The following is a 117,874-nucleotide window of genomic DNA, read 5'->3' on the forward strand; positions in this document are numbered from 1 at the left end:
TCAGAAGGGTATTAGCTTGCTCCCCAAATCAAGCAACTTGGAAAGCTATCCTAGAAAATGGACAGCAAGGTAAGTGAGGCATGGCTAAAATTCCACCACAAGAACAGTCTTAGTACACAGCCCTGGTGCTGCAGGTCCCAGACTAAGGCTGGAGAGCTGCTGGGTTCACCTTCACCACAGCTAAAACCCAGGACATTAGACTATTCTTGTGCCTTGGTTTGTTGCCTACACAGAGACGGGAACATCTAAATTGCTGAGTCTGGTTCAAGTCCAAATTTATAAAGATAGAAGGCTGACTGAGGAATGAACTCCAGCCTTTTGGTTTCTGATACAGTTTGGATATGTGTCCCCACCCAAATCTCATGTTGAATTATAATCCTGAGCATTGAAGGTGGGGCCTAGTAGGAGGTGACTAGATTATGGAGGTAGATTTCTCATAAATGGTTTACTACCATCCCCTTGGTACTATTCTAGTGACAGTTAAGTTCTCATGAAAACTGGTCATTTCAAAGTGTGTGGCAACTCCCTGCTCTCTCTCTCTTGCTCCTGCTCTGGCCATGTGATGTGTCTGCTCCCCCTTTGCCTTCCGTCATGATTGTAAGTTTCTTGAGACCTCCCCAGAAGCAAAGCAGATGCCACCACCATACTTCCTGTACCGTCTGCATAACCGTGAGCCAACTAAACCCCTTTTCTTTATCAATTACCCAGAAATGGCCCCTATGAAAATGAATATGAATTCATGTACAAAAACATGCAAAAAAATGTTAAAAACAAAAAAAAATTACCTTCTAAGTGTTTCTTAAAAACTACACTTTAACCTTCCCCCTCCAATAATATATATTCACTTTTGAGTATCCAGATTTTCATGAAAGTCAAAAATGTCAGAGAAGTAAACAAAATAACCTTTTCTTTTGGTAAGACAAATCATTAAATAATCTGTAAGCATGTGAGTAATGAAATCAGCCCCTAAAATATTTCTAAGTATTATTTTATAGCAATAAATAAATACGGCTAATCGAATTTTTAACTGAGCTTGATGTTTTCTTAATTGGATGTTGATTCTTTGTTCAGCTCTAAACTCCACAGATGAAGTAAGGAAGGCTATACATTTGAAGGATAAACATATGTTTTATTTTACTGGTAAAATCACAATGCACAGACTTTATATTATTAGCATTAACACAAACAGTGCTCCTGAAAATTTCAATAACTCATCACATTGTGAAACTGTGATTATGTGATCACAAATTTTGTGTCACACTAAGAAATACAAATAGCATCATTCCTGCTCATTTACAACACAGATGTACCATTAATCTGCTTAAGTCTTCTTCACCTAGCCTTGCCTTATTCCTCAATGAAAATCTATCTCTGAGGCCAGGCAGGGTGGCTCATGCCTATAATCCCAGCACTTTGGGAGGCTGAGATGGGCAGATCACAAGGTCAGGAGTTCGAGACCAGCCTGACCAACATGGTGAAACCCCGTCTCTACTAAAAATACAAAAATTACCCATGGGTGGTAGTGGGCGCCTGTAGTCCCAGCTACTCAGAGGGCTGAGGCAGGAGAATCGCTTGAACCCGGGAGGCGGAGGTTGCAGTGAGCCGAGATCACGCCACTGCACTCCAGCCTGGGCAACAGAGTGAGACTATCTCAAAAGAAAAAGAAAAAGAAAAAGAAAAATCTATCTCTAGGTAAAACTATCTCTTTGTGAAAAATATCCCATCTACTACCGGAAAATAAAAGTGATAATGAACAAACTAGTAATGTAACTTCAGTAACTGCTGTTCTCTAGAACTACAGCACTGATAACGCAGGCTGCTGGTCCCTTGATTATCTGATCACTGCTTAAAATTCTACCCATCCCCATCCTATTCAGGAAAGCCCACAACATGCAAATGAGTGGGAGTAGCATTAACTTTTTGATGCTTTTGTAATAATACCTAGCCTGAAACACAAACATATTGTACAGCTGTACAAAAGTATTTTCTTTTACTATATTTTATACTATAAGCTTTTTTTCTATTTTTAAATTTATTTTTCTTTAATTAATTTCTTTAGAGAGAGGGTCTCACTCTGTTGCCCAAGGTAGAGTGCAATGGCACAATCACTGCTCACTGAAGCCTCGACCTCCCAGGCTCAAGTAATCCTCTCAGCTCAGCCTCATGAGTAGCTGGGACTACAGTGATGTGCCACCATGTCTGGCTAATTTTCCTCTTTTTTTTGCAGAGAAAGGGTGTCACTATGTTTCCCAGGCTGGTCTCAAACTCCTGGGCTCAAGGGATCCTCCCACCTCAGCCTCACACCTGCGAATCCACCAACTTGGGAGGCTGAGGCAGGAGGATCCCTTGAGCCCAGGAGTTTGAGGCTGCAGTGAGCTGCAATCACGCCTCTGCACTCCAGCCTGGATAACAAAGTGAGACCCCGTCTCATAAAAGTTTAAAAAACAAAAAGCTAAGACACATACACACTAGCGTAAGCCTACAAACAGAAAGGATCATCAACATCACTGTCTTCCACCTCCACATCTTATGCCACTGAAGGTATTCAGGGGCAGTAACATGCATGGGGCTGTCCTCTCTTAAGATAACAATGCTTTCTTCTGGAATTCCTCCTGAAAAACCTATCTCAAGCTGTTTTATAGTCAACTCTTTTTTTATAAGTAGAAGGAGTACGCCCTAAAGTAATGCTAAAAAGTACCGTAAATATATAAGCCAGTAACATAGTGGTTTATTATCAATTTTATGTGACTAGAAATACGGTAGGTTTAGTTTGCACTAGCATCACCACAAATGTTGTTCTATGACATTAAGCTGGCTACATCACCAAGCGACAAGAATTTTTCAGCTCCATTACAATCTTAGGGGGCCACTGTCATATATGCAATCCATCATTGACTAAAACATCATTATGAGGTGCATGACTATACTGTTTTTTCCTATAAATACATACCTATAAAATTTCATGTAAAATTAGGCACAGTAAGAGATTAACAAAATAGAACGATTACAATGACATACTACAACAAAAAGTTATGTGAGTGTGGTCTTTCAAAATATCTTACACTGTACTCACCTATTTTCAGACCTTGGTTGACCTTGGGTAACTGAAACCTTGGAAAGCAAAACTGCAGGGGAAGGGAAAGCATCAGGAAGAATAAAGGAGTACTATTGTACAGTGGACTAAGAAGACATATTCATTTGTTTCTTCATTCAGTCAGTCATTTTTTATTCTCATGTTGATTGTATCTGAAATTATAACTGGTACCTATGTCATTATACAGTCTAAGAACAACAGTGGGCAAATTAGACTTCTGTTTATACTTCTATTGTAAAAATATAACATTTTTTAGGAAGTCAATAAATGGTAATTTAAATGCTTTCAATCATTTCACAGGATCTTCTAATATGCAACTATTACCCGCAGCAAACTAACGCAGGAAGAGAAAACCAAATACTGCATGTTCTCACAAGTGGGAGCTGAACAAGGAAAACACATGGACACATGGCAGGGAAAACACACACTGGGGCCTGTGGCGGGGGGCTAGGAGGTGGCAGGGGGAGGGAGAGCATCAGGAAGAATAGTTAATGGATGCTGGGCTTAATACCTAGGTGATGGGTTGATCTGTGCTGCAAACCACCATGGCACACGTTTGCCTATGTAACAAACCCACACATCCTGCACATGTACCCTGGAACTTAAAAGCTAAAGAAAAAAACACTTAATACTTTTAACACAATCTTACAATGTTCTTTATAAATTTCAAAGTGTTTTCACATATATTTCAGTGCATTGTATCTCCCCTAACCAGAAAAACTGACAGCTCTGTTTACGTAAACACATTTAAAAATGTGTTCTTCATGAAGCTCATACACTAGAGGACACACACAAAAATGAATAGAAAGGAATGTGCAAAGTAAATTTTTGAAATAAACCAGGGAGGATACTTTTTAAAGGGATCCAGAGAGTGACTACATCTGAAAACAAGTTCCTTTCATGGTGCAACAATGATAAGAACATGCAGACTAGAGACATTAAGTTCAAATTCTAATTTTATCACTCTTTCAAAGCCCCCATATCCTCACCTATAAAATAGAAGAAACGCCACCTCAGAGTTGCTGTGATGATGTATATAAAATGCCTGGCAAATTAAATAGGGATTGTATTTTAGTTCCTTTCCCCTTTCATAACGTGATTTATTAATTTTACATGTACAGACTCATTTGTTTCTTCATTCAGTCTTTTATACATAACATCTTCTTTAAATGGAGCTCACCTATTGCTATGGATTGAACTATATCCTAAAATTCATATGCTGAAACCATAAATCCCAATATGACTATATTTGAAGATACAGCCTTTCGGAGATAATTTAGGTTAAATGAAGTCCAAAGAGTCAGACCGTAATTCAACAGGATTGGTGGCCTTTTAAGAAGAGGAAGAAAGAATGAGATTTATTTTTACCTCTCCACATGTGCACAAGAGGTCATGTGAGCACATGTCGAGAAGCCAGCCACCTACAAGCCAAGAGAACAGGCCTCAGTATGGAACTTAATTTGCTGGCACCTTGATCTTAGACTTCCCAGCCTCCGTAACTGTGAGAAGCACATTACTGTGGTGTAAGCCACCCAGTGTCGAGTGTTTTGTTATGGCAACTTGAGTAGACATGATACACCCACAAATTTTTTCTTAATAAAGAGAATATCACAATTTAAAGAAGAGTAGGTAAGGATGACATATAAAAGGCTGTAAAATATTTTATTTTTTCAGTTTACCTATAACATTTTAAATAATAATATTCAAAATGCTATGGATTTAAATGTGAATAGTTTGATCAATTTCCCACCTGCCCCTGAGAAATCAGTAACTGTTTATTAAGGCCTGGTATTAAACCACTGATTCATGGAAACTCATACATATCCTAGAACTTTCGAGTATTTAAAAATATAATAGAACTTCTAAGAAAACCTTTTCAAAAATTTGTAACACCTAACAATCATTTTTTGAAATCTTGAGAAAAATTAATGAATAGTATAATTAAATTTATTAGTTTTCTAAATTATATTCAGTGTTCTCACATTACCCAGCTTAGTGTCTAATACATGGATGAAGCTCAATAAATACTCTGAATAAACACTACAGCCAATAACCTAATGCAAAATGCTCAATCTTGACAAACTTGTTTCAAGGATAACTGCACGACATGGTAAGGAATTGCAAAAATTTTGAAACACTGATTCTTTAAAAATAATCTTTTAACTTTCAAGAAGTATAAGTAATTCTACATTTTTCTTTTGAAGAGATAACAGACAACATAAACCAAAAATCTACTTGCCTCAATTGTTTATATGAGCTTTGGGAATATACTGATAGTTACAGACAATTCAGTGAAACTTAGAGGCAACCACACAATCAAGAGTATCTATAAGTATTCAGTTTTCAAACCGAACAGGGCTACAACCTGTCAGACACCCAGGAAGAGTAAGGAGAAATCCCTTATTATTAAAAACTCATATAGGATGTTTTATTTATAGATACACAGTTAACTATGTACAAAATAAAAAAAAGAAAACCAATCTACTAAAATATATTAACTCTAAATAAGAAAATCAGATCTTATTCCTGTTTCTCCATACTAGGCATAATTATTTTCAAAGCTATACAACACGAAGTTTATCAGTCTTATCTGTTTGCCCCAACATCATTATGAATTTTCTCTTTTAAAAATGGCAATAACAAGTGACGTATGTTCTAATAAAATTTGGATCACAGCTAGCAAATGAAAGGCTATGAGACTCAATCACTTTTAATCATTATTAAGTTTGTGTTAGTCTTTATTAAAAACAAAAATAATTAAAATTTCAGACAGCAATGTACATAATATATATAAGAATATACCCAAAAAAGTAAATTTCTACCACCCTAGCACAGCAGAAATTTCAATGGGTTATTCTATACCAAATCCAAGTGTTTACATCCAAGATGTCACAGAGGTAACTTCCTTTTGTACCTAAAGTAAAAATAAATCCATTTAATAGAAGACAAGATGACACAGGTTCATTTGTAAATTGCCTAACAGCTCTAGTGTATTAAAATTCTAACCTAAGACATACATATATTGTAAACCAAAATAAATTGGCTGGCATATGGAGCAAGTAATATCTAGACACGAGAAAAAAGGCAACATTTAATGACAGACCTTATGAAGTCTCAAACAGAGCTAAAGGTTTCCTGTTGTTGATTCCCATGAAAATTAAAGATATAAAGTCTGTAACTGCCACTCTGTTTTAATATGCACTTAATATCACAATAACGTGAAAGTTTTTTTTTTTTTTGAGATGGAGTCTCACTCTGTCACCGAGGCTGGAGTCTTAATGGCACGATCTCGGCTCACTGCAACCTCCGCCTCCCAGGTTCAAGCGATTCTCCTGTGTCAGCCTCCCAAGTAGGTGGGATTACAGGCACCTGCCACCACGCCCAACTAATTTTTTGTATTTTTAGTAGAGACGGGGTTTCACCATGTTAGCTAGGATAGTCTTGATCCCCTGACCTTGTGATCCCCCCACCTCGGCCTCCCAAAATGCTGGGATTACAGACGTGAGCCACCGTGCCCAGCCAACTTGAAAGTTTATAATAGGTAAATAGCCCAAATCTGGTTTCCTCTACTCTACAAAAGTCACACTTCATTGCAATACCACAGCACTGAACAATAGTTGTTTCATCCAATCAAAAGGATTAGTCAAAAAATAAGACAGAAAATAATGATTTAAACCTTTGCTCAAAACTCAAAATCCTCAAGATTCAACACAATAATAACATGACCATGCTCTAATTTTAGTTCATTTTGTGCTTGGGTTTATATAAAACTTGCTTCAAAAATACTCTAGTTTCTGACTTACACAGCATACAGTGGTGCAGATGATAACACTGAGCTTGGCCTATTCTAGTGGTAGGACTTACACTCACTTCTTCCCCTGGAAAGACTATATAGGGTCCCTATCTACTTGTAATTAAAAAGGGATGAAGTCAAAGCAGAAGCTATTCAATAGCTGTCCCCCAGAATTGTTTGGGCATGTTTAATAAAGAAAATACAAAAGGCAATTTGATGAGGTTAATTTTTTAAAGAACCACAGAGAACACAGACAAGGGTTTTCTTACATTTATGTCCCTAATTAAAATAAATGTCAGCATATCATTAAGAAAATAATGAATAAAATTACTGCTTTTCAGTTACCTTATTGAGCTCTGGAAACAGTTCCTGTATCACAATGTCCAATAAAACATAAGTCAGCTAAAGCACCAAAAAAATAATAATAATAAATGTTAAGGCACTAAACACAAAAACCATAAAAAAGATAAAGACAAAATTAAAGATGGTGGTTACCTCTAAGTGGGAAGGCAAGGAATGGGACTGATAATATAAAACAAGCACAAAAGTAGCCTCAGTAGTATCAATAATGTTCTATTCTCAAAATAGGTAATAAGTACACATGTGTTTGCAGGAGGACACTTCATTATGCCTCATTAATTCATTTTTATGTTAAATATTTTAATTTTTAGAAAAACAAGAACACAAAATCACAACTGTACTGAGATCTCAGCAGAATATATAAAGCTTATATATAGTTTACATAAACCATAAACATAAAAATGTTAACTGGTTATTCTATATCACTTGAATAATGGAATTATCCATTTTTAATTTTTTACTGTATTTCATGAATTTTCTATTCCAAATTTTCTACAATTACTGTATATTAATTTTAAATCAAAATAATTCATCTTATTAAGAAAAAACTGAAACAAAAAGAGTAACTCAAATAAAACTTTTTTTCTATCTGAATGTTTAAAATTACATTGCCTTGGTTTAGTATAGTGTCATTTATACAACTAATGCGTTACCAGACACCTTACTACTATGTCATTCACCAAACCTAGCCAACATGAGTTTACCAGCTTTAATGAGCTTTACCTGCTTGTTGAGTACTGGCTGCTGTAAGCCATCAAACAGAAGTCTGATGCTTTCATACTTGGTTTCTTCACCAATACACTTGACTAACAGATCTAAACAAAAAGGCCAAATGTGAAATAATTTTATATTATAAAGTGACTCACCATTAACTGGATCATAAAGCAAAATCACCACCCTGTTTCCCAGATATTAGGCAAAAACTGCAAATCAGTACTCCCCAAACCAGTGTTTCTATAAGAGGCTCCTGGACAAGAGGTTTCTATGGTCAAGTTGACAAATGCAGTATCATGTATCCCACTTTTGGAGATGCACAATGCATAAGGCATAATGCAAACTCAGAAATGCTGCAGTAAAAAAAAAAAAAAAAAAAATCTGCTAGTTGGAAAATAATACTTATTGTATTACCCACTAAGGGAAAACAAAACAAATTAAACCCTAAAATGATGTTTGCACATCTGTACATACATGTATAGAAATGCACGGAAAAATCTAAGGATCAACACTCAACGTAGGATAAGCCGACTTCTACACAGTGGGCAGAAGATAGCTTCTACTTTTTATTCTATATATTTTCATAGTGCTCTTAATATCAGAAAAAAAAGTTTAATTTTTAAGGCAGACTTTTCTCAGTGAATAAGAACACCTAATTTCTGGACTTTTGCATAAGTTACTATTAACCATCTTACAAACCAATCATTTTGGGAAATATAACAAATATTTAAACACTTATTTAGGGTCCAACAAGTTCAGATTTGTGTCTGGCTGCATAGATGTCATGTACCACTGATATCAATCCTGTTACCAAGAAAAGTCAATCCTTATTAAGATCTCCACTGAATGTTTTCCCCAAGCAGAAAAAAGTTATTCTTATATAAATGAGATACTCAAATATTTATCCCTTTTCCCCTATCATAACTAAACTCCTAGTGTTAGTCATAAAAAATTCTAATGCTAGGAGACAAGGCCAAATTTAATTTACAATAGGCACAGTACATCCTTGGTATTTTCAAGATATGTGGCCCAATACAAATCTTTGTTAATCCTCAAACTCACCAATACTACATGGAATTCCCCAATTAATATGCATGAAACTAATGAACAAATATACGTAATTCTTTCAGATCCTTCAGGTGTCACTAAGTAAGAAATGAGGAGCAGAGGATAACTGAAAGGAATGGTAAGCTTATTCAAAAGCTAAGTTACTCTCCCAAACGGGAGTCTTAAAGTGAATGTGGTTTGAATTTGTGCTTCAGCAAATCTCTGGCTCTCCATGTTGTTTCTGAGTATCAAAGCTGAGACTGTTGAAAGTATGAATGCTAAGGGTCATTATATCAGAAAACAGCTAAAAAAAAATTATTTCATCATTTGCCTACAGAAAATTTACTCAAAAACAGCTTATGTTCACTTTTATATTCAGAGCAGATATTTAAGTTAATTACTTTCACAAGGAACAGCAGAATTATTCTAAGGCTAGTTCCTCAATATTAAGAATTCTCTAAGGTTCTGTCCTAAGACCTCTTCTCTTTTTAAAATAGACTTTATTTTTTAAAGTAGTTTTGTGTTCACAATGAAACTGAGCAGAAGGAAGAGATTTCGCATATGTTCCCTGTTTCGTCTCCCCCACTATCAACATCCCCAACAAGAGTGTACATTTGTTACAACTGATGAACACACATTGGTACATCATTATTACCCAGAGTCCATAATTTACATTGGAGTTCGTTCTTGGTGTTGTACATTCTGTGGGTTTGGACAAATAGATAATGATATGTAACCATCATTATAGAGTAGTTTCATTGCCCCAAAACATCCTCTGTGCTTTGCCTATTCATCCCTCCCTCCCCTCCAATCCACTGTCTTCTTAGTTTTGCCTTTTCCAAAACATCAGATAGTTGAAATTATACAGCATGCAATCTTTTCAGATTGACTTCTTTCTCTTAGTAAGATGAATTTCAGGCTCCTCCATGACTTTTCATGATGTGACAGCTCATTTCTTTATAGCACTGAATAATATCCCATTGTCTAGAAGTATGAGTTTATTTATCCATTCACCTAAATAATGAACACCTTGGTTGTTTCCAAGTTTTGGCAATTCTGAAGTTGCTATAAACATTCATGTGCAGGTTTCTGGGTGGACATGTTTTCAACTGCTTTGGGTAAATATCAACAAACGTAATTGCCAGATCTCATGGTAAGAGTGTGCTTAGTTTTGTAAGAAACTGCTCACCTGTCTTCCAAAGTGGCTGTACCATTTTGCATGCCCACCAGCAATGAATGAGAATTCCACATGTTCACCAGCAAATGGTGGTGGCGGTGTTCTGGATCTGGGCCATTCCAACAGGTGTGTGGTGGTATCTCACTGTTTTAAATGTGCATTTCCTTGATGACATATGATGTAGAACATCTTTTCATATGCTTATGTGTAATCTTCTTTGGTGACATGTCAAGATATTTGGCCAATTTTAAAATCAGGTTGTTTGTGTTCTTATTGTTAAGTTTCAGGATTTCTTTGTACATTTTTGTTAACAGTCCTTTATCTGATATGTCTTTTGCAAATATTTTCTCCCAGTCTGTGGCTTCTCTTTTCATTCTTTATAGTGTCTTTCACAAAGCAAAATTTTTAATTTTAATGAAGTAAAGATTATCAATTATTTCTTCCATGGTTCATGCCTTTGGTGTTGCAACTAAGAAGTCATCGCCAAACAGAAGGTCATCTACATTTTCTCCCATGTTATCCTCTAAGTTTTACTGTTTTGCTTTTTACAGTTAGGTCTAAAATGGATTTCTTTTTGGTTTTTGAGACGGAGTTACGCTGTCACCCAGGCTGGAGTGCAATGGCGCTATCTCAGCGCACTACAACTTCTGCCTCTCAAGTTCAAGCAATTCTCCTGCCTCAGCTTCCCGAATGGCTAGGATTACAGGTGCCTGCCACCATGCCTGTCTAATTTTTGTAGTTTTAGTAGAGATGGGGCTTCACCATCTTGGGCCAGGCTGGTCTGGAACTCCTGACCTCAGGTGATCCGCACACCACAGCCTCCCAAAGTGCTGGGATTACAGGTGTGAGCCACCATGCCCAGTCTATAATTGATTTTGAGTTTAGTTTTTGTGAAGGGTGTAAGGTCTGTGTTTAGATTTTTTTCTTTTTTTGGCAGGTGGATGTCCAGTTGTTCCAGCAGCATCTGTTGAAAAGACTATCCTTTCTTCATTGTATTGCCTTTGCAGCTTTGTTAAAGATGAGTTAACATTATTTATGTGGGTCTATATCTGGGCTCTCTATTCAGTTCCATCCATCCATTTGTCTGTTCTTTTGCTAATATCACACTTTCTTGATTACTGTAGCTTTATAGTATGCCTTGAAGAAAAGTAGTGTCAATCCTGTGACTTTGTTGTTCTCAATCAATATTGAGTTGGCTATTCTGGGTATTTTTACCTCTCCATATAAACTTTAAAATGTTTGTCAGTACCCACAAAACAACTTACTGGGATTTGGATTGGGACTGCATTGAATCTAGATGAAGTTCAGAAGAACGGACATCTTGAAAACAGAGTATTCCTATCCACAAACATAAAATCTCTCTCCATTTATTTAGTTCTTTGATTTCTTTAATTAAAGTTTTACAGTTTTTCTCATATAAATCTTGTGCATGTTTTGTTAGATTACTACCCAAACATTTCACTTTTGGGGGTGCCAATGCAAACGGTATTTTTGTTAATTTCAAATACCACTTGCTCATCGATGATATACAGGAAAAGTAATTGAATTTTGTGTATTAACCTTATAGCCTACAACCCTGCTAAAATTGCTTATTATTTCCAGGAGTGTTTTTGTCAATTTTTGGATATTCTACATGGACAATCATATCATCTGTGAACAAAGACAGTTTTATTTCTTTCTTCCCAATCAGTATGCTCTTTATTTCCTTTTCTTGTCTCACTGCACTACCTAGGACTTCCAGTACAATGTTGAAAGCAGTAGTGAGAGCATGCCTTGTTCCTCATCTTAGTGGGATAGCTTTTAAGTTTTTCATCGAGTGTGATGTTAGCTATAGGTGTTTTTGTAGATATTCTTTATCAAGCTGAGGATGTTCCCCTCTCTTCCTAGTTTGCTGAGATCATAAGTGGGTGTTAGATTTTGTCAAATGCTTTTTCTGCATCTACTGTTATGATCATGATTTTTCTTTAGCCTGCTGATGTGATGGACTACCTTAATTGACTTTTGAATGAATGCTGAACCAACCTTGAATACCTGGGATAAATCCCACTTGGTGTATAATTCTAACATCCCTGCCATATCTGACTCTGGTTCTGATACTTGCTCTTTCTTGTCAAACTGTTTTTTCTTGCCTTTAATATGTCTTGTAATTTTTTTCTTGATAGCTGGACATGACGCACAAGTTAAGAGGAACTGCTGCAAACAGGCCTTTAGTAATGTGGCGATAAAATATGGAGGGAGAGGAAGGGTTCTATAGTCCTAGGAGGGGGTCTCAATAAATCTTTTAGTGAGCTTGTACCACTGAACTGTGAACTTCACACATGCTTCTCAGGCTCCTCTGACCCCCTTGCATAGGACAAGATGGCTAGAGTGGATTGGAGTTGGGTATTTCCCTTCTTCCATGTGGAAGGCCAGGGCTGGCTAGAGTTGGTTCTTTCCCTTCCATCCGGTCAGTCAGGCTCTGGTTAGTTTCTCCTGAGGGTAGGGACTTGTCAAGAACAGAATGCCCTAACTGATGTATTTCAGAATGGTTCCCTTCTGGCCCCCCTGCCGAAGCACATGGGGATTTTTCTCCAATATTCACTGTGGGATCTTGGTCAAGGCCCTGGAAGTAAAACAAAAAAAGTGTGGATGGGCTGGGCACGGTGGCTCACGCCTGTAACCCCAGCACTTTTGAAGGCCGAGGTGGGTGGATCACCTGAGGTCAGGAGTTCGAGACCAGCCTGACCAACAAGGTGAAACCTCATCTCTACTAAAAATACAAAAATTAGCCAGGCGTGGTGGCACAGGACTGTAGTCCCAGCTACTCGGGAGGCTGAGACAGGAGACTTGCTTGAACCCAGGAAGCGGAGGTTGCAGTGAGCTGAGATCGTGCCACTTCACTCCAGCCTTGGCGACACAGCGGGACTCCGCCTCAAAAAAAAAAAAAAAAAAAAAATGTGGATGGGTAACCCCATGACTTGGTTCCCCTGGAGTTTTTAATCTCTTAAAAAGAGATTTAAAAGGCTGTAGCAATTTGTCAGTTATAGTTCAGGTTTCCCTAGCTCAGCACTGGCTTCTCCAGGGGTTTTGAGTTCACGGGTTTCTGCTGCACCTAGCTATGATTCTCTCTAATCTGGGGGGCAGTGGCTTGCCATATGACCTCACTCTCTGGTGAATCTAAGAGTTGTTTAGTTTTTTTTAGTTCATTCAGCTTTTTGCTTGTTACTAGGATGGAGTGATGATGGCCAGGTTCTTATGTGCCAGACCAGAAACTGGAAGTCACCTTTTTCTCTTCCTACTCCATACTTTCTCCCTATGCTTTAGTATCTACTCACACATGGCTCCCATATCTCTGCTAATCTATCCTATACCACCTTTTCTCCAACTTTTGAACCTCGATGTCCACGTGTTTAACAGACACTTCCTCCTGAGTAATTTATAGGCACTTCTCATTCAAAATGTTCTAAACTAAGAATCATCTGCTTTGACCCTTTGACATTTCTTCCTTGTTATTTCCCATCACAGTAAGAGGTTACTACCATTCATTTCCTTAGTGGCCCAAACCTACCAACTTTACAGAAGAGGTGACCATCGTCCTCCTTTGTGAATCTCTGTAACTTGAAAATGCCTCTATTATCACACGTATGTTTTGTCTGTATGCCTGCCTTCCTGCTAGACTGACCTACTCAAGTACATTTTTTATATCCCTTGCATTTTGCATAGTGCCTGGAATATGGAAGATGCTCCATAAATTTGGAATGAATGAATTCTGATTTTTTATCATACACACTAGTGAGCTATTCTTATGGTGTCGTGGACACAGGCCTTCAATTGTCCCACATGTCACTGTGACCAGTCTGACTATAAGTTATTTTTGAATGAATCTGGCTATTATGTGAGTAGAAACAGCCTTGCCTTAAAGTCCTAATATCTTAGTCTTAGTGCCAACATCTAAAAGAATTATTTAACTAGTGTGTTAATTTTAACTGATCTTTGCAACTATTTGTAAAATGAAAACTCACAGTAAAAATTAGCTTCAATAATTACTATACATTGTGACCTCAACAGACTGCTAATCTATATGAAATTAAGTTACTTCTTAAATATTACACCTGGAATGTAATTCATCATTTCTTCAAAAGTCTGTTTTGCTCCTTTTTGCTTATCTTGGAGAGAGCGAGGTTCAGTGTTTTCACAGAATATAGCATCTAAAAAAGAGTAAAAAGAAATATTTCTGGAATTTTCATCTATTTATACACAAAGGATTTCCTCATAGTAGAAATACTAATAAACCAAAGCAAAACAAGATTTCTTCCTCTTTTAGATTCAATTAAAATCATAGAGTACACAAAATATGAAACAAACACATTAGAAAATACAAACCTCTGAGAAGTGTTATGAGTGAGACCAAACGGTGCTCCTGAAATAGCTGTTCTAGTTTACACTGAAGATAGTAATCAGTATACATTTCCAGGGTGTTTTTAAAGAGGATTCGAGTTCCCATTAAGAGATGATGAAGCCAGTCAGGAACCTGGAAAACTACCCGTCCTGAGAAAGGATCAAATGGGATATCTCATTGTTCCAGATAAATTGGTATTTTTGAAATTTGCCAATGTAGAAAACACAAATGACCATGGTCAATATTTTATTTGTAAACACTAGCAACTTTAATATGATCAAGGCCAATTGTATTGAATTATTATAAAAGGTATCTTCAATTAAAAAAACAGTTACAATGGGGCAATACTCAAGATCATTATTTGCATCACAGAAGAAGTAAGATGAATGAAAAACAAGTCTTAAAATAAACCACTTAGATCTTACCTACATACATCAGGTAATCATAGACTCCTTCTACAGTCATCACCTCCATAAAATAATTCTGATTTTGCTTTCTCTCTGTATTTTCAGCACGGTTTGCATTATTTTTAAACAGATCATTGAAAAGCTAAAATAAAAGTTGGAATAATAAAGAGCTATATAGTTTATTTCATCTGCTGACGATAATCAATAAGGATGAAGTGACACACAGCAAAGGCATTTAAACTTTTTCCAATCAAAACAGAATATTAGATAGGTTAATATATACTTCTAAAATTCCCCATTTATGCCCCAAATTGCAATAAAAAATACATGTTCCCCAAAAATGTTACATAAAAACTAAAATATTCATTTTAGTTACAGTAGATAACTCATTATCCATAAAAGACCCCTCCTTTGTTTTTATATACCACAAAAGCAAAGTAACATAAAAAGATGTACAAATATATTATTGATAGCTAACTTTAAAACTAACATGATTTAGGCCAGGCGCAGTGGCTCACGCCTGTCATCTCAACACTTTAGAGGACGGAGGCAGGCAGATCACCTGAGGTCGCAAGTTTGAGATCGGCCTGGCCAACATGGTGAAACCCTATCTCTACTAAAAATACAAAAAAGTTAGCCAGGTGTAGTGATGCATGCCTGTAGTCCCAGCTACTCAGGAGGCTGAGGCAGGAGAATAGTTTGAACCTGGGAGGGAGAGGTAACAGTGAGCCAAAATTGTGCCACTGCACTCCAGCCTGGGTGACAGAGCAAGACCGCCAAAAAAAACAAAACAAACAAACAAAAAAAAACACTAACATGATTTAAAGATTATAAATCACTATAAGTAGAGGTAAAAATCCAGCTTTAGGTGAAATTTATTTGGACAATATTCAAAGCCCACAAAGGCCTAATCAATGTGGGGGGGAGGGGGGGAGACTAAAACAAGATATTAAGAATTAATGGCTGCAGTGAGCCAGAGATTGCACCACTGCACTCCAGCCTGGGTGACAGAGTGAGACTCTGAAAAGGGAGAAAGAGGGGAGGGGAGGAGAGAGGGAAGAGAAGGAGACTGTGGAGGAAAGTGTATTCAATTTTACCTGAAGATGAATTTTTTAAAAGCCTCCTAGAAAAGTATCCTGAGAACAAAGACCATATATTCTATTGGCTCTTATGTCAGATATTATTAACGCAGAGGCATAAACTTAAAACATTTTTCCCCAACCCAAAAAATAGGAAAAGGGCTCTTCCTTCTGATATACTATTCCCTCTACTCTTTTAAATTTTCAGTTTAATTTTTTTCTTTCACTAAAAAACAGTGATATTATATAGTAAGTCTGGAAAACAGGGGAAAAACAACTCAATTTTGTTTTCCCTCTGTATTTTCAGCATGGTTTGCATTATTTTTAAACAGAAATATAAAATAAAAGTTGGAATAATAAAGAGATATATAGTTTATTACATCTGTTGACAATAATCACTAAGGCTAAATAAAGTGACACAGAGCAAAGGGGCATTTAAACTTTTATATTAAAACTCAACCACCTAATAGCATTACTATTAAACTTTTGTATATTAACTTGTAGTCTCTATGTACATAGCCACAAATCAATGAGGTTCAAAAAATATCACATCCTACTTTTTCATTTAGCACCGTATCAAATATCTTTATGTTGCTTTATAGTATTCATAAGCACAATTTCATCTGCTGCAAAACATTCCTTGAATAGATGTTCCTTAAAATAATCATTCCTACAATTTTAGAATTTCATGTTGTTTCCAATTTTTCACTTATGTAAATAATATTTTAATAAACACCTTTACATGTTATAAGCTCTTCTCTTATTTTTCTCCCTGACAAATTCCTAGCATTCAGGTCAGGAGGTCAAAGAGCATAAACACCTGATTTATTTTGTTACACAGTATCAATTTATTTCCCAAAAGGTTGGGCCCATTTATTAGTCACCAGGAAAGTAAATATCCAGTTTGACCAAACTTTCATAAATTATTTTGCAAACATATTCCCTATGTACTAAAATTCACACATCAGTATATTTCTTCTTTCCCTATGTTTAGCCTGGTTAATCCTCTGAAATCATACCCATTAGGTCTTTCATATTTCATCATTCACAAAAGTATGCATACATAGTGAAGGCCACCAAGAAAAGAATTTCATAAGAATCTCTCACATCTTTTCAAGCAGTTTGGAATATCAATCTCAATAATCCTGAGGGAGAAGACAAATATTACTAAGACTGATGAACTACACTATGTCTGTTTCTTAGGAGACAGAGCTATTACTGAGGAGGGCTGAAGACTTACTCTGAGAGACACTTAAGATGCCTGAGCAGAGGAGAGGAGTTAGGGCCCATATCTCCATTTCTCCTCTTGAACATTTTAACATTTTTATTTTATAATGATGTTTAATGGAATTTTCGTGTTCAATAAAGATAAACGTAAGGATCAAGGAAAGCAAAATGTGCATTAATATTGACAAACCACAAACAAAATAACGTAAGCCAAGTTTTCAGCCACTATATTCTTCAGAGCACTAGACAGGCTATCTTCTCCTGCTCTTCCTGACCTGTGTGTGCATTTACTATTCAAGAATCTTAAGTACAACCAGGGTTTTATAATGCAATAAATCTGTTTTGCCGGAAAACATCTGCAGCTAATAGTAAACCATTATTTAAAATGATAGTAGACCTGGGGGGAATATCAAACAAATTCTAAAAATAAAATACACAGTAACAATTTTTTTTTAAGTTTAGATATGTTTATGCAGAAGACCAGACAACACTGAAGAGGCAGAGCTGGAAGACAGGATCAGAAAAAGTAAACATATACCACCAAAAAGTAGCGAAAATGAAGACAGAAAATATGGAGGAAGGCTTAAGAGATACGGAAAACAGAATGATAACTAAATCTGTATTCCAGAAGGAGGTAAGAGAGGGAACAGAGAGAAGGCAATATTCGAAGAACAATAGCTGAGAATTTTTCAAAACTGGTAAACTGAAGTAGACTGTTAAAGTAGCAGCCCCCAGTGATCATGCTTCTCTACAGCCACACTCTTGTACCGTTCCCTCCCACATCAACTCTGGGCTTGGCTACATGACTTGCTTTGGGACAAATGTTAAGCAAAATGTTCAACACAGTCCTGGAAAGTTGTGTGTTGGGGTAAGCCCTCTTAAGAATGCTGGTACCATGAGAGCCCAGAATTGCTTGCTGAAGACACATGGCCCAGCCAAGAGGAAACATACACAGTCAGACAAGCGAATGAGGCCACCTTTGGCCATATTCCAATTCAAGAAGCTCTAAGACTGCAGCCCTAGTGAGACCATAAGTACAATATGGCTAAGCCAAGTCCAAATTGCTGACCCACAGAATCATAAGCAAATAAGAGAGTCGTTTTAAACCATTCACTTTTGGAGTGGTTTGTAACATAACAATGTTTAAGTGATTTGTACCTAAAAGCAGGGTGTTGCCATAACATAAACATAAAATACATGGTATTAGCTTTGGAAGCTAGGGGTAGGTGGAGGCTGGAAAAATAGCAGGAGTCTGCAGTAAAACTTGGAAAAAATGACAAGCTCTTAGTCAAGTCAGAAAGCATGAGGTAGCTGTTCTTGGAAATGGAAAACTTACATCACATGTATTCTTTGACCACAGTGTAATTAAACTAGGATCAATAACAACAATAAAGGAACAATCTGAAAATTCAAGAATGTTTGTAAACTTAAAAAAAAATTATAAATAACCCATAGGTCAAAGAGGGAATCATAATAAAAAATTCTGAACTGAATAACAAAAATACCACATACTGAAATTTACAAGCCAGTGTTAAAACAGATTTAAAGAAAAATGTGTACATTTTAATGCTTATATTAGAAAAGAAAGGCTAAGTTAAGCATTAGTTCCACCACAAGAAGTTAAAACTATAATACAAACAAAAGCCCAAAGAACTACAAAGAATTTTTCAAAATAACAGAAATAAAGGTAATTTTAAAAGTCTGACAGAAAAGCTCAACAAAGCCAAAAGATCGATCAAATTAAAAAAAAAAAAGAAAAAGAGAAGACGTAACCAATGTCGAGAATAAAGAGACATAGCTACAGATGTCAGGAACAATGAAAAGACAAAATTTGGGGGACTTCAGACCTATACCTTACAAATTTAGATAAAGTACAAAATTTGTCAAAAAATATAACCTATTGAAACTGAATCATGAAGTAATAAACCTGAAGAATTTTATAATTGTTAAAGAAATTAAATTGGTTATAAAAAAATCTTCCTACAAACAAAACTGGAGGCCTAGATGACTTTACGAACTCTATCAAATATTTATAAAAAGTCTACCAAAAATAAAAAATGCTAATAAAACTTTGATACCAAAACCTAACAAGGACAGAATGAGAAAGAAAAATTATAGGCTATTTCTACCCATGAACATGAATGTAAACTTCCTTAATCTTTTTTTTTTTTTTTTTTTGAGACAGAGTCTTGCTCTGTCCCCCAGGCTGAAGTGCGGTGGCACGATCTTGGCTCACTGCAACCTCCACCTCCCGGGTTCAAGCGACTCTCCTGCCTCAGCCTCCCGAGTAGCTAGGATTACAGGCACCCACCACCACGCCTGGCTAATTTTTGTATTTTCAGTAGAGGCAGGGTTTCACCGTGGTGGCCAGGCTGGTCTCGAACTCCTGACCTCAAGTGATCCATCCACCTTTGCCTCCCAAAGTGCTGGGATTACAGGTGTGAGCCACAGTGCCCGGCAACTTCCTTAATCTTATAAAGGTTATCTATTAATACAAAAAGAGCTACACTATACTATTCGATGGTGAAATAATTAAACAGTTTCCTTTGTATATAGCAGTCCTAGTAAGGAATAAAACAAAACTGCAATCATTTACGACAATTGTGTCAATATAAAAGAATTACCAGATATTACTAAAACTAATGTTAAGTCTAGCAAGATTACTAAATAAAAATATTTCTATCTATATATACAATAAAGTTATAAAATGAAAATATTAATAATATTAAAGATACTATTCGGAGTATTAACAAAAATAAAGATTAGAGGTCCTTTGAGCTCCCATAGCTCCCCATGCTGGGCACTACACCTTGGCACTAAACAGCTTCTTGAGGACAAGGAATGTATCTTTATATTCCCAGTGCCTAGCACTCAATCATAGGCTGTAATAAAATGTTTGTTTAATGAATGGATAAAATACTTTATAAGCCATGAAAATTAGGTAATGCCATCCAATAAACATCAACACAGTATAGCAATTAATTTCTTATTATTGAAAGTTGGTGACATATAACCTAAGAAAACCACTTTTAAAAATCCCCAAATACGGAAGTGGCATAAGTTTGCAAATATAGTATCCAGAGAAACATTTACCACATTAAAGCAAAGAACCAAGTAATTACACACAATACCCTCTGTATACTGTTCAACTGATTTCCACATAAAGGAAATGTATAGCTCAATCCACTTCTTTAACAAAATATTCATTCTCCCGATAATGAAAAAGTCATCTCAAGTAGGCCAACTTAAAACTTAATAGTTCTTTAATGCAATGTGCAGTACCTTCTTGTTGTTTTCTGAAGTAGGGCTGAGAATGGTCAGTTCTGGTCTACTTGGTTTAGGCTTTGGAGATTCACAAGAATTAATGAAATTCATGATAAAAGTTTCCAAATGCTGACCTTTCTGTGGTGATAGATTATTGTAAGAAAATAAAAAATAAAGGTAATTTTTAGGACATAAGCAAAATTTATCAATATTTAAATATGTTTATGACTATCATGTTATAGAACACACATAAATCAGTTATTCACCTCTTTCATTAGTTTTCCAGGAACAGATTTTATAATTTTCCCTGCAATTAAAAGTAAAACATTATTTTAGGAAGGCATAAAACTCTTCATAATTGCTCACATGAATACTTAACCAGGTAATTTTAAATACGAAATAGCCAAGTTAAAACTGTAAAAAGTACTTATGATTGACCATTTCACATTCCATGGAAATTTTCAATAAATATGGTATTCTGAAATATTTATAGATATAATATTTGGGATTTACTTTAAAAAAATCCAGTGAGGTAAGTGGTGGGAGAAGGGATGGAACAAGCCAAGGGTTGATAACAAAGTTGAGTAAGAAGTTTATTACATAATTTTGTCTACTTTTGTGAAAATTTCCATAAGAAATATTTTCAAAGGATTTTCAGTAACAGTTAATATATAATGGTATCTAAAGATATGCAAAGGCCAGTCAAAAAAAAGTTTTAAGAATTGCCTCAATATTTAAAACTATTTCTGTAGTTTATATTCTGAATTTTAGATTAAGAATTTCTATTCTAAATCCTATGTTTGCTAAAATTACTTCTTGATCTCCAGTTTCCCTTATTGTAAAACATCAAACATCTTGAGATTTTCTCCTGCACTTAGAAATGACTTAAAAATCAATCAAAATTGATAAGTACAACTTAAACTGCTTTCTGAACAAATCAGAAAAAAGTAGATTTATGGCAATAGAAGGGGACATTAATAATAAAGAATAAAAATACTGTTTTGTGACAGGCAAACCACCCAACCTTCCCACTTGGCTATTTCTGGTATTGCTGGTTCTCATAACACTCCCTCCTTAGAATGTTCCCAAGTGCCTTAAATTATATGGTTTCATCCCATGCTTTTCTGTCTTCTATGTGTTCTTACTGAGCCAAATTATTTGCTCAATCTGATTTCAAATAGAATTCAAATCTCTAATCCCTGCCTGTCTCCTGGACTCTCTTGCTTTATAAAACTTCAACTGGATTCTATAAACTCAGTAAGTTTAAAACTGCTCTTAATGTATCCCCTATTCCAACAAGTAACAGCATTCATCCAGTTATTTAAATAGAAAGTTGGATCATCCTTGATCATTTCTTCTTCAATCAAACCTAGTCAGTAACCAGGAGTACCCAATCTCCTAAACACCATATGTAACCAAATATTTTGTCCTCACTTTTTTCCCCCAATAAAAAGATACACACACACAAAATATTTTGACTCAAATAAATGTATTGATTTGGGTGGGGGGGTGGGTATAGACAGAAGCCAAATGTCCACTCGCATTATTTAACTCACTGATTTAGTTCCACATACATTACTTCAGATTACATCATATAAAATATATTTAGAGGCTAGGCAGGGTGGCTCCATGCCTGTAAGCCCAGCAATTTAGGAACCTAAGGTGGGAGGATCAATTGAGGAGAGGAGTTCAAGACCAGCTTGGGCAACATAGCAAGATCCCATCTCTACAGATACTTAAAAATTAGCCAGGTGTGCTGGTGTGTACCTGTAGTCTTAGCTACTTTGGAAGGCTGAGGCAGGAAGGATCACTTGAGCCCAGGATTTGAGGCTGCAGTGAACTATGATTGTGCCACTGCACTCCAGCCTGGGCAACAGTGTGAGACTCTGTCTCTAAAAACCATAATGAATACAAATGAATAAAAAATAAAATATATTTAGAAACATTGCTTTTATACCGTAGTAGTTAGTAGTAGTAGTAGTAGTAGTAGTAGTAGTAGTAGTAGTAGTAGTAGTAGTAGAAGGGATGTAGTCTCACTCTGTCGCCCAGGCTGGAGCGCAGTGGCATGATCTCGGCTCCCTCCACTTGCCAGTTTCAAGCAATTCTCCTGCCTAGGCCACCCAAGTAGCTGGGATTATAGGTGCACGCCACCACGCCCAGCTAATTTTTGTATTTTTAGTAGAGACAAGGATTCACCATGTTGGCCAGCCTGGTCTTGAACTCCTGACCTCAAGTGATCCAACCACCTCGGCCTCCTAAAATACTGGGATTACAGGTGTGAGCCACTGCACCTAGCCAATGCTGTATTATTTTTTAACTTTTTTTTTTTTTTTTTTTAGATGGAGTTTTGCTCTGTTGCCCAGGCTGGAGTGCAGTGGTGCGATCTCGGCTCACTGTAACCTCCACTTCCCAGGTTCAAGCAATTCTCCTGCCTCAGCCTCTTGAGTAGCTGGGACTACAGGCACCCACCACCATGCCTAGCTAATTTTTGTGTTTTTAGTAGAGACAGGGTTTCACCATGTTGCTCACGCTGGTCTTGAACTTCTAAGTTCAAGTGATCCATCTGCCTCAGCCTCCCAAAGTGCTGGGACTACAGGTGTGAGCCACCACGCCCAACGATTTTTTAACAATTTTATTCAAACTTTTCCAGCTTATATTAGTTTGGTCTGTTTTGATGTTTATGTAAAAAGAATCAGGCTGTATACATTCTTTCATTTTTGTTTCTTTCATTCAACATTTTTAAAAGTTCATCCACATTGTTGCTAGTAGCCTCATGATATGGGTATTCAATGTTATGACTTTACCACAGTTTATCTGTCCATTCAATTGTGATGAACATTTGTGCTGTTTCTAGTTTGGACTATACAAAGAATTCTACTATGAACGTTCTTAAACATGGATAGATTCTCCAAAGTATATATCTGAGAGAGGAACTGCTGGGTCCTTCAGTTTTTATACCAAACAATTTTTCCAAGTAGTTTTTCAATTTATAGTCCTACTAACAGTGTGTAAGAGTTCCTGTTGCTTTACATCTGCACCAATACTTAGCACTTAGTATAATCAGACTTTTAAAAACTTTGGTGAATGTGGTGTTTCCCAAATATGATTCTAATTTGAGTTTCCCTATTAATGAAATTAGGCACCTTTCCATGTATTTATTGACCATCTGATTTCCTCTTTTGTGAAGTGTTTTTCTTTTGTTTTTAGAGAAAGGGTCTCACTCTGTCACTCAGGCTGGAGTGCAGTGGTGTGTTCATAGCTCACTGTACCCTCGAACTTTCTGGGCTCAAGTGATCCTCCCGCCTCAACTTCTGGAACAGCCAGGACTACACATGCACACCACCATACCCAGCTAATTTTTTGTTGTTGTTGTTGTTTTTTTTTTGTAGAGACAGAGTCTCACTTACGTTGCCCAGGCTGGTGAAATTATTTTTCTTCTGTCCATTTTTCTACTGTATTGTCTTCCAACTAAATTTGCAATATTTGCAAATATTTTCTCCCATTGTACAGATTAAATAGTTGCAAACCTTACAGGTAAAATATCCATAAATATTTCCTCCCATTCTACAGGTTGTCTCTTGACTCTGCTGCTTGTTTCCTTTGCTGTGTAGAAGTCTTTTATTAGGTTGGTGCAAAAGTGAGATTTTTGCTGCTTAAAAGAAAAAAAAAAAAAAGGCAAAAGCCGCAATTACTTTTGCACCAACCTAATAGTTTAATCTAGCCCCATTTGTCTATTTTTGTTTTGTTGCCTATGCTTTTGAAGTCTTAGCCATAAGATCTTTGCCTAGACTAAAGTCGAGAAGCATCCTCCTCTCATTTTCTTCTAGTAGTTTTATAATTTGGGGTCTTACATTTAAGTCTTTAATCCACTATGAATTTGATTTTTTTATTATGTGGTTGACAGTGGTCTAGTTTCATTCTTCTGCATATGGATATCCAGTTTTCCCAGCACTATTTATTGAAAAGGGTATCCATTCCCCCATGTAGGTTCTTGACACCTCTGTCAAATTTAGTTGACTATGATACATGGATTTATCTCTGCAATCTTCTAATACCTTTACAGGTTTCTATATAGGACTCCAGTCTACTTAAATGTGGCTACTTCGTAAGAGTTCAAATGTATACCCAATATCCCAGTAGCATTTCTTGAAAAGCTGACTCCTTCCCCATTCTGCAGAGCCATGCTCACAAATCAAGTGTCCACAGATGTACAGATCGGTTTGGGGATCTCTGTTCTGTTCCAGGGGTCTACTGATTAATTTAGTGTTATAAGTCAAGACATATGATAGAGCTCTCCAACCTTATTCTTATTCTAAAATGTGTTACCTACCCCTTGGTCCTATGCATGTTTATATAAATTACAGATTCAGCTTCAAGGTATACACACATACACCACCTGTTTGATTTGGATTGGGACTGTATTATAGCTAGAAATCAACTTGAGGATAAATTTACATCTTTACAATATTGTGGTTTCTAAACAATGAATATGATTTCTATTTTCTTGGGTCTTCTTTAATATCTCTCAATAAAAGTTTACAATTTTCTCTATAATGGTAATGCACACACATACTCTACTAGGTTTATTCCCAGATACTGATTCTAAGTACTTAGTATCATCCTTTAAACTGCTGCCAGAGTTGGATTTCTGAAACCTAAATCTGATTAGGTTTCATTGTTTAAAATCTATCAGTGTCTCTTTCCCCCTGCTTAGATGATCAAGTCCAAATTCTTTATCATGACACATTTGGCCATAACTTATCTTTCTAGTCTCACTCTCTTGCATGTACTCTACCTTCAAGATACTCCAAACATTACCAGCTGATTCCCTCTCTCATGCCTCTTGTACATGCCAGTCCCTCCAACTGGAATGATCTCCTTATCTATCTCCTGCCGATTTCTATTAATCTTTCAATATTAGACAAATGATACCTTCCTAAGAAAGGCTTCCCTGTTTCCCTAAGAAGAACCAGCCATCCCTTTCTTTCAGTTGGATCTTCAAAGATGGGTAATATGGAAGAGCATTTAAAGTACAAGAAAAGAGTATAAACAAAGGCACTGGAGCAAAAGAATATAGGGGATTCGATTTTGCTAAAGTATGAAAGGAAGTAGTAAGAAATAATACTGGTAAGATATATTGGTATCAAAGCACACAGTGGTTTTCAGAGGGTTCCATATTAAACAATAAAGAGTTCCTAAGTTAACAAAGACAGAAAAACCAAAGGATTTTAGGTATGGTCAAACGTGTACTTTAGGAAGATTAATGTGGCTGTGTTACATAAGATAAACTGATAGAGAGCAGGAGGATGGGAATCCAGGAGATTAGATAGGAAACTTAGTACAGTTCAAATAAGAGGCAATGAAAACTGAACTAAGGAAAGAGTAAAGGGAATGAAGAGGAAGACACGAGTTAGACATCAAACAGGAAAAACTTACAGAATCTGGGAACTAAAAAGATGTGTAAGGCAGGGCATGGTGACTCACACCTGTAATCCCAGCACTTTGGGAGGCTGAGGCAGATGGATCACTTAAACTTAGAAGTTCAAGACCAGCATGAGCAACATGGTGAAACCCCATCTCTACTAAAAATACAAAAATTATCTGGGTGTGGTGGTGCACACCTGTAGTTCTCAGGAGGCTGAGGTGGGAGGAACGCCTGAGCCCAGGAGGCAGAAGTTGCAGTGAGCTGAGATCACGCCACTGCACTCCAGCCTGGGTGACAGAGAGAGACTCCATCTCCGAAAAAAAAAGATGTGTAGTGAGAGCATGGGAGAGAAAATCCAAGAGGTAATGGTAAAATTTCAAGCATGACTGAAATGACTGTAGTATCATTAATAGAATTACATGTTGGTTCTGAAAAGATGACAGATCAGATGGTGACGTCCAACTGGATATTAGAAAGGTACAACTAAAGGTCAGACTACATTTAGGCAGGCAGATCACAAAGTCAAGAGATCGAGACCATCCTGGCCAACATGGTGAAACCCGTCTCTACTAAAAATACAAAAACTAGCTGGGCTAGGTGGCGTGCGCCTGTAGTCCCAGCTACTAGGGAGGCTGAGGCAGAAGAATTGCTTGAACCCGGGAGGCAGAGGTTGCAGTGAGCCAAGATGGCGCCACTGCACTCCAGCCTGGGTGACAGCGACAGAACAAGACTCCGTCTCAAAAAAAAAAAAAAAAAGAAAGAAAGAAAAAAAAAAAGAGACATTTACATATAGGCAAAAATTAAAATAATAGGTTCTGTGGAGACTGGCAAGAGGAAAATTGAGGACAGAGCTTGGAAAACACCTATATTTATGTGTATAGAGATAAGGGAGGATTGTGTAGGATGGAAATGCAGTGATAGGACTGAAACAGTTAAGAGAATAATATGCAATAATGAATGCCAAAGGCAAAGAATTTCTAAAGGAAAGAATGCTGCAGAGGAGGTCAAGAAGACTGAGGAGTGAGAAGATGTCTCTGTTAACAATGAGATCACTGGCCAGGCATGGTGCTCACTCACGCCCGTAATCTCAGCACTCTGGGAGGCCAAGACAGATGGATCACCTGAGGTCAGGAGTTCGAAACCAGCCTGGCCAGTGTGGTGAAACCCCGTCTCTACTAAAACTACAAAAAATTAGCTGAGTGTCGTGGTGGGCACCTGTAATCCCAGCTACTTGGGGGGCTGAAGCAGGAGAATTGCTTGAACCTGAGAGGTGGAGGCTGCAGTGAGCCAAAATCACACCACTGCCGTCCAACCTGGGTGACAGAGCAAGACTCCATCACAGAAAAAAAAAAAAAAAAAAAAAAAATCCAATCACTGATAACCAGCAGGTGGAATAGTAATTAAGGAACAGTTTTTAAAACAGAATGGAGGCATGCCAGGGGTTTACAGGATGATTCTTTGGAAAATTTCAGACTACCATTTATTTAATTGAATCCTTTGTTATATTTCTATTTTTTATACATGTACTTATAATGTATGTATTATATTAGTGGTTAGAGAAGATGATCTATCTGGATTTCTGCTGAACTTGTTGCTATTCAGACAAACTATAATAAATAATTCATCCAAAAGTGATAGCTGAAGTTAAGTGCTCAAGTATTACAACACAAAAACACTTTCTGAAACATGATCTTCAGGAAATACTAACTTCAATCTCTAACAGTAAAAATATAATAATGTCTTCAGTATCCCAGCAGACTGTGCTTTGACTATAGATTCTATATCTGTCATAATAAAAATTAGTATTTTTAAAAATAGAGCAAATATAAGCTTTCTGACACATCTTCATTTTCTTTACAATAGTACTAGTAGAAATAAGGCAATCTACTAACTGCAAAATGGTTTTACTAATTGTAAAGTTACTTTGAAATTAAAGATCAAGAAACTAAATTATTTTTCTAAGTTACTAATGAAAAATTCAAAACAAATTAACGATATTCAAAGCAGAAATATTTCCACAATCTCATGTGTACATTCCATGCCACAGTTTTATAGCCAACAATTAAACTTTAAATAAAATTCATGTACAGAAGTACCATGAAATGAAATTTGCTCAGAATGACATATTAATTCAAGTTAATTAAAAGCTGGTTTATACAAAGTTTACTTACCGAAATTACTACTACAAGTGAACCAAAAATTAGGTTTTAAGGAATATTTATAATGCTTTATAATACAAAATAAGGACGGGCACGATATAACTTAAAGATGTGGAAAAATGCAACTGTCTTAAACTAAATTAAATGTTAACAGATCTAGTCTTTTTGAGATATTTAATGAGAAATTTCAAATACCACAGCTATTCATATACTGTATGATGAAAATACTGATTCACATATACTAAAAATACCATCTCTACTTTTCTTATATTTAAATTTAAGAAAATAAATTTATAAATACATTGACTAATGTAATTTTCTGTGATGACAAATGGCTAGAAGTGACTGCTTAAATAATCAGAACTCAAAATGGACTGATTAAGGTCAGCATCTGACAATTTATCTCTAAATGCAGAAATAAGGACCCTCGGAATTTACCATAGGCTATACTATATATTTTTCTAAATTAATCTGAAAATGCTGATTCTTTTCAGCTTATTATAATGATTCTTTAAATTGACTTACCAAGATTTACATCTGGTAGTATCTTATCAAGAAATTGTGTTTCCCCACCATTAGGGGAAAGAAAGTCTGCCAGAAGTTGACTATTACTCAGTTCTGGATGCTGCAGAAGTTTCTTGAATTAACAAAAAAAGGGAAAACACAGTTTAGAAATCTAGAGGAGTAATCAAAACTGTATTTTAATTTTTTTAAATTTTAAATCCCTAAAAGCTACTTTATATTTAAAATAATAAAGCAATTGCATTTTTAGAGGGAAGCGTATAGGATAGTAGGTAAGACCTTGGCCTTTATAGTCAGATATGAATGGGTTCGAATTCTGGCTCTTCCACATGCTGGCTAAGTGACACTAGAAAAGTTCCTAAATTGCCCAAGAGTCAGTTTCCTAACTTATAAAATGAGAATAATGACACTACCTACTTTATAGTATTGTTATATAAAGCATTTAGCACAGTATCTGACACACAGTAAAACTAAACATTAGGTACTATTATTTCCCAGTTTCTCAACTACAGAAAAATATGAGAGCATGATACAGCTGTCCTGATAAATTTTTAAAAGTCGGCATAAAGGGTTTTGCAGAAAACTAGATGTGGAAATGTGAAATAACTTGAAAAATCTGTTGTCTGTTCTTCCTGCAACACTATTTTCTAATAAGATAACATGGGCTGGGCGCGGTGGCTCATGCCTGTAATCCCAGCACTTTGGGAAGCTGATACAGGTGGATCACCTGAGGTCAGGAGTTCAAGACCAGCCTAGCCAACATGGTGAAACTCCGTCTGTACTAAAAATACAAAAACTAGCCAGGAGTGGCGGTGGGTGCCTGTAATCTCAGCTACTTGGGAGACCGAGGCTGGAGAATGGGCTGAACTCGGGAGGTGGAGGTTGCAGTGAGCCGAGATCGTGCCGTTGCACTCCAGCCTGGATGACAAGAGCAAAACTCTATCTCAAAAAAAAAAACAAAAAAAGCCAAAATTAACCCAGTCTTACCTAATAGTTCCTAACTATGAAAACAGTTACAAAACTTTATAAGCAGAAATCTACATTAAAAACACCAGTACAGCTATCTCTAATTTAAATCCATATTACGAGAAAATATTTCTTCCAGAGTAAAGTACTCTAGTTTGTAGAAATAATTAGCTGGTTCAAATAATGAGTTAATAGTATCAACAAAAACATAGCTTTGTGTTTTATCCAAACTTCCTTGCAGTAGTTATTATTTAATATTTCAATTTTTACATCACCAAAAATTTATATAGAAGATACATATATAGACATATATACACACACACACACACACACACACACACACACACACACACACATATATATTCAACTTGGAGTTGAAAGCATTCAACAGTTCAGAGACAGGAAATAAAGTGTAAATACTCCTTTACACTGCTGGGTATTTTTAATTTAAAAGTCTTTCTTTTTGGCTAGGAAGCATCCAAATTTAACTGAATCAAAATTTTTTTAAAAATATAAAATTTCATGCCCAAATAATTTTTTTAATAAATTAAAAGTATTCTCCCTTGTAAGCACTTGATAAAGAAAGATGTTTATTAATCTCGGAGAGCCTGATGTCTCAAATAACTTTTATGATGACTGTACCATGTATTTAAATAATATACCCATACATTTTAACATAATGTAATGTGTACACACTGAGAAAAATGGAATTCAACTCCACATCGCAAATAGTAGAGTTGATCCCAGGAAATTGGAAAAATATCTATGAACCCAAAAGAAAAGGGACTGAGGAATAACATAGGAAAGAAGACTCCAAAGTTCAGAAAAAGCTAAACACAAAAATCAAACAGAAAACAGAACGAACAGTAACAAATATTCTAAGAATACTACCCAGTATTCTTCAAATGCATCTAATCTTTTACATCAAAAGTTTCTTTTTTTTGATGTCCTATACGAAGTTTTAACTAGCCTAAAACTAAGTTAAGATTTTGCTTCCCCTAAGAAAATATCTTGCATTTCATTCAATTTGGAGAGGGGGGGAAGTAATATACTTTTGACAAAAATTCATTCTAAAATTCACAAGGAAAAATGTTTTTTAAATTAAAATCCACATGGAAAGGTATTTATAAACCAAAGAACACGTATGTACAAGAGAAAAAGAGACAAATTAGAGAATGCTATGATTAGCAACATTTGGAATTAATACAGTTGATGCTATACCTGTAGATACTCTTGGAACTCTTCCCTCTTTGACTTTAAGAATTCATAATTTTTGGGGCCAATGATCCTCTTAGAAGGAAGCTGGGCATCAGGAAATGTACCTGAAATTAGTATATATTATAGTTATTACTATGTTCTGCTACTATTTTTAAAACCTTAAATTAGGTTTTAAAATTTACTATGGCACATTCAGATTAGCAATACTGCCTTGTACAGATGTGACATTATTCTTTGAAAATCTTCACAAAACCAGAGAGCTTCAAGTCAGAAGTCCAGACCAAAGAACTTGAGTCTACTGATAAACAAAATATTACTCTTGTAACAATCACTGTTTGACATAGATTTTTTAGCTTTCTATTCTAGTAAAACAGCTTCAAAAAATTATTATGAGATTTTTTTTTTAAATTCTATTAGACAAAACCTTACTAAAGAAATAACTAATTTCTCACGGGGAAAAAAAAATAGCATTTTGTCAATGCTATATAAATGGCTTAAAATCACAATGTAGGCTGGGTGCAGTGGTTCACACCTGTAATCCTAGCACTTTGGGAGGCCACAGCGAGCAGATCACTTGAGGTCAGAAGTTCAAGACCAATGTGATAAAACCCCATCTCCACCAAAAATACAAAAAAATTAGCCAGGCGTGGTGGCAAATGCCTGTAATCCCAGCTACTTAGGAGGCTGAGGCAGGGGAATCGCTGGAACCTGGGAGGCGGAGGTTGCTGTGAGTTGACAGCGCACTACTGCACTCCAGCCTGGGTGACAGAGCGAGACTCATCTCAAAAAAAAAAAAAAAAAAAAGGCCACCAACATAGTGAAACCCTATCTCTACTAAAAACACAAAATTAGCTGGGTGTGGTGGCACATGCCTGTAATCCCAGCTACTCGGGAGTCTGAGGCAGGAGAATCACTTGAACCCAGGAGGCAGAGGTTGTGGTGAGCCAAGATCGTGCCATTGCACTCCAGCCTGAGTAACAAGAGGGAAACAAGGAAATGAAGGAAGGAAGGAAATGAAGGAAGGAAACAAGGAAACGAAGGAAGGAAGGAAGGAAGGAAATAAGGAAACGAAGGAAGGAAGGAAACAAGGAAACGAAGGAAGAAAGGAAGGAAACAAGGAAACGAAGGAAGGAAGGAAGGAAACAAGGAAACGAAGGAAGGAAACAAGGGAAGGAAGGAAGGAAGGAAGGAAGCAAGCAAGCAAACAAGCAAGCAAGCATGAATGGGCTTTCTCAGATAGGGCTGGCTTTAGAAACTTTAGCATCAAAAAAGAAAAGTATGGAGATAAACTGTCTTCTCTCAGCCTTAAACAAAAAAAGTAGTTTTCAGAGAAAGAACAAGGATGGTACTGCACCAGATTGGTAGAGAGAAAGATAAAACCATTTGAACACAAGTACAAACTCAAAATCTAGGCAAAAACATGGAGTGGGACCTTGTATTCTTTTTTTTTTTTTTTTTTTTTATTATACTTTAGGGTTTTAGGGTACATGTGCACAATGTGCAGGTTTGTTACATATGTATCCATGTGCCATGTTGATTTCCTGCACCCATTAACTCGTCATTTAGCATTAGGTGTATCTCCTAATGCTGTCCCTCCCCCCTCCCCCCACCCCACAACAGTCCCCGGAGTGTGATGTTCCCCTTCCTGTGTCCATGAGTTCTCATTGTTCAATTCCCACCTATGAGTGAGAACATGCGGTGTTTGGTTTTTTGTCCTTGCGATAGTTTACTGAGAATGATGTTTTCCAGTTTCATCCATGTCCCTACAAAGGACACGAATTCATCATTTTTTATGGCTGCATAGTATTCCATGGTGTATATGTGCCACATTTTCTTAAGCCAGACATTTATGCAGCCAAAAAACACATGAAGAGATGCTCATCATCACTGGCCATCAGAGAAATGCAAATCAAAACCACAGTGAGATACCATCTCACACCAGTTAGAATGGCCATCATTAAAAAATCAGGAAACAACAGGTGCTGGAGAGGATGTGGAGAAATAGGAACACTTTTACACTGTTGGTGGGACTGTAAACTAGTTCAACCATTGTGGAAGTCAGTGTGGCGATTCCTCAGGGATCTAGAACTAGAAATACCATTTGACCCAGCCATCCCATTACTGGGTATATACCCAAAGGACTATAAATCATGCTGCTATAAAGACACATGCACACGTATGTTTATTGCGGCACTATTCACAATAGCAAAGAGTTGGAACCAACCCAAATGTCCAACAACGATAGACTGGGACCTTGTATTCTTTATCTTCCCATAATAATCATCCTTATCACAGGCTTTGCTCTTATAACAGGGAAAGGAACGTTCCATACCCTTCTCAATAAAAACCAACCTGAATTTGGATCGGGGACACTCTACAGAGCTTTTCTAAAATAAAAAGATTTAGAACACACAAATAAAATTCACCAAGCTAAATACAAAAAAAAAAAAAAGCTGGAAAATCTTTATAACTATATCCCTGATATTAATCAAAATAAATACATTGATGAGACAGGAAGAACAAAAAAGAGTAAATAGAGAACCCTTTCTAAAATATAGTTTTAAAATAGCTATTATTAAATTTTGATTTTATTAAAAAAAGCATAAACGTACATTGCAAGAACTTTAAATATACAGATAAATAAAAATAAGAAGATAAACAATACATTTCCGTTATCAATAAAAGTGTACATAAGCATCAGTATTGTATTTCTTGTATTTCAATTACTTAAAATAAAAAAATTAATCTGGTGTCATAGCTTTAAAGAATGCTAAAGCTGAAATGTAATGTTTTATCCAAAAAGAATAACATACCATGAAATTCTGTTAGTTTTGATTCAAGTACATAGAATTCAAGATATCTTCTATAGACAGACCAATGTTCAGGCTCGTGTCCAACTGTAAATTGAGTACACACACACACTGAGTAACAAATAATTTCAAAACCCTGAAAGAATGCCATATTTAAAACATTAAGAATACAAAGCTGGCTGGACACAGTGGCTCATGCCTATAATCCCAGCACTTTGGGAGGCCAAGGTGGATGGATCATTTGAGGTCAGGAGTTCAAGGCCAGTCTGGCCAACATGGTGAAACCCTGCTTCTACTAAAAATACAAAAATTAGCCAAGTGTGGTGGCAGGCGTCTGTAGTCCCAGCTACTCAGGAGGCTGAGACAGGAGAATCGCTTGAACTCAAGAGGCAGAGGTTGCAGCGAGCCGAGATTGTGCCATTGCACTCCAGCCTGGGCAACACAGCGAGACTCTGTCTCAAAAAAAAAAAAAAAAAAAAAAAGAATAGAAAGCTGGACATTATTCCACAGTCATAATTTGTTATTTTTGGCATAACATTATTAACACATTTTGTGACTGATAAATTTCATCTATTTATGAAGTTATCTCAAATATACTTTTTCTATAACAGAATCAGAGCTGAGAGAAACTTTAAAATATCATGCAATTATGATTATTTTTAAAATATCACCAAAATGATGTATTTCATAAGAGTTTTTTTATTGATTTGGGGTTTCTCAAATATTTACCATATTGTCCTAATTTAATATAGTATAGAGCAGTACTATCCAATAGAACTTTCTGCAGTTACGAAGATGCTCCATGGATCTGCATTAATATAGTAGCTACTAGCCACATGTTGCTGCTGAGTACTTGCGAGGCAGCTAATGCAACTAAAGAACTGAAATTTTAATACAATTTAATTTGATTTTAATTACCACATGCACCTAGTGGCTATTAAATTGGGCAGCACACAGTAATGGTTTAAAGAGTAAGTCTGGAATCAGACTGCCTATTCTAATCCCAGTTAACCCTGCCCCCATGTACTATGTGGCCTTGAACAAATAACACCACTGTACCTTACATTGCTTAGATGTAGAATAACAATAATTGTGTCTATCACATAAAATAATCCACATAAAGCACTTCTGTACAGTGCATAGAACAGAGTAAATACCTCATAAATGTTAACTGTTATTGTTAACATCTACCATCAGTCTACCATAGATTTGAGAATGCAGTAGATCAAGTGAACCAATACCACAATCATCCAAAACAACACTTCCTTCTATTTAGAAAAAACCAACCTGATCACAACATATAAAGCAAATCGTAGTTTTCTTCTTCAACATTGGTCTTAAAAGATCCATAGTATATTTAGGCTAGGTTTCTAATGCTGAAATTGTTATTTTGTTACCCGTACAAAATCAATATACTAAATTATACACTTTTTTCTCCCTCATAGATCATGGTTTCTAAGAGCACATTACATTGACAGTAGAAGTCTGCAGCACTGTTGACAAAAATTATCTTTAAAATACAAGCTTTTGGCCCAGCACAGTGGCTCACGCCTGTAATCCCAGTACTTTGGGAGGCCAAGGCAGGAAGACCGCTTTGAGCCCAGGAGTTTGAGACCAGCCTCAGCAACATAGTGAGATCCTTTCTCTACAAAAAAATTTTAAAATTAGCTGGGTGTGGTGACATGCACCTATAGTCCCAGCTACTCAGGAGGCTGAGGTGAGAGGGTCGCTTGAACCTGGGAAGTTGAGGCTGTAGTGAGCCACAGTCATGCCACTGCACACCAGCTTGGGAAACAAAGAAAGACCCTCTCTCAAAAAGAAAAAAAATTAAATTAAAAAATAAAATAAAAGTTTTAAGATTTTTTGGTTTTTATTTTTTAATTACTGAGCCATGAATTATTATAATTTATGTTAAATGATTAACCTTTTAAGATAAAGCATACAAATTAAAAATAGTTGTCCTAAAGCAAAAACAAAACTATATTCCAAACACAACTAAGTTTGAAATGGAAATTTGACTCTATTATTGACAATGGTTTAGCTGTCCACCTGTCAGAATGTGAAAGAACAGCAACTACTAAGACTGAACAGCAACTCCAGCAAAATCAGGCAGTATGGTCTAAGACCTGGACAGAAAAAGATGCTGCCTGATATTTAGTTATGACAGGAAAAATTATAACTAGCTAGTCTGGGCATTCTTCCCTCCCAATTCCTATGTCTCATGTTCTTGAAACAGGATCAACTTCTGAGGAAAATCAGAAAACCTAATACTTTTTGAAAAATAAGTAAGAATAATTAGCACTGATCTTCACACTACTACTTAGTTATCCTCTCAAAACCACTTTCTAACATTGCCACTTTTTTTCCTTCTTTCCTCATAATTCCCTCTTCTTGAGCTCAACTTTATTTTCTGCTCATCATTCTCAAAATGTGGTGCTTTTCGTTACACTCACTGCCCCACTTCTTGGAAAAAGTGCAAAGTGGTGACTATTTTATTTTTTAATTCGATTTCTTTTTACCAAGTTACAAGTAGGACTTTAAAGTGGTGACTGTTTATCCTGCTACAGATGCTGTTAACCCTGGTCTCTATTACAGTCTATATCTGAAATAACCTAAAGAAAAAATATGGCAAAACATGAAGAAAACTTGTAAAGTTTTAACCATATTTTCATCAGTTCTTTTTTTCTGGAGGCAGGGTCTCACTCTTTCTCCCAGGCTGGAGTGGAGTCACACGATCTCGACTCACTGCAACCTCCACCTCCCAGATTGAAGCGATCTTCATGCCTCAGCCTCCAGAGTAGCCGGGACTACAGGCACGCACCACCAGGCAGGGCTAATTTTTGTATTTTTAGTAGATAAAGGGTTTTGCCATGTGGGCCAGGCGGGTCTCAAACTCCTGACCTCAGGTAATCCACCTGCCTTGGCCTCCCAAAGTACTGCGATTACAGGCGTGAGCCACCATGCCTGGCCATATTTTCCGCAATTCTAATTAGCCCACAAAATGGGTGAGAGAAAACACTGTCTTAATTAAACTAGAATAATACCTGATATAGTGCTATATGGATTAATGATAAGTAAGTGCAATGGCTAATGACAGCAACAAAATCATTAAAAGAACATTACATTGAATGCCTGATGGACTGTCAGGTGTCTAGCAGGCATCACTCAATAAGTGTTAATCAAGTTAATTAGTTAACTGCTATGAAGATAACCTAGGACATCCTAAGCTTTCTTTCAATTTTCTGTTCTGGACACTTCTCTTTTGGATATGCAGCCATATTTGTTAGTTAGAAGTGGCAAAATGTTTATCATACCTGATAACAACAGACTCATTCATGGGCATCTTTTAAGAAAGGTGTTCAGAAAGCTTCCTACCTGCTCTTCTATCATTTCTTTCAACGTCAATACAAAACACAGGAATTCTTTCTTTTTTCTCCTTCCTTTCAGAGGAAGGATCCTCAAAAAAGTCTACATATGGAATGCTAATTTTCCATGCAGCAAGGTTTCGGGGAGTATTAGGTGTGCTCACAGCCTCCACTGGAGAATCATCTTCCATTACAACAATACCTTCTTCAATCTGGAAAAAAATTACCAGGATGAATTTAATATTCCCAATACCTTTAGAACTATAGCATATGAAATACAAATATAAAGTAATATGCCCATATCAATTGATAATTTTTAAGACCCTGAAAGCTAGGTGATATTAAATTTTCTACTGAAAAAGTAAAGGTAAAAAGTTAAAAACTAACAAGTTACTAGCATCAACTCCAAATTTTCTTACATCATCTGTATATGAAAATATAATAGGCTGGGGACAGCGCCTGTAATCCCAACACTTTCAGAGGCTGAAGTGGGAGGATTGCTTGGGCCCAGGAGTTTGAGACTAGCCTGGGAAACACAGAGCAAGTAGGCACTGCTGCCAAATGATCACAACAAGGGTTCTGAAAGATAATGTCAGGCTGGGCACGATGGCTCTCACCTGTAATCCCAGCACTTTGGGAGGCCAAGGTGGGTGGATCACCTGGGTCAGGAGTTCAAGATAATGTCTCCTAAGTCTCCAATGAGACATCCTAAATGTCCAACTTAGGATCACAAACCAATTTAGGATCACTCGGCAGTGAAACTGGAAACTTCTCTTTTCCCTCAACTTCCTAAACAAGACAAAGAGGATTCCCCAAGGTCCCACAGCTTAGAACTAGCACAGTGTCTTCTAAATCCTAAATGGCATCATCTTAGTCTGCGTTAGCACCTTACTGTCCCTGAGTTTTCCCTTGATAGTATTAGACATTAGTTTGCCTGCTTCTCCAACTTTCTGTTACGACTATCTTTAATCCCAATCAAGAATTTCCTTCTTGGTGGGGTGGCGGGGGATAGCAATAGGAGATATACCTAATGCCAAATGATGAGTTAATGGGTGCAGCACACCAACATGGCACATGTATACATATGTAATAAACCTGCACCTTGTGCACATGTACCCTAAAACTTAAAGTATAATAATAATAATAATAAAAGAATTTCCTTCTTCCTTGGGTCACTACAAAACAAAGCAAACTCTCTCAGCTTTTTTAAAGATAGCCTCCTATTCCTGAGGCTAAAGTACAGCTTGTGTATCAAGCAATTGGGAAGGCAAAAAATAAAAAATACATCTTCCTCCACAAAAAATTATGTTTTAAAAGTTCATAATAACACGGTTAAGTACTTTTGTTATAATATCGAATAGACAGAAAAGATAGCAAACTATATGTATAAAATGTAGTCTACAGGGGTGAAAAGAGAAAGGTTTTTTTTTTTTTTTTTTTAAAGAAAATCACCAAAGTATTAATAGAAGTGGTTACTGGGTGGTAGATTATGCATGTATGTGGCATTTAAATTTTTTCCACTGTTCTATATTATTAAAAAACTGAGAATATGCTTAAAATTAGAAAACATAAACATTATTTTGAAAAAGACTTTCTCTGATCTACTTTCTTCTATCCACAATTTTTGTTTTTTTTTTTTTTTGAGACGGGCTTTTATTCTGCTACCCAGGCTGGAGTACAGTGACACAAACATGGCTCACTGCAGCCTTGACCTCCTGAGCTCAAGTGATCATCCCAAGTAGCTACAACTGCAGTTGCGCACCATCACACCCAGCTAATTTTTTAATTTTTGTAAAGACAGGGTCTCACCATGTTGCCCAGGCTGGTCTTGAACTCCTTGGCACAAGCAATCCTCCTGCCTCAGCTTCCCAAAGTACTGAGATTACAAATGTGAGCCACCACACCCAGCATAAAAATACTACCCACACCAAGGCTGGGTGCAAGTGGTTCACACCTGTAGTCTCAACACTTTGGGACTACAGGTGGGTGGATCACGAGGTCAGCAGTTCAGACCAGCCTGGCCAACATGGTGAAACCCCATCTTTACCAAAAAAAATACAAAAATTAGCTGGGCGTGGTGGCGGGCACCTGTAATCCCAGCTACTCAGGAGGCTGAGGCAGGAGCCTGGGAGGCAGAGGTTGCAGTGAGCTGAGATCATGCCACTGCACTCCAGCCTGGGTGACAGAGCAAGACTCCGTCTCAAAAAAAAAAAAAAAAAAAAAATACTACTCACACTTATAGGGAAAAAATAAAGGCATTAAAAAACTGCTTTATTTGAATTAATAAAAAAAGGTTTAAATAAGATTTTATTCCATTTAAATTATTATGAAGAATCAGTGACCCTTACATCAAGGCAATGGGACAAAGGTCAAAAGGAAGGGGTAAACAAAAGGGTTTACTCCTGTCTCCCCACCTTTCCTCCCTCTTGGTCATCATCAATCCAATCAGTACTAAACACCCCTTTTATACCCAAGTTAGTGAATTTCTTAAAGCCGAGGTCTACGTCTTAATCATCTTTTCATCCCCAGTGCCCAGGGTCATTAAAAGGCAAAATGAGAATTCAAGATCTCTATTCAATAAAAATAAAAAGTACAAATGAGACAATACTTGCCTTTATGGGACTATGTGATAGGAAAGACAATCATAAACACATAACTTGAAATACATTATGGTATAAGCTTTAACATATGATATAATAGGGACACAAAAGGAGGAAATGTTCAGTTCAACTTGGGGATTTGGGTAAAGGTTTATGGGGAACAGCTGCATTTTGAAGGATGCATATGAATTTTCTAGGTCAATACACAAATGAAGGGCATTTCAAGCAAGACAAAGATACAGAGAAATAAAATAGGATGGTAAGTAAAATGTGCATATAAGTCAACTGGAAATCTTGTTAAAATGCAAACTGATTCAGTAAGTCTAGGATAGTGCCTGAGATTCTGTATTTATACAAGCTCCCAGGTAATGCCAATGCTGCTTGTCAACAGACCGTAGTTTAAGTAAGCAAGGAGTTAGAGCATCTATTAGCAACTGTATACCTGGAGCACATAGTGGGAAAAAGGTAACATCAGAATTTGAAGCTTAACCAAAAGACGGTAAACTGTTTGACTATTAGAAGTATCTCAGCTGAGCAGGAACCATTCTGCCTTAATAAGCAATAACACAGTTCTCAGGAATTTTAAAAATTAGATTCACGTCATGAAACTATCACAACTGATGAAAGAATGAGAAATACAAAGGAAGTCTGAAGTAAGAAGATAAAGGTAAAGTATTAAACAGAATACAGATTCTCTAAAAAAAGGAAAATAATGAGTATATCTAATTTTTATGTTATAGTAAGTCTGAAGTTATAAATAAGTCAAATTGATACATTTTACTTACAAAATCATCTTCACCTTCAGCTACACCATAATTAGGCAACATAGCTCCCTCCATTGTGGTACTTTTGAATACTCCTTTAATTTTGCTACCTATTCTGCTGATTCCAAATGATTCTCCCCTTTTCTGTGTGTTCCTGAATATTAAACAAAAATGTATCAAGTACATAGAAAATTATTGCAACAGTCTAGTTTATTGAAAACCATTATTAAAAAAAAGAAAAACAGTTTTGAAAATGATAAACTAAAGATATAGCTAACATAACTTTTGGAGTTTTCATACACGGATTAAGTATCAACATCTCAGAAGTCAAAAATGACACAGTATTTTAAAAGTTTAAATTTGGTGGATGAATAAATAGGACAATATTTATTTATAAACACTCAAAGTTTACCTAGTATTAACTTCAAAATATTAACAGGATTAAAATTTTTAAAAGATGAGAGCCCCCTAGTGGAATATAGTTCTTATTGCAATATTTTGAAATAAAAAAATGCTTAAGATCTGTTCAAAACCAAAAACATCCCTTTAGAGTAACTGGACTAAAATTATGCAACAGAAAAAGACATTAAACTATTACTTTCTCAGTACTTCATTTTCAGATGGAACTTTAAGAAAAAGAATAGTGCCAAAGGGAAAGGTTAGCAATGAGCATAGGGATAAAAGCAAATGTAGCCCGAGGAAGCAGTCTGCTCTGCCATAAATATTAAATGTTGGTTTTGCCATTTTTTTTAAGCTGAATTTCTGAAAGCAGAAATAGCTGAAAAGCAACAAAACAAATAAGCTACAAGTAGCAAAAATGTCCGTTAGCCTACTACCCAATGTTTCAGCAATTAAAACCGTAACTTTTATCCAATTTAAAAGTCATGCTCAAGGCCAGGCACAGTGGCTCACACCTGTAATCCCAGCACTTTGGGAGGCCAAGGCAGGCAGATCACCTGAGGTCAGGAGTTCAAGACCAGCCTGGCCAACATGGCGAAACTGCGTCTGTACTGAAAATACAAAAATTAGCCGGGCGAGGTGGCAGGCACCTATAATCCCAGCTACTAGGAAGGCTGATGCAGGGGAATCACTTGGACCCTAAAGGCAGAGGTTGCAGTGAGCCAAGATCGCGCCACTGCACTCCAGCCTGGGTGACAGAGTGAGGCTCCATCTCGAAAAAATATATAAAATAAAATAAAGTCATGTTCACTAGGTAATACTGCTCTTACAACAGATATCCAAATAAAAATGACTTTTAAAATCCGAGAAAGTTTGTTTTGAATGCTCAAGTGTATAGCTATTACTCCTAATAAGCTATTATTTATGAGGAAAATTAAGTTATCTACTGAAATAATACAATTACAGAAAGAAAATTAATCAAGTTTCAAATACACCAATAGGTAGTAATGTGTATTTTACACACACCCAAGAAGTAAATCAAACTTCTGGAAAAACACTAATAATAAGTAGTAAGCAGTAAAAGCGGTACTTAAACTAGATTATTTTATCTAAACAAACATACAATTAGGTTTTTTTTTTAATCCAGAATTGTAGACACAATTGTCCTTGATTAAAAAAAAAAAATTCCCAAGACATAAAAATGTTGGCTGGGCGCAGTGGCTCACGCCTGTAATCCTAGCACTTTGGGAGGCCGAGGCGGGTGGATCACCTGAGGTCAGGAGTTCGAGATCAGCCTGACCAACACGGAGAAACCCCGTCTCTACTAAAAATACAAAATTAGGGCCGGGCGCGGTGGCTCACGCTTGTAATCCCAGCACTTTGGGAGGCCGAGGCAGGCGGATTACGAGGTCAGGAGATCGAGACCACAGCGAAACCCCGTCTCTACTAAAAAATACAAAAAATTAGCCGGGTGTGGTGGTGGGCGCCTGTAGTCCCAGCTCCTCAGAGAGGCTGAGGCAGGAGGATGGCGTGAACCCGGAGGGCGGAGCTTGCAGTGAGCCGAGATCGCGCCACTGCACTCCAGCCCGGGTGACAGAGCGAGACTCCATCTCAAAAAAAAAAAAAAAAAAAAAAATTAGCCGGGCGTGGAGGCGCATGCCTGTAATCCCAGTTACTTGGGAGGCTGAGGCAGGAGAATCGCTTGAACCCGGGAGGCGGAGATTGCGGTGAGCCGAGATCGCGCCATTGCACTCCAGCCTGGGCGACAAGAATGAAAACTCCGTCTCAAAAAACAAACAAACAAACAAAAAACACTAAAAATGTTAACAAAATATTTTTAAAATCTCTAGACTCTAGATAGTTTATTCTAGTCTCTACAACATTGATATTACAAAACAATGGGGGTTGTTGAAATATGAAATTTAAAAACTCTCACTTGTGATTATGCCCAGAAATACAGAAACATTATACTTCTTACTTAAAAAAAAAGGTTCTTTAAACATAATTCTAAAATTAATTTAGCAAAATCAACAAGAACAAAAATGAGTCAACAGCCTTAAAAAACAAGATACTGACAAATTAAATAATGAAAATATCTTTAAAATATCAGGACGTTTTTATTTTATGATGACATATCATGTTATTTCAAAAAGGAGATATCTAGAATAAAAGTAGGCATTCATTTTAAAAGATTATCCTAAATAACTAGGATATAATGGCAGTCACTACCACAGTGTTCCATTTTTTTCCTTTTTATTTGTATTAGGATGTTCACAATGTACTTTCTAAAAACATTTAATACTGAAAACAATCACATGCTCAAGACTTACCGAAAATCATCCAAACTTAGGCTACCTCTGCAATAACAGGTATGTGAAATTATATAAGGAGAGGAAAGAAAGAAAGCCCAGATATTACATAAATTTCATTTTAGAACACAAAACAAAATTTAAAAGCTTCAGAAGTTACACAGGTGTATAACATTCATTTTTGCAAAGGGAAGAAATCCTCATGAATAAGGTGAGAAAGGTAAGATAAATGCACATAGCTGTCTTTTGTGTTTGGATGAAGTCTACATTACTAAAAACGGTTCTTAAAAATTAAATATGTTTTCTCTTGGGTGACATGGAAAAAAATTAAATATATCAGGAAATAACTGACTTTTTTCTACATAATTAAAAAAGGTTCTTAGAAATTAAATATCCAGAAATAATTCTGTCTTTTCTTTGTCCTTAGGCATACCATTTCTTTCATACAGTGGAAAGTATGCAGAGACTGAGCCAACAAAAACCTGGCACAAAAAAACAAACCCGTATTTTCCAACATTAAATTTGTGTTCATGTTAGACAGAATCATTTATGCTTCACATGTTTTTAGCTTGAGTAAAAAAATATGTTTTAAGCTAAGAAGCACACTTAACAAAAGATCTCTAAATATTAAAAAACAAAAGTTGTACTTTAAGTGTACAATGAAACAAAGAACATGATAAATAATATGCATTAGAATTTTATTTTGAAAATATAAAATGTAGACATAAAATATATAAATACATATTTTATGTAATTTAAGTCATGTAATAGCAAATTAACAAAGCTATTCTAAATTTCTAATGAAAGAATGTTAAGAAACTTTTAACTTATTATATATAGGTAAATAAATCATTAAGTATCACAGAAGCAGAGTCCTGACAAGACTGATAGTTAACTATTAAAATCAGATCACCATAAAGAAAAACATACTTTAAAAAGTCATAATCAGTATCCAGAATGAAAAGAACCCATATAACCTGTCTTTTTTATATTTTAAAGCCAACAAAATTAGTACCTTAATATGCTGAAAATAATCAAGTGTTCTAAAAGTAGCCAAGAAGGCTTTTCATCTCTGAAGTTACGACCTTGACTTAGATTTAACCACAAAGCAAGTATTTACTTTTATTTATTTTATTTTATTTTATTTTATTTTATTTTATTATTTTATTTTATTTTAATTGAGGCAGAGTCTTAGTTGCCCAGGCTGGAGTGCAGTGGTGCCATCTCAGCTCACTGTAACCTCTGCCTTCTGGGTTCAAGTGATTCTCCTGCCTCAGCCTCCCAAGTAGCTGGGATCACAGGTGTGTTCCACTACACTCGACTAATTTTTGCATTTTTAGCAGAGACGGGGTTTCACCATGTTGGCCAGGCCAACTCCTGACCTGAGGTGATCTGCCTGCCTCGGCCTCCCAAATTGTTGGGATTACAGGCATGAGCTACCACGCCCGGCCATCTACCAAAGCAGGCTTTTAAGGTCACAGAACCACTTCCCCTTAAATGGTCCTAGAAAAGGGCATGTCATTAGCTCCATGACCTGGTATGAAACTCCAAACATCTTATGTCTATAAACAAGGATAAATTCTACCTGCTTCTCAAGTATGCCAGTACATTTGAGGAAACTCCTTGGAAAAGAATTCAAATGCAAGAAAAGGAATGTGGCCTGGGCAAAGAATGCTATTTTAAATAGCATGAATATGATTTCTGTTAAATAAAGTCTAAGTTTCACGGCTGTAACATATAAATTCTTAGGAAAAAGTTCAAAAGAGGTATTTTTGCAAATAATCCTAAAGGTATTTCTACCTTTCAGAAAACTTACTACATGTATACTACTTCTACTGAGGCATTAAATCAGAATTAATATTCAACATTCAAAAAAACATCTATTCCCATAACACTTGGTTATGTCAACAAATACAATATATTCTCCTCGTGGCTAAGGTTTTCGCATTTTTCCTTGTACTATCTAAAACACTGCCCCATTTCTTGACTTACTTACTTTTCTCTTTGTAGTACATATCCAATTTATTTGTATGTTTATTAGACACTTGCTCAAATTGGAAGGTGTCGAGATGTTTGTGTCAATTTTGTACACGTATAAGGTAAATGAAATGATTAGAAATGAAAATGAGTGAGAGGTGGAGCCAAGATGGCCGAATAGGAACAGCTCCGGTCTCCAGCTCCCAGCCCCAGCGACACAGAAGACGGGTGATTTCTGCAATTCTGCTTGAGGTACCGGTTTCATCTCACTAGGGAGTGCCTAACAGTGGGTGCAAGACACTTGGTGAAGCGCACTGTGTGCGAGCCAAAGCAGGGCAAGGCATTGCCTCACTCGGGAAGCGCAAGGGGTCAGGGAGTTCCCTTTCCTAGTCAAAGAAAGGGGAAACAGACGGCACCTGGAACATCCGGTCAGTCCCATCCTAATACTGCGCTTTTCCAACGGGCCTGGAAAACGGCACACTAGGAGATTGTGTCCCGCACCTGGCTCGGAGGGTCCTATGCCCACGGAGTCTCGCTGTTTGCTAGCACAGCAGTCTGAGATCAAGCTGCAAGGCGGCAGCGAGGCTGGGGGAGGGGCGCCCGCCATTGCCCAGGCTTGCTTAGGTAAACAAAGCAGCCAGGAAGCTCGAACTGGGTGGAGCCCACCACAGCTCAAGGAGGCCTGCCTGCCTCTGTAGGCTCCACCTCTGGGGGCAGGACACAGACAAACAAAAACTCAGCAAGAACCTCCACAGACTTAAATGTCCCTGTCTGACTGACAGCTTTGAAGAGAGTAGTGGTTCTCCCAGCACGCAGCTGGATATCTGAGAACGGACAGACTGCCTCCTAAAGTGGGTCCCTCACCCCTGAGCAGCCTAACTGGGAGGCACCCCCCCAGTAGGGACAGACTGACACCTCATTCAACCGGGTACTCCTCTGAGACAAAACTTTCAGAGGAACTATCAGACAGCTGAATTTGTGGTCTCACGAAAATCCACTGCTCTGCAGCCACCACTGCTGACACCCAGCCAAACAGGGTCTGGAGTGGACCTCTAGTAAACTCCAACAGACCTGCAGCTGAGGGTCCTGTCTGGTAGAAGGAAAACTAACAAACACAAAGGACATCCACACCAAAAACCCATCTGTACATCACCATCAGCAAAGACAAAAAGTAGATAAAACCACAAAGATGGGGAAAAAACAGAGCACAAAAACTGGAAACTCTAAAAAACAGAGCACCTCTCCTCCTCCAAAGGAACGCAGTTCCTCACCAGCAACGGAACAAAGCTGGATGGAGGATGACTTTGATGAGTTGAGAGAAGAAGGCTTCAGACGATCAAACTACTCTGAGCTACGAGAGGAAATTCAAAACAATAGCAAAGAAGTTAAAAACTTTGAAAAAAAATTAGAAGAATGGATAACTAGAATAACCAATGGAGAGAAGGGCTTCAAGGAGCTGATGGAGCTGAAAGCCAAGTTTCGAGAACTACGCGAAGATTGCAGAAGCCTCAGTAGCAGATGCGATCAACTGAAAGAAAGGGTATCGCTGATAGAAGATGAAATGAATGAAATGAAGAGAGAAGGGAAGTTTAGAGAAAAAAGAATGAAAAGAAATGAACAAAGCCTCCAAGAAATTTGGGACTATGTGAAAAGACCAAACCTACGTCGGATTGGTGTACCTGAAAATGACGGGGAGAATGGAACCAAGTTGGAAAACACTCTGCAAGATATTATCCAGGAGAACTTCCCCAATCTAGCAAGGCAGGCCAGCATTCAGATTCAGGAAATACAGAGAACGCCACAAAGATACTCCTCGAGAAGGGCAACTCCAAGATACATAATTGTCAGATTCACCAAAGTTGAAATGAAGGAAAAAATGTTAAGGGCAGCCAGAGAGAAAGGTCGGGTTACTCACAAAGGGAAGCCCATCAGACTAACAGCTGATCTCTCAGCAGAAACTCTACAAGCCAGAAGAGAGTGGGGGCCGATAGTCAACATTCTTAAAGAAAAGAATTTTCAACCCAGAATTTCCTATCCCGCCAAACTAAGCTTCATAAGTGAAGGAGAAATAAAATACTTTACAGACAAGCAAACGCTGAGTGATTTTGTCACCACCAGGCCTGCCCTAAAAGAGCTCCTGAAGGAAGCACTAAACATGGAAAGGAACAACCGGTACCAGCCACTGCAAAAACATGCAAAACTGTAAAGACCATCGAGGCTAGGAAGAAACTATAGCAACTAATGAGCAAAATAACCAACTAACATCATAATGACAGGATCAGATTCACACATAACAATATTAACGTTAAATGTAAATGGGCTAAATGCTCCAATCAAAAGACACAGACTGGCAAACTGGATAAGGAGTCAGGACCCATCAGTGTGCTGTATTCAGGAAACCCATCTCACGTGCGGAGACACACATAGACTCAAAATAAAGGGATGGAGGAAGATATATCAAGCAACTGGAAATCAAAAAAAGGCAGGGGTTGCAATCCTAGTCTCTGATAAAATAGACTTTAAGCCAACAAAGATCAAAAGAGACAAAGAAGGCCATTACATAATGGTAAAGGGATCAATTCAACAAGAAGAGCTAACTATCCTAAATATATATGCACCCAACACAGGAGCACCCAGATTCATAAAGCAAGTCCTCAGTGACCTACAAAGGGACTTAAACTCCCACACAATAATAATGGGAGATTTTAACACCCCACTGTCAGCATTAGACAGATCAACGAGACAGAAAGTTAACAAGGATATCCAGGAATTGAACTCAGCTCTACATAAAGTGGACCTAATAGACATCTACAGAACTCTCCACCCCAAATCAACAGAATATACATTTTTTTCAGCACCACACCACACCTATTCCAAAATTGACCACATAGTTGGAAGTAAAGCTCTCCTCAGCAAATGTAAAAGAACAGAAATTATAACAAACTGTCTCTCAGACCACAGTGCAATCAAACTAGAACTCAGGATTAAGAAACTCACTCAAAACCGCTCAACTACATGGAAACTGAACAACCTGCTCCTGAATGACTATTGGGTACATAGTGAAATGAAGGCAGAAATAAAGATGTTCTTTGAAACCAACGAGAACAAAGACACAACACACCAGAATCTCTGGGACACGTTCAAAGCAGTGTGTAGAGGGAAATTTATAGCACTAAATGCCCACAAGAGAAAGCAGGAAAGATCCAAAATTGACACCCTAACATCACAATTAAAAGAACTAGAAAAGCAAGAGCAAACACATTCAAAAGCTAGCAGAAGGCTAGAAATAACTAAAATCAGAGCAGAACTGAAGGAAATAGAGACACAAAAAACCCTTCAAAAAATTAATGAATCCAGGAGCTGGTTTTTTGAAAAGATCAACAAAATTGATGGACCGCTAGCAAGACTAATAAAGAAGAAAAGAGAGAAGAATCAAATAGATGCAATAAAAAACGAAAAAGGGGATATCACCACCGATCCCACAGAAATACAATCTACCATCAGAGAATACTACAAACACCTCTATGCAAATAAACTAGAAAATCTAGAATGGATAAATTCCTCGACAAATACACCCTCCCAAGACTAAACCAGGAAGAAGTTGAATCTCTGAATAGACCAATAACAGGTTCTGAAATTGTGGCAATAATCAATAGCTTACCAACCAAAAAGAGTCCAGGACCTGATGGATTCACAGCCGAATTCTACCAGAGGTACAAGGAGGAACTGGTACCATTCCTTCTGAAACTATTCCAATCGATAGAAAAAGAGCTAATCCTGCCTAACACATTTTACGAAGCCAGCATCGTCCTGATACCAAAACCTGGCAGAGACTTAACCAAAAAAGAGAATTTCAGACCAATATCCTTGATGAACATTGATGAAAAAATCCTCAATAAAATACTGGCAAACCGAATCCAGCAGCACATCAAAAAGCTTATCCACCATGATCAAGTGGGCTTCATCCCTGGGATGCAAGGCTGGTTCAACATACGCAAATCAATAAATGTAATCCAGCATATAAACAGAACCAAAGACAAAAACCATATGATTATCTCAATAGATGCAGAAAAGGCCTTTGACAAAATTCAACAACCCTTCATGCTAAAAACTCTCAATAAATTAGGTATTGATGGGACGTATCTCAAAATAATAAGAGCTATCTATGACAAACCCACAGCCAATATCATACTGAATGGGCAAAAACTGGAAGCATTCCCTCTGAAAACTGGCACAAGACAGGGATGCCCTCTCTCACCGCTCCTATTCAACATAGTGCTGGAAGTTCTGGCCAGAGCAATCACGCAGGACAAGGAAATAAAGGGTATTCAATTAGGAAAAGAGGAAGTCAAATTGTCCCTGTTTGCAGATGACATGATTGTATATCTAGAAAACCCCATTGTCTCAGCCCAAAATCTCCTTAAGCTGATTAGCAACTTCAGCAAAGTCTCAGGATACAAAATCAATGTACAAAAATCACAAGCATTCTTGTACACCAATAACAGACAAACAGAGAGCCAAATCATGAGTGAACTCCCATTCACAATTGCTTCAAGGAGAATAAAATACCTAAGAATCCAACTTACAAGGGATGTGAAGGACCTCTTCAAGGAGAACTACAAACCACTGCTCAATGAAATAAAAGAGGATACAAACAAATGGAAGAACATTCCATGCTCATGGGTTGGAAGAATCAATATCGTGAAAATGGCCATACTGCCCAAGGTAATTTATAGATTCAATGCCATCCCCATCAAGCTACCAATGACTTTCTTCACAGAATTGGAAAAAACTACTTTAAAGTTCATATGGAACCAAAAAAGAGCCCGCATTGCCAAGTCAATCCTAAGCCAAAGGAACAAAGCTGGAGGCATCACGCTACCTGACTTTAAACTATACTACAAGGCTACAGTAACCAAAACAGCATGGTACTGGTACCACAACAGAGACATAGATCAATGGAACAGAACAGAGCCCTCAGAAATGATGCCGCATATCTACAACTATCTGATCTTTGACAAACCTGACAAAAACAAGAAATGGGGAAAGGATTCCCTATTTAATAAATGGTGCTGGGAAAACTGCCTAGCCATATGTAGAAAGCTGCAACTGGATCCCTTCCTTACACCTTATACAAAAGTTAATTCAAGATGGATTAAAGACTTATATGTTAGACCTAAAACCATTAAAATCCTACAAGAAAACCTAGGCAATACCATTCAGGACATAGGCGTGGGCAAGGACTTCATGTCTAAAACACCAAAAGCAATGGCAACAAAAGCCAAAATCGACAAATGGGATCTCATTAAACTAAAGAGCTTCTGCACAGCAAAAGAAACTATCATCAGAGTGAACAGGCAACCTACAGAATGGGAGAAAATTTTTGCAACCTACTCATCTGACAAAGGGCTAATATCCAGAATCTATAAAGAACTCAAACAAATTTACAAGAAAAAAACAAACAACTCCATCAAAAAGTGGGCAGAGGACATGAACAGACACTTCTCAAAAGAAGACATTTATGCAGCCAAAAAACACATGAAGAAATGCTCATCATCACTGGCCATCAGAGAAATGCAAATCAAAACCACAGTGAGATACCATCTCACACCAGTTAGAATGGCCATCATTAAAAAATCAGGAAACAACCGGTGCTGGAGAGGATGTGGAGAAATAGGAACACTTTTACACTGTTGGTGGGACTGTAAACTAGTTCAACCATTGTGGAAGTCAGTGTGGCGATTCCTCGGGGATCTCGAACTAGAAATACCATTTGACCCAGCCATCCCATTACTGGGTATATACCCAAAGGACTATAAATCATGCTGCTATAAAGACACATGCACACGTATGTTTATTGCAGCACTATTCACAATAGCAAAGAGTTGGAACTAACCCAAATGTCCAACAACGATAGACTGGATTAAGAAAATGTGGCACATATACACCATGGAATACTATGCAGCCATAAAAAATGATGAGTTCGTGTCCTTTGTAGGGACATGGATTAAACTGGAAAACATCATTCTCAGCAAACTATCGCAAGGACAAAAAACCAAACACCGCATGTTCTCACTCATAGGTGGGAATTGAACAATGAGAAGTCATGGACACAGGAAGGGGAACATCACACTCCGGGGACTGTTGTGGGGTGGGGGGAGGGGGGAGGGACAGCATTAGGAGATACACCTAATGCTAAATGACGAGTTGATGGGTGCAGGAAATCAACATGGCACATGGATACATATGTAACAAACCTGCACATTGTGCACATGTACCCTAAAACCCTAAAGTATAATAAAAAAAAAAAAAAAAAAAAGAAATGAAAATGAAAGGTAAATGAAATGATTCATTTACCTTATATATAATAAGTTAAAAGAGTTTCTTAACTTTTTTTTTTTTTTTTTTTTTTTGAGACAGTTTGGCTCTGTCACCCAGGCTGGAGCGCAGTAGCACGATCGCGGCTCATTGCAACCTCCACCTCCTGGACTTGAACAATTCTTCTGCTTCACCTCCCAAGTAGCTGGAATTACAGGCATGTGCCACCATGCCTGGCTAATTTTTGTACTTTTAGTAGAGATGGGGTTTCACCACGTTGGCCAGGCTGGCCTCAAACTCCTGACCTCAAGTGATCCACCCGTCTTGGCCTCACGAAGCGCTGGGATTACAGGCGTGAGCCACCGTGCCTGGCCATTAACATTCTTTCATTGGAAATTCAGAATATTGTTGATTTGCTATTAAGTGACTAAAAACATATATTTATTCATATATTTTATGTCTACATTTTATTATTGGAAGGTGTTGAGAGCAAATCTATAAATCTATTCTGTAGATTTATAGAACTGATGTCTGTATCAATTATGTACATGTAACCTTGCAAACACAAATCAGAACATTAATTATCCAGTTTATAAATGGATAAAGCTTTTCTCTTCTATTACCTTTATTTAGGTCATTTAACTGTACACTTAGATTTCCAGAGCCAAAAAAAAGAAAGAAAGAAACATCCCTCCACTTTTGTACCCAATAAGCACTCTTAAAAAAAAGTTTTCTCTAAAACGTTTAATTCTGAGTTATCTGTGGATGCCACTTATGCATTCAGTCCCTAGTCTCCAATAAAGCCAGTAATCAAAACTAATATATATTCATTATGAGATTAACAAGCCCATATTACGTATCTCGTTAAATTTTTCTAAAAGAATTTCAGGCATTTTCAGATCACCATATAGAATACAGTTCTACAATTCACTAGTAAAATGCCTTGTCCACTCACATAACAACGGAACCACATACTCATTCAGAAAAATAGCTAATAAAGACAATGAGGCTATCATAGAATGACTGGCATCAGCAAGTTCAAAAACAAAACATACAACCTACCTGTTCAATTTTGAATTGCGTGTTGGTGATTCTGCACCTCTTAAAAGTTGTCTGAAATACTTTAAAATAACAAATAATAATTATCATTTATTACACTTACAATTAACATTAAAACACGTTACCTTAGTTTACTACTTTCCAGTTTTGGAAAAAAAAAGCTATCTCAATGAAGTGAATACAGATATGGTCAACTAGGGTGAAGATGAAAATATTGCAAATGCAGATGATTTCCACAGGTTTGTAAATAATGTGTATACAATGAGACTTCTGCATCACTGCAGTACTACAAAGCCACTCAGGCATATGGCAAACCAGGCAGACCTATTTGGTCCCAATCTATCTACTTACATAAATATAAACAGGTTTTGGTACTGATAATTGTTTTTGCAATTATTTTATTTATTCATTTATTTATTTATTTTGAGACAGTCTCGCTTTGTCGCCCAGGCTGGAGTGCAATGGTGCAATCTCGGCTCACTGCAAGCTCCGCCTCCTGGACTGATGCCATTCTCCTGCCTCAGCCTCCCGAGTAGCTGGGACTACAGGCGCCCGCCACCACACCCAGCTAGTTTTTTGTATTTTTAGTAGAGAGGGGCTTTCAATGTGTTAGCCGGGACAGTCTCGATCTCCTGACCTTGTGATCCGCCCGCCTCGGCCTCCCAAACTGCTGTGAGTACAGGCCTGAGCCACCGTGCCTGGCCTTTGCAATTATTTTTTAATCTTCACTTAATTACATAGCAAAAAAGAATATTCACTTTCTTAATCTTGGTTTTTTTGTTCTGTTTTCTACTGAGACAGAGTCTTGCTCTATCACCCAGGCTTGAGTGCAGTGGTGTGATCTCAGCTCACTGCAACCTTGGCCTTCTGGGTTCAAGCTATTCTCCTGCCTCAGCCTCCTGAGTAACTGAGATTACAGGCATGTGGCCACCATGCCCAGCTAATTTCTTCTATTTCTACAAGAGATGGAGTTTCACCATGTTGGCCAGGTTGGTCTTGAATGCCTGAACTCAAGTGATTCACCCATCTCAGCCTTCCAAAGTGCTGGGATTATAGGTGTGAGCAACTATGCCCAGCAATCTTGTTTTATTTTTCTAATTATTTTGTTATTTGAATCACTCATCTAATGATATCAAAGCTACTATTAAATTATGTATAAAAATCCTCAAACAAGGTTAATATTTTGACTTACCTCATCACTATGGCAGAACATAGGAGTAAATACATTCTCCAAAAGGGAAAGAACATGTTCATATGCTTCAAAAAGACATCTCATAGTTTGAAGTTTCACAACATCTATGTATGGGCCTTCAGCAACTATTAAAAAAATTCTATTGTAGAAATTATTTATAAATAGCATAAATACATACAGTTCTAAAACGTTTTACTGAAACTCCACTGAAACGCACTAGATTGAGAAATTAGACCAACCAAGCTCTAGTTCTGACAAATACATAAAGTATAAATAAGTTTTTTCTTTAAAGCTTTCATCTCATTAGTAAAACAGAATAACAGCTGCCCATGTACTGCAGATGGCCACTGCAATAATAAACAGAAAATAAATGAGAAAACTGTAAGAGTGCTAAATAAGTCATTCATATCGTCTTTGACTTACTTCTTTGAATCTCTTCTACAATGAAGGGATCAAATCTAATTTTGTCAATACTTTCATCCAAACAGTATGTTTTATAAATCTTCTGCAACTCTTCATGAAGAGATAGCATTTCATCGTTTGATAATTCTGGTCGTAAAATTCTATCATTAAATTCCTCTAACAAATGAGGGAAAGAATAAGAAAAAATAATTTTAATATAAAACTATTCATAAAAACTTCATAGTCCCATTCTAATTGTAGCCAATACTAAGAGCAGCAATTAGAAGCAATCTAATTCATCTAAGTTTTTTAAAAATATTTGAGAATAAGATAACTACTCAATAAAAGAGAAATGCAATCAACCAATTTTTATACATTAATAGAAAATATGTAAATACATAAATAGCAATACAAATTTGCTAAAATTCAAAACACTAAACACACTTCTAATAGTTTCCTTAAAGAATACTGTATTAATTTATTATACCAAAAGTCTTTTATTATTTTGAAATCTGATTTACTAAATAAAAATAAAAATGAAGACTTTTCTTAGTTCCAATCAATGTTTTTAAACAATATTTCTCTCTATCATGAATGCTGCAAACTAGTGGCAGAATGGAGTTTGAACAAATGAATGTTTATTCCAAAATAAAAGATGGTAGTATTAGGATAGCCAAAATACCACTTGCTTTTTCTTTTTATTTCAAGATGTGTTAATATGGAGTTTACCTTTTACTTCTTAATCATTCAAACTGAAACATAAAGGGGAAAAAAAGGGAGTTAAAAAAAAAAAAGCTGGAATACAGGATATAAGATTTGTGAGGCAATAGAATATAATTGCCATTCCTGTATGAGTTAACATGCATACAACTGGAGTTGTTAAAGAAGAGAAAATGGGGCAGGATATTTGAAAAGACAGCCAGGAATTTTCAAAATTGATTAAAGGTCAGGTGTGGTGGCTCATGCCTGTAATCCCAGCACTTTGGGAGGCTGAGGCAGGAGGATCGCTTGAGCCCAGGAGTTCAAGACCAGCCTAGGCAACATAGTGAGACTCAGTCTCTACAAAGAAATTAGCCAGGTATGGTGGTGTTCACCTGTAGTCCCAGCTACTTCGGAGGCTGAGGCAAGAGGATGATTGAGCTCAGGAAGTTGAGGTTGTATTTCGTGAGCCATGATCATGCCATCTTTCCAGACACACAAAAGCTAAGAAAATTTATCTCCAGCATATTTGTATTACAAGAACTGTGAAAATGATTTCTTTCAGCAGAAAGAAACAATATTAGAAACCTGGTTCTGCAGAAAGAAATGAAGAGCACCGGGACAGTAAATATGCCAATAATTGTAAGAACCTTTAAAAATGAATGTGTGTGTGCATTCCACACATGTGTAGAAGCCTGATGACTAGTGAAGAAATAATGTACTGTGGGTTTATAGCCTATGCAGAATTAAAATACCTAACAACAGGAGCACAATAGGCAGGAGAGGATGCTCTGGGTATGCGGAGGTTCTTACATTGCTCCCGAAGCAGTAAAATATTTTTAAATTAGGGCTATGATAAATGAAAAAAAAAAATCTCTGATCAATCAAAAAAATAACAACACACTCAAAAAAATGGGAAAGATAAAATACTAAAAAATACTCAACCTCAAGAAAGGCAGCAAAGGAGAAAAAGAAAGGCAAAGAATACATAGGACAAATATAAAACAAACACCAAGATGTAAGGCCTAACAATAAACACATAATAAATATATCAAGTGTAAATGTACTACAGATACCAATTAAAAAGCAAAGATTACTAAATTAGTTTTTTTTAAAGTGAGAGCAACTGTGTGCTGCTTACTAGAAATACATTAAACATTTCAATCAGATAGAAGAAGATATACAAATGAACACTCAAATATAAAGAAAGATGATGTGGCTATACTAACATCAGACAAAGTAGACTTCAAGACTCAAAATTACCAAAGATAAAAGAGGAGCATTTTATAATGATAAAAGGATAAATTCATTAAGAAGATATAACAATCTTAAATGTGTCTGCACCTAGTAATAAAGTTTAAAAGATATATGTATTCATACAATGGAATACCACTCAGCAAAGAACAAACTACATATTTATTTATTTATTTACTTTTGAGACAGAGTCTCACTCTGTCACCCAGGCTGGAGTGCAGTGGCACAATCTCGGCTCACTGCAACATCCACCTCTCAAGTTCAAACAATTCTCCTGCCTCAGCCTCCTGAGTAGCTGCGATTACAGGCATGAGCCAACACGCCCAGCTAATTTTTGTATTTTTGTCAAGACAGGGTTTCACTATGTTGCCCAGGTTGGTCTTGAACTCCTGACCTCAAGTGATCCACCTGCCTCGGCCTCCCAAAGTGCTGGGATTACAGGCATGAGACATTGCGCCTTGCCCAAACTACTTATTTAGACAAAAACATAGATGAACTTTAAAAAAGCATTATCCTGAGTGAAGGAAGCTAGGCACAAAGGAGTACACATTATGTGATTCAATTTATATAAAAAAATTATACAGGCAAAACTAATCTGTGCTGAGAGAAATGAGACCAGTGATTACTTTGGCAGGAGTAGGGGAAGGAGTGGATCTCTTGGGAAGGATCCTAAGGGAATTTTCTGGGCTGATGGAAATAAATGTTCTAGATCTTGATAAAGATGCAGGTTACAAGGATATACACATGTGCAAAACTGATCAAACTATACATTTAAATTCTATGTGTTTCACTATATAAATTATACCTCATTTTTTAAAGTTATATTTTAAAAAGAAATTAAATGCATTAAAAATATTTTCATAGTCTATAAAGTTTCTTGTAAATCCAATAATCTATAATGCTAGAGAGCTTATAATCAAAATGAGGCATTCTTATATTTGATAATTTAATCAAAACAATCCTTTAGAAAAACTGTGAAAAGTGATATTGACATGGGCTACACTTTGGGTCTTTAATATATTTTCATTATACTGTACTTTTAGTAGTTTTTTTTTTTCTGCTACCAGGATTTGAATGAAGTTAGTGACAGATTATTTCCCAATCTGGAAAGGAGTGGGCACTTGAGAGAAACTCATAGATGCTCTTAGAAAATCGAGAATATGGCCAGGCGCGGTGGCTCATGCCTGTAACCCCAGCACTTTGGGAGGCCGAGGCGGGTGGATCGCCTGAGGTCGGCAATTCAAGACCAGCCTGACCAACATGGAGAAACCCCGTCTCTACTAAAAATACAAAAGTAGCTGGGGTGGTGGTGCATGCCTGTAATCCCAGCTACTCGGGAGACTGAGACAGGAGAATCGCTTGGATCCGGGAGGCGGAGGTTGCGGTGAGCTGAGATCACACCATTGCACTCCAGCCTGGGCAATGAGAGTGAAACTCCGTCTCAAACAAACAAACAAAAAAACAAAATCGAGTATATGAAATTTAGTACAATGATAGATGGGTACCACAACATCAGATCTGATTTAAAATATTCAAATACATTAAAAGGTTTAAAAATTACTTCCGTAAAATACACAGGTAAGCCTCACCCACAGTCAAACAAAACTGCAACACGTGCACCGCTCCTTCTTGTTTCAGAAAGTTCATAAAACGAAATAAAAGATCTTGTTGCTCTCTGATTTGCTTCAATTCTAACTTCAGCACCTTGATATAAGAGAAAGATTAAGTTTAAGCTATATAAATGAGTTCTAAAATTGTTTATATCAAAAAGGTGTTATTGCTGAAAATTCTTACAGATGGCTTTTTATTTCTAGGTTCTGCAAATTTCTGCAAGAATGGCACCAAAGGAGAAGCCGGTTCAGTTGCTTTTTCAGGCTTTGAAAGAAAGAGAATTATTAACTCAGTAAAATTCCCACTTTATTTGACATACAAAATTAAAATTCAATGCAATCTGAAGTGTTTTCTAATATATTCAATACTCACTGGACTGTCATCTATGAAGATGATAAGCAAATGATTCACAGTATCCTAGTGGAAAATAATAAACATAAGTCAAAATAATTCCACTACTGTATTCTCCCCAGAATTCTTGTAACTTGTATCATATTATGCAAGTTTCTAGAAAAATGAAAAAATAAATGGAGCAGTGGCAAAAAATCTGCACATATGTATTACAGCAGGAGTTTTTTTACATCTACAAAAGAGGTTCTTAACCTTTGTGAAAATGGGCAAATAAAAGCTATTCTGATTTTGGCATTTAAAATATTTCTAAATCATTCTTGTTTCTTCAAAATCTTACTGGATCAAAGGTAGAAGCATCCGAAGTGTCTATCAATGGATGAACAGATAAGCAAAACATGTTATACACATACAATGAAATATTACTCAGCCTTGAAAAGGAAGGAAATTCTGACACATGCTACAACATGGAAGAACCTTAAAGACACTATGCTAAGTGAAATAAGCCAGTCACAAAAAGACTAATACTTATGATTCCACTTATATGTGGTACCCAGAGTAGTCAAATTTATGGAGACAGAAAGCAGAATGGTGGTTGCCAGGAGGGCTGGAGGGAGGAAGGAATGAGGAGTTATTGTTAACAGATGTAGAGTTTCAGTTTTATAAGATGAAGAGTTCTGGAGATGGGGAATGGGGATGGTTGCACAACAATATGAATGTTTTCAATATCACTGACTATATACATAAAAATGTTTAAGATACTAAATTTTATATTAAGTGTAAGTTGTAACAATTTAAAAAAAAAATTTTAAGTCTTACTGGATCAGCTAGGAAATCCAACGAAGGAAGGAACACAGAGCCAGACAGAATCTCTCTTATAAGTAAGGTCAGAGATCTGGAAAAAGAAATAATAATAATTGTTTATATTTAGTGATTTATATTAGTCTTAACTTTCAAGTGCATATGAATTACCTAAGGATCTTGTTAAAATGGAGACTATAATTCAGTAGGTCTTGGTTAGGCCCTAAAATTCTGCATTTCTAACAAACTCTCAACCAATGTTCATGCTACTGGTTTGCAGACCACATGTTGAATAGCAAAGAGTTAGAGTTCTTACTTGGCTAAAATAGAATATTATTTAAGAGAAAAAAAAAGTATTCCCTTAACAGGAGGAACTTGGGGGACATTAGGAAATACTCTCTATCGGCCGGGCAGGGTGGCTCACGCCTGTAATCCCAGAACTTTGGGTGGCCGAGGCAGGGGGATCACGAGGTCAGGAGTTCGAGACCAGCCTGGCCAACGTGATGAAACCCCATCTCTACTAAAAATACAAAAATTAGCTGGTCATGATGGTGCACGCCTGTAATCCCAGCTAATGGGGAGGCTGATGCAGGAGAATCACTTGAATCCGGGAGGCAGAGGTTGCAGTGAGCCGAGATCACGCCACTGAACTCCAGCCTGGGCGACAGAGCAAGACTCCGTCTCAAAAAAAATTAAAAAAAAAAAAAAAAAAGAAAATACCTTCTATCTAAGAATACTTAAATGTTTAATATATATTTAAATTAATGTTTAATATAGTTACCTTATAATCATATTTACTATTATAAACTAGTCTAGTACAAAAATCATGTAATTCAAAATATTAAAATATTTTTAAGAACCACATAAAAATTTTAAACAAAAAGTAGTATTTAAAGTACATCACTTTAAATATCACTAAAAATAAGCCATGGTTACTTCTCTAAGGGTTATTAGGGTAAGAGTAACAAGGTAACTTATGGAATAATCTAAACATGCTCCAGCCAGAAAAAGGGAGAACAGACTAGATGACCTCCAATTCTTTTTCCCAGCTGGATACCTTGAAACATAAACTCATCTATATAGTTTGTTCAAATGTTTCTGCCTATTATAGTTATAATATGCATGTCTTTAAAGGGAACACCAATGAAATAAAATATAATGGTATAAAAAAATTAATTTTATTCATATTTGTATTTTATGTCCAAGATCAGTTTTAAAGAAAAATTCTAAGCTACACAACACACCACAAATAGCACTTAAATGGGCATTTTAAGACTATAATTAATAAATTATATATTAATAATTTAATAAATTTTTTCAAATGAAAAGCTATTCACAGGCTAACCTCAAATTTTAGTGTACACCTATCATAACCAAAAATCGCAATATACATATGGCATGTTATGCAAATACTATTATATTGTCTAGTCTTTTTATACCTGCAGTCTGTTGCTTTAGGAGGCAAAATATAAGGAAAAAGCAGTTCAGTAAGTTTCCTTAAATAGTGTAATTCATCTCTTCGACTTCTCAAAGCAACATGAAGCTCTGGACCATATTCTTCTAAAGCAGCTTGCTGTAAAAACTCTGTATTTTTTACTATAGAGATTAAAGATAAATATTGAAACAAGTTAAGTGACATTAAATAATTTCGGTCATTTCCACTAACAAATAGAAGAGTATGGGCTGGGCGTGGTGGCTCATGCCTGTAATCCCAGCACTTTGGGAGGCCGAGGCAGGCAAATCGCTTGAGGCCAGGAGTTCGAGACCAGCCTGGCCAACATGGCGCAATCCCGTCTCTACAAAAAATATAAAATTAGCCAGGCATGGGGGCACACGACTGTAGTCCCAGCTACTCAAGAGGCTGAGGCAGGAGAATTGCTTCAACCCAGGAGGCAGAGGTTGCAAGGCTGCAGTGAATGGAGATGTTTCCCAAAAAAATATGTAACCAAGTCATTCCTTTCCTAGCCTCTTTTCAATGTGCATTCTTTATTAGAAGCCTGCTTATTTTGCAATAAATTGATAAATGGACCCTTTGCAAACAAGAATTTAAACTTACATCTCTACAAGTTATATAAAATAATAGCAAATGATTAAGTGGAAAAAATTAGAGAAAATAACTTTTACAACTTCTAGCACACGTAAGGCTTTTGTTGCCAAATCCTTTATCTTCTTTCTCCTCTCCAAAAGCAAAAACTATCCTACTCAAAATTATTATTATTATCATTATTATTTTGAGACAAGGTCTCGCTTTGTCACCCAGGCTGGAGGTATGCACTGGTGTGATCTTGGCTCACTGTAGCCCTGACCTCCTTGGCTCAAGTGATCCTCCCACTTGAGCCTCCAGAGTAGCTGGGCCCACAGGCGGGTACTCCTGTGCCCGGCTAATTTTTGTATTTTTTGTGGAGATGGGGTTTTTTCATGTTGCCCAGGCTGGTCTCAAACTTCTGAACTGAAGCAATCTGCTCACTTCGGCCTCCCAAACTGCTGGGATTATAGGCCTCAAAATTCTTTATTTTTTTTTGAGGCAGAGTTTTGCTGTAATCCCCCAGGCTGGAGTGCAATGGCATGATCTCGGTTCACTGCAACCTCCACCTCCCAGGTTCAAGCAATTCTGCCTCAGCCTCCCGAGTAGCTAGGATTACAGGCACCCGCCACCACATTTAGCTAATTTTTACATTTTTTGTAGAGACGGGGTTTCACCATGTTGGCCAGGCTGGTCTGGAACTCCCGACTTCATGTGATCCACCCACCTCGGCCTCCCAAAGTGCTGGGATTACAGGCATAAGCCACCATGCCTGGCCTCAAAATTCTTTAATTGCATCTGCTTTCACATCCAAGTAATCTTTTAAAGCACTTTCACTATCAAAATATGTCCTCAGCCCTCAGACAAAATGGACTCCCCCTAGCTAACTGAGAAACTGAAATTTAAAATAGATCCAGGCTACCATAGCTGGTGAGGAAGCAGTTATATACTCTGTGTTCTCAGAAAGATGCTATGAAACTTTTCCATACAACCTCCCTTTCTACAATCAAGCAAAACCAGTTCCTGCTGTTGGGAGCCAAGATGAACTGTGGCTGGAAATTCCGTCCAGCTAGAAGCCATTTCAAAGAAACATCTGTCAGATTTCTGGTTTGGGGCCTGGAAACCAACCAATCAGGGCTCACTTGAACCAACCAATGTAAGCTCACCTGTCCCAGCCAATCAGGATTCAGCTGTATCAACCAATCAGAACTCAGCTGCACTGACCAATCAGATTTTAATCCTTCATCTGCATAAACAGGCCTGATTGAGAACCTGGGAAGGAACTTTTGCTATAAAACCAGAACTCTCTCTTTGTTCTCTGGAATGCAGCTTTGTTTCACACTGAAGGCTATGTTTTCCTGGTTTGCAAACTGTTCCCTGAAACAAAGTCTCCTTACTCTCAAATTCCTTTTCAGAGAACTTGTGTTCACAATAGAATCTGGCTTCATTGGTTAAGTTCTGGATCTTCTGCCCCGTGCAGAGGACATAGGAAATATAAAACTATTTAAAATAGAAACCCATGAAAGCATAGATTTCTTAATAAATACTGATGACAAAAGTTATGTTAGCAAAGTTTTTTTTTTTTAGACCTGGCAATAACTAGTATTTTCAAATGTAAAATTAATAGTATTGTCTCCTTTTTATAGACCTCAAAAGACTAAGTGGAAAGACAAGTGATGCTTTTCCCTTTCTGCACTCTGTGCAGAGTTTTCAAATCATGGAGTCTGTGTTGGGAATCTTAACTCTAATTCAACAGCATTCATTTTAGAACTATTTCCTTCTGTTTTTATTGAAATAGAATACAAGCATATTCATACACAGAAAAAGGCATTATATGCATTGCAACAGTGTGAGTACTGAGATGGAGCAGCAATCCCTCTTAGGGGCCTGCCAGGACCTGCAGCATGAAAATAAAGAAAAAACTTGAGTCCCAAGGGATATTGCAGGCACCTAAGCTAGCCCTACAACCAGCAATTAGGAAAGTGAGTGAATAACCTGCTAAACAAGAAAATAATAACATAAACAATGGCCACCCAAGTAAGCCAGAGTCACAAGATGTTTGGTTCCCTACAGAAACTAAAGGTAAAATTATAACATATGTCCTCGAATTATTTTTCAGAAACCTGGACCCCCACTAGATAGAAAATGCCAACCACTGCCATGTAGACCTCAGACAAAGAGGAATTAAGGACTGAACTCTAACCACCGTTCTTTGTTCTAAATTTCTTCCTGAGGGGCCTGGAGAGAGTTACACCCACAGGCCAAGCCTTAACATTCCTTTCTGCTAACCCCAGGTTTTTAGACAACGCCTTGCTTTCTTAACCAATGCAAACCAAAGACTCTCTGAATCCTCCTGTCACTTGTAAGCCCTCACTTCAAGATATCCCCGCTTTCTGAGTCAACCCATGTATAACCTTTCATGTACTGACTTACAATTTTACATGTAACTTTTGCTTTCTTGAAATTTACCCCAAGTCTAAAAACCCTTGCTTGTATGCCACTGGGGAATTCAGGTCGTAAGCATTAGCTGCCTGTTCTCCTTGTTAGCAATAAATGCCTCATGTTCCCTTGCTGAAAATCCCAGTGTCACTGCTTGCTTTTTTTCTGCACACTGGGCAAGCTGACCCGAGTTCAGTTTGGCAACAGTACTAAGGTAAATCAAGGCTATCTGCATTTGTGGGTCTAAAGCGAGATTAGCAAAGGACATAGTTTTTATAAAAAACGCATTTTAAATTATTTGCCAAGCTTTTTTTCATTAGAATTTGGGGCATGGGTCTTTTAGAAATTTGTATCATGAGCATAAAAGTCAGAAATCTCTGCACAGTATCTTAGCACAGTAAGCTGTGCTAAGTCCCAGCTCTGCTTCTTTATTGATAAGATTTTGAACAAACGAAACAATCTCTTTGAGCCTTAGAATCTGTATCAGGCCAGGTGCCCGTGGCTCACGCCTGTAATCCCAGCACTTTAGGAGGCTGAGGCGGGCGGACCATGAGGTCAGGAGATCGAGACCATCCTGGCTAACACGGTGAAACCCCGTCTCTACTAGAAATACAAAAAAAATTAGCCGAGCATGATGGCAGGCACCTGTAGTCCCAGCTACTCGAGAGGCTGAGGCAGGAGAATGGTGTGAACCCGGGAGGCGGAGCTTGCAGTGAGCCGAAATCGCGCCACTGCACTCCAGCCTGGGCAACAGAGCAAGGCTCCGTCTCAAAAAAAAAAGAATCTGCATCAGTGTATCAGTAAACAGTTATTAACACTGAAAAGTGATAATGTAATATAGATAAGTAATTACAATATTTGGTGTGATTAAGCATTCACAAATAATATATAAATTAAATCACCAGATTGGAATCTATTCAGCACCTGTCAGACATAAGGGATTTTTATAATCCTAGGTGATAAGAAATTAAAGGAATCAAGCAAAATATTTTAAAGTGGAGGAAAACACCTTAACTGGGAATATAAGCAAAACAGAGTGCTGGAATACAGAGCATGGATTAATCTCCACTGATCACCAGTATATTTAATGCCTAATCAGTTGGCAGTTTTCAGACCACAAAAGGAAAGGTCCACAAAATCCATGATAAAGAGATATCTTCAGGTTGAAAGTCTGGAGTAAGGTCCCACACAATCATTATCCAATTTAAGTTTATATATATATATATATATATATATATATATATATATAGCTATACATATGTATATAAATGTTGACTATACATATATTCATATATTTCATATACACATATATGTGTATATATATACACACACATATATATATTCAACAATTCTAAGAGCCATGGAAGTACTTACATAGACAACTTCTATATAATGCCTATTCTCAAGAAGAAGATTAAGCAGAGAATGCCAAGACAGTAAGGACAACTACGGATGAAGAAATGAAACTTTACTTCCTGCATTATGCTCACATGTAGAGCCAAAGAATTTAGAAAACAAATTTATACAATAAAAGAAATGAAAAATCAAAAACTTGAAAACCTTTTTTTATAAGTCTATCTAATTTACTATCATAATATTTAGAACACTGGGATCTTGGGATAAAATAAGAGCCCTCCTAATTCTGAGTCTTTACTTCTATATGGACTTCATTAATTATGATGATTACAATGTTATTAATGAATGCAATCTAGCATTTTAGGGTGACTTTATAATTGAGGATGATTTTTTACATGAATAGTAGCAAATTAGCAACCCCTCTCACAAAAATTCAATGATAAATTTTAGTCAAATTAGTTTATATATGTATCACTCTCCTTTTTTCTTTCTTCTTTTTTTCAGACAGGGTCTTGCTCTGTTGCCCAGGCTGGAGTGCAATTGGGTGATCATAGCTCACTGCAGTCTCAAACTCCTGGGCTCTAGAAATCCTCCTGTTTTTCAGCCTCCCAAGTAGCTAGGACTTACAGGCACATGCCACCACACTTGGCTAATTTTTTTATTTTTTTGTAGAGACAGAGTCTCACCATGTTGCCCAGGCTTGTCTCAAACTCCTGGGCTCAAGTGATCCTCCAGCTTCAGCCTTCCGAAGTGCTGGGATTACCAATGTGATATATATATAACGTCACTCTCATAGAGACAAAGTAATTTGGGGATTTTACTAAACTCATCAATTCTACTAAAAGTTAAAAGATGATTCCATTTACTCATAGTCTGAGAGGCTTCTTGTCTTTGTCTTTAGAACAAAATTAAAACTGTATTAAAAATACTTCCCCCACACAAAAACCTACAAATCCTTATAACAGCATTATTTATAATTGCCAAAAATTGGACCAAGATGTCCCTCAATTGGTGAATGGATAAACAAAATGCGGTATATCCGTACAATGGAATGTAATTGAGTAGTAAAAAGAAATGGGTTATCAAGCCATGAAAAGACAGAGGTTAAATGTATATTGCTAAGTGAAAGAAATCCATCTGAAACATACTGTATGATACCGACTATATAACATTCTGGAAACGTCAAAATTGTAAAGACAGTAAAAAGATCAGTGGTTGCCAGGGATTCTCAGAGGAAAGAAGGATGAACAGAAAAAGCACAGGGGATTTTTAGGGCAGTGAAACTATTCAGTATGCTACTGTAATGATGAATACATGATTACACATTTGTCAAAATCCATAGAATGCACAATGTAAAGCGTAAAACCTAATGAGGCCAGGCGTGGTGGCTCATGCCTGTAATCTCAGCATTTTGGGAGGTCAAGGCGGGTGGATCAGCTGAGGTCAGGAATTCGAGACCAGCCTGGTCAACATGGTGAAACCTCGTCTCTACTAAAAATACAAAATAGCCAAGTGTGGTGGTGCATGCCTGTAATCCCAGCTACTTGGGAGGCTGAGGCAGGAGACTCACTTGAACCCGGGAAGTGGAGGTTGCAGTGAGCTGAGATTGTGCCATTGGTCTCCAGACTGGGCAACTAGAGCAAAACTCCATCTCAAAAAAAAAAAAAAAAAACACACCAAAAATCTAAACTACAGACTTTAGTTAATAATGATGTATCAATATTGGTACACTGATTGTAACAAATGTATCAAGTAACATAAGATGTTAATACTAGGAAAAGGTGAGAGTATATGAGAACTCACTGTACTTTCTGCTCAATAATTCTTCTGTAAATGTAAAATTGCTCTAAAACATAAAATCTACTGATTTAAAGAAAAATACTTTTCCTATACGTTCTTCTGACAGTAAAGTAGCCTTTACAACACAACAATTAAGTTATGTGTACTTGGCCAGGCACAGTGGCTCACACCTGTAATTTCAGCACTTTGGGAGGCCGAGGCAGGCGGATTGCTTGTGCCCAAATTGTTGAGAACAGCCTGAGCAACATAGTGAGATCTCATCTCTGAAAGAAAAAAAAAATTTTTTTAATTTAAAAAGAAAAAGAAAGTTCTGAGTACTCAAACTCTTTCACATTCATCTTTTTTTTTTTTTTTTTTTTGAGATGGAGTCTTGCTCTACCACCCAGGCTGGAGTGCAGTGGCACGATTTCTGCCCACCACAACCTCCGCCTCCTGGGTTCAAGTCATTCTCCAGCCTCAGCCTCCTGAGTAGCAGCACCACACCTGGCTAATTTTTGTATTTTTAGTAGACATGCGTTTCACCATGTTGGCCAGGCTGGTCTCGAACTCCTGACCTCAAGTGAGCTGCCCACCTCAGCCTCCCAAAGTGCTGGGATTACAGTCATGAGCCACCATGCCCAACCCCATCTTTTTTTCAAACTATGTTGAAAGTAAAATTATTTTTACTTGTTATAAGATGAACACAGAATAATTTTTAAATATATAATTTAAAATAATTCTCATATCTGAGGAACTATTCATATCAAAGGGCAAATAAACTAATAATTTCATTTAACTTCAAATCTTCCTACAGCATAATTTCCCAAAATGTTTTTTGATTAAAATAATTGATACTATTTGGGGGGAAAAAATGGTTCCATGCTCAAATGAATTTGGGACATGCTAGGTTAAAGTTAAAGCTATTTCACTGCTGTAGGACTACCCAAAGCTTTTGGTGTACTCCTACCTATGGGAATTTCTACAAGGGGAATGCAATAAACAAAAAATATGACCGTGAAACCTCTTCTGGTCATATGATCATGTATGTAGAGAGGTATTCTGCAGAACATACTTCAGAAACCACTGACAAAAAAGAATACCAAATGCAAATACAAGGAAAATCTCAGTTCCATGAACTAAGTACAGTGCATAGAAGTAGTTTTGTTAAAAAGAAACATTTTAGAGCTTGATCTTAGAGCATGAAAAGTCTCAAATGAGGATTCCACTCATTCACTCAGAAAAGATCCTGCAGGATGTGGTTAAGAAGGAAAGGAGGAAAGGAAAGAAGGGAAAACATTTAATGAACATATGCTATGTGCAAATCATGACAGTAAAAAGGACAGAACATACATGAGAAGCAGCAAGCAGGTCATCCTGGCCAAAGCATAATATAGTGAAAGACAAGGCTAGATCTAATATCTGACTAGATAGAAAAGCATTTAAATATACAGTTTAATGCTATGACAGTCACTAAATTTTTTTTTTTTAGTAGAAAGACAACATGAGACTTGTCATATCATAAAAGTAACCTTGTAGCAATATAAAGGATGGGCTAGAATAGGTCAAAACCATTGAAACCATTAAGGAGAAAGGGTGAAGAGAAATGAAAGATACTTCAGAGAAATAGATTATCATTCAAAACTGATTAAGAGTGTCAGCAGTAAAGTTAACTTTTAATTTTTAAAGGTTCTCAAGTTTTCACACATTATTAACGAACTACTGAAAGAGAGTTCAGTTTAAGAGAATACTCTCGCATCAACTGTGAATATATAAGTTAATTAATCAGTACTCATATTTAGATATTTCGGGTGAAAACTGGTGTATAAAAACAAAATTACTCAAACTGTAGTAGAAAACTGTATTACCTTTCTGTCTGGCTTTAACTATCACTTCTATATGCTTCATTGCTGCTTTTAATAGTTTCTTGGTTATAATAGATGGAATATCCACCTAGAAAAATTCAACATTAGAACTTTTAAAATAATTATCACTAAGTTACAACGGCAGATACACTACAATTATGATATTGGAATACATCTTAAAAATTAGAATTATTCAGAATCTTTCAAAAATAACACTTTATATTCCTGCATCATACTAACTGTAACATTAGGTAATTTTTTTACCCACAGTACTGAAAATTAATCTTAATATGTATACCTTAAATACTAAATCTTTCCCACAAAATAGTATCTTTATTCCTAGCTTCTTTACGTGTTCTTTGTATTAAATGCATTCAAGGAAAACTCCAGTAACTTATTATCCCTTTGATGCTGTAAATTTGTGATTAGTAAGAAATTAGTTGAAAATGAACTTCTTCATTCAGCTTATGAGATAAATTCTGGTTTGTTTTTTGGGTTTTTGTTGTTTTTTGAGACAGGGTCTCACGGCAGCTGCCCAGGCTGGAGAGCAGTGGCACCATCTCACTGCAGTCTCAGTCTCCCGGGCTCAAGTGATTCTCCCACCTCAGCCTCCCAGGTAGCTGGGAATACAGGCGCATGCCACCACGCCCAGCTAATTTTTTGTAGCTTTAGTAGAGACGGGGTTTCGCCATGTTGCCCAGGCTGGTCTCCAACACCTGGACTCAAGTAATCCACCCACCTCAGCCTCCCAACAGCCTCCCAAAGTGCTGGGATTAAAGGCATTAGCCACCATGCCCAGCATGAATCCTGGTTTCAAGATATATGGAAACACCCTATTTTAGAATAAAATTAAGTTTCATCATTCCCCACCAAGATTTTTCAACCTAAAGGCTAGAAGCTGCGGTGATCATGGTAGGTTAGTGAGGGAGGGCTGAGGGCTTATATGCACGCACAGAAAACAGGAAAAAAAAAAAACTAAAAATAAATTATAAATAAATCAACAAAAAACATATTTATTAGATATCACCACCATAAAACTTAATACATTATATATTCCTTTATCAAAGGCATGAGAAAATTCCATCACAACAGTGTTAATTTTTCAATTCTTTTTAAATTCCGCATTAAGGAACAAAATCCCAGGGTGATAAATCTAGTAAGTATGATGGATCATAAACCCCCAAATTTTAACGATTTGCTGATAAAATCCAGATCAAACACGTTCAGTAAGAGGGGATATTTTTGCTAGTATTATACCTCATTGAAAATAACATCACTCTTCATTTGCCCTTGGCCACTTGGTACTCGCTTACAAATTACTCTCATATTTATCAAATAAACAAGATGTTATAGTTTTCAAACATTTTGTAAAATCTTGTCTTCTGAGAATACTCAGTAAGATTTTTATTTGTAAGTTCCACTTTAGGGAATTCAGGTCAGAATTAAAATGGTAAAATAATGGGTTTGTCACTAAACTTTGATTTTTAAAAAATTGTAGACCCTAAATGATTCTTTGTTTTCATTATTCCCAAACTTCCAGTTTACATTATGCAGGCAACAGAATCATGAACAGAACATTGTAGAAGGAATAAGATGACCAAGGCCTAATCTTTTGCCCATTAACATTTGCTAACACTTTGACAAAGTTAATACCTTTCTATAAAACGAATATAATAATGACCCATTTATCTTCCAGGATAGTGATACAGATAAAATAGGAGCCATAGTGTAATTCAGAAAATCAAAGAAAATATTTTGCGAATCATTTATCTGATAAAGGACATGTATCCATATAAATAACTTTTACAACTCAGTAATAAAAAAAAACCCAGTTAAAATGCAGGTAAGGAATTTGAATGGACATTTCTTCAAAGAAGGCAGACAAATGGCAAATAAGCATCAAAGTTCTCAACATTATTGGCATCAGGGATATGCAATTCAAAGCCACCATGGAATATCATGTCACATATACTAAGATGGTTAGAATAAAAGAGTGAGATTATAAATAGTTCTGGCAAGGATGTGGAGAAATTGAGATCCTCATATACTGCTGATGGGAATGTAAATGGTGGAGCCACTTTGGAAAATAGTCTGGCAGTTACTCAAAGTGTTAGACATAGAGTTACCATTTGATCCAGCAATTGTACTCCTATGTATATACCCAAGATAAGTGAAAATATATATCCGACAAAAAAAAAACTTGCATACAAATGCTAACAGGTACATAACAGACAAAAGGTAGAAATAATACAAATATCCATCAACTGACGAATGGATAAACAAAATGTAGTACATTCACACAGTGGAATATTAGCCATAAAGAGAATGAAATATTGATACATGCTACAACGTAACATGGATAAACCTTGAGAACATTATGCCGAGTAAAAGAAACCAGTCACAAAAGGCCACATATTGTATGATTCTATGTATATGAAATGTTCAGAATAGACATCCAAATCCATAGATATACAAAGTAGATTTGTGGTTGGCTATGGATGAAAGGATAGAAGAGGTGATGCTTATGGCTAGGGGGTACAAGGTCTCTTTCTGGGTGATGAAAATGTTCTAAAATTGACTATGGGGATGGTTGTACAATTGAATATGCTAAAAACCATCGAATCATATACTTCAAATGGGTGAATTACATGGTATGTAAATTGTATCTCAACAAAACTATTAACAAAATACATACATATATATCTATAAAACACTCCAAGTATGAGGTGCTATTAATTTAGAATCCACTAAGCTAGTCCAAAGCCTAACATAGGCCTGGCACAGTGGCTCACACCTGTAATCCCAGCACTTTGGGAGACCGGGGCAGGTGAATCACTTGAAGTCAGCAGTTCGAGACCAGGCTGGCCAACATAGTGAAACTCTGTCTCTACTAAAAATACAAAAATTAGCCAGGCATGGTGGCGGGCACCTGTAATCCTAGCTACTCCAGAGGCTGAGGCAGGAGAATCGCTTGAATCTGGGAGGTGGAGATTGCAGTGAGCCGAGATGGCGCCACTGCACTCCAGCCTGGGTGACACAGGTAGACTCCATTAAAAAAAAAAAAATGCTGGACACGGTGGCTCACATCTGTAATCCCAGCACTTTGGGAAGCTGAAGCAGGTGAATCATTTGAGGTCAGGAGTTCGAGACCAGCCTGGCCAACATGGTGAAACCCTGTCTCTACTAAAAATACAAAAAAAATTAGTGAGGCGGTAGTGGCACACGCCTGTAAGCCTGTAATCCCAGCTACTCGGGAGGCTGAGGTAGGAGAATCGCTTGTGCCTGGAAGGCAGAGGTTGCAGTGAGCTGAGATCACACCACTGCACTCCAGTCTGGGTGATAAAGTGAAACCCTGTCTCAAAAAAGAAAAGGTTAACATAGAAGAATTGTTCAATTAACTAACATTTATTAGCTAATTGTAATATGGCAATCAAAATTAATTTTGATAAATCAATTTTTACTTATTCCAAAGTATAATTTAAATGGTTTGTCATCAACCAATTGATATTTCTTACTCTTTCATTCCACTTAAATATTATGAGTCAATTACCCTAGACTGTGTGTTAAACAATGTGATGACTGTTTATCAACGATTTTCAAAAGTGATAAAAGCTACATGCAATAGAAAAAGACAACAAAAGCCAAAATTGACAAATGGGATCTAATTAAACTAAAGAGCTTCTGCACAGCAAAAGAAACTACCATCAGAGTGAACAGGCAACCTACAGAATGGGAGAAAATTTTTGCAACCTACTCATCTGACAAAGGGCTAATATCCAGAATCTACAATGAACTCAAACATATTTACAAGAAAAAAACAAACAACCCCATCAAAAAGTGGGCAAAGGACATGAACAGACACTTCTAAAAGAAGACATTTATGCAGCCAAAAAACACATGAAGAAATGCTCATCATCACTGGCCATCAGAGAAATGCAAATCAAAACCACAGTGAGATACCATCTCACACCAGTTAGAATGGCCATCATTAAAAAATCAGGAAGCAACAGGTGCTGGAGAGGATGTGGAGAAATAGGAACACTTTTACACTGTTGGTGGGACTGTAAACTAGTTCAACCATTGTGGAAGTCAGTGTGGCGATTCCTCAGGGATCTAGAACTAGAAATACCATTTGACCCAGCCATCCCATTACTGGGTATATACCCAAAGGACTATAAATCATGCTGCTATAAAGACACATGCACACGTATGTTTATTGCGGCACTATTCACAATAGCAAAGAGTTGGAACCAACCCAAATGTCCAACAACAATAGACTGGATTAAGAAAATGTGGCACATATACACCATGGAATACTATGCAGCCATAAAAAATGATGAGTTCATATCCTTTGTAGGGACATGGATGAAACTGGAAAACATCATTCTCAGTAAACTATCGCAAGGACAAAAAATCCAAACACCGCATGTTCTCACTCATAGGTGGGAATTGAACAATGAGAACTCATGGACACAGGAAGGGGAACATCACACTCCGGGGACTGTTGTGGGGTTGGGGGAGGGGGGAGGGACAGCATTAGGAGATATACCTAATCCTAAATGACGAGTTAATGGGTGCAGGAAATCAACGTGGCACATGGATACATATGTAACAAACCTGCACATTGTGCACATGTACCCTAAAACCTAAAGTATAATAAAAAAAAAAAAGAAAAAGACAAATATAAAGAAATGCATGGAAAAAAAAATCAGCATCAGCCCACCACCACACTAAGAGTTAACAGTGAGAAGGAGGTGTATGTCCTTAATATATGTATTAACAAGCTTTAATATATGAACTTTGTTTTCAGAGTGGAAAAATACCACATATATTAGTTTCCAGCCTGTTCACTTGACTGTTTCTTTTTTCTTTTGTTTTTTTTTTTTTTTCCTTTTTCTTTCCAACTTTTATGTTAGGTTCAGGAAATACATGTGCAGGCTCATTACATGAGTAAATTGCATGTCATGGGGGTTTGGTGTACAAATTATTTTGTCACCCAAGTAATGAGCACAGTACCCACAAGTAGTTTTTTTGATCCTCATCCTCCTCCCACTCTCCACCCTCAAGTAGGTCACCACGTCTATTGCTTATGTCCATGTGTATCCAACGTTTAGCTCCTACTTATAAATGAGAACATGAAATATTTGATTTTATGTTCCTGTGTTAATTCACTTAGGACCAGCTACATCCATGTTGCTGCAAAGAACATGATTTCGTTCTTTTTTATGGCTGCGTGGTATTCCATGGAGTATATGTACCACATTTTCTTTATCCAGTCCACTACTGCTGGGTATGTATCTAGGTTGATTCCATGTCTACAATTTATATTCCTTTGAATTTTGTTCTAAGTTCTTTTAGAAATCTCCAAACTGCTTTCCACAGTAGCTGAACTCATTTGCATTCCCACCAGCAGCATATAAGCATCCCCTTTACTTGACTATTTAAGATAAATATTTTCCCTTGAAAATAAGTATTATTCTACAAAATGATTGTTCATGGCCGTGTAGAATTCTATAATTAGGATGTATTATATTTACTCAACTAACAATCTTAGTAGACATCAGTTTTTCTTTTCAGTTTTACTTTTTATAAATTATACTGCAATAAATCTTTGAACATACATTTTTTTTTCTGGTTTTTTTTTTTTTTTTTGAGACAGAGTCTCGCTCTGTTGCCCAAGCACTTGAAGTGCAGTGGCGCAATCTCGGCTCACTGCACCCTCCACCGCCCAGGTTCAAGCAATTCTCCTGCCTCAGCAACTCAAGTAGCTGGGATTACAGGTGCGCACGATTACACCAGGCTAATTTCTTTGTATTTTTAGTAGAGATGAGGTTTCACCATGTTGGCCAGGCTGATCTCGAACTCCCGACCTCCAGTGATCCGCCCGTCTCAGCCACCTCGGATTACAGGCATGAGCTATGGCACACGGCCTGGAGTATAGATTTTTTTAAGTCTTAATAAAGATTACCAAACTGCCCTCAAATGTGAGAATTATACCAATTTGAATTTGAACTTGTTTTCCATACATCACCATTACTAGATATTAACACTCTTTTTTACCTTTCCCAGTCTGATAAGTAAAAAATAATATCTCATTAAAAACATATTTATTTGCTGTGAGACAACATACTTTCAAGTGTTCATTGGCCATTTTGTATCTTTTTTTGTGAACTACCGTACGTTTTTGCATATCTTTTCTCTAGCAGTTGACTATATTGTTCATTTCTCAAATAGGTATAGAGTAATTTAACAAGATTAATCTTTATGTTATTACTAGTGGCAGAGATATTATATATTAACACATTCTCAATATGTTCAATATGTCAATACTGAACTGACAAAGCAGTAGAAAAGTGTGTGTGTCTACAGACAATATACTACAAATATATATAGCAATGATCCAAATATGCACAAAATACAGCTTGAGAAAAATATTTTTTTTTTTGTTTTTTTAAGATAGAGTTTCGCTGTTGTTGCCCAGGCTGGAATGCAATGGCACGATCTCAGCTCACTACAACCTCCACCTCCCAGGTTGAAGCAATTCTCCTGCCTCGGCCTCCTGAGTAGCTGGTATTACAGATGCCCGCCCCCATGCCTGGCTAATTTTTTGTATTTTTAGTAGAGATGGAGTTTCACCATGTTGGCCAGGCTGGTCTTGAACTCCAGACCTTGAGTGGTCCGCCCACCTAGGCCTCCCAAAGTGCTGGGATTACAGGCGTGAGCCACCGTGCCTGGCTAAGAAAAATATTTTTTAAAGTAGATCATAATCATTTCCATTTACCCAATAAATCCATCTAACTGGAACATGACGTTTTTCTTTTTTATTATTATTATACTTTAAGTTCTAGGGTACATGTGCACAACGTGCAGGTTTGTTACATACGTATACATGTGCCATGTTGGTGTGCTGCACCTGTTAACTCGTCATTTACATTAGGTTTATCTCCTAATGCTATTCCTTCCCCCTGCCCCAACCCCATGACAGGCCCCAGTGTGTGATGTTCCCCACCCTGTGTCCAAATGTTCTCATTCTTCAATTCCCACCTATGAGTGAGAACATGCAGTGTTTGGTTATCTGTCCTTGCAATAGTTTGCTGAGAATGATGGTTTCCAGCTTCATCCACATCCCTACAAATGACATGAACTCATCCTTTTTTATGGCTGCATACTATTCCATGGTGTATATGTGCCACATTTTCTTAATCCAGTCTATCATTGATGGACATTTGGGTTGGTTCCAAGTCTTTACTATTGTGAATAGTGCCGCAATAAACATACGTGTGCATTTGTCTTTATAGCAGCATGATTTATAATCCTTTGGGTATATGCCCAGTAACGGGATGGCTGGGTCAAATGGTATTTCTAGTTCTAAATCCTTGGGGAATCGCCAAACTGTCTTGCACAATGGTTGAACTAGTTTACAGTCCCACCAACAGCGTAAAAGTGTTTCTATTTCTCCACATCCTCTCCAGCACCTGTTGTTGCCTAACTTTTTAATGATTGCCATTCTAACTGGTGTGAGATGGTACCTCATTGTGGTTTTGATTTGCATTTCTCTGATGGCCAGAACATGAATTTTTTCTATAGCTGTCTTTTCATTTCTAATTTCTACAAACCAAGATAACTTTCAAGCATTAAAATGAAAGAAAGCAAAACTGATCAATGGATCAAAAATTATTCACTAATTTTTTAACCTAAAAAAACGAAGACAAAACAAATACACATGGTATAGGAGAAAGTAAAAATAAGGTTTAAGGCCGGGCATGGTGGCTCACACCTGTAATCCTAGCACTTTGGGAGGCCGAGGTGGGTGGATCACAATGTCAGGAGATTGAGACCATCCTGGCTAACACGGTGAAACCCTGTCTCTACTAAAAATACAAAAAATTAGCCGGGCATGGTGGCACGCTCCTGTATTCCCAGCTACTCGAGAGGGTGAGGCAGGAGAATCACTTGAACCTGGGAGGCGGAGGTTGCAGTGAGCCAAGATCATGCCACTGCACTCCAGCCTGGGCGACAGAGCAAAACTCTGTCAAAAAAAAAAAAAAATGTTTAAAATAATCTCCTAAAAGATACACTTAGAAAGAGTAAGACCTAATATTTGATAGAACAGGGTGCGTATAGTCAAAAATTTAACTGTACATTTAAAAGTAACTAAAAGAGTATAATTGGATTGTTTGCAACACAAATGATAAATGCTTGAGGGATAGATACCCCATTTTCCATGATGTGATTATTACTTACTACATGCCTGTATCAAAGTATCTCATGTACCCCACAAATATGTACACTTGCCATGTACTCACAAAAAATTGTTTTAAATCTCTTTCATTAAATAATAAAGCCCGAAATTCCCAAATTTCTCATTAAAAATATATACCTTGTGAATCCTTCTTATTAAGACAGATGCAAAAAACCGTAATGTTATTCTCAGTTCATCAACAAAGGATTCATCATCTGTCACATCCCTTCAATAAGGAGAAAAACAAATATTCAGAAGTTCAGAGAAATACAGTTTCACCTTCTACAAACCAAGGGAAAATTTTCCTTTTTTCTGTTTGCTTAAGCTACTTTTCTTTTTTCATTTACAAATAATACATTTCATTGCGGAACAAAAGAAATGTACAAAAAATAAAACAAACATCTACCATAATTCTAGCATCAAGACATAATCGCTATTAACTAAATTGTAACATATTTCCTTGCAGACATACACGACTACATAGTCTTATTTTTACAATACTGAGATCATGTTCTAAGCAACATCAAAGAAAATTCAAAGAAATAAAACAACGAATAATTTTGGAGGAGCAATAGAATACAAAATTTTTAAATAGTTTAAAATACTTATAAAATAAATTCTAAAAGTTAAAACAAAAAAAGGTGTGCTCTATTTGAAAAAGAAATTAAATGAACTGAAACTCAGACATTTTGTAAAACAGAAATTCTGACAACCTTCAACTGAGGAGTTACTTTCATTTTCCTGATGTTTGGAGGGCCCTAGAATTAGAACACTTTCCTAATCAAAGGCAATAAAAGAAAGAATGATGATATCTTGAACTCGAAGACAGTGTTGTTAACTTTCTTGGCAGAATAGGAAAGATAATTGTATCAACCATGCTTCCCGCTGTTAACCCTGAAGAAGGGGATATTACAGCATCAATAGCTACAACTGAGAAGAAAATATACTTTCACACTTAGAAATACAACTAGATTTTATGTCGAAAGTGTCGCAATGCAGAGATGGGAGAAAGTAAGGGAGTCTTCACAAAAGGATTCATTTTACAAAAGGCCTCACCATCAGCTTTAATTAAATGGCAAATGCCAGATATTTAAGGCAGAATCAAGTGTAAATTTATATAGCTCTCCAGGAAAATATGGCATAGAAACGATATTAAATTTGTCTTAAACATTCTGGGTGAATTCAACTAGTAGCATTTTTTTTCTTTTAATTAGAAAATTCGGCCAGGCATGGTGGCTCACACCTATAATCCCAACACTTTGGGAGGCCGAGGTGGGTGCATCACTTGAAGTCAGGAGTTTGAGACCAGCCTGACCAACATGGGGAAACCCCATCTCTACTAAAAATACAAAAATTAGCCGAGCATAGTGGCACAGGCCTGTAACCCCAGCTTCTTGGGAGGCTGAGGTGGGAGGATTGCTTGAACCTGGGAGGTGGAGGTTGCAGTGAGCTGAGGTCGTGCTACTGCACTCCAGCCTAGGCAACAGAGCAAGACTCCATCTCAAAGGAAAAAAAAAAAAAAAAGAAAGAAAAGAAAATTCAAAATATACTGAATCAATATAAAATCAGGGTAGATGTCATTAAACATCATATGTATATGCCATGGAGGCACAAGTGTTCAAATATATATTAAACACATGATGCTTATTTAAGACAATATGTATTTATTAAATGATATAAGTTGTATCTCTCTAATTTCAAAATAGAGTTCTGTCAAATCTAAAGTATTTTCTGTATCTTCAAAAGCACAAGGCCCTTGTACATACATGGCATACACCAAAAACAAAGGTGCTTGGGGAAAAAAAACCATTAATTCTCCAGGAAAAGTACTGAAGCTATCTTTCAATTTAATGAAATATGTGAATGCAGATTCCCCTCCAAAAGGTACAATTATTTCAAATGTGAAAACTGTATACAAAATTATTAAATCACTAAATTTAGGAGTGATAAGGAATTCCACAAGTTACTTTTCTTTCAAAACACGGCCTAAGTTTTCTTCCTCTTTACTATCACCAAATTATTAACTGACTGATGCCTACATCAGTGGTTCTTAACTAGGGCCAATTATGCCTTCCAGGTCATATCTGGCAACCTCTGAAGACATTTTTATTGGTCACAACTGGTGGTAGAGATGTCTGCTACAAGTATCTAATGGGAGAGGCCAGGGGTGCTAATTATCGTGTAATGCAGAGTACTGACCCCACAAGAAATAATTATTTTGGCTAAAAGGTCAACAATGACAAAGTTGAGAAATCCTGGTCTACATGAAAAACATGTCATTAGCATGCTTAACTTAATAGTATTCACTGTATCAAAGAAAAAAGATCTTATAAAAGGAACATACCTGTACCACGGATAAACAAAGTTTTCCAACACTAATTCAAGAACCTGCATAATTATTTTTTAAAGAAAAATAAAATTAATTAGTTTTTGGAAAATAAATGGTACTATTTGGTAACATGTAACATTACCACGAAACAATTTTATTATCACAAATAGTGACAGTAGGCTGGGAGCAGTGGCTCACACCTGTAATCCCAGCACTTTGGGAGGTCAAGGCAGGTGGATGGCAGGTGGATACCTCCTGGGTAACATGATGAAACCCTGTATCTACAAAAAACACAACAATAAGCTGGGTGTAGTCATGTGTACCTGTAGTCCCAGCTATTTGGGGGGCTGAGGCAGGAGTATCGCTTGAGCCTGAGAGGCAGAGGTTACAGTGAGCCAAGATGTTGCCACTGCACAGCAGCCTGGGCGACAGAGTGAGACTCTGTCTCAAAAAAACAAAAAACAAATAATGATAGTAATATAATATTTTCACATGACAAAATGTATATTTCAACCTTATGTGAATGAGGATCAAAGAAAACATATGAGAAAACACTTGGAAAATCATAAAAATTCCACAAATAGGAAAAGTTATTATTAGAATGACATGCACATATTTCTAAATATTCCCATAATCAAACAAAAAGTTAAATGAATTGTTCCTGACTCTGAAACTTAACTGAACCAAAACCGTGCTATGGAAAGAAACAGAGCAAGTTAGTCCCTTCCATTCCTAACTTTATAAGTCAGTATTTTCAGAATACAGTGAAGAAACAAGCAGCTAAGATTTATGTAAGGGGTCAAAATTAGGTATTAGTGGTTACCTTTGAAGGGAGTATAGTGGCTAGAGGGGAACACAAAGGGGAGTTCTGGGATGCTGGTAATGTTTTGTTTCCTGATCTGAATGCTAGTTACACAGATATGTTCGCTTTGAGAAATTTTACCTGTACACTCAAATCAGTACATAAGTTATATAAGTGAAAAAGTAACAAAACAAAATAAAACAAACCCTGGGTGTTAAATCTTCCATTTCCTGGATTTGGGTATAGCAGTATGTCATAATTTTTACAAGGAGTTGCAACATTGGGCAGTAACTTACAAATGCAGTAGGGAGGGAACAAAACGACATATCTAATCTAATGCTTCCAAAATCAGATCATATATTTTCTCTGGCAGCAATAATAAAGTTTGTGAATTCTCTAGTTTAAATATTAAGGGAACAATAATTTAGACGTTTTAGTACAAAAACTAAACATTGTTTATATGTGTTGGGAAATGAAAACACATATAAACAGGGATAACAATGAATAGGATAGAGAGAAGAGACTAGAACGAGTTATCGTTAAACATTTATTCTTCCTTTATTTCCCACATCCAGCCAATCACCAAGTCCTACTGATTTTATATCCTAAGTAGTGCTTTTCTTTTCTTATTTTTTTTTTTTTTTTTTTTTTTTTTTTTTTTTGAGGCGGAGTTTTGCTCTTGTTGCCTGGGCTGGAGTGCAATGGCGCAATCTTGGCTCACCTCAACCTCCGCCTCCCGGGTTCAAGCAATTCTGCCTCAGCCTCCCCAGTAGCTGGGATTATAGGTATGTGCCACCACGACCGGCTAATTTTGCATTTTTACTAGAGATGGGGTTTCTCCATGTTGGTCAGGCTGGTCTCGAACTCCCGACCGCAGGTGATCCGCCCACCTCGGCCTCCCAAAGTGCTGGGATTACAGGCATGAGCCAACACGCCTAGCGGGTACCCATTTTCTTACCCCTTATATTGCAGCAATGGCCTCTCAACTCCCTGCTTCCAAGCTCACTCCCCTCCATCCTAAATAGAGTTGCCAAAGTAACCAAAAACATACATTTGACCACATCATCCTCTTGCATGAAATCCTCAATATATCAAACCTGAATATATGAAAATAAGAAAGGTATAAATTGCACTGATTTTGAAGGGCACCTGCTGGCATGCAGCAGCTGCATCACTTCCTTTTCACTCCCAGTGTACCCTATGAGTCACATCTGAAAATTCAAGAAAATCACTGACTTCCAGAATCAATTAATGTAAGCTCCATCAGCATAGCCCTTAAAGTCATTTGATAGTCTCATTTCTAAAGGGCCATATAAAATCCTGATTAAGAACTTAACCAGACCTAAGTTTTTTATTGAGTTCTGTAATCAACCAAATATGAAACTTGAGAAAATTACTAAAATTCTAAATTCCATTTACCTTTGGTAAAATTATCAATAATAGTACCCACTTCATAGGTTATATGTAGATTACATGAAATAACGAATGAGCTTAGCACAATGCCTAATATACAGTAAGTAAATCATTAAATATTAGCTACTAGAATATTGTTTCTTCATTGCCCACATCCTCCCTCACATTTTACTCTCCAGTTTGCTGAACATCCCACCTTGTTTCAAGCCTCTCTTTCCTTTTGAAAGCTCTACTCAAATCCTGAAATACCCTTTCCCACACTATTAGTCTGGCAAACCTTTAGTTCTCCGATCTGATTGCCCTCTCAATAGTTATGAACTTCTCCTCTATACTAATTCTATATACCTTAATTTTTTTTCCATTATTGCCTGCATTAAATTATATTGTGATGACCTGTTTATATGCCTGCCTCCACTTCTAGACTAAAGTTCCTGGTAGAAAGGGACCATATCTTCTCTTTTAATCACTAGGGCCTAGCCCAGTTCCTACCTGTAAGATATCAAAATATGTTTTTAAATGTGAGAGCTAATAGTTACTGAGCACCAGTATGTGCTAGGTACTGGACCAAGGGTTTTATACAAGTCCTTTCATTTTTATGAATGAATGACATGTCAAAGACACAAATAATACTCTTGTTAGAAGTTTTCTTCAACAGACCTCAACTTGGCACTCTCCAACAGAAATATAATGTAAGTCACCCATTAATTTTAAATTTTCTAGTAGCTACATTTTTTACAAAGTAAAAAAGAAATAGGTGAAATTAATTTTATATTTTATTTAACCCAACACATCCAAAATATTATCATTTCAACATGTAATCAATACAAAAAATGAGATACTTGGCCAGGCGCAGTGGCTGACTCCTATACTACCAACACTTTGGGAGGTCGAGGCAGGTGGATCACAAGGTCAGGAGTTCGAGACCAGCCTGACCAATATGGTGAAACCCTGTCTCTACTAAAAATACAAAAATTAGCTGGGCATGGTGGTGTGCGCTTGTAGTCCCAGCTACTTGGGAGGCTGAGGCAAAAGAATCGTTTGAACCCGGGAGGCGGAGGTTGCAGTGAGCCAAGATTATGCCATTGCACTCCAGCCTGGGTGACAGAGCGAGACTCCATCTCAAAAAAAAAAAAAAAAAAGAAACTTTACATTCCTTTTTTCTAAGTCTTTTCTTAAGAAATCTTCAAAATCCACTATATATTTTATACACAGAACACATGTCAACTTGGACTAGCACACTTCAAGTGTTTATTAATAGCCACATGTGGCTAGGAGCTACCATATTAGACAGAAGTCTTAAATCAGGGTATCTTGAAGATGAAAAAGGCCTTAGAGGCCTGGCACAGTGGCTCACGTCTGTAAACCCAGCACTCTGGGAGGCCGACGTAGGTGGATCACAAGGTCAGGAGATCAAGACTACATTCTGGCTAACACGTGAAACCCCATCTCTACTAAAAAGACAAAAGAAAAAAAATTAGCCAGGTGTGGTGGTGCACGCCTGCAGTCCCAGCTACTCGGGAGGCTGAGGCAGGAGAATCGCTTGAACCCGGGAGGCAGAGGTTGCAGTGAGGTGAGATTGCGCCACTGCACTCCAGCCTAGGTGATGGAGCAAGACTCCATCTCAAAAAAAAAAAAAAAAAGGCCTTAGAGAAGCAAAGAAAAAAATGCCAAATTTTAATGGGCTTTTATGCAGGATACAAAATGGGATAAAGAACAATTAAGCGGGATTCAGATGCTATTCTTCAACTAATTAGCATCCAATTTAATTCAATACACTTTGATCAGCTACCAACAATATACGTGACCTGATACTTGGTGCTAGGAGCAAATGAGACCCCATTCCTTGCCTTCAAGGACTTGAGTGTTTTGTCAAATCCATTGAGAAGACAAGTCTTTAAAACAACTAAAACATGTTACCAAAAAGATACATATAAAATCTGACTACAACAAAGATAAGAGAACATGTTTTCCATTCCTGTATTATGCAGAAATACTGAAAAATATCCCATTCCCTACTCTACCCTTCAGTTAGTGTCAAAACTGGGGTCATAATTCAGTAAGATATATATCAATTTGCTCCTTGCAGTCCAGGGTTCCTTTTGGAATTACAAAATGATATTTCTGCTGTGCTATCATAAAGATGACTGTTTTCATCTTTATGACTATTTCGGGTAAACCAGTGCTTTCCTTAGCTGAAAATGTCTAAATTAAACACGAGATTCAAAAACATTTCTAGCTTACTACTCAAGTTGTTTAGTCTACAATAATCAACTGCCTAACTCAGAACTGATGTAAGTGACATGTATTAAGATGCTCCATAATTAAATTTTTTGATAAAAAATTCTAGAAAATTTTTCCACAGGCATTTAACATTTTCCGTTAATAATATTAATTAAATCAGTTACCTCTGAGAGAGATGCATCAACCTTGGAAGAAATTTTCAGGTCTAGCCATGGCTGGTAGTTTTCAAGTAGCAAAGAAGGCCTAAAGAAAAATTATACAACTAAATCACTTGAAATCCAAATGTAATTAGAAGGATCAACAAATAAAAAAAAATTTAACTTACCTATGTCGTTTACATTTCACTTTACCACAAACAGCACAGCTATGACCTTGAGGAAATAATTCCTGAAGTCCTAACTGCTAAAAAAAGAAAATGAGAGGTGGTGGGGAGATCCATCTTTACATATCATCTTTATTTAAAAGAATCAACTTTTCAGAAGTTTTTAAAATCAATGTACAAATTCAAAGAACATTTTTTGTCTACTTTAACAGTGAAACCTTTCTTTGTAATACATAATACTGGCTAAACTAAACCATCAGAGAAAAAAATACCAGATGAAACGCCTTATAATACCTAAGCCAAATTTCCAAGCTTAAAGTTAAAATCAATTGTTATGATCACTTAAAAAAATTCAGTCTATATTTGAAAGTGATAACTTGGCCAGGTACAGTGGCTCACACCTATAATCCTAGCACTCTGGGAGACCGAGGTGGGTGGATGGCTTGAGCCCAGGAGTTTGAGGCCAGCCTGGGAAACATGGTAAAACCCTGTCTCTACAAAAAAAATACAAAAATTAGACAGGTGTGGTGGCACATGCCTATAGTCCCAGCTACCCAGGAGGCTGAGGTGGGAGGATCACCTGAGCTCATGAGTTTGAGGCTGCAGTAAGCCGTGATCCTGCCACTGCACTCTAGCCTGTGCAACTCTAGCCTGTCTCAAAAAACGGAAGAAAGGAAAAAGAAAGTGACACTCTACTGCAAAGGCATAATAAGAAAAAACTATTTTCTCTTTCTCCAAAATCTTGAATTCAATGACAAAGGTATGAGGTAACTACTACAGTTCCTGATCAAATATGGGGCACCACTTTCAGTTGTGTTTCCTCTGAGTAGAAATACCAACAAACCCGAGACAAGATACTACATCAACTTAAAGAATTATTAAGACTTAAAGATATCCCACTAGGCCAGGTGCAGTGGCTCACGCCTGTAATCCTAACACTTTGGGAGGCCGAGGCAAGTGGATCACCTGAGGTCAGGAGTTCGAGACCAGCCTGGCCAATACGGCGAAATTCCGTCTCTACTAAAAATACAAAAATTAGCTGGGCTTGGTGGCGTGTGCCTGTAATCCCAGTTACATGGAAGGCTGAGGCAAAAGAATCACTTGAACCTGGGAGGCGGAGGTTGCAGTGAACCAAAATGGTGCCACCGCACTCCAGCCTGGGTGACAGAGCAAGACTCCATGCCAAAAAAAAAAAAAAAGGAAAAGGAAAAGATACCCCACTAAACCCTTAATCTACAGAACCTTGCTTTACAGAGATAGATTCACCACATTACCACCCTTCATTAAATTTCAGAAGTAAATTACTTTGGTTATACAAACTGCCTAATTATATCTCTGTTTCTATGAAGCACACAAACATTTAAGAATTTAATAGGATTAGATCATTTAACCCAGAATGTCCTGAGTCTGTGCCTCAGAATCAGCTGGAAAGCTTCTAACAAGTACTGATTACAAGGCTCTAACCCAGAACTATTCAATCAAAATCTGGTAGTACACCCCAGGAATCTGTATTTTTTAATTCCCCAGGAGATTTACTGTACAATCAGCTTTGGGAACCTCTGATTTAATTTATTGTCCTCATGGTTAACAGAGGACACCCTGAAATTGTGGATTCCAACTTTCTGAAACTTTTGTACCATATTTTCTGTTTATAGCTCCTCTAAGAGAATTGTATACCTTAAAAGCATACACATATACAAATCTTATTTTGAAAATTTTCTAATAGACTTCCATTATTAAATAATATTAGATGGATTTTTTTAAAAAATCACTGCTTTTAGCACAGTACCTAAAAAGAAAAAAAAAAAAAAGAGAAGAAAGAAAACAAATTTTGTAAATTAAAAAAATACCTTGCTTTAGCAGGCTTTCAAATAATAAACAGCTTAGGCTCATACACATTGATTCTTAACAATAAGAACACATAATTTTACCTTGGGTTTGTATTTTATTGTGAAGAATATATTTGGTAAGAGAGAATCAGGTCCTAGTGAGCAGTAGAATGTGACAACTCCAGCAACAAATGACCAGAAGATCATTAAAATATGAATATACCTTAAAAATAAATGAAAATAATTATTAGAACCAAAGAAAATGCCTAATTCTAAATTACTGCTTCACTGATTTAACAAGCATTCATTAAGCACCTACAATATCAGATTGAAGCAATTTTTCCAATTATGATTAATTTTGTGATGTATTAAATACAAGAATCATAAGATGTATGCTATCAAATATATATTTCATTTAAAGGATAAGGAAGCATAAATGATCAATATTTCATAATTGGTACCTATGTTTAACTAGTCTATACTACATTCTTCCAGAATACCTTCTGATGATATTGTAGTATTCATATCCCACCAAAATTCTGATTATTTTTCACTACATCAAAAAAATTTTACTAAGTACCTATTTTGTTATAGACAGAGGTAGGTCCTGAGAATATAGTGAGGAACTGCACTGCATAGTCTCTACCTGCATGGAAAACACTGTCTAGTAGTGGTGATACATAAGTAAAAATAAGCACAATACTATGTGATCACACATATGATATTACGACAGAAAGTCTGTGTGATATGGGAATACCACAGGCTGATTAACCTACATTTGAAAAGAACAGAAAAGTTTTTACAGAGAAAGCAATGTCTGCAGAAAAACTTAAAGGGTAAGTAGGAACAAATAAACAGAAGAGGATGGGACAGAGGTATGGGAGACTGGAGAAGAGGCAGGGGAATTCAAACTTGAGAGAAACACATGGGCTTCGGTCTGTGTGAGCACACTTCCAAGGAAGAAGGCCTTAAGATGAATCTAAAAGCAAAAGCAGAAGCCAAATAATATAGTGTCATATAATAGGCAATGTGTGTCTTAATACATGTAGTCCTCACATTGCACAGTTCTGATATGCAAAAATTTCAGATACCATGATTGTGCTAAATAACACCAGTCCCCCACAACACAGTTCAAATGCCAATGACCACAGTATTATTTATTAACTGTGAGTAACTGTATAAAGTACAAACTCTGCTAACTCATCAGTCCACAAATCACTATATAAATAACAGATGTGCATCATGATCAGGGACCAATCACATCAGTTCTGTCAGTGACTGGTCACTCACTGCACATTGTTGTTCTTCAGTGCATGCATAGACAGGAAACCATGGAGCTGTGTTACCTCCTTGTCTCCCAATAATAAATCTGCAATACATTTTACAAACATGGCCTTTGGCCCACAAATATTAAAGAGAAACAAAGAAATGAACAGTGATAATGCAAGAAGTAAAATTCAAATCAAATGTGAATGAAGTTACAGAAGAAATAGCTGACTGTGGGAATGATGACAATGCTGCTGTTCAACAGATTCTATGCAGCCAGAGAAAGGTAGCGAACTTATTGACATCAATGAGATGAGTGGTTATGGCACAATGATGAAAATGTCCCAGAAGAAGTTGACACCAGCAAAGGAACTTTTGGAGATTGCACAACATTGGATAAAACACTGAAAGTTGATCCAAACTTAGGAGTATAGTAATTCACCTACGCATGAAAAAGATATTCGCTCCATATCCCATGTTATCGGATGAGAAGAGGGCAAACACTGTTTAAGTTACTCTTAATATATTTTTACAAAGAAATAAAACACTTTAATTCTCAGTGTTTCTAATGTTTAAAATTACAGTGTACTACTCACTTTACTATTTTTTTCATTTCCCTATACTATTATAACTGACAATGAGAGTTTTCAATGTCTTGACAAAATTTTTTAAAACTCAATCATAATTTTCCCATTGACTGAAACCATTTTGCACAGTTTCTGCTCGCACAATCGTTTTTACAGACCCTCACTACCAGACAAAGCAGGGACTGCCCGTATTATCTTACAAGAAAATGCACTGTAGGGATCTAATAATTTGTAGACTCAGTAGAGACTACCATCCCTTCTGCAAAGTGCTCTTTCTTTACACTCTATTCATGAAGTTCAAATGGGAATAAGAGCTTTTATCTCCTTAAGATTCTATCTTCCTCACTCAAGACTGGATTAAGAATAGACAAAATGACAACAACAACAAAATATGCCAATCATAGTATCTTCTTCCCTACCTACAGCTGACTGGTTCAGGGATGGACGCCATCTGAGACAATCTAGTGAGTAACAGGCATTTGAAACACAGTAAATTGCATGAACTGTCAGAGTAAACTGCATGAACTGACAGAGTAAACTGCATGAACTGGGGTCCAACCAGTCTCGTTCATCTCATGATAGTAGTAATGTGAAGCTGTAATAAAACTGACAGCCATATGCTTTGTCACTTAAAGGGGAGAGGAGTGAGAAGAGAATGATAGCAGAATTCAGAGAGGAGGAGAAAAAGGAAGGGGAAGAAAGTATTGGCAGTATTCCAAATCCTGCTTCCATGTGTTTCTGGGGCCCACCTACACTCCAGTTATTTCTGCACTTACAAAACCTTCCAAGGCTTGCCCTTTGTTAAACCTAGTGTGAGCTGAGTTTCTGTTATCTACCATCAAGAGTCCTGAGTAATACCTATGAGACAATGAAGAGATTTAAGAAGATTTTAAAGAATTTTCAAGAATTTTCAGAAGGATATCATTAGATTAAATAATAGGAAGACCATTCTGGATGAAATATGGAGAATGGCCTAGACTGGACACACACAGGCTAGTTAGAAAACTGTTGCAGTAATCTACGAGAGTCAGTGATGGCCTAAACTAGGGAAGAGACTTAGAGATCTTAAAAAGTGAATTATTTTGTGAGACACTGGGAGGAAAAATTAAGAGGATTAAGTAGTTGATTAGATGTGAGCAGAAGGAGCCAGGTACAGTAGCTCATACCTGTAATCCTAACACTCTGGGAGGCCAAGGCAGGCAGATCACTTGAGGTCAGGAGTTTGAGACCAGCCTGGCCAACATGGTGAAACCCCACCTCTACTAAAAATAAAAATAAAAATTAGCTGGGCATGGTGGCGCATGCCTCTAATCCCAGCTACTAGGGAAGGTGAGGCAGGAGAATTGCTTGAACCTGGGAGGTGGAGGCTGCAGTAAGCCGAGATTGCGCCACTGCACTCCGGCTGCGTGACGGAGCGAGACTCCATCTAAATAAATAAAGCAAGCAGAAGAGAAAAATAAAAAATCAGTTCTCTTTGGACGTGTTAAGTTTCAGCAGGTATTTTAAAACATGCTACACAGAAATGTTCCACAAGCACCTAAATATTGGGTAGTCTCAATCTCTGGAGAGAATATGGGCTAAGGATAAAGTTTTAGAAATTATCAACATAAATATCCCTGAAGCCATAGGAATAAATGAATGACCCAGGGAGAACCTACAGAGTTAAAAAAGAAATGAGCATAAGATATTTAAGAACTAGTCAGAGGAAAAGAAATCTATAAAGGATCAAGTAATTAGAAGAGTTGGAAAGAAAACCAAGGGTCAAGTCATAAAAGCTGGCAAGGTCAAAAACAAACAAACAAACAAATAGAAAAAAAAAAAAACTCTACAGAAATGAAGTGGACAATATGACCAAATGTTTGTAAAATAAAAATTGAAAGGTGTCCTTTAGTTTTCACAATAAAAGAGGCACTGATTAACTAGGCAAAAACAATTTTAGAATGGCAAAGGGCTACAACGGATTGAGGAGTGAGATGGAGATGAGGAAGCGGGATTGGTAAATGTAGATAATTCTCTTTCTAAATAAAAGGAGAGCTAACACAGTAACTGGAGGGGGACAGTAAGTTAAGGTTTTTGGTTAAAAACCTGATCACATTTAAATGGTGATATAGGAGAAAAGGAGGCAAGAGGGACAGAAGTAGAAAAAAAGAAATAATTGGGTAAATACTATCTTACAGAAGGTAGGAGTTGTTAGGATTCAGCATCTAAATGGAAGAAACAGTTATAAATGAGAGAAATGTCTCTTTCCCAACACCACACAGGATGCATAGAAGGATGAATATGCAGTTACCTTTGTAGATTTGGTAACAAGAATTAAAAGCCATATAATGGCTTTTATATAAAATAGGAGATCCTGAGAGTAAATGACAAAGGTAGCATGACAGAGAGTAAATAACAGGGGGAAATTCTGACACAGTTGCCACGGAGAAGGGAAGAGGGGGGTATCCTGGGGAACTGCTGGACATTACTGAGGCTGAAGACAACGAACTTTCGGTTGTGGGATCTTTTCCAGCAGCATTCAGTTTTCAGAATATGAACCTAAAAAAAGCAAACAGCGTCACGGATCCCAGATTTGGATTCTGACAGGCGAGTAGAATGGAAGGGATGGAGTTAAGTATACTGGAAATAGACTGCATGAAGTGACTGATGGACCAAGCTATCTATCTAAGCTAGACTGGCTCTAAACTGCATCAGAAAGTAACTAACAACAGAAGAGGGACAACATATACAAAGAAAGTAGAATCAGGAGATTGAAATGTCAAGCAGCAGGGACAATGTGACTGACTAAATGAAAGAAGTTGACACTGGTGAGTAAGTGACATATTTGATTCTTAAGATTTCAGAGGTAGCCGGGGGCAGTGGCTCAAGCCTGTAATCCTAGCACTTTGGAAGGCCGAGGCGGGCGGATCACCTGAGCTCAGGAGTTCGAGACCAGCCTGGCCAACATGGTGAAACCACGTCTCTACTAAAAGTACAAAAAAATTAGCCGGGCATGGTGGTGTGTGCCTGTAATCCCAGCTACTCAGGAGGCTGAGGCAGGAGAATCATTTGAACCCGAGAGGCAGAGGTTGCAGTGAGCCGAGATTACGCCACTCTACTCCAGCCTGGGCGACAGAACAGGACTCCGTCTAAAAAAAAAAAAAAAAGATTTCAGAGGTAAAGAGCTGGCATGCCACATACCCATGGATGGCCTGGCCATCATCACCCAAGTGACCAACCCCAAAGAGGACAAGAGCCAGGTGCCGGGCATGGGCAAGAAAAATACCTGTTCACTACAGAGATAACTGAAATGACAGCCAAGCAAAAAGCAAAAAAAGTAAACAAAAGAACCATAAAGAAAGAGAGAGGCAGAACAAGACAGCCAAATAGAAGGCTCTCATCATCCTCCCCACAGGAACACCAAATTCAACAACTATCTAAACAAAAAAACACCTTCATAAGAATCAAAAACCAGGTGACTGATCACAGTACATGATTTTAACTTCATATTGCTGAAGGAGGCACGGAAGAGGGTAGCAAAGGCAATCTTGAAATTGCCAATGCCCCTTCTCCAGCCCCCAGAAGTGACCACACGGCAAAAGAAAGCACACGGCTCGAGAGAGGGACAACACAGCGATTGTGAGAATTTGCACTGAAACTCAGTGCTGCCAACACCAGGAAGAACTTAGTTGATGCCCAGAAAGGGGTCATTTACACATGTCCTGGCCAGAGGGCAACCGCTCATCCCAGTAGTCCAAACCTGAGTTTCAGCAATCCTTGACACCACAGGTTAAAGTGCTCTGAGTTCTTAAATAAACTTGAAAGGTCTTAAGTAAACTTGAAAGGCAGTCTAGGCCACAAGGACTGTAACGCCTAGGCAAGTCCTACTACTGTGCTGGGGCTCAAAGCCAGTGGACTTGGAGGGCATGTGAACTAGTGAGACATCAGCCAAGGCAGCTAAGGGAAGACTTGTGAAACCCCTCTCCAAGTCCCAGGCAGTGCAGCTTGCAGGTCCAAAAAAGACCCTTTCCCTCTGCTTGAGGAGAGGAGAGGGGAAAGTAAAGGTAACTCTGTCTTTCAACTTGGATACCATCTCAGGGACAGGAAGAGAGGGAACTGGGCAGAGTAATGAGGCCCTCATTCCAGGACCTAGCTCCCAGACAACATTTCTAGACACACCCTGGGCCAGAAGGAAACCCACTGCCTTTAAAGGAAGGACCCATCCTGGCAGGATTCATTGTCTGCTGACTAAAGAGACCTTGGACTCTGAATAAAACAGCAGCAGTAACCAGGTAGTCACACAGTAGATCTTGGGTAAGACTGAGATATGCCGGCCTCAGGTGTGTCTAGCACATTCACTGCTCTGATGGCTACAAAGAGAGACTTCTTCTGCTTCAAAAAAGCAGAAGAAAGGGTAAAGGGGATGTTGTCTTGCAGCTCAGGTACCAGCTTGGCCAGTGGGGTAGAGGACCAAAAGGGCTTTTGGGGTCCCCAATTCCAGGCCTTGGCTCTTAGAGGCCATTTCTAGACCTACCCTGGGCCAAAGGGGAGTCCACTGCCCTGAAAGGTGAGTTGCAGGCCCTGGCACCATTCACCACAAGCTGACTAAGGAGGCCTTGGGCTTAAGTAAACATTGACAGTAGTAGTTAGATTGATAGAGTCTAGAAGCACTCTCATGCGCTTATGGTGGTAGTTGACATGGGGAGAGACTCTTTTGCCTGGGGAAAAAGAAGAGTGGTAAGGATTTTGTCTTGTGGTATCGGTGCCAGCTCAGCCACAGCAGAATAAAGCACCAGGTAGATTTCTAAGGTTTCCAACTCCTGGTCCTGACTCCTGGATGGCATCTCTGGAACCACCCCATATCCAGGGGAACTTGCCACCCTGAAGGGAAGGACACAAGCCTGGCTGGCTTCACCACCTGCTGATTATAGAGCCCTAACATAGTCAGTAGCCAGATAGTGGTTACAGTGGGCCTTGGATGAGACCCAGTGCCTGTACTGGCTTCAGGTCTGACTCAGCACACTCCTACTCCTGGTGGCCAAAGGGTGATTTCTGTCACCCCTCCCCCAGCTCCAGGCAGCTCAGCACAGAGAGAGACTCCATTTGATTGGAGGAAAGTGGGAGAAGAGAAAAGGAGACTCTACCTGGCAATCCAGAGAATTCTTCCAGATCTTATCCAAGACCACCAAGGAGGTACCTCTGTGAGTCTGCAAGAACCACAGCGTTAACTAGGCTTGCAGTACCCCTTAATGCAAATACGGCTGCAGTGACCAAAAACGTAGATGATACCCAAATCCCTTTGAATACCAGGAAAGGCTTCCCAAGGACAGGATACAAACAAGCCCAGAATACAAACACTACAATAAATAACTCTTCAATACCCAGACACTGAAAAACATCCACAAGCATCAAGACCATGCAGCGAAACATGGCCCACCAAACAAACTAAATAAAGCACACGGGACCAATCCTGGAGAAACAAAGATATGTGACCTTTCAGATGGAGAATTCAAAATAGCTGTATTAAGGAAACTCAAAGAAATTCAAGATAACACAGAGTATGAATAAAGAATCCTATCAGATAAATTTAACGAAGAAATTGAAATAATTAAAAGAATCAAGCAGAAATTCTGGAGTTCAAAAACGCAACTGACATATAGAAGAATGCATTAGAGTCTCTTAATAGTAGAAGTGATCAAGTAGTAGAAAGAATTACTAAGCTTGAAGACAGGCTATTTGAAAATACACAGAAAAGACAAAAGAACGAAAGAACAAAACACATCTAAAAGATTGAAAAGACAGCCTTGAAAGGGCAAATCTAAGAGTTACTGGCCTTAAAGAGGAGGCAGAGAGACAGATCAGGGTAGAAAGTTTATTCAAAGGGTAATAACAGAGAACATCCCAAACCTAGAGAAAGATATCAATGTTCAAGTACAAGAAGATTAGGAACACCAAACAGATTTAACCTAAGGAAGACTACCTGAAGAAATGTAATAATTAAACTCCCAAAGGTCAAGTATAAAGAAAGGATCCTAAAAGCACCAAGAAAAAAGAAACAAATGACATACAATGGAGCACCAATGCATCTGGCACCAGATTTTTCAGTGGAAACCTTACAGGTCAGGAGAGACATATGATATAAAGCGCATGACATATTTAAAGTGCTAAAGGAAAAAAACTTTCACCCTAGAATACTATATCCAGCAAAAACACCCTTCAAACATGAAAGAGAAATAAGGACTTTCCCAGGCAAACAAAAGCAGAGGGATTTCATGAACACCAGACCTACTCTACAAGAAATGTTAAAGGTAGTTCTTCAGTCTGAAAGAAAAAGGAAAAACCCTATATTCATCAGACATAAAGAACACTGAAAACCAGAACTGAAGGAGATAGAGACACACACACAAAAAAAAACCTTCAAAAAAGCAATGGATCCAGGAGCTGGTTGTTTTTTTTTTTAAAGATTAACAAAATAGACCACTAGCCAGACTAATAAAGAAGAGAGAGAAGAATCAAATAGACACAATAAAAAATGATAAAGGGGATATCACCACTGATCCCACAGAAACACAAACTACTATCAGAGAATACTATAAACACCTCTACTGAAATAAACTAGAAAATCTAGAAGAAATGGATAAATTCCTGGACACCCTCCCAAGACTAAACCAGGAAGAAGTTGAATCCCTGAATAGGCCAATAACAAGTTCTGAAATTGAGGCAGTAATTAATAGCCTACCAACCAAAAAAGCCCAGGACCAGATGGATTCACAGCCAAATTCTACCAAAGTTACAAAGAGGAGCTGGTACCATTCCTTCTGAAACTATTCCAAACAACAGAAAAAGAGGAACTCCTCCCAAACTTATTTTATGAGTCCAGTATCATCCTGACACTGAAACCTGGCAGAGACATGACAAAAAAAAAAATTTCAGGCCAATATCCCTGATGAACATCGATGTGAAAATCCTCAAAAAAATACTGGCAAACTGAATCCAGCACATCCACCATGATCAAGTCGGCTTCATCCCTGGAATGCAAGGCTGGTTCAGCATACACAAATCAATAAACATAATCCATCACATAAACAGAACCAATCACAAAAACCACATGATTATCTCAATAGATGCAGAAAAGGCCTTCAATAAAATTCAACACCTCTTCATGCTAAAAACTCTCAATAAACTAGGTATTCATGGAATCTATCTCAAAATAGTAAGAGTTATTTATGACAAACCCACAGCCATTATCATACTGAATGGGCAAAAACTGGAAGCATTCCCTTTGAAAACCGGCACAACACAAGGATCCCCTCTCTCACCACTCCTATTCAACATAGTATTAGAAGTTCTGGCCAGGGCAATCAGACAAAAGAAAGAAATAAAGTGTATTCAAATAGGAAGAGAGGAAGTCAAATTGTCTCTGTTTGCAGATGACATGACTGTATATTTAGAAAACCCCATCGTCTCAGCCCAAAATCAACTTAAGCTGATAAGCAACTTCAGCAAAGTCTAAGGATACAAAATCAATGTGCAAAAATCACAAGCATTACTATACACCAATAACAGACAAACAGCCAAATCATGAGTCACTCCCATTCACAATTGCTACAAAGAGAATAAAATACCTAGGAATACAATTTACAAGGGACGTGAAGTACCTCTCAAGGAGAACTACAAACCACTGCTCAAGGAAATACGAGAGGACACAAACAAATGCAAAAACATTCCACACTCATGGATAGGAAGAATCAATATCGTGAAAATGGCCATACTGCCCAAAGTAATTTATAGATTCAATCCTATCCCCATCAAGCTACCATTGACTTTCTTAACAGAATTAGAAAAAAAAATACTTTAAATTTCATATGGAAACAAAAAAGAGCCTATATAGCCAGACAATCCTAAGCTAAAAGAACACAGTTGGAGGCATCAAACTGCCTGACTTCAAACTATACTACAAGGCTACAGTAACCAAAACAGCATGGTACTGGTACCAAACCAGATATATAGACCAATGGAAAGGAACAGAAGCCTCAGAAATACCACCACACATCTACAACCATCTGATCTTTGACAAACCTGACAAAAGCAATGAGGAAAGGATTCCCTATTTAATAAATAGTGTTGGAAAAACTGGCTAGCCATATGCAGAAAACTGAAACTGGACCCCTTCCTTACACCTCATACAAAAATCAAATAAAGATGGATTAAACACTTAAACATAAGACCTAAAACCATAAAAACCCTAGAAGAAAACCTAGGCAATACCATTTAGGACATAGGCATGGGCAAAGACTTCACGACTGAAACACCAAAAGCAATGGCAACAAAGCCAAAATTGACAAATGGGATCTAGTTAAACTAAAGAGCTTCTGCACAGCAAAAGAAACTATCATCAGAGTGAACAGGCAACCTACAAAATGGGAGAAAATTTCTGCAATCTATCCATCTCTGAAAGGGCTAATATCCAGAATCTACAATGAACTCAAATTTACAAGAAAAAAACAAACAACCCCATCAAAAAGTAGGTGAAGGATATAAACAGATACTTCTCAAAAGAAGACATTTATGCAGCCAACAAGCATATGAAAAAAAGCTCATCATCATGGGTCATTAGAGAAATGCAAATCAAAACCACAATGAGATACCATTTCAAGCCAGTTAGAATGGCAATCATTAAAAAGTCAGGAAACAACAGGTGCTGGAGAGGATATGGAGAAACAGGAACACCTTTACACTGTTGGTGGGAGTGTAAATTAATTCAACCATTGTGGAAGACAATGTGGTGATTCCTTAAGGATCTAGAACCAGAAATACCATTTGACCCAGCAATCCCATTACTGCACATATACCCAAAGGATTATAAATCATTCTACTATAAAGACACATGCACACGTTTGTTTATTGCAGCACTATACACAATAGCAGAGACTTGCAACCAACCCAAATGCCCATCAATGATAGACTGGATAAAGAAAATTGGCACATATACACCATGAAATACTAGGCAGCCATAAAAAAGGATGAGTTCATGTCCTTTTCAGGAACACGGATGAAGCTGGAAACCATCATTTTCAGCAAACTAACACAGGAACAGAAAACCAAACACCGCATGTTGTTACTCATAAGTGGGAGTTGAACAATGAGAACACAGACACAGGGGAGGGGAATATCACAAACCAGGGCCTGTTGGGGAGTGGGGGACTGGGGGAGGGATGGCATTACGAGAAATACCTAATGTAGATGATGGGTTGACGGTGCAGCAAACCACCATGGCACATGTATACCTATGTAAAAAACCTGCACGTTCTGCACATGTATTCCAGAACTTAAAGTATAATTAAAAAAACAAACAAACAATAACAACAAAAACACTGAAAACCAATAAGCTAAGCATTCAGAAACTTGGGGGAAAACAATACAAACACATGAAAAGGAAGGAAACAGTCAAGAGCAGAAATCAACGAAATAGACAACAATGACAAATTAACAAAATATAAGCTAGTTCTTTGGAAAAGTTAATAAAACAATCAAACTTCTAACTGGATACTAATGGAGGTTAGTAGGGTACCAATTATTACTCTAAAAATTGATAAAGAGTAAGCATTTATCCTACTTTTCCAATTTGAACTATCTATCAGAATAACTAAATAGACCTAATGGATGGAGTAAAGCAATTCTACAAAAAAGAATCAAACTTAAAAATACAGAAGAAATGAGAGAATTAGAGAATAACCATGTTGTAGCCCATAATTAAGTAACTGATTCAGGAAATAAATAAATGGTAAAACCAAAGAGTAAGTTTGTTGGACACAGTATCGGCGGACATTAACTGAATCCATTAAAAGTGAAGCAACCCCATCTTACATATCCACTGATGTGATGCAATGGAATGTACATGGCATCACTAAAGTCTTCTTGCACCATTCCCCGCCAAGGAAAAAAAAAAACAAAAAAAACTAAATCTAATTGAGCCTATAGATCAAACACTGTGACTACCAAAAATACAAATGTGAGGATTAAAAAACAAGACACTACAAGGAAACCATCAACAAAATCCAGAATGTGAACAAATGATCCAGTTTCCTCAACAAGTCAATGGCAACGAGAAAAAAATGGTGAGGAAGGATCTTTCAGAACAGCAGTTGACAAATGATGGCCTGTGGACAAAAGTATACCTGTTTTTGTATGCCCCTCATACTAAGAAAGGTTTTACATTTTTAAAGGGTTTTTTAAAAAGAAGAATAAGCAACAGAGACCTAGCATGGTATAGAAAGCCTAAAATATTTAATACCTAACACTTCACAGAAAAAAATGTGTCAACTCTTATTCTAGATTATAAGACATTTAGAAAAGCTTGAGATGTAGCAACCAAACAGGACTAGAACTTGTTTAGATACCAATTAGGACAATTGCACTATACATTTTTACTCAATAGGGAAAATTTTATTATGGAGTAGTTATTAGATGATATTGACCAATTATTGTTAATTTTGTAATATTATAGTTTTGTATAGAAGTGATTTTTTTTTTATTTCTATCTTTTATAGAGACAGGGTTTTGCTCTGTCACCCAAGCTGGAGTGTCAGGGCACAATCATATTTCACTGTAGCCTTGAACTCTTGGCTCCAGGAATCCTCCCACCTCAGCCTCCCGAGTAGCTAGGACCATAGGCCCGCTTTTTTTTTTTTCTTTTTTGGTACAGACAGGGTCTTTCTGGCCAGGTGCTTAATTCCAGCATTTTGGGAGGCCGAGGTGGGCAAATCACTTGAAGTGAGGAGTTTGAGACCAGCCTGGCCAACATGGCAAAACCCCATGTTGGGGGTCTCCACTAAAAACACAAAAATTAGCCAGGCATGATGGTGGATGCCTGTAATCCCAGCTACTTGGGAGGCTGAAGCACAAGAATCCCTTGAACCGAGGAAGTGGAGATTGCAATGAGCCAAGATCACGCCACTGCACTCCAGCCTAGGTGACAAAGTGAGACTCCATCTCAAAAAAAAAGAAAGAGAGACAGAGAGAGACAGCGTTTTTCTATGTTGCCCAAGTTCATCTCCAACTCCTGGCCTCAAGTGATTCTCCCACCTCCACCTCCCAGAGAGTTAGAATTACAGGCATGGGCCACCTCACCCACTCTACAAGACATTTCTTAAAAAGATTAGGCAAAAAAAAAAAAAAAAAATGACAAAATATGGATAGTTGTTAAAGTTGAGTAATGGGTGCTTGCAAGTTTTTTACACTCTCTTATGTATGCTTGGAAATTTTCAATATCAAAAGTTAATTAAAAAGACAAACCTCTGGCAAGACAGATCAAGGATACAAATATATAAAACACAGAATGAAAAAAGTAACCATAGCTATACTGAAATAAAAAATAAGACTATGAACAACTATACATTAATAAATGGAAAACTTATATAAAATAACTTTTTAATAATTTTTTTGAGACAGAGTCTCGCTCTGTCATCCCAGGCTGGAATGCAGTAGCATGATCAGAGCTTACTGCAGCCTTGACCTCTTAGGCTCAAGTAAGTGATCCTCCCACCTCAGCCTCCTGGGTAGCTGAGACTACAGGCACACACCACCATGACCAACTACTTGTTTGGAGAGACAGGGTTTCGCCATGTTACTCAGGCTGGTCTCCAACTTCTGGGCTCAAGTGATCCTCCCGCCTTGGCCTCCCAAAGTGCTAGAATTACAGGCGTGAGCCACCACACCCTGCCTTAAATAAATTTTTTAAAAGATAAAAATGCTAGCAACTAGTAAGTGAAAAATTAGAGAATTTGAATAGAGCAATTATCATTAAAGAAATTAAAATAGTAATTAGAATCCTGGTTGCCAATAAAAGGCCCCTGGCCCAAATGGTTTTACCAAACTTTCATGAAACAGATACGTACCTTATACAAACTGCTTCGGCGGGGGAGGAGGCGGGGGGGGGGGGGGGGGGGGCGTGGAAACTGCTCATTTAAACGGCTAGGCCAGGCACAACCCCTCACACTTGTAATCCCAGCACTTTGGGAGGCAGAGGCAAGTGGATCTCCTGAGGTCAGGAGTTTGAGACCAGCCTGGGCAATATAGTGAGACCTCGTCTGTACACAAAAAAACTTAAAAAATTAGCTCAGCCTATATATATACAGTCCCAGCTACTGGGAGGCTGAAGTGTGGAGGACTGCTTGAGCCCAGGAGGTGGAGGTTGCAATGAGCCAAGATCATGCCACTGTCTAGCCTGGGTGATGGACTGAGACTGTCTCAAAAAAATAAATAAGGCCAGGCGCGGTGGCTCACGCCTGTAATCCCAGAACTTTGGGAGGCTGAGGCGGGCGGATCACGAGGTCAGGAGATCGCGACCATCCTGGCTAACACGGTGAAACCCCGTCTCTACTAAAAAAAAAAAAAAAAAAAATACAAAAAATTAGCCAGGCGTGGTGGCTGGCGCCTGTAGCCCCAGCTACTCGGGAGGCTGAGGCAGGAGAATGGCGTGAACCCGGGAGGCGGAGCTTGCAGTGAGCAGAGACCGCACCACTGCACTCCAGCCTGGGGGACACAGAGCGAGACTCCGTCTCGAAAAAAAAAAAATTCTAGGGATGTTGGGACGGGTACCACTTTGCTTTCTGATTTCTGTCCAACAAATCTTTATGATCGTCTGTTTTATTCAACAATACTGCGGGAAAAGCTATGGCTGCAAGCTGAGGGGGTAGGGGGTGGGGAGATGGAAGAACGCGCTGGAGGTGTGCGGATTCTGCCTAAAATTGCGGTTACGAACTGGACCTTGAACACTCCTCCGTCAGCTGACTTGACTGCCTCTGTAGTCTCAATTTGAGCCGACACATGGATTTCACTTTTGAAAAGCAACGAAGATAAAGGACTCGTTTTGAGAAATGAATGAGAAAAAGCTCAGGAGACGAAGCCTCGGGAAAGGAGGCAATCAACCCCACCCCACCGGCCTGTGCTTCCGGCCCCACGCTCGGCCGTGCTCCCGAGGCCGCTCCTCTGCGGAGCTCGCTCTCCCCACTAGTCCCCAGTCTCGCAGCTACGCGGCCTCCGCACGGTTAAGCAGCACGGGCCGGGCGTCCGCACCTTCGGAGAGATGCCGCCGCCCGGGCTCCGCGCTGCGGCGTTACCTGTTAAGAAGCAGGGAGGCGGCGCTGAGACAGAGCATCAGGAAGCAGAACAGCGGGTACTGGCGGCAGATCTCGCGTCCCACGTCCAGTCGCAGCCGCTGCTTCAGCTTCTGCCCCATCGTCCGCACCCAGGGCACCATCTCCGTAACGGCGAGGCCGAGGCTGCGCTACTGGCTGAGGCAGAGGTCAAGGCGATCCCCCATCCGCACCTCGCGTCCCCGCCCCACCGACTTGGCGGCGCACACAGACGCCTACCGGCAGTTAGTAGCCACAGGCTGCGGTCGCGTCCGGCTGGGCCCAGCCCCACGCCCCTCGCCGCGCGTGCGCGGCCGCCATCCCCAGCCGACCAGAGGAACGGCCGTAGAACGTGCCCGAAGTCGTCACCTAGCGCAAAGCCTCTAGCGTCTCGCCGCTCCGCCCTCCTGGCCAGAGTAGCGCGCAGTCTTCCGCGGAAACTCTGACAACACTGGCGACTGGCCATTTCCGGAAATCAAAGGACAGCCCCAGCACCCGGTAACTGCCTGTATTGCGGAGAAGAGGGAAGAAGGTTGTAGGGAGCCCGGAAGAAACTACAGCACCCCCGTAGCCTCCGGGCGCTGCCTGAGGGGCAACCGGAGCTCGTGGAGCCTGCTGGGAACTGTAGTCTTCGTGACACGAACCCGCAGAGGGATGGAGCGGGTGGTAGCGCTTCCCCGACCCCGCAACGTTCCGCACCTCACCGTACACTCGGCTCCGGGTGGGGGAAGGTCGGAGCTTTGCGTGACGCCTAAGGGAGATGGGGATAAGAGGACTCCTTTGAGTCGGTATTTTAAAAGGGGCGTGTTGGGGGCTGGGGGGGTGGCGAGTAAAACAGCCCTAGAATAAAGAATACAACTCACCAGGCCGCCACCCCAACAAAATCTCTTGCGCGCTCACGCGCAAGGTAGAGCTCAATTCACGCCGGCTCTGGGAGCCCAATCAAAATCCAAGTGCTTGGAAGAGGCAGGTTGGCAGGTTAGGTAAAATCCCGCTTATAAAGTCTCATGGGGTTTTCCCTTTACTAATTCATCACATTTCTAAATTTTTTTTTCTGTATTGTCCGCTACAATGAGAGATGCAGAAAGACTATTATCGCTAAAATTTACTTAGGCGGTACAGGCAGTAAGCAATTTCATTTGACCTTCATGCATTCACCCCATGGTGTAGGTACAGTACTATAGTTTCAATCATTATGCAGGCAAATTACTGAGACAGGAAGGAACTTAGGATCATAAAACTAACAAAGCCGGGATTTGAACACATTCCAGAGCCTACGCCTGTCATCTCTCTTTCCTAGGATCTTATCCTTCAAAGTGGGGAAACAGATGTTTTTTAATGGTGTATGAAGTTTCATATTTTCCCGTATTACAAAAACATGGATCTTTAATGATGCATTATCCTTTATCAGAATGTACCATCCTGTTCCATTATTGCTAACCACTAAAGTCCATTGATATTACCATCCTTGATCATAAACCTATGCACATTTCTAATTATTTAGAATCAACTTTAATACAATTACTGGGTCAAAGGGTAAAAACAAACATTCTTGATACAGTCAAACTGCTTTGTAGAATAGTGGTACCAATTCCACAGTGGTGTATAAAAGTAAACAATTTCACTGATCCTCACGATTAGGTATTATTGTCTAAACATCACAAATATATTTTTCTGTTTGTGACTAAACCATTTAAAAGGCTACAGTGTAACATCATTGGAAAGCTTACCACTTTTTAAAAATGTTTCTAGGTACATATTTAAACATTTATTAATTTCACTTTGGCAGTTTTTAAGCGTCTTTGAATTATCTGTTTATACTAAAACAGGTGTATGTTGAGTGGATCTACATGTTATCAAGTGCCTCCTATGGACTTCAGTGCTTTACACTTTTGTAAATTAATCTCATGACAAATAATGTTGTTATTAACCTGTCTGGTAAATTATGTTGCCTTTTATTTTGTTTAAAACTTTTGCTTCCTTTTAAAGCCTTATTTTGAAATTACTCTTTTCACCAAGAGCCAGTATATTTTAAAGACAAAATGTTTTGAGTTCTGTTCAAATCAGACATCACTACAGCATCCAATTAAAAACTTCTTTCCCATCTGATTTCTTAGAGGCAATTAGAATAAGTTAACTAGACAATAGATAATTTAAATTTCCAAATGGCTTTTATGATTAGAAAAGGAAAAAAATGTAATAAACTTCAGCCATAAGGAAATTCTTTATGGCAGAGAATTTCCATACCTAAAGCAAGAAACATAATTCAATTTCTGCCACTACGGACCTCATCTAAGGAAATAACCTTTATTTCATTAAATGTCTTTAGCCTATGGTCTAGAGTCCACCTTTACACGCACAGAGCTCGAAATTTTTTCCCCAACCTTGTTAAGTTCTGAACTTGCGAGAGGTTATATGGAATATCCACAATCAACTCGGTTCTGAAACTAGCTCTATCTCCTACTTAGCAACATGTTAGCAAGATTAACTTGATCTCACTCCTACCTCAACTCTAAAACAGCTATCTTCATAAAAGTGAGGGGGGCGGTGCTAAAATGGGTGGAAAGTTGGAAAGTGCCTGTTAAATATCTCTGTACAATGCTTAATACAAAAATTTTTTTTCAAATTTTATGGCTTTATGAACATGACAATAATGAGCTAAACCAATTAGCTTTTATTTGGATTACAACAACCTAAAATGAAAATGACATATTAAATACCTGATTTCTAGGAAAACTGAGGTCCAGAAAGGCTGACTGCCTACGCTAAAGTTCTACATCTGCACTGTCCAATACAATAGTCAGTAGCCGCATATGGCCATTGAGCACTTGAAATGTGGCTTGTTGTGATGTGTAAAGTACCTATCACATTTCAAAGATTTACCATGAAAACTGTATTAAATGTAAATTAAAATTAGTTTTAAGGCAATTACATGTTAAATGTTTTGGAAGTAATTGCCTAAAAGTATTTTTACTTTAAGGTAGCTAGAAACCTTACAATTACATATGTAGCTTGCATATTTCTACTACACAGTACTGTTATAGACTCTGCTAGCTGTGGAGAGCCAGTACAATTAAATGTGTAAATTTTTTATAAGTGCTACAAAGGTCACATATGTGCTAGGTGTACATTGACAAACTATAAAAAGTTAAAAATTTGATAATGCATTTAAAGGGCTCATAGACATTAAACTGCAATCCAGTAATATGTCCATTATTTTTATGAATATATTTATTGAATAGCAAGTAAGTGTAAGGCACTGTGCTAGATGTGGTGGCAGATACAATTAATTTAGATGCATTTTTTTCTGACCTCCAAAGGCTTACAATCTAGTGAAGCAAACAAGTCACATGTTATAAAGGGCAGCAGTTTTATACATAAAGACTGTATAATCTTTTTTTTAATGACAATTAATGGCAAAAGGGAAATTTTTAGCTATAAGGACCTGGAAAGGCCTGTGGGAAATAATGTGAGCAAAGAATAGGACTTATCTCTGCTTTCACTTATAATTTTCAGAAGTCATGAAGTACTAGGCAAAGTTCCCAAAATGCTTCTACTTAATTTAACCTGATTTCTCCCCACCACACCAGCAAAATGCTTTTTATGTTGGTACAATAAGTTTGCAAGGTAATGATGAATACCTGAATTGCAGAAATTAGGCCTAAACTCTGATGACCCTGAATGTAAACCACATTTTAACGTGTTGAGGGTCATTATTTGTATGGCACAAGTATATCGGGAAGAGCATGGATATACTACCCCTGGGAGCCATTTCAGTCTCTCCCTTACAGATGCCTCCTATCACATGACAGGCACTTTCAAAGCCCTGTTTTTCCCTTGTCTCAAATGATCATGGTTTATATTTCACCTTTTGTGGCATCCCTAATGTTATTTTTACAGCCTTAATTTTACAGTTCATAACACCCTTTTCTCCCCCACAACCTATCCCTACATATCAACCTCTTGATAAAACACCTGTGGAAGAGGCCCCTGAACTTTCTTCAAAAAATGTTCCTTTCCTTGGTTTTCAAAACAGGAACTTATTACAATGGAAAATATGTAATTCAAGGAAGAGGAACATTAAGTAATTTTTACGAGTGGAGGTTCTGAGATGTTCAAAATGCAGTTATTATTTTCACATTTAACCCTCTTTTATTTTTATGGCCCTGAGGTAAAACCTCCATTGGGAAGATACAAAGAACTAACAATGTTATAGAGCCAGTGGCTCAACTACAGATACTCCCTGGGTAAAAGCCATGTTTTGATCATAAAATTCTGGATGGTCTCATTATCTTAGTACCAAAAAATTAATCATTTCATATTTGTAGTCGTTTTTCTAATTTATGATGAAATAGCCATCCTCTTAAGCCTCACTTTTGGAGAAGCAGAAAGCTAGTTATAATTTGAGAAAATGTAAATTCATAACTGCTTGGAAACTGAAAATATACTCACCTGTTGATGAATATTAACGATTAGAAAAAGCAACTTATAATCCAACATCACCATTCTCTTGTAGGCCAATGCTTTTGTTTACTTTTCAAATTACCCCTTAAATAAGTAAAACACTCCATCGTATTTCTGAACTACAGACAGTGGTTTCCTCTCATTAAAAAAATATTAACTATATCCCTTCAAATGTTTAAATACACGTTTCAACTGACTTCACTAACTTCATAAAATATTTTGGAAAAACTTTGCAATCCTTACCTCTCACAAGCTATTTCCCAAAACGTAAAAATTAAAGCTCTTCACTGTTGTCCTAAAAACCACCAGGCAACCAGGCTTGGTTCAGAACTGTGAAAATCACTAATATTGGTACTTCAGCTCTTATTCTACTAGTAAGGGTTGCTACCAAATAATTAAAATCAATTTTTACCTTCACTAAAAATAAACTTTTCCTCTTTTGGCAAGCTGATTCCAGAAAATAAACTCAACATAATATATCTAAGTATAAATCTTGAATAATAATTTTGAAAATTTTCATTGTAAAATTTCCCTTATATATTCAAAGACAGTTACTATTTGAATTTTTCTTTAACTCATATGAACACAAGATTCTAAAACAGTCTGAATTTTTAGCATTATGGCCTATAGTCAATTTTGTGAAACAATTCAAGATATAGCCTTAAGTACTCAAGACAATTAAGAACTCTGCTGTCCCCAGATGTTCAGAGAATAGTTCTATCACTTCTATATTTAGTTAAAAACAAAAAAAAATGCTTATATATAGTTAAAAACATCAGCTTTCAGTTATTTCTTGTGGCTTAAAAGAAAGCTTTAAGAATGCTCACAGAAACACTGATGGCAGAACTAGAGCAATTTTTGTGGGGCATTTAAGTAGCTTCAGAGTTAAGACGCCTATGACAAATATCCCTATCTAGATAGTCCCTTGCAAGTACTGAGTTGTCAAATGTTAACATAATTAAATTGGTTTAAATCTATTTACTCTTCAGCCTCTGCCAAGTTCCATCGTGTTTTCTACTATGTAAAGCAACATACGAAACTATTACTTACCATGGTGGAGGAAAGATTGTAATTACCAGGTACGCACTGCCAAAAAAAAATTGTTAAGGGTAGCAGTAATAATTTAAATGATTCTGAAGGTTCCTGCTATTGCAAAGCATAGAAATATCAGATTTTCAAATGACATCAGATGTTTTAAAACTGTGGCTTTTAGCCTAGGCAACATGGTGAAACCTCTCTATATGAAAAAAATCAACAAAAATTAGGGGCCAAGCACAGTGGCGCATGCCTGTAATCCCAGCATTTTGGGAGGCTGAGACGGGCAGATCACTTGAGGTCAGGAGTTCCAGACCAGCCTGGGCAACATGGTGAGACCTCATCTTTCCTAAAAATACAAAAATTAGCCAGGCATGGTGGCGCGTGCCTATATTCCCAGCTACTCGAGAGGCTGAGGCAGGAGAATCACTTGAACTCGGGAGGCAGAGGTTGCAGTGAGCTGAGATCATACCACTGCACTTCAGCCTGGGCAACAGAGCAAGACTCTGCCTCAAAAAACAAACAAACAAACAAAAAAAAACAAATTAGCTGGATATGGTGGCACACACCTGTGGTCCCAGGCTGAGGTGGGAGGATCCCTTGAGCCCCAGAGGTCGAGGCTGCAGAGACCCGAGATGGTGCCACTTCAATCCAGCCTGGGCAACAGAGCAAGACCTGTCTCAAAAAAAAAATAAAGTATACTTTTGATCCTGAAGTTATCTTTAAGCAGAGGCTGATAAATTTTTTCTATCACAAACCTATACCACAATAAAGGCTGGGCACAGTGGCACATGCCTGTAATCACAGCACTTTGGAAGGATGAGGCGAGCGGATCACTTGAGGTCAGGAGTTTGAGACCAGCCTGGCCAACATGGCAAAACTGTCTCTAATAAAAAATACAAAAACTAGCTGGGTGTAGTGGCACGTGCCTGTAATCCCAGCTACTCATGAGGATGAGGCTGAAGAATCGCTTGAACCCGGGAGGTAGAGGTTGCAGTCAGCCTAGATTGCACCATTGCACTCCAGTCTGGGTGACAGAGCCAGACTCCGTCTCACAAAACCAAAACCAAGAAAAGAAGAAAAATCAGCTAATAACCTTATTTGCCCCAGAAGGCAAAGCCAAGACTTTTAATGTTCTCCAAACTGTACTTGTTCCTCAGGGATACGATGTAGGTAGTTCTAATGTGCCTACAGTAAGATGATTTTAACCTATTTTGGTTGAAGAAAATGTGGCACAATTCAAGACATCAGAAGCTGTGAGATGAGCCAAAGAAACACAAGGCAGGCAGTTTCTTTAGAGAGTATGAATGGAAAATCACACTAGAAGGATGAACTGGGGCCAAACTATAAAACTTTAAATTACATATGTGGTTTGCATTTCATTTCTATTTGACAATACTGTCGTCGACTCTGGAGCTAGATGTAGAGAACCAGTAAAATTAAATGTGCCACTTATAAGTATTAACTTATAAATAAGTTAGTAGTTTAACTTATTTATAAGGAGTTATGCCAGATCTGAACTTCCTAAAGGACTGGTAGGACTTGAACAGAGAGGACATTTCAGGCCTCTTGAAGTAAATGATCAAATGTGACTGGATATGAAGTGAGAAATTAATGAGACAGTTGCTGATGGAGAAGAGCACTTGAATGTGTTCAGCAGACAGCTGAAATGCAGAACTGCACATAACAGAGATCAAACAAGCCCTGACACTAAAGCAGGAGTCCACACAGATATGGTATGGGGCTGTAATGTAGCTGTGATCAAGGAAACAAGTATACAGGGAAAAAGGAAAATAAGAACAGGTAAGGATGGAAGATGAGATAACCTGGCAAAGTGCCAATTTTCAAGAAGGTTAAGTAAATGTAGTAAATACCCTAGGGGTTAAATCTTTAAAATATATAATTTTCATATGGGGACAATGGTATCCTGTGAACAACTCTTCAAAAGAGAGGGGAGGCTGGGCGTGGTGGTTCATGCCTGTAATCACAGCACTTTAGGAGGCCGGGGAGGGCAGGTGATCACCTGAGGCGGGAGTTGAGACCAACCTGGCCAATATGGTGAAACCTAGTTTCTATTTAAAATACGAAAAATTAGCCAGGCATGGTGGCTGTAATCCCAGCTACTTGGGAGACTAAGGTGGGAAAATCACCTGAAACCGGGAGGCGGAGGTTGCAGTGAGCCGAGATAGCGCCACTGCACTCCAGCCTGAGTGCAACAGAGACTGTACTTAAAAGAGGTATCATTCCAAAACCACCAAGCTCACTAGAAAAGGTGCAATAAAATGCTTTACTGATAATTAAATATGTGGGCTTTCAGCCTAAAGACAGTTTACTTGGGGAGTCACTGGTAATCAGAACACTGATGCTATTTTAGACTATATGGTGGCCCTGTAATTATTGAGAACAATTATTAACATAAATAAAATCTAGGAGGTTGGTTTAGCAGTTAGACTGTTTTGTATTTCCTCATCAGGTTCATTCATCTATTAGCATTGAGAATTCTGACTAGAATTTCAAAACTAAGAAACTTAGAATAAATGAACACCCATTCTAAAACGGAGTTACTCCTACGAAAGTAGATTCATGTATTAGCTAACATCTATGTGATTCAGGTTAACTCCCAATTCATGCATTAACATGGTAATTTAGGGAAATTTGGGAATAACTTGGAATAATGCTTTGTGGACTAATGAGAGCTTGATAGTTTTCCTCCTCAGAATGTAAGAAAATATATGCTTCAGTGTTAGCTTCCTCAACTTTCAAGAGTCGTATTTACCCTATCTTTCCCTCAAAGAGCTATCACAAAAATAATGTACCAAATGTTCATACATGTAAGGTATTACAGGGCGAATTAAGTCTACTTTTTAATGTATCATTTTTTCTTTTGTTAAAATAAATCTCCACATAAAAGCGTGAATGAAATAACGTCAGAAGTCCTCTAGGCAGAATTTTCCAAAAAAAAAAAAAAAAGACACGATCCTATAAATCCTGTATTCATAGGATATAATTGAGAGCTGGAAAAATATCTTTTTACAAGGAAACTGAGGCTCAGAGGTTAAATGTTTGTACGTAGCTGCTTCCATTAAATGGCCCAATGACTAACAGATTTTCAGTGTCTCATCCAGAACTCCTGAAAAAACTACCTAAGTCGTTGAAATGAGAAAACTACATTAATGCACAGACAGCATTTTACTTCACCAACCTATACCTTTGTAAGTATATGTGGAAAATAAATATACAAGCCAGATCAGGCTTGTTAGAATGGGAAAGCCATATGAATAAACGAAAATTAGGAGCATTTTATGTCCATAAATTTTAACTAAAAGATCTAGGTCTACTAAAGACTTATTTCCCTCTTTAGTTTCCTATTAATGTGTGTATATATCTATGAATGTATGCACATTTGTATGTGTGACTGGCCAGATACTGTTACCACTGAAAAATTAGCCAAATTAGGCTAGGCACAGTGGTTCACACCTGTAATCCCAGCACTTTGGAAGGCCGAGGCAGGCGGATGGCCTGAGGTCAGGAGTTCAAGACCAGCCTGGCCAACATGGTGAAACCCCGTCTCTACTAAAAATACAAAAATTAGCTGAGCGGTAGTCCAGCTACTTGGGAGGCTGAGGCAGGAGACTCACTTGAATCCAGAAGGAAGAGGCTGCAATGAGCCGAGATCTCACCATTGCACTCCAGTCTGTCGACAGAGCAAGACTCCGTCTCAAAAAAAAAAAAAAAAAAAAATTAGCCAAGATTGTTGGTACCAGAAACCTTTCAAGTCAGTTTCTTCCTTGGTATCAGCCAATATTTAATATCACAAAACCTAATTAACAACTGTTTTGATACCTTGAAGCCAAAGTGACTCAAGAAGTTTGACTTGCCTTTATGTAGAAAATTAATTCCCTAATCACCAGAGTTGACAGAAGTATAGAATATATTCCAGAAGTAAATTAACGTGGATTTTCATCAAACCCCAGAACATCAAACCTGGAAAGTAGGTTTGAGATCCCTGCCACAATAAGGTATGAAGTTTCATTACCTGCCAAAAATTTTGCCTTGCTGAAAATAACAAGACAGAAAGGAAAACTGTTAAATAGAATGGGGAAAAAGAAATTCTCAATGGTTTAGTTTTAAATGTTCAGAAACTAAATGTGAAAACATTTTCTGAACCTATTTCCAAAAAGGCCTTTCAGGCCAGGTACAGTGGCTCGCACCTGTAACCCCAACACAATGGGAGGCAAGGCGGGAAGATCGCTTGAGCCCAGTTTGAGACCAGCCTCAGCAACATAGGGAGACCTCATCTCTCCGAAAAATAAAAAAATTGGCCGGGCACGGTGGCTCACACCTATAAACCCAGCACTTTGGGAGGCAGAGGTGGGCGGATCACCTGAGGTCAGGAGTTCAAGACCAGCCTGGCCAACATGTTGAAACCCCATCTCTACTAAAAATACAAAAATTAGCTGGGCGTGGTTGGCGGGCACCTGCAATCCCAGCTCCTCAGGAGGATGAGTTGGGAGAACCACCTGAACCCAGGAGGCAGAGGTTGCAGTGAGCCGAGATCATGCCATTGCACTCCAGCCTGGGCAACAAGAGCGAAACTCTGTCTCAAAAGAAAGAAAAATTAGCCGGGCATGGTGGCACACATCCATGGTCCCAGCTATTAGGATGAAGTGGGAGGATTGCTTGAGCCGGGGAGGTTAAGGCTGCAGTGAGCCATGATTGCACCACTGCACTCCAGCCTGGGCAACAGAGACCCTGTCTCAAAAACAACAAAACAAAAAAGGTCTTCCAAAATAATATGCTTTTCTCAATTAAGAATGTCACTAAATTTGCATCCTTAGTCACAAAATGTCCTCTATGTACCTGTTCTCTTTCCAAGTAAGACTTGCTTTTCCAAGACAATATATTTTAAATGAGCAGTGATATGGAAGTGATAATACAGATTAAGATTTCTCCTAATTCAGGAGGTGGCACCATGCTACTGTGTTTTACTACCAGTTCTATTTTAAAACTAGCACCTTTTATACTAAATTGCACAATTTAGATACAAAAGATAAATTCATATTCCTTCATACAAAAGATGAAGAAATGAGGCTCATATTAATTTTGCTACAAACAGCAGGAGCAACTTTCCATGAGAGGGATGAGTGAGAAGGAAAAAGCAAGACCTCCTAGTTGGTAGGAGTGAAAGGGCTGAGACTTGACAGTGGTAAAATTGCTTTTAGGGTCTACCTCCCTCTCAAAGTGAGTAACCTGAGAGCAGTCAGAACTCCTGCAATTGAAAACTCTTCTGACACTGGAGAGGGTACCCTACTTGCCTCACTACTCCCACGAAAGCTAAAAATAAAGGCTATTAGTCCTCATTTTCTCACACACACACAACATGCAGTAAGCCATCTCAGTAGACAAGTCAAGACCACTTTTCCTAATATCCTTCTTTGATAGATATGAAGAATCACCAAACGTCTGAGGAAATCAGAAGCACAAAGAGAAAACTGATGTGAACTAATATTTCAATGCATCATATAAGAAACTGGTAACTTAAAATTTCTAGCATTCAAGAGTAATAAGACTGTGCATATATAAAATAAACTGCTGTGATGGACAAGGATGGGCAAGTACATTATATATGTTGTTTTTCCTCTCTGCAGTCTAGAGGCAAGTATAAGGTAATCAGTTGTAAAGTATTATAATCTCGACAGTAAGAAAGGAAAGATACCCAACAGGAAGTGGAAAATGAAGGAAAACTACTCAGTGTACTATTTCCTCATGAGAATCAGAGATTCTAAAACTCATTTAAGTAGAGACTTAAGTGTATTCAAGTAATAAACATGACCAAGAGACCAGGCACAGTGGCTCATGCCTGTAATCCCAGCATTGTGGGAGGCTGAGGCAGGACGACTGCTTGAGCCCAGGAGTTTGAGGCTGCAGTGAGCTATGACAGTGCTACAGATTTCCAGCCTGGATAACAGAGTAAGACTTTTTTTTTTTTTTTTTGAGACGGAGTCTCACTCTGTTGCCCAGGCTGGAGTGCAGTGGCGCCATCTCGACTCACTACAACCTCCACCCTCCCGGGGTTCAAGCGATTCTCCTGACTCTCCGGACTTTTTTATTATTATTATTATTTTTAGTAGAGAGAGGGTTTCACTATGTTGGCCAGACGCCAGGCTGGTCTCAAACTCCTGACCTCAGGTGATCTGTTCCCTGGGCCTCCCAAAGTGCTGGGATTACAGGCATGAGCCACCATGCCCGGCCAACCATAACTCTTAAAAAAATAAATTTTAAGAGAGAACTAAAGAGAGGAGGTATCTGGGAATGGACTCCATGGAAAGGTCCTTCTAGATTTTAAAAAATCAAGTTAAAACATCAACTAAGCATAAACATAAATACCACTTTTACTCACACTACTGATATTAGGAGGTATATATAGTGTAGTGAAATAATACCTTAAATTCAGAGCCTCACTATTCAGGTTATTGAATTTCAGCTACCAATCAATTGGTAGGTAAATATAAGGCTATTCATATGTATGTAACCATTTCTCTAAGTTATTTTAAGATAGAGTAAGCAATATACACTACCCTCAGAAATAGCTGCTTTCGACACCTCATTTTTAGTTATCTAGGCTTCATGCTTTTTCTCATTATCATTATTCCCTCACCTTCAAATTGCCATGCAAAAGAACCGTATAAAAACTTTAGACTCAAAACCAACCAGACCCTCATTAGCAAAACAGTTCCATCTTGAAGTAGCCCCTCCTCGCCTCATAAAGAACTTATAGACAGGGGGCTTATAAATTGATAGTCTTGTTCAACAGCACAGATTAAACTACACATCAGCATAAAGGAAAACTGATGCACTGGATTCTGTTAAGTTCACTGCTAAAGATGACTTATGAGCACCCTTTTCCTCTTAATTTCAAATAAGGAAAACAGTCACTTACACATAGGGTTATTTTAACATAAAAAAATCTGTAAATCACAAGGCCAACTGTTCCCTCAACTTGACAATTTTAAAATTTTTTAAAATGTCACGTTGATAATTTAAATGTGGATCTTCATCTTAATTTACTTAAATCATTAGCACTTTGTGATCATTTTTAAAAGCTTTCCATGCCGTAAATTAAGTGGTTCGAAATATTTGATTCCCTTTGTCAAGTTCTCATGTCACAAGCCTAATTTGGCAAATAAACTAAACTTCCACCCAACTGAACATTTTAAATATTTTTAAATGCCTGCCTACTCAGATTTCCCTGCCCTTCAAGGAGCTTCCATTCTAAAAGGAGGTAAAATAAATCAAAGAAATTTACCATAAAATGTACTAGTAATTTAAACAGACTAATCGACAGACAGTAAGCAAAAAGGGGGAAAATAATACTAACTACAGTATCTGCTTGCTGTGCCCCTTTGTTGATCCCCTCCCAAATGCTAAATAAATCTCCAGGAAACCAGAGATCAACTAGGATTTGTTACATGACAATTTTACAATAAAGGCTGTTCGTCTTTTAATTCCATGTTTAACTGTACCTGAAGTTAGGCAGGAAACCAAAAGGGAATGGAACCTGTCTTTAGTACTGTTGAAGAACTCCTAAGAACTTAATTTCTGCAAATTTATGTGAATTTTTACTATTTCAAGGAAAAAAGCAAAGGAGGTAGAGGTATGAACGAAATTTGCCAAAACTACTCTGTATTACATATACATGTGGCTCCAGAGTGGAAATGAAAAGTGTATTCTGCCATTTTTAAAGATGACCTTTAACATTATTTCTGGTTTTCCTCTAAGTATATTCCAAACATTAAATAAAACTGAGAAATACAATTTGTACATATGCTTTTCTAATTTTTCATGTGTTAAACTTAAAGCAACTGGAGGCCTAATTCCTGAGTCTTCCAATTAAAGCAACCAATTAACATAAATACTGACATATTAAGATATTATCTTAAAAATGCTGTCATAAGGGTTTTAGTATACAGATGCACCTAGCTTTAGCAAATTTGTGTTTAAATGATGCAGTACTCATGTAACACAAATTCCATGTTATTCAAATTTCAACTTAAGCCCTGGTCTTATTCTTTAATCTGTGGTAACAACTTGTCCACACCAAGTACTTTGCCCTTCTGCCCTGAAAACTCAAAAACTGCACATCAAAAATGATATAAAAAATGCCAACTCCCTTAGGTTTCCTAAAATTCTCTCCAAACAAGTTGAGTTTGTCACAACAATCTCCTTTTCAAAATACAGCTGAAAGCCTAAAAAAAGGCAAGAAATGACAATTCATAAACATTAGATAACCTTTATAACTCCTTTCTAGATTAGAACTTGTTGTAAGCCACTTTATAGACAAAGTAGAAAAATCAGTCAATTAAGTTTACAGTATATTATCCTAAAATAACCTTATTTTGATCCCACTGTGTTAGAAACCCATTATAGGAAGCTATAACACTTGGAGACACTAATTTCCAAAATGGTTTATTAGGACTTCTCCCACACTCAAAGTCAAACTTCCAGGACTGTTCTGAAATGATGAAAACTTGTTTTCGATAATCAATATGAATGTTGTTAATCCAAACTAGAAACTAAACCCTGCACTAAGTGACCTAAAAAGAGTCTTGTCCTGATGGAAGTGGCCAAAACTGCTCCTCCCGCAACCAAGAAATCCTAGGGGTATAAAGCTAAAACCCACAAATATATTGACAAGTCCCCGATTCTTTCCAAATTATCACTAACTTTATCAAATCCAATGGCAAGTATGTGACAACAGAATGTTTCCATCAAAAATTAAGACCAGCCTAATACATTTATTCTATTCATCTTCCAGTAATGTGATTGCAACTGAGAATATCTTGGGGAATTTTTCACCATTGGCTAGTTACTTCGAATGTATGGATAATCAAAGGGCGACAGACCTCTAAAGATTCCAAGTGTCTACTTAAAAGCTGTTAAGTGAAAAGTGATGAAATGGAGGACACCCACAATAATTCTTGGACTCCTGGAGATCCTAAGACATGCTACAAAAATAGGTCTTTATTCTTAGGAAAATATAGTCAGAGCTAGCTTCCTTATGCTATACATAAAATCTTAACATCAGAGGCAGTACAGATAGTACAGATAGTTTTTGAACTGATCTCCAAACAAGCACAAACCCACTACGTTGAAAAGAACAGGTAATTTGAGGTTTTTGGCAAAAGACAGTACTTCACACATCTAATCCAAATCAAAGGGCCTGCAGACAGTTTTCAGTGAGATGAAAGGAATGAAATAAATATAAATTCTACGGATAAATAAAAGACAATTTAAATAAGCTAACAGAACTAATTTTTTTAAATAAAAATACTAGTCAGGTACAAGCTTTTGTTTCTCAATGCCAGACTTCTAAATATTTACCAGACTACTGTTAATATTAAAAACCTAATCTTTGACCCAGAGCGTTAGTAATAATACTGGTTTGCATCTGCAAAATTTTCAAACTGAATGCTTCTGGTCCTGAAAAATATTTTAGGTGTATTACTGAAGGCAGACTGTGGTGCTAACAGAAGTCTTAAATACTTTTAAAAAGTGACAGACCCCAAAAGTCCATCTACTAATTTGCTAGTTTAAAAATGCCTGTGAGCACTGCTTCATAATTAGCATCTTAAGAAAAGTAGTGGCATGCCCTATTGAGTGGTATGATCACTGAGTAATTAATACACCTTAAAACAATATCCCCACAAGTCTGTTTCTTTTGTGTATTTGTCACTTAAGTTCTTTAGTCATTAATTTTACACCCACCAGTGAATTCCTATGGCCAGATGAAAATTTTGTGGTATACATAATTAGAAAATGATCATGGTGGGTATTCCTGTAAGTTTTACGAGCTTGAGAAGTTTTAGCACCCTCTCCTAAATGCATGAAGCCCTTCTATTTAATTTCTCCCCTTAAAATAGAGACTACGTAAAATACTCTGTAATCATAAGGGATCTTTTGCTATGTTTCTGACAACTTTTGGCTTCGCAGTCAAAAAAAGCTGTTCTGAATGTGTCAATTTCTGCCTATCTAGCTTGATGTTCATTCTGTTCTTTAAAAACTTTTATATACAATAACTCAGATCACCCCATCAATCCATTTCTATGTTGTTCCTATTTTATCATGAAGAAACTTTACATTTTAAGTCAGATTCACAGTAACTGGTTTCTTAAGCTAAAACTGCAATCATGAGTGTACAACAGTTTTGTGTGTGCACAATTTTCCCTTCGTTTTTAACATCTGATTCAGTGGTAATGGCTGAAAACCTTCCACAAAAAGTATGCTTGGGAGAATATATCTAACAAAATTTTCTCACAAAGCAACTTTCTGAAAACTGATAACCTAAATTTATGATCACTTTTGATTGCCAAGTAGTCTGCAGAAACAAAATCTTGCGTCTGTTTTGGTTAGATAACTTTTCTTTTTAACATCAGAATGCTTTAAGAATACATTTTTTACCCCAAGGAAGGGACTTGACTCGGATTTAAGACCCTTTCCTTGACAATATACAAAATTTCTTTTAACTTATCACTGTCCATTCTTTGAAACTGTCAAAGCCAAGAACCCATAAACAAATCACAAATAGCAATAACCTACATTAGTTAACATTCCCCCTTTAACATGTTGACATTTTTACTAAAGGATTAGTTATTTTTGCATTTCCATTTCTCATATCCCATGACATTCCATATAAATTGCATTATTGCTTTATAGGCCACACAACATTCAAAAGTATGTTTATATGCATTGCCTGTTTTTCCTTGATCTGATAAGACTTTGATACTGATTTTACTACAGAAATTTAAGTTTGAAAATACCACAGTTAGTATTTCTTCTCAGAACGTTAATTGTTCACATCACTAATCACTACATGCATATTTAGCTCTGATTATATTGCTCAAAAACTGCACCCATTATCAGAACAGTGCAAATGATATTTAATTTTAAAAGTAATTATAATGGCTTGAATTCAAAGTCATTCAAATGAACACTGTCAAGTAATTTCACTTGATGTGTATATATTTCATCACCACTGTTTACATTACCCTTCTTTAAGTATAACCATCAATTCTTCACAATTTCTTTTTATCAGTTTCCCTCCCAAGTCCCCAAACTAAGAATGCCAAATAGTCTTGAAAACCCAGAGCTCCATATTTTAATGTTTTCTTAAGAACACATTTGTGAACTCACAAAAGTGTTCCTCTTTCAACTTTGACAATGCAGTTCTTTAAGTAAACAAACCTGTCCTAAAATCCCAACAAGTAATTCTGAGAACTTAAACACCTTGACAGTGTCCCTTAAAAATGCTATGACAGTAAAGTGCCAATAGGCATGGCAATGACCTCTTAGATGGGATCATTTAACTCCTCGGAACTGGGAAATGCCAGCACCAAGGATTACACTGAGATTCAATTTTACTGAAGGCTACATTTAGTTTACCCACTTTCCACAACCTATTATATTATGTTAGAATGAAATGTAAATGTTTTGTGTAGCCCTCAAACTTACACTAAGTTTTGAGAGAGATGTACTTTAAAAAAGCACGGGGTAATATATAAAATCAGTGGCAGAAAGTTTCATTAAGCACCAGGAACTAATTTTTGTCACCCCATACTCATTTTGTAGATAAGTTTCAATAACCGGCAAGGCACATTTACATATATTCCAATGAATACTTATTGACAAATTTTAAATTACACTCTATGTCCCAGCTATCCCAGTAACTGACATACAACATACTAAAATGATTTATTTAGATAACAAAAAACCAATTAATGTGAAACATACAGGCTATTGGCAACCACTATTCTAAAATTATGTAAGTACAAATAAACATACTGAAATGTGTGCAATTCTAAGTTTTTAAACCAGAAGATTTCTACACTAACACACATTTATATTAATGACACATAAAAAAAATAAAAACTTTATTACAAAAATAAGTTACACTCGCCTCCAGCTTACAGTATAAAACAATTTTATTTGCAGGAATGCAAAATGATTGTTTGCCATGAGCATTTTGAACATATGAC

At 37.5% G+C, this 117,874-nt stretch overlaps 2 protein-coding genes and 1 long non-coding RNA gene across 42 annotated transcripts in view; 1 reads left to right on the forward strand and 2 right to left on the reverse strand.

Annotated features, from left to right (window-relative positions):
- Positions 1–5,798: 5,798 nt before the first annotated feature.
- On the reverse strand, positions 5,799–111,296 carry SNX14 (sorting nexin 14). 21 transcript variants are annotated; one of them, XM_055257659.2, is made up of 30 exons: positions 100,329–100,614; positions 92,352–92,414; positions 85,478–85,598; positions 83,550–83,626; positions 83,389–83,467; positions 78,784–78,827; positions 76,578–76,665; positions 68,201–68,285; positions 60,178–60,334; positions 58,757–58,832; positions 57,962–58,006; positions 57,773–57,853; positions 57,568–57,682; positions 54,047–54,202; positions 53,624–53,748; positions 52,435–52,493; positions 43,099–43,125; positions 40,391–40,523; positions 37,016–37,217; positions 33,644–33,727; positions 30,834–30,934; positions 28,650–28,761; positions 20,807–20,847; positions 20,559–20,678; positions 14,989–15,112; positions 14,548–14,712; positions 14,277–14,372; positions 7,971–8,062; positions 7,233–7,289; positions 5,799–6,008 (listed from the first exon to the last, which is right to left on the reverse strand). In XM_055257659.2, exons 1-30 carry the CDS (start codon positions 100,466–100,468, stop codon positions 5,970–5,972), a joined length of 2,904 nt encoding a protein of 967 aa, XP_055113634.1. In that variant the 5' UTR covers positions 100,469–100,614; the 3' UTR covers positions 5,799–5,969. The 21 variants fall into 21 exon arrangements, with proteins under 21 accessions (XP_055113634.1, XP_055113694.1, XP_055113672.1 ...); XM_055257719.2 differs by lacking the exons at positions 92,352–92,414; positions 100,329–100,614 and adding an exon at positions 100,713–111,296; XM_055257697.2 differs by lacking the exon at positions 92,352–92,414 and having other exon boundaries at positions 7,233–7,256; positions 83,550–83,623; positions 100,329–111,296.
- LOC129470239 (uncharacterized) lies at positions 100,773–111,447 on the forward strand. Its single transcript, XR_008653192.1, has 4 exons — positions 100,773–100,841; positions 105,797–105,886; positions 108,968–109,054; positions 111,285–111,447. It is a non-coding gene; the product is annotated as an uncharacterized lncRNA (long non-coding RNA).
- A 6,124-nt stretch (positions 111,448–117,571) lies between these two features.
- The window catches only part of SYNCRIP (synaptotagmin binding cytoplasmic RNA interacting protein), a 33,247-nt gene continuing 32,944 nt past the window's right edge, over positions 117,572–117,874 (reverse strand). For all 20 annotated transcript variants that reach the window (XM_063618957.1, XM_063618988.1, XM_063618978.1 and 17 more), the window contains one exon: positions 117,572–117,874. This exon is cut by the window's right edge. The gene's annotated coding sequence lies outside the window, so the exon portion shown is untranslated.

The sequence above is a fragment of the Symphalangus syndactylus genome, chromosome 2 (assembly GCF_028878055.3).
Source record: "Symphalangus syndactylus isolate Jambi chromosome 2, NHGRI_mSymSyn1-v2.1_pri, whole genome shotgun sequence".
NCBI classification, from domain to species: Eukaryota; Metazoa; Chordata; class Mammalia; order Primates; family Hylobatidae; genus Symphalangus; species Symphalangus syndactylus.

Coding starts and splice junctions, on each gene's coding strand:
- SNX14 (XM_055257659.2), bottom strand. CDS start 100,468: ATGGTGCCCTGGGTGCGGACGATGGGGCAGAAGCTGAAGCAGCGGCTG. Junction 57,854..57,961: donor TCTTCATAGATGACAGTCCA/GTGAGTATTGAA, acceptor TTTCTTTCAAAG/CCTGAAAAAGCAACTGAACC. Junction 30,935..33,643: donor AAAACTAACAGAATTTCATG/GTATGTTATTCT, acceptor TACTAATTTCAG/GTACATTTCCTGATGCCCAG.